Source organism: Podarcis erhardii (genome assembly GCF_964252035.2).
Source record: "Podarcis erhardii genome assembly, chromosome: 7".
Classification (NCBI taxonomy): domain Eukaryota; kingdom Metazoa; phylum Chordata; class Lepidosauria; order Squamata; family Lacertidae; genus Podarcis; species Podarcis erhardii.
In genome coordinates, this window is record NC_138511.1 from 75,772,768 (window position 1) to 75,899,389 (window position 126,622).

The window sequence follows — 126,622 nt, forward strand, 5'->3', positions numbered from 1 at the left end:
TACTTTGGCCACCTCATGAGAAGAGAAGACTCCCTGGAAAAGACCCTGATGTTGGGAAAGATGGGAGGGCACAAGGAGAAGGGGACGACAGAGGACGAGATGGTTGGACAGTGTTCTCGAAGCTACCAACATGAGTTTGACCAAACTGCGGGAGGCAGTGGAAGACAGGAGTGCCTGGCGTGCTCTGGTCCAGGGGGTCACGAAGAGTCGGACACGACTAAAGGACTAAACAACAACAACAACACTTTAGCTAATGGGGCCTCCAGCTGCCGCTGCGACGCCGTCACATGATTTCTGTTCTCATCCTGAACAGAAGGTACTATTTCTGGGTTAGTGGAGTCTGTAACCTGAAGCGTCTGTAACCCAAGGTACCACTGTAGTTGATTCCTTTTTTTAAAAATGCTTTCAATAGCTTTTTTGGACTGCTTTTACTGATACTTTCATTTTCCTGTTCTTTTTTGTAAATTGCTTTGAGGTGTGTTTTTTAAAAAAACACTTAAGTGGTAAATAAGTTTAAATAAACCAGCAAATGAAATCTCAGACATTGGAATCAGGTTTGAAGGAAGCCTTCACCAGCCTAATCACAGCATGGGGTTAATTTTGGTGCGCTGGGGAGAGTTACAATGGTTCCTCTGCTTTGCAAATGAGCCAAAGGGGCCATGAAGGCTTGTGATCCCTGAAGCAATGCAGGAAAAATCACTCAAAAAGGCACAATTCACAAACGTAAAATATACTTTGAAACCCCTGGCAGGAACAAGAACTCCCCCATTCAACATAAACTTGCAATACCACATTCAACTCAGAGTCAGGTTGTATTTTTATATATTCATTGTGTCCAGGAAAGGGAAGGGGCTATCCTTTGTTTTATGAGCTGTTCTGCAGGATTAGATATTGGCCCAAGTCAGCTGAGATTGTTGTTGCTTGTTTTAAGTGTCTATATATATATAATGGGGGAAAGGAAATATTTAGATTTACTAGTCTGTCGCGTTATTCAGTTGCATAGGAACCTGGCCAAGGGTTTTGTAACTGTAAATTATCTATTTCCTCTCTACCTCAATACCCCCAAGCTTTATATTCCTATATAAACAATAGTATCAGTGCCCCATGAGATCGAACCCCACACTCTCTACCAGGTGAGGGGGAAGGAGACTCTGCATCTCTCTCCCACCAACACTTTATGTTTAATTAGTGTTTTAAAATTACACGGTACATAGTTAACCTGTGGTACTCACTTCCACAGGAGGCAGTGATGGGCACGAACTGGGATGGCTTTAAAAGAGGATTGGACAAGTTTGTGGAGGTGCTCTACCTACGCAGTTGGAGGCGGTAAATGCTTCTGAATACCAGTTGTTGGAAGCTGCAGGACAGGGAAAGAGCTCGTGTTTGGAGATTTCCCACAGGCATCTAGTTGGCTGCATTGAAAACAGGGTGCTGGGCTGGATGGACCAATGGCCTGATCCAGGGCGGGCTGGGTGGGTGATCTCCATAGCGGGTGGCTCTTGAGGAGCAGCACCCCACAAGATCGAATCCTCTGGCTGCTGCTGCAGAGTGCTGCTCCTCAAGAGTATTCCGTGTATGGCAGGGTCTTGTGATGCAGCGCTTCTTTGCCTGATCAGAGCCTCCCAGCTCTCCATCAGGTGGAAGGCTGTATGTTTAACTGGGGTTTAAAAAGCTCTCATTAAACACCAGTCCTTCACCCAACTTGTTTCAGGGATGGATCTGGGGCTGGGCAGGTGTTCCCTGGGGCAACCTGGATTGGGTGCCTGGATTGGGGCCCTGGAGTGGATCAAGGTGTGTGTGTGTTTGTGTGTGCGCTCACATCCCTACTAGGACTTGTCCTTCCTATTGCATTATTGAATGAGCTTTTAAATGAATTTTGTATTGTACATTTGGTTTTCCTTTTTTTTAAAAAAATGGTTTTTAATTGATTTTCATAGAATCATAGAATTATAGAGTTGGAAGAGACCACAAGGGCCATTGAGTCCAACCCCCTGCCAAGCAGGAAACACCATCAGAGCACTCCTGACGTGGGGTTGTCAAGCCTCTGCTAAAAGACCTCCAAAGAAGGAGACTCCACCACACTCCTTGGCAGCAAATTCCACTGTCGAACAGCTCTTACTGTCAGGAAGTTCTTCCTAATGTTTAGGTGGAATCTTCTTTCTTGTAGTTTGGATTTTATCTGTCTGCATTTTGTTATTAAGTTGCATCGACACTATTTATTTTTATAAAGCGACTAACAAATGTAACTAGCTAGCTAAATAGCAAGTGTGGAGTGCAACAAAATGTTGCAGTGCATAGTGCTGTTGTTGAGAGTTCCAGCTAGGCCACACAGCCCAAGTTTCCTTTGAGTTTATCCCATTCCATTCTGCTACCCCTAATTCCCCCCCCCCCCTCTAGCAAACACTCAGCCTTCTGTGGCAATGGAGTATGCTCAGTCCTCATTGAGATATTCTATCTTGAATTTTTTTCTTTCTCTTTCTCCTCCAAATCTTGGAGTTCTGCCTCTTGAGCATGCTGGTGCTACCTTCTTGTGTCTTAATGGTACTGTTTTGACTAGGTAGCCATTGTAGCTGAGCACGTGAGTTTGCTGAAATATAGGCAAATGCACATTTTGAAGTGCATATCCACATGCCTGCACAAGCATGCATGTACACAAATCTTCCTATTTTCTTTCTCCCCTCCCACCCTGACTTCCTGCTCCAGCCCTTTTCCTCCCTCCCCCCACTGATGCCACAGGGGCACACAGCAGGGAGGAGGAAAGAAAAAGGTGGGAGGGAGAGGGAGGGTGGTGGGTGGGTGGGCGAGAAAGCCTTATAAATAGCCCAGGACCCAGGAGTCCCTGTTCCAAACTACTGGTGCTGAAAGGCAAAGGAGCCCAATTCCTATCCCCACCTTTTAAAGATGGAACCAGGGAGATTCCTCATTTTCATGTTTGCAGCAGGTAAGATGAATGAATGAATGAATGAATGAATGAAGGAAGGAAGGAAAGGGCCCTGTTCCAGGTAGGGAGTTTGTGGGTGTCTAGACTGCCCACAGTACCTTAGTATTAGCTCTTTGGCTATTTCGTTCCTTCCTCTTTATGACTTTTTCTTTAAGGGAGCAAGTGAGACCTGCAACAAAATATTGCAGTGCCCCTCTTCAAGGTCCTAGCCAGTCTGACATACCCTCTCCTTCCTCTAATTTTCCTCAGTGCTTTGTGGCCACTGACCACGCATGGTCCTAATCAGATGTCTCTTGCCTTTTAATCTATAGTATATTTCCTACCCCACCAACACTCCCTCCCTGCCCCAGTTGTACTTCTGCAAACTTTGGGGGCTCTCTGAAGCCCAGCAATGCTTCCTTCTTGCATGGGGATATTGTAGGCTGCCTGGGCATTTGGGCTACATAAGGACAGTCAGTCAGAGGAGGAGTTCGTGATGGGCTGAAGTGCCTCTAGATCAGAAGGCTTCTGCAAGTAATCTCAAACCTAGAAAATCTAGGAATGTACCAAGCCAGCCAGTTTGTCCATCTCACCCAGCAATATCTGCTCTGACTGGAAGCAACTCTCCAGAATCTAAGGCAGAAAAAGGTCTTTCCCTGTTACTTGCTCTCCCTATCCTGCTAACTGGAGATGTCAGCTGAACTGCCATTTGCCCTAGCTCAAACTTGCAAGCAAATGTTTTGCTTAGTTTTCCTAACGGCAAATTACTGCAGCTGCTGCTGTTTTCTGAATGCCTAACAGGATAGTTTTGAACGAGCCAACACCTATTTTGGGTTCTAGTCCATGCTAGTCCTACTCAAGGTAGACCTACTGAAATTAATAGCCATGACTTCGGTTCCAACTGCACTATACAATCAAAACAGTATCATGCCCCTTATCATAGTCATGGTTTCCCCCAGCTCCAGATTCCTGGAAAGCATACTTGGTTGAGGGTTGTTAAGAGACCCCCCCCCCGAACTTCAATTCCCAGAAGTCCCTGGGAAAAAAGATTGATAAACCACTCTGAGAAATGTAACTCCGGGGGTGAGGGTGGGGATTAGGAGCCTTTCCTAACAACTCAGCACCTTAACAAACAACAGCTCCTAGAATTCTTTGGGGGAATGTTTATAGTGGTATCATAATGCTTTAAACGTATGGTGTGAGTGGGGTCAAAGAAAGCCCACTTTCTCCCACTTTTGAGAGATTTTCCCCGTATTTACATTTAGCTGACTCACCAGTGTATCGACTGAAATGTAGATAATCAACCCATTAATTTTACTTTTAAGCTAAAGGTAAAGGGACCCCTGACCATTAGGTCCAGTCATGACCGATTCTGGGGTTGCGGCGCTCATCTCGCTTTATTGGCCGAGGGAGCCAGCGTACAGCTTCCGGGTCATGTGGCCAGCATGACTAAGCTGCTTCTGGCAAACCAGAGCAGCGCACAGAAACGCTGTTTACCTTCCCGCTGGAGTGGTACCTCTTTATCTACTTGTACTTTGACGTGCTTTCGAACTGCTAGGTTGGCAGGAGCAGGGACCGAGCAACGGGAGCTCACCCCGTCATGGGATTCAAACCGCCACCTTCTGATCGGCAAGTCCTAGGCTCTGTGGTTTAAACCACAGCTCCACCCACGTCCCCAATTTTACTTTTCATGGACTCCAAAGTGGTCCAGGGCATATTTTTGTTGTCGTTGCACCATGCAGTTATAAAGCTGCACCCTGGCGTCACTGTGAGGTTGCCGAGGATCATGAGAGGATGCCTCTTGAATAATCTGCTGCTTAGGTGGTGCCCTGAACACTATTGCCGCTGGCTGTGGCTGCTTGGAATGCTTGCTTGTGCTGGTCGGCCAGCCCTGACTAGATGCTCTGAGCTAAAAGGACTTTGCTTTGTGACTGGACCAAACAATGTGCTTCTTTCCTCTTCCTAGGGGCTGTTCACTCCGCCAAGACGTCTCTGGAGATCATTCCTGGCAATGGGGACGTGCAGCTGGGCGAGAAAGCGTATTTCTTGTGCAAAGGTGAAAGCGGATAATGGAGAGGGTGTGCACGAATATGCATCAGAGCAGGAGCCAGCACAGTATTTGGGGCCCCTGCAGGGTGATCTGAGTGGCAGAGCACCTGCTTGCATATAGAAGGCCCCAGGTTCAAAACCCCAGCATCTCTTCCCTGTCTGAAACCTGAGAGATTTGCTGCTGCCAGTCAATAGAGATCAGCAGTGGGGAACTGGTTGATTCCCCTTACCCAGACTGTCTGGGATAGCTCAGCCGGTAGAGCATGAAACTCTTCATCTCAAGGTCATGGGTTTAAGCCCCCCAGTTGCTTTTTAAAATTGTATTTATGCTTTTCAGATTTATACTTTTCACTAGTTTTACAATCATTTTAACCTTTCAGAACTTGACTTCCTTTCCTCTCTTTCTGCGGTTCCTTAAATTTATTTTTAATACCTTCTTCAAATTAACTTAATTTGCTCATTTAGTCATCTACTTTAAATATATACTCTTATATAAAACTGCAGGTTATTACAACAATACTGCCAATGTTCTTATTTGTTTACAATTTATCTGTAAATATTCAATAGAACATTTCTTTTATTTAAAAAGTTTGTTATCTTCCGGTAAGTTTCACCATTTCTGCATATTCCATAAGTTTTTGTATCCATTCTTCCTTTGCTGGGACTTCTGCTTCTTTCCATTTCTGGGAGAGTAACATTCTTGCCACTGTAGTAGCATACAGGTTTCTATACAGTTTAGGTAGTTCTGTCCCCTATAATTCCCAGCACATTGGGCAAATGATTCCTGCATTTGAAGGGGTTGGACTAGATGACCCCCGGGTTCCCTTCCAACTCTACAATTCTATGATTCTAAAAATATTGTTAGGGGAATTTGCTTATCCAGCCTGCACTAAGGAGGTGTGTCAAGGACGTTTGTGCAGGAAAAGCTCAGCCTTGACCCAGCCTGATAAGAGTGAGCATCCTCTTCTTCCAGCTGGATCAGGCATCCAGCTGTGATGGCGCAGGGTGACTTTCCCTCCATGAACAGGACTTGGGGCACATCCACAGTCCTGTTTGCCTCGTGATTATCATAGAATTGTAGAGTAGGAAGGGGAAGGAGAGGTTCTTTTTTTTTGTGCCTGGCAAAACCGGCTGCATACTGCTCAATGAGAACAAAAGGGTTTGCGGCAGAAGATCAGCATTTGTTTCATTTCAGTGGTAAATAGCAGGTTTTCCCAGGGAAAACAGTGGGACAAAAAACATGAACCTCTTGGACTCATGCCTAGGAATCACGGGACAAATGGAAGGAATTGCTGGAAAAACAGAAGTGTGGATGAGCCCTTAATTTCTATGCATGTGTAAAGCTAAGGTGAGAGAATGCCTCTGTATATACCTGTGTCATCTATAGGTCTGTGGGGCTCCACCATGGTGGCTTCTCCAATGCCTTTGCCAAATAAACTTGCACCAGTTCTCACCAGAGTGGTGCATGCTCTAGTTACTGGTATCTCTCGCCTGGACTACTGCAATGCGCTCTATGTGGGGCTACCTTTGAAGGTGACCCGGAAACTACAACTAATTCAGAATGCAGCAGCTAGACTGCTGACTGGGAGTGGCCGCCGAGACCACATTAACACCAGTTTTGAAAGACCTACATTGGCTCCCAGTACGTTTCCGAGCACAATTCAAAGTGATGGTGCTGATCTTTAAAGCCCTAAACGGCCTCGGTCCAGTATACCTGAAGGAGCGTCTCCACCCCCATCGTTCTGCCCGGACACTGAGGTCCAGCATCGAGGGCCTTCTGGCAGTCCCCTTGCTGTGAGAAGCAAAGCTACATGGAACCAGGCAGAGGGCCTTCTCGGTAGTGGCATCCGCCCTGTGGAACGCCCTCCCACCAGATGTCAAAGAGAAAAACAACTACCAGACTTTTCGAAGACATCTGAAGGCAGCCCTGCTTAGGGAAGCTTTTAATGTTTAATAGACTATTGTATTTTAATATTTTGTTGGAAGCCGCCCAGAGTGGCTGGGGAAACCCACCCAGATGGGTGGGGTATAAATATTATTATTATTATTATTATTGGACTCTAGTTCCCATTATCCACAGCCAGCATGGCCAGTAGTCAAGAGATGATGGGCATTGTAGTTCAACAGCATCTGCAAGACCATAGGCTCCCAATCCCTGAGATAGACAGTGAAGAGCGAGATAAACCTATGATCTGTCTCGGTATAAGGAAGCTTCCTGTTGAAAAGGTCCACAGCACAGCGACAGAGCACATCTTTTGCAAACAGGTTCAACCCCCAGCATCTCGAGATAGGGCAGGGAAAGCTCACCCCACATCTGAGCTGCTGCCAGTCAGTGTAGGCAGCACTGAGCTAAATAGAGCAGTGGTCTGATGTGCTCCTTCAGAGGACACACCTGCTTCCCTCCACAGTGGACTTTGCATGCGTTGCCAGTTTGGCCTCTCTCCCACCCTGCTTCTGGGGGTATGTGTGGTCTGCTTTGAAAAAACTTGTTTAAAATTATGTTTGCTGCTTATGTATTTAAATAACCATGCGGCATCTGGTTTGTTTGTTTTTTAAAGTCCAATTGTTTGTGGCTTTGGGGAGACAGGAAGAGGGCTCAGAGGTGGTATAGGCTCCCAGCCGCTTGCTGTTCTGTCTGCACATTTCCTTTTGTTTAAAATTCACAGAACCTCTTCCTTCCCCACCTGCACTCAAGTTGTGTACACAGCATACATTTAAATCATATTCTGCCCCCCCCCACTCCAAAGAATAATGGGAACTGTTAAGGCAGCTGGGAATTATAGCTCTGTAAGGGGTAATCTCTGTTGCCTCCTGGGATCCTTGGTGGGATTTGTCCAGACTTTAATTGTACATAGATTCGGTCTTCATGAGAGGATTGGATGTGTTTGACAACTACATAGTCACTGCCCTTTCCAGAGCAGAGTGGCTCCTGTTTTTGCGAAAATCTGAGCTTTCTTTAAAACAACAACCCACCCATTCATCTAACTTTTTAAGATAGTCTGTATGTGTGTGTACAACCTTTCTCTTATACAACTCTCCACTCATTTGATGGAAGGGTTGCCAACTGGGGGGTGGGGGTGGGCTGTGGACATGTTTGCAAAACAGAGAAACTGCTGTATACACTCTTCTCTTCTCTTCTCTTCTCTTCTCTTCTCTTCTCTTCTCTTCTCTTCTCTTCTCTTCTCTTCTCTCTCTCTCTCAGACAGACACACATGAGGCAGCAGAGCTCCCTGTGACGGGGTGAGCTCCCGTTGCTCAGTCCCTGCTCCTGCCAACCTAGCAGTTCGAAAGCACGTCAAAGTGCAAGTAGATAAATAGGTACCACTCCGGCAGGAAGGTAAACGGTGTTTCCATGCGCTGCTCTGGTTTCGCCAGAAGCGGCTTAGTCATGCTGGCCACATGACCCAGAAGCTGTACGCCGGCTCCCTCGGCCAATAAAGCGTGATGAGCGCCGCAACCCCAGAGTCGTCCGCGACTGGACTTAATGGTCAGGGGTCCCTTTACCTTTACCTATCAATCAGGTCAGGTCATCATCCCTCCTTCCCTTGCTACCACCCCACCTGGGTGATCTATTAATTGTGCATTTCAATTCCTCCGCATGTCAGTAAGAGCTGGTGGTGAAGCTACCTTGACCTGGACTGACCCAGAGGATACCGACATTGAGGATTCAGAGCTGTACACATTGCGGCATATCGACGAGCAGTCTAAGGGGCTGGAGATGACTCTTCCTGATCCACAGGCGGGAGGGATCTTCACCTGCAAAGGCGACTTTGAGTCTGGAGACACGGCAACTGCCCAGATCAAAATCCGTGTGGTCCGTAAGTGACATTCTATTGACATTCCTGCAATATGCTAGAGCAGGGACCGAGAAGCTCAGATCCAGGGAGGAGGGGATGGATGCGACCTCCCAGGCCTCTCGACCTGGCCCTTGGGACCCCCAAGGCCACACAACCTCAAAGGCTCTCTCCTTACTGAAACGTTCCCTTTAATGATGACAATGTCTCTTGGTTGACTGGCTCATCTACATTTGCCCCATTTCTTGCCTCTGGCCTCGCTTGCCGTGTGGCCCCTGAAAACTTGCCCATTAGGGAATGCATCCCTCATATTGAAAAGGGTCCCCCAGTCCTGGTCTAGAGTGACAATAAATTGGGAGTGTTAGGTGAAACTAACACACCGTAGGTCACATTTACACCATACGTTTACAGTGCTACGATACCTCTTTGAACAGTTCATGGCTTCCCACAAAGAAATGTGGGAGCTGTAGTTTCTTAAGGGTGCAGAGAACTGTTAAGAGGCTCCATTCCCCCCACAGAGCTACAGTTCCCAGATTTTCTTGTGAAGAAGAAGAGTTTGGATTTGATATCCCGCTTTATCACTACCCAAAGGAGTCTCAAAGGGGCTAACATTCTCCTTTCCCTTCCTCCCCCACAACAAACACTCTGTGAGGTGAGTGGGGCTGATAGACTTCAAAGAAGTGTGACTCGCCCAAGGTCACCCAGCAGCTGCATGTGGAGGAGCAGGGAAGCGAACCTGGTTCACCAGATTATGAGTCTGTCGCTCTTAACCACTACACCACAATGGCTCTCAAGACGGATGAACTGTTAAACCACTCTCTGTGTCGCCCCATCATATCCTTAAAAACAGCAGGCAATTAGGTCAACGCAAAAGATAAGGTTAGGCTCCCTCTGCCCCCTGGTTTGAACACTGTGTACATAGCTCATCATACCATGATGTCACCAAGTGCAGTCCAGTCCACCTGACCCTGACTTTTTACCCCAAGTTGTGATTTGCCTGTGGAAGGGCCCAGGTTCAATTGTTATTGTCTTCAGTTGGGGCCAGAAATCCTGGAGAAGTACTGCCAGTCAGCTAGATGGCTTGGCTCGGTACAAATCAACTTCCCATGTTCCTATCCATAGAGAGACCGAGGTTTGTGACCCCCATGGAGCCCACGAAGGAAGTTGTTGAGGGCACAAGTGTAGCCTTCGATTGTCAAGCCACTGGAATCCCACCACCGACTGTACGATGGACCTTTGGAAACCAGGAAATCAGTAAGATTGGAGATGGTGAGTAGGATATTCTGTTCAGAGGTGCCCCTAGATAGAAAACCCACTCACACCTCTGCTATTTTGCTTCTCCTTTGCTGTTAGAGGACAAGGGGTTAAAACAACATCTCTTGACCGCTGCCAAAGTTATTATTTGACAAAACTTGGGTGGGGGGAAGAGAATGGATGACTAAAATCTTGACCATTGTATGCAGGGTTAAGCTCACACATATGGTTAGAACCAGAGAGAGAGCATAGACAATGTCTTTATGGAGAAATGAAGTCTCTTTCTAATTTATTTTGAAGCAATAAGGTACAGGATAATGCAAACCCATTTGTGTTACTTGGAAATGTGTTATACTGATCTGTCATTGGTTATTTGTTATTGGCTGATCCTGATTTAGGTGCAGGTATTTGTCTTGCTCAATGTTCAGTTCTCGATATCTCTTTTGCTTTTGGCATTTGTTATGATATTTTGCTAATATGTACCTGCAAAACATACCGTATTTTTCGCTCTATAACACGCACCCGACCATAATACACACATAGTTTTTAGAGGAGGAAAATCCTTAGGTATGCCACCCGTAGGCATTCCCTCCATAACACGCACAGACATTTCCCCTTACTTTTTAGGAGGAAAAAAGTGAGTGTTATGGTGCAAAAAAATATGGTATATCCCACTATCACCACTGCTAATTTGCTTCTCCTTTCTGGGCAGGAGGACGAATCTCCGTGCTTGCAAATGGGACGTTGGTGGTAAAGGACTCCCAACCCTCAGATGCTGGTGTCCACACCTGCCAGGCCAGCATTAAAGAGCGGAATGAAACTGTTGTCATGGACGTCTCCCTCAATATTAGATGTAAGAGATGTTTGGGGTCTCTTAGCACAGTGCTGGGAGATAGGAGCCTTGGCCTCTGTTGGGCTGCCAGGGTTGTAAATTTGGTTGTATGTGGAGTGGATGGACCTAATCAAAGGTAAAGTTTAGGAAGCAAGGAGTGGATGGGTCTTTTGATTTGGGAAGAGAAGGGTAGGGCTGAGAGAGATTCCTGCCTGAAGCCTTGGAGAGCTGCTGCCAGTCAGTACATCGGTACCTCAGGTTACAGACGCTTCAGGTTACAGACTCCGCTAACCCAGAAATAGTACCTCGGATTAAGAACTTTATCTCAGGATGAGAACAGAAATTGCACGGCGGCAGCGGAAGGCCCCATTAGCTAAAGTGGTACCTCAGGTTAAGAACAGTTTCAGGTTAAGAATGGACCTCCGGAATGAATTAAGTTCTTAACCCGAGATACCACTGTATAGATAATACCCACATTCTTTATTACAGTCCAAAGACCAGCAAACAATTTTTCAAAAGCAAAGTACATCAGAAATACAGAAAAAATATTACTTGGCAGTCACTATGTTTTACCCAGAGGTAAAATAATGGCAAAAGCTAGCTTCCTATGTAACAAATTCAATCTGCTTTGCTTTCCCAGTCACTCCAAGGATAGAGCTCCTCACAGGCGACTCATTTGCCACCCCGATTGGGACACCTGCCCAATACAACTTCAGCATCTTGGCTTACCCTCCCCCCTCTGTCTCCATTGCTTGGAAGGGGAAGGTTTTCAAAGGTGATGATATCAAGAAAGTGGCGCAGGACCAAGACAGACACACGTATTCCTTTGAGGTAAGGCTGTTTTGAATTACAACTTGCATCATCCCTGAGCATTGGTCAACAGCCAACTCGTTCCCGACAAATTGGTCAGTTTCAGTTTCAGTTTCTCTCAGTTCCTCATCCCCACTTCTCCAATCTTAAATTCAGTTCTGCACTTTACCCTATCAGTTTGCATTTCTTTTCTTTCTTTTTTTTAAAAAAAAAATCTTCATGAAAATTCAGCAGCATCTTAGGGATATATATGAATATATATATGAATTTTGGAGTGCTATTTTGCCTAACATAGTATGGGGTGTGAGGGGAGGGGTAGTTCCTCTGGTGGGGGGGGCACATTGTGCTCCTTCTGGGGTAGTTTGTTCACCTTTAGGTGAACCTTGCACTCAGCTCTCACTTGTGGCTGCTAGAAGTTGTTGGCATGAAACAACTGCCAAACCCCAGGAAAGGCTTTGACTGGCCAACTAAACCAGGTGCGGGTAGCCAATGAGTCACAAATCCTTGCTGAGTTAAGATGCTTCCTCTGCATGTGAAGACAGGCTCTGGCAGATTGAGCGGACAAGAGCAACAGAGGGTCCAACAATTAAGCAGGCAATTTCTGCATGTGCTGTAGAGGGAAGTGAGGGGCAGATGGGGCTCCTCAACCTGGAAAGATAGCCCATCCAGAAGGAAAACTCTGATCCTAAACCTCCACTGCTTTGTGTATGACATCTTTGAGAGAAGGAAAGGCTAAGGAGTAAACCCTACACAAATCTGGAGTGGACTCCCTAAGATGGTTTGATGGCATCTTGTACCTTCCAACAACTTCTGCAGCCTGGCTGGTGCCAAAAGTATTGCTCTGCTTTCCTTTGGACCACATCAGCAAGGGTCAGAGTGGGGCCCAGGACCTGCATACACACAGGACTCAGCTACATTAGTAAAGAAACAGTGATTTGACTGCACTATAGACATGCAACAACAGATGGCGCAAGAGAGCAGGAAATTTTTAAACCCCATTTTCCATAGAGATTTATTTTCTTTTGTTATAACGATCTAATTTCTGACTTAATTATAGTCGTCCCCCCCGTGTCTAGATCCACCCACAGTCCAGGCTTGCATCCTAGGGAGGTCACTTTGGTGCTGCTAACTAGCAGTTTGACTCCCCCCCCCCCGAGGCACACTCCATTGTCTCTTGAGACAGATGGATGCCAACAGTATATTTTTAACACGGTCATTTCTGCAAACATATGCACATCTAGGCATGTTCCCCCCCTATTACGGAAGTGTATGCTTTTCATTTGGAGGATGGCATCACAAAATTAGCAGAAGTTTCAGCTCTGAGGGAGAGCTATGCTTCAGTTTGTGTCAAAATAGTCCGGCATGAAAATCCCCAAACTCGGTTCCATGGGTGACTCTGAGTCAACTCCCTGGGATAGTTTATTGCTGCACATTGTTTCTAAATTTCTTGTTGTACATTGTTTTAATTGTCTGTTTTAACCATATTTGCACACCAGTTTCTAATGCTGTGAGTGTCCTCTATTTCAGAGGCTTCTACTCTGCAGCCTCTTATAGTTGTTTTAACTGCGAGTCTTTTAGTTCTTATGCTCTTACAGTTGTTTTAACTGCATGTTTTTATTTGTTTTTAGTTTTTATCTGTTTTAATTATCAGTTTTTATCCATCCATTATCCGTGTTTAATCTTGTATTTTATTCAGATGTTTTATCCTATGCTTGTTCCTTTGTCCTTATTTGCTCCAACATTTATCAGTTAAAAAAAATCTTAACTGCTATTTTATTTATATGTGAGTTTTTTTATCCTGGTCTGTGACCGTAATAAAGTTCATTCATTCATTCATTCATTCATTCAAACTGAACTGGATTTCTCCTCCATCCCTAATGAGGACTGAACATGTTCAGTGGCCATGGAAGACCAACCAATTGTTTCATATGTGTGTGTGTGTTTGTGTGTGTTGGGATCTAAAACTGGTGGTGGTAGCAAATGGAACATCTTGGAAAGGGATATGACTGACTAGAATGGAATCCTGAACAGGAGCACTCCTCAGTGAAGCATTTGTCTCAGGATCCACTTATAAAGACTGACTCATAAGATATAAGCCAGGAAAGCATGTCTGCCATTAATGATTTTTAAATAAATATCTTCATTCAATTCTCTTTTCCAAAATGTGCAACCATAGCAACACCATTAAAAAACAGCAACATTTTTTTTTTACATCAGAACACCCAGCGATGTGGCTAGATCATTTCATACGCTGGGCTGAGTGAACTTACAGGGGTCCCCCTTCAAAGGAACCCCCAAATCCCACAAAACATTTCTTGAAAACTCAGTCATGACCTCAAATTGCCTTTTCTGGAAGTTGGGAAGGCTGTGTACTGTGCCTGTTTTTTTTTAAAAAAATGAAAATCAAATGAAAATTTTAATGCAAACTTTTATGGAGATCAGTGAAAGGAGTTTTTTTAAAAAAGGAAAGGTAAAAGGAAGAACTTCATTCAAAAACAAAATAAGTGAGCCCACCAATTGCAGGTACATGGTAGCCAGCGTTCTCAGTTTCCTATGCTGATATATTATGCTAACTGCGTCTTCATACACTGCCTTTCAGGCAAGAAGGCCCCCAAGACAGCTCACAAAACATACAGGCAAATAAAGGTAAAGGTAAAGGTAAAGGTAAAGGTAAAGGTAAAGGTAAAGGTAAAGGTAAAGGTAAAGGTAAAGGTAAAGGTAAAGGTACCCCTGCCCGTTCGGGCCAGTCTTGCCAGACTCTAGGGTTGTGCGCTCATCTCACTCTATAGGCCGGGAGCCAGAGCTGTCCGCAGACACTTCCGGGTCACGTGGCCAGCGTGACAAGCTGCATCTGGCGAGCCAGCGCAGCACACGGAACGCCGTTTACCTTCCTGCCAGTAAGCGGTCCCTATTTATCTACTTGCACCCGGGGGTGCTTTCGAACTGCTAGGTTGGCAGGCGCTGGGACCGAACGACGGGAGCGCACCCCGCCGCGGGGATTCGAACCGCGACCATGCGATCGGCAAGTCCTAGGCGCTGAGGTTTTACCCACAGCGCCACCCGCGTCTCTATACAGGCAAATACAATAATGTAAAAACAAACACTACAGATCATACCAATTAAAGACATTTCAAAAGTATTAAAAATCAAACACATCCAAAAGGCTAAGAACATTCCCTGTAAAAATGCAAAGAGAAGGCAAGAATACTTAAGCAGTGCCTTCACCTTATAAGGACCCAGACAGGGAACGCGGGGCAAGGCGGATGGACAAATTGCCCTTGGTGGTTCTAGCAGCTTAACTTTTCCCTTGAGGCATTTGCAGATAAGGAAGTGTTGGCAGCTAGGGAGGCTGCAGAGCATTTGAAGAACATTTAATGAAAGATATCTCTCTCTCTCTCTCTCTCTCTCTCCCCCACCCACCCACCCACCAGTTGTTCACTTCACAATGAAAGGGTAAACTCAACCCCACAAGAGTTGGGTGAGGGGCTACTCCATGAAATCACCCCTCCTTGAATTGTTGTGTTAAGTTCATGAATTTTAGACTGGATCACTGTTACTGCTCAGCCCTAGTAAGCATGCAATATGAAGCCACCAATGGTTGCTGAGGACACCTGCAGCGTAAGCCACTCTTCTCTGCAACCTGGTGCCCTCCAGATGTTTCAGATTATAACCCCATGGTCAGGAATGCTGGGAATTGTAGTCTAGCAGCATGTGGAGGGCACCAGGCTCGAGAAGGCAGGAGCAAGTTTTGGAAAAGGAAAACCTCCTAAGTGTTCCTTCACTTGTCATAGCAGAATACTATTCCACTTCACATTTTGATGCATCTTAAATTCTCCTTTTTAATTTTGGTTCTAGTTCACGCCAGCATCACAAGAGGATCTCTCAGAACTACTAATAACAGCTGCCAATGATCAGGGTAGCAGCAAGAAGAAGGTTACTCTTCAAGGAGGTGAGTTGCAAACAATTGGCTTAAAGTCAGAATGCTGACACTAACCTGGAGAAGAGAAGACTGAGAGGTGATATTAGATTCAGGTAGGTAGTCATGTTGGTCCGACACAGTCAAAATAAATAAATAAATTAAAAAATTGTCCAGTAGCACCTTAAACACCAACTAAGTTTGTTCTGGGTATAAACTTTTGTATCTATGCACACTTCTTTAGATACACTGAAACAGAAGTCACCAGACCCTTGTTGTTGTTTAGTTGTTTAGTCGTGCCCGACTCTTCGTGACCCCTTGGACCAGAGCACGCCAGGTACTCCTGTCTTCCACTGCCTCCCGCAGTTTGGTCAAACTCATGTTGGTATCTTCGAGAACACTGTCCAACCATTTCGTCCTCTGTCGCCCCCTTCTCCTTGTGTCCTCAATCTTTCCCAACATCAGGGTCATTTCCAGGGAGTCTTCTCTTCCCATGAGGTGGCCAAAGTACTGGAGCCTCAGCTTCAGGATCTGTCCTTCCAGTGAGCACTCAGAGCTGATTTCCTTAAAAATGGATAGGTTTGAACTTCTTGCAGTCCATGGGACTCTCAAGAGTCTCCTGCAGCACCATAATTCAAAAGCATCAATTCTGCACCTATCAGCCTTCTTTATGGTCCAGCTTTCACTTCCATACATCACTACTAGGAAAACGATAGCATTAACTATACAGACCTTTGTCGGCAAGGTGATGTCTCTGCTTTTTAAGATGCTGTCTAGGTTTGTCATTGCTTTTCTCCCAAGAAGCAGGCATCTTTTAATTTTGTGACTGCTGTCACCATCTGCAGTGATCATGGAGCCCAGGAAAGAAAAATCTCTCACTGTCTCCATTTCTTCCCCTTTTATTTGCCAGGAGGTGATGGGTCCAGTGGCCATGATCTTAGTTTTTTTGATGTTGAGCTACAGGCCATATTTTGCGCTCTCCTCTTTCACCCTCATTAAGACACCAGACCCTTATATACAGAAATAGACTTGAAAGAGAAGTTGCTGAATTACGACTTATTACTATTATTACTACATTGGCTCCCAGTACATTTCCAAGCACAATTCAAAGTGCTGGTGTGACCTTTAAAGCCCTAAACGGCCTCGGAACAGTATACCTGAAGGAGCGTCTCCACCCCCATCGTTCTGCCCCGACGCTGAGGTCCAGCGCCGAGGGCCTTCTGGCGGTTTCCTCATTACGAGAAGCAAAGCTACAGGGAACCAGGCAGAGGGCCTTCTCGGTAGTGGCGCCTGCCCTGTGGAACGCCCTCCCATCAGATGTCAAAGCGATAAATAACTACCTGACATTCAGAAGACATCTTAAGGCAGCCCTGTTCAGGGAAGTTTTTAATCTGTGATATTTTAGTGTATTTATGGTTTCTATGGAAGCCGCCCAGAGTTGCTGGGGAAACCCAGCCAGATGGGCGGGGTACAAATAATAAATTATTATTATTATTATTATTATTATTATTATTATTATTATTAAACTGAAAACTATGGAGAAACCTGGTCTGAATAGGGATATTGGATTCTTGTCTCATTACATATGCTAAAGCTATTTCTGGTCATCTGCATGCTATCCCTTGGTTTTTCCTGTAGGACTAATTGCAGTCATCAACAGGTTTACCATTCCAACTGAGTCAATCACCCATCTCCTACTACCCCTCTTAGAAAAACCCCACCCCAGCCTCCCACTGTATATAAGGATCTGGTGACTTCTGTTTTAGTGTATCTGAAGAAGTGTGCATGCACATGAAAGCTTATACCCAGAACAAACTTAGTTGATCTCTAAGGTTCTACTGGACATTTTTTAAATTTATTTTGAGAGGTGGTATGCCAGCCATCTTCAAATATCTGAAGGGTTGGAGCATGGAGCAAGCTTATTTTCTTCTGCTCCAGAGGGTGCATAGGTAGGACCTGAGTCAATGGATTCAAATGACAAGAAATGAGATTTCAACTAAAAATTAAGAACTTTCTGGTGGTAAGCAAATTAATTAAGTGGCAGATTTATGAATAAATTTTTCAAAATCAACAATCCTTCTGGTCAGTCTGAACACAAGGGATCTCAATTGGCTTCTCTCTTAACTCTCTCCTAGCCATAGCCCATGGTGGCTTTAAATACCTAGGAATAGCTCTCATATTTGACATTAAATAGGCTGAAGGAACTATACAAATGTTTCTGAAAACATGCAACAGGATCTAAAATAAAATAAAATAGAAGCGTACTAACCTAAGCTGGATCAGTTATTGCGGTAATAAAAATGTCTGTATTACTTAGATTCTCATGTCTCTTTCAGGTACTGCCAGTCCCCTCCCCTTCACTAAAAAATGGCACAATAAACTCAATTACTTTGTGGCACAAAGCAAAAGATCAAGAGCCAGTCATAAAATCTTATGAAAGGAATTACAGCTTGAGAAGTTGCACTCTATCAAAGGTCCTAGAGAACGTTGAGAACCACAATATGCCTCACTCCCAGCCAACAATCTTGCCTGTTGCTCCCAATGGCTGTCTTTCTTACAGCCACAGTACATGTCAGGAGTCTGTGCTGACTTACCTTCACCTCAGCTTTCCCCCTCCGGCCGGTGCCCTTGCTCACAATGGGGGTCATTCTCTGCTCAAGGCTAGTGAAAGGATTCTTGCATTCTGATGTCCTTCCCATCTGCTCTTGCAAATGGATGTCCTTCTCCCCTTTCCAGACACTCAAGGTTTGGGAACTGGCATCCTTGTGCTCATTGTGTTGATCATCCTCTTGGTGGCTTTGCTGGTGATGGATGTCTTCTGCTACTACAAGCGCCAGCGTGGCTTGCTGATGTATTGTAGGAACAATATCCTGGGCAAAAACTCATCCGGAACAGGCACAGAAAACAATGGGTGAGTTCATATGGGGGAGAGAAGGATAGCCATGGTAGGAAATGAGGACCAAATATTGGCATAGCAATGATGGGAATCTCTTCTTAACCTTCTCCAGTGGTGATCTTCCTCCACCAGTCTTTCATCTACTGATCCCATTCCATGTTTCAGTTGACACCCACAGCAGCCTGATTGGGATGGTGGTGATAGCAGTTTGTAGTGATTTCCATGGTCCATCAGTTATAGACGTGTTTTGACCATTAAGACTTTTTCAGATATGTCCCAATTGGTCCTGAGTCCTTGGCTTAGAAAACCTTCTCCATCTGCTTTGGGGAAGGTGTCCAAATAATTCCACTAGTGTGTCAGTGGCTGAAAAAAAGTCTTTTAGCTGAGCACTTTTCCTTTTGTCGGCAGCCTGTTCTCTACAAACACAACCTTATGTTGTATATCACAAATTCTTCAAATCTAGTACAGTGGTACCTCGGGTTACATACGCTTCAGGTTACAGACTCTGTTAACCCAGAAATAGTGCTTCAGGTTAAGCACTTTGCTTCAGGATGAGAACAGAAATCGTGCTCTGGTGGCGCGGCAGCCGCGGGAGACCTCATTAGCTAAAGTGGTGCTTCAGGTTAAGAACAGTTTCAGGTTAAGTACGGACCTCCGGAGGGAATTAAGTAATTAACCTGAGGTACCACTGTAGTTCAGTTAGTCCAAGGACTCAGGGCTAATTGGGACATATCTGAAAAAGATTGGCTGGATCTATAACTGGTTGTTCCATAACACTATTGCCCTATTTATATTATTGATCACTGTTCTTTATCACATGTTTCTTTCTTCTTTAGCACAAGTATACTTTCATCTATGTCTGACTTTTTAAAAAACAAAAAACCCACACAACTAATTTTGAATGGCAATTGTGCCTCTCCCCCGATAGAAATTTAATTATTGTCACATTTATATTTCACCTTTCATTCAAGGAGCCCAAGGTGGCACTCATGGTTCTCCTCCCCGTTTTATCATCACAATCACCCTGTGAGGTAGGCCAGGCTGACATATGGTGACTGGTTCAAGGTCACCCAATGAGCATCATGGCCAAGTGGGGATTTGAACCCTGGTCTCTCCCAGGACCTAGGCTGACAATCTTAACCACTACGCCATACTGGCTTCCTCAAAGAGGGTAGGTTAACCTGACTTGTCTTATTTTTTTTCTCTGTATGTTGCTCTGGGAGCTTTTTTTCAGCTGAAGATTGGAATAAAAAAGGATAAAAAAATTGGAATAAAAAAATGGATAAACAACCATTTTTATCCATGCTCACCCATGCTTTAGCTTTCCATTATTTGTTTCCACAGGAAAATGCTCTCCAAGTCGGGGAAAAGCACCGTGGTGAATGTTTCTGGCATTGAGGCCTGATTAGTCGACAGCGATGACCTTAGATTGTGCAGGGATGGAGATGGGACTCCATGGCCAAGCTTGGATGAGCTCTTCATCAAAAATGGAAACACAAAAGGCGACTTCCCATATGGGAGAGCTGAGAAGACAGTGCCTCTCTTTCTCATCTCACTTTTTCCTTAACACCCTCCTGCCTGTGGCCCAGTGACCTAACTCTCCTTTTCAGAATAGCTGTTGCACCACAAGCCAATGGGAATGAAACACCCTCCTCATGCAGCCTTCCTCAACTCTATGCTCTCTAGATGTTGTTGGATTCCAACTCCCATAATTCCAAGCCACCATGGCCCAAACAGGATAGGGCTGGGGGGAGAAATTTGATTCCGTTCTCATTTAAAAGCAAACTTACCTAATTTGCACTTCCCAAAACAAGATGCAGAACGAAAGCCAGGCATCCTTTGAAATCCGCCTGTCTCCACATTTTGGAAATGCCGTGGCTCAGCTGAGTAGTGGGTATAAAAATGCACGTACTAGTGTAAAGTGCGTACTAGTGAAGATAACATGCAGCTATGTCTTATATTAGGGAAAGCTGTTTGTCAAAAATGTTCATGTTAGGCCAAATTGTATACAAAAAAATGTGTATGGGAGAAATTTGCACTAAAATGCTAATGATCTTTCGTGAGTCCTTTTTTAAAAAAAAAAATCACCAATTGATGCGGAAATATGGAGGAGTGAACTTTGGATAAATTAGATAAACAAGACACTGAGAGAAACTGACATTGACGTATTTCTCCATCCCTAAGTCAGCGGTGATGGGTTTTGTAGTTTAGCGACATCAGGAAGGCATCAAGTTGAGGAAAACTGCTCCAGTGTAGGGATGGTCAATCTCTGACCCTCCAAATGTTACTGGACTACAACTCCCATCATCCTTGATCACTGGCCATACTAGCTGAGGCTGATAGGAATTAGGGTCTAACAACATCTGGAGGGCCACAGACTCCCCAACCCCACCCTCATGGTTTCTCTATACGAGGAGCAGACTGGAAATCCCCCCCACCTCATTTTGTTTCTCAGAGCCCTTGTTTCAAGCAAAAAAGTTCTGGGATTTCTCCTTAGAATTGTATGGCCATTTAGAGAATAAACTTTTATTCCTCTGATGCTACCTCTTCTCCATCATCCCTGATCCTTAATCTCAATAAAGCTTCAAAATTGGAACCTGGGTTTGACTGCATACTTTAGTAGCCCAAGAATCTGCTCCCTGCATGCCTGATTGATTGCTCATTCTGGCTCCATGCTTTATCTGACATGAGGAACACAGGCAAGCTTGCCTAGTGGGGAATAGACAGGTGTTAGATGTTAGATGTAAGTAGCAGTCATGTCTGGGGGGAAATTAAGAGGTGGTGACAGCCATAAGAAATGGAAACACACTGCATCCTGGCCAACCCCAGGTTTCATTATTACCAAGGCCCTGGATGTGTATGTTAAATTACAGTTGCACTGTATTATGGGCTTTGCAGTTAGGCCCATGAATGTTTTCATACATATGAACACTTCAACCATACCACGCCACATAGGTGGGTTTTGTAGTATACCAAAATTATGGTGCACTGTGCACTGTGACTATGAAACATATACATGTCAAAACATCTGGGGGTTGACTACAAAGCCCATAATGCAGTACAACTGTGATGAATGTGCATGTATGCATGAAAAGCATCAATGGCCTGAAAATCAGTGATCATTAATATACAATTATCAATGGGAGTCGTCATACATTTTATGCAGTGGACACTTATGGTTGATTTCTGCAAAAAATAAAAATAAAAAAATTAACTGCAATAGTCACCTGGGCTATTGTACATGTGCATTCCATTTCTTTCCTCTAAGGAGCTCAAGGCAGCATATATGGCTGCCACCCCAAATATTATTCTCACTACTAACCTGCAAGGTAGGCTGTGGCTGAGAGACTGCCCCAAGGTCACCTAGTGAGGTTCATGGCTGAGTGAGGTTTTGAAACCTGGTCTTCCAGATCTGAAGTCCAATACTCTAACCACTACACCCCACTGGCAGTGGCATCATCCTGGGAGAATCCCCAGACACAGGCTGCATTACACGTGACAAGGCAGGGGAATCCTAGGACAGTGGCATCTTTGGGCACATCCTGGCAGAGGAAACATGAACTGAGCGCTCCTGTCTATTTGTTCCAGGAGCCGATTGAGAAAATACATTTCAATTCTGGAGAAATAATAGCAACAATGAGCTGCAGATAACAAAATTACACTGGTCCATGCAGTATCAACAGTAACAACAACAATTAACTAAATTTCTATACTGCCCTTCATCTGAGGAACAGTAGGGTGGTTTACAATATAAAAGCACAAAAATGCATACCATAATAACAAAAACAATACTCCACCCACAGTTTAAAAGGCCACTGATTCCCTCTAACACCCATTACTAGATGCTGCTAGAATGCAGACAGCACCACCTAGTGTGTATAGAAAGGGAGACCAGCGGCAGAGGAAGAAGCCAGAAGTTCATCTCTCGGTTCGGGCTTCATATATCTGCAAGGACAGCAGAGCCATGTTAAGCCAGTGAAATGGTTCTGGGAAAACTATTCCCTGCACTGACATAAGAAGGGCTGTGGCTCAGGGGCAGAGAACATGCTTTGTGTGCAAAAGGTCTCAGGTTTGGTCCCTGGCATTTCCAGGTAGTGCTGAGGGGGGGGGGGGGTAAGCCATGTCCAAAACGAGATGGACAAAATGGTGTTTGACTCACTATAAATAATGCGGCTTCATAGGACATGAAACCAACTTGGCTCCATCCATTGGTGATGAAGGAACAGCTCCTTCAGTGATTGGTTTCCTCTTAGCTTTCAAAGTTAGTTGCCTTGGGCTCTGTCACTGCACCTGTGGCACCCTGACCTCACGGCTGCCCTGACCATGTAAGTTACAATGAGGCTACTGCCAGGTCCAAGACTGTGTGGTTAGTTCTGCCGCAACACCTCGGCAGCTGCCCCTGCACAGGAGGAATTTTCATGGGTGTGTTCAGAGCAATTATTTGTCCATTGCAGATGTGAAACAAATAGCATTTTGGGAGATTGGACCCAGCACACAGCAGATATGTGAATGGCCTAATTTTGCAACCTGTAAACAGAAAATGCTATTTCCACTCTCAAATGGGGTTTATTTTGCCACATACCCGTCTTCTCAAGCCTCAAGTGGTTTCTCCTGGGGGAGGGACATGTGGGGCTTTTGAGACCAATCAGGATGGGGTAGTGATCAAGCTTTTCATGGTCAAATGGTCCTATGTTCAGGTAAGGTAAAGGTAAAGGACCCCAGGACTGTTAAGTCCAGTAAAAGGCGACTGTGGGGTTGTGGTGCTCATCTCGCTTTCAGGCTGAGGGAGTTGGCATTTGTCCACAGACAGCTTTCCGGGTTATGTGGCCAGCATGACTAAATTGTTTCTGGTGCAACGGGACGCTGTGACAGAAACCAGAGTGCACAGAAATGTCATTTATCTTCCTGCTGCAGTGGTACCTATCTATCTACTTGCACTTTGATGTGCTTTCAAACTGCTAGGTTGGCAGGAGCTGGGACAGAGCAACAGGAGCTCACCCCATCACAGGGATTCAAACCACCGACCTTCTGATGGGCAAGCCCAAGAGGCTCAGTGGTTTAGACCACAGTGCTACCTGCACCCCCATGTTCAACACCCAGCATCTCCAGGTAGGGTTCCCTGCCTGAAAACCTTGGAAGCCACTGCCATCCAGTATGGACAACATTGAGCAAGATGATCTAACTCATCTCCTTATGTCAGGAAGAGGCTCCACATTGTAGTTCTGGTAACTCGCCACACAGGCTAGCCTCAGAAAGAGCTGGAGGTTTACAGTGGCTTCCAATGCAGAGATTAGGAGCAAAACAGAGATTGTTTGACTGCCATTGGCAGCCAAAACTGTGAAGACATGGCTCTCCAATTCCTTGCAGCACCCCCCAAAAACAAGTCTGGTTGCACCAGTACAGAAGCTGCTTGTTGGAGAAGAGGAAAATAATAATGTTTGGCCATGCAATTATAATGCAAGCCATTGAGATGCCAACAACCGTCCTTGACTTATTCCTGGACCAGCCCCAACTCTCTCCACATATACAAACATTTGATCTGGGGGAAAACGCACACACCAAAGGGACAAACTGATGCTTGATTCCTCCATGTGACATACCTCAACTTAGCAACTTCTTCATTTCCAGGCAAGAACAGCTGCCAGTTCTCAGCTTACATATTCACAGGTGAGTTTGCCTTTGCTGTTGTTGCTCAGGATAGCTTGGGTTTGCTTTCTTAAGCAAAGAAGGGGGGGAAACCCACATTCACCTTGTTTCCAGGCTGCCAAGTTCACCTCCCAATCTAGAAGAAGGTCACCAACTTTTTAAGAAATTGGGTTCTGCTCCTAGGCCTCAATCAGAAACTTGAACTGTGGACATTAGCAGGTTATGTTGCTGATCTCCATGCTGTGAAAATGTGGCTATCTTGTTTCCTGTATAAACAGACATTGTTAAAGGTACAGAAGCAGGTTGGACTGGGGTTTTCTGGTCACTTGGGAACCCCTTGTCTGGATGGACAGATAACCTTAGGCTAAGCAATGTCACTTTAAGACCCTGAGCTGCAGGAGAAATGGATGGCTTATTCCTAGAGATGATTGACTCTAAAGGGGTTTTGTTTCCCAATGGATTCTATTAATGATTCACTGGAGAATGTTGCATTGGCAATAGTGACCCTTGCGTCCTATGGCTTATCTAGCTGCTGGAGCTGCTCCCATCCCTTCATCTCCATTCTAGGAAGAGTTGCACTTGCTGCGTGAGCCACGGGCAGGGGAAGGTTCTTCTCTGTGCTTGCTAGAGACGGTCAAAGAATCAAAGAACAAACCAGGACAGAGGCACAAGTCAGGAACAACAAATATACAGGATCATACTTGAGTCGAAGAAGACCACATGGCTTAAGCGAGGCTCACTTGACACAGAAAATCCTTCCTAGGTCCCAGAGTTTCCAGTGCCCAGACTGGGCTGGTGGAGTTAGCCCAGTGCCTGAGAGTACTTTACCATCTGCAGTTCAGTGATTTACCACACGAGACAGATTTCCACAAATCTCAGCAACTCCTGACAACTCTTGCTTTGCATGCAGCATGCCTCCCTAGCTCTCAAAACTGGACTCTAACCATCTACCTGGACAATACACTTCTTAGTGTAAGCATACAGAAGGTGACTCGGAAACTACAATTAATTCAAATGCAGCTGCTAAACCGGTGACTTGGAGTGGCCATCGGGACCATATAGCACCGGTCTTAAAGGATCTAAATTGGCTCTCAGTACGTTTCTGAGCACAATTCAAAGTGTTGGTGCTGTCCTTTAAAGCTCTAAATGACTTTGGCCCTATATACCTGAAGGAGGCCCTATATACCTGAAGGTCTCCACCACCATTGCTCAGCCTGGACACTGGCATCAAGCACTGAGGGCCTTCTGGCAGTTCCTTAACTGCAAGAAGTGAGGTTACAGGGAACCAGGCAGAGGGCCTTCTTGGTAGTCAATGCCCTCCCATCAGATGTCAAGGAAATAAACAACTTTTTGACTTTTCGAAGGCATTTGAAGGCAGCCCTGTTTAGGGACATTTTTAATATTTGATGTTTCATCATGTTTTTAATATTGTGTTTGGAGCTGCCCAGAGTGGCTGGGGCAACTGAGTCAGATGGGCAACATACAAATATTATAACAACAACAACAACAACAACAACAACAACAACAACTAATGGTGTCTCTTGCAGCTCCCTCTCCTTTTAAAAACAAAAAACGAGTATCTTTGCCCCTGGGCACCCTGCAAATTATAGTGCTGGGAAGACTCTAGTTACTTGGGACTCAGCTCTTCAGCTGCAAATGTAACATTTTAAGTGTGTTATACAAATGTGACACTAGATGGTGATGGGGAGCTTATGGCAAAATCAATATATTTTTCAAAACTCCTTTTAAAAAGCATTTTCACAGCATTTTCATGTGTCTAGATTCCAACCTGCTGTCTTAATTAGCCACGATTCCTGATCTCCCAGGTCCTAGTCTGACACCTTAATCACTACACCACACTGGTTCCATTCCATCCTCCTCCTCCTCCTCCCCCCTCCCCTACTGAGAAGCATAATGTGAATGAGTGAAGGCTCTAAGTAATAATCCACTTTTCCTTTCCCAGGCTTCGCACTTGCATGGACTCATAATGAGGCATTTCCTTTGGCTGCTGTTCCTTGCAGGTAATATATGCAGGTTTTGGTATGTGCTAATGAAAGCAGTCTGGGACATCTCAAGCCCCGTTTGTCTCCTGGGTCTGTAGGGTAGCATTTGGAGGAAGGATGGAAGAATATATGAGGGGCTCATGAGAGAGCAAGCAACAATACTTGCATGCATTGACTCTGGAGTCATTCAGATCAAAATCAGTGGGACTTGCTCCCAAGCAATAGTCTACATACCATGGTTCCAGAATCCAGCAGCAATCCAAAGAGTTGGAGGCTGCAAAAGAACCAGATACCTCCCTGGCTATGAAATAGAGAAGTGTCCTTTAAGGCTTTGAAGTTCTCCGCAAGCGAAAGGAGCCCAGAGGAGGTAGACTGGAGACAGGGGCTTAAAAGGCCTCAGTGTTCCCAGCCTTTGTTAGAGTAGCTTAACTCACTTTGAGCTATCCATGGTCCTGAAATGGCTGCCTTCCCGCCTTCCCCACAGGAGTGGACACCAGCCATGACACCGACAAAGGAAGACTTGATACGAAGAAGTAGCACTTGCAGAAAAGAGAAAATGCTAAACCCCTAGCTAGAAATTCACTCTCGGGACTTGAACACACTTAATAGGACATTTTTGCTTTGCACAGCAGATGCCCTCCTTTCAAAACTCCTCTCAAATTCCTAAATTTTTGTCGCATTGCCATGCGACAATGGGTGGTGGAGAGATGAATGTTTTGCACAGTGGGCATCCAGAGCCTCCTTGCACATCTTAACATCATGGGGTTCTTTGCATTCTGGCCACTGCATTTAAAAACAATCATAGAATCATAGAGTTGGAAGAGACCACAAGGGCCATCGAGTCCAACCCCCTGCCAAGCAGGGGCATTTATCTGGGAAACAGTGGCCTATGAGCTGGATGGAGCCCATGGCCCCTCTTCATCTGGCCCACAGCACCCCCTTGCCCTGCCCACCCAGCTCCAGCAATTAGATTTGGGGGAAGTGACGCGCAGCATAAATTAATAACACAGCCTTCTTCAGTAAAAGAATAAAAGCTTTACTGAGTTAAAATAAACTTGTTTGCAAATAACTGCATAGTGAACAGAAGATTAAACTAGCTTCAGAGCATACACAGAGTTACTGAGTCACACAGAGGCTCCACTGGGCACAGGCTTCACAGAGCACAGGCTCCACCATACTCTGACTCACACACACACACACACACACACAGAGAGAGAGAGAGAGAGAGAGAGAGAGAGAGAGAGAGAGAGAGAGAGAGAGAGAGACTGGGACTGAGACACTGCCTGCAAGCAGATACAATACTTATACAGATAATGAGTCATCCTCAAGATGAGTCACAGCGATTCAGCATGCTGAGTGATTGTGCAGCTTTTCAGCATTTCACAGCATTTCTAGACTCCTTTACTGCTTCTGCTCTCAAATACCTTTGTCACATGACAGGAAGGCCATCTATTAAAGCCTATAGAAGACTTTTTTTGAAGCTTTATTGTACAGGGAGCATGGGGGGGGGGAGAGAGGAAGGCTCACAGCTCTGAAGAGAAGGGTTAATTCTCTCTCTGTGCTTCAACATCTCTGGCAAAAACTACTCCCCTTGACTAGAAGGCATTTTTCCAGCCTGACTACAGCAGGGTAAGAAGGGTAGAACATGAGACTCAAAGTATATGTTTGTGAGAGAATAATGAGTATGGGTATGCGCCTGTATACACGCATGGTGTGAATGGATTTGTGCAGTGTGAGCTAGTGGGTGGTGGCCCACTCACTGCTCTCTTTGGCCATGGCCACTTTGGTTTTGGCTCCACCCAGTGCTAGAATGTGGCCCTCAGAAAGTTGGCCGTGGGAGAATGCAGCCAGCTACATTCTGTACTTTTGCATAATCTGATGCAAACTTGTCCATTGTCTTCATGGGAGATGATAAAAACATTAAGAGGTATTGGTTAATTTCTCAGTTCTTGGAGACAAATTCAGTTTATGGGTGACATCAAGGAGCTGGAAGCGAATTTTCATAGTAAGTGAGTAACTAACCAACTTTTCACATCCGCTTTCCCGTTTCAGGTTATATATATTGCGATTACCCCCTAAGAATAAGCCCCGATACTTTGGTTGCTTGGAAAGGCTCCTGCGTGGTGATTCCATGCCAGATCAGTGAAACACATCATTCTGCTAAGGTCCGTGCCAAAGCTGTGGCTTGGTTTTTCCAGCCTGTTTGGGATAACATTTCATTTGACTATGATGGCAGTCTGTTGTATGACAGTTCCAAAAGGAGGAAAGGCAACACAATGGCAGTAAGTCCTGCCTTTCAGGACCGGGTGAAGTTCATAGGCAATTTGGGCAACAGAGACTGCAGCCTGATGATTACTCAGCTCCAGACAAAGGACAGTGGCATGTACGGGGCAAGAGTTGTTGCTTCTGTTGGAAACTACAGTTGGAGTAACAAATGGTTTCGTAACGCTACAGTCAAAGTTATAGGTAAGAGTTTTGTAGAGCAGTTCTAATTTGCCTTCATCACTTATGATGTGGGACCCAAGCCCTTCTCTTTCAAAGTGTTGACAGCAGCGTTTAATATGGCAAGTTTCAGCCCAGAAATGATGCCTGGAGGTTGCAAACTAGTTAAAGGATATGTGTAGGCTTGTGGCTGTTGGACACCCAAAGATTCTCTTCCTCTTATACAGTGGTACCTTGGGTTACAGACGCTTCAGGTTACAGATGCTTCAAGTTACAGACTCCGCTAACCCAGAAATAGTACCTCGGGTTAAGAACTTTGCTTCAGAATGAGAACAGGAATTGTGCAGCAGCAGTGCGGCAGCAGCGGGAGACCCCATTAGCTAAAGTGGTACCTCAGGTTAAGAACAGTTTCAGGTTAAGAACGGACCTCCAGAACGAATTAAGTTCTTAACCCGAGGTACCACTGCACTTAAGAACTTAAGAAGAGCCTGTTGGGTCAGACCAATGGCCCATCTAGTCCAGCAGCCTGTTCTCATAGTGACTTGTGAGAAACCCATCCCAGGATCTGAGCAAAAGAGCACTCTCCCCTCCTGTGGTTCCTAGCAGTTGTATTAGGATGCATTACTGCTTACTCCTAATCCCCTCCCAGAGCTACGGTTCCCAGAGTAGATTAACAATCCCTCTTTGCAGGGAATCCTAGGAATTGTAGCTCTGGGAGGCAAATGGGGTCTCCTAACAACTCTCAGCGCCCGTAATAAACCACAGCTCCCAGAATTCTTTGGGGGAAGCCATGACTGCTCAAAAATGTATAGTGTGAACGTTGCCTTAGATATGTCCATTAGTTTCAATGGGCCTACTCTGAGTAGGAGTTAGGTGGATATAAGCCTGGACATTGATGTAGGAAAGACGCCAACATTTAGATAATTAAAGATGCACATTAATTGATTGCCCAATGTGCTCAGTCCCTATTTCTAACAGGTAGTTACTTATATGAGTCTCTTTTTTGTTGACTGGATTTTAGCCACATTCTCCTGTTACCCTGAGTATGCAGGTGCACTCTAATAATGTTGTGATACGTATCATCCAGAAAGAAACTTTTTGATCTGATTTTCCAGACAGCCCCAAGGGTGTCCATGTTGGCATTATGAATGACCTGCCCATAAAAGAAGGAGACACGGTTGTGCTGTGCTGCTCTTCAGGCAGAAATTACTCCAGAGACAACTGGTACAATTGGGTCAAGTCAGATCACCATTCAGTTGAGCATACGTATAGTGCTTCAGAGCTTTTAATCTTCCCTGCGACCTCTGAACCGGTCACATCTTATGAATGTGAAGCATGCAACAATGCTGGCTGTACTTTATCCCAAATGGTCACCGTGGATGTACACTGTGAGTAGCACCACTTTATTTACTAGTTGGGACCCTAAGGCATTCTGCACCAACAAATCCACAAGGACAGGGAGAGCAGCATGTCGGGGTCCATCCAAGGTACATAGCATAAATGCACAGTCTACCTCTTTGTGCAGCCAATTCAGGGATTGCAGGTTGAATACAAATGGATGAGGTCCAGGTTCCTGCAGACAGAGCCTTCATCTTTCAGCATCAGGTCCAGCTCTGAGGGCCTTCTGGCGGTTCCCTCACTGTGAGAAGCGAAGTTACAGGGAACCAGGCAGAGGGCCTTCTCGGGAGTGGTGCCCACCCTGTGGAATGCCCTCCCATCAGATGTCAAGGAAATAAACAACTATCTGACTTTTAGAAGACATCTGTAAGACAGCCCTGTTTAGGAAAGTTTCTAATGTTTGATCTTTATTGCCTATTATTATTATTATTATTATTCTGTTGGGAGCCACCCAGAGTGGCTGGGGAAACTGAGTCAGATGGGCAGGGTATAAATAATAATTTATTTATTATTATTAGCTAGATAATACACTGTGGATGTCAAATATTTGATAGTGTTGTGTTTTATGAAAGTGTGGACCTTTACCCATAGAAACTGTGGACTATTTTTAGTTGTCAGATAGATCCACTGAGGCAAAAACAATTTGGTGATCTTTTTCCATGCTCCTAGAAACTGAGAGCAATGTAAACTGTGAGCATTCATAGAATCATAGAATAGAATCATAGAATCATAGAATTGGAAGAGACCACAAGGGCCATCGAGTCCAACCCCCTGCCAAGCAGGAAACACCATCAGAGCACTCCTGACATATGGTTGTCAAGCCTCTGCTTAAAGACCTCCAAAGAAGGAGACTCCACCACACTCCTTGGCAGCAAATTCCACTGTCGAACAGCTCTTACTGTCAGGAAGTTCTTCCTAATGTTTAGGTGGATTCTTGTTTCTTGCAGTTTGGAACCATTGCTCCGTGTCCGCTTCTCTGGAGCAGCAGAAAACAACCTTTCTCCCTCCTCTATGTGACATCCTTTTATATATTTGAACATGGCTATCATATCACCCCTTAACCTCCTCTTCTCCAGGCTAAACATGCCCAGCTCCCTTAGCCATTCCTCATAAGGCATTGTTCACAGTTGGCCCAAGAAAAAAATATGAGTGCCAAGAGTTGCAGGGTTGATAAATTATGTTGTTTTCCTGACTTCAATGCTGTTTACTTGATATGCAACAGATCCTTAGATGACATGACTTTCCCGGGTTCAGTTGACCAGTTGTGGGGTTTCTTCATATGATGGTTTCTCTTTGTCCTCCTCTCTTCCTGAAGTTGCCCCCAAAGATGTAAAAATAAAAATGACGCCGGCAGGCAAGATCCAGGAAGGGAAGTCTGTTCAGCTGAAGTGTGAAGTCGGAAAGGCAAAACCCCAGAATCTCACATACGCATGGTACAAAGATGGCGAATGGCTGGAGATGGACTCTGCGACTGAAGAGTTGTCCATTCCAAAAGTTACTTTAGCACACTCTGGCAGATACAGGTGTGAAGCCGGCAATAGTGTGGGCACATCGCGGTCCTCACCAGTCACACTCAGTGTTATTGGTGAGTAAGACAAAGAGAGAGAGACACTGAAATTGTACTAATGATAAAATCTTAGAGCTTGACTTCTGTGTTGTAGCCTCTTAAATATGACTATTATTACAAATACATCATTATGTGATATAATGAGGCGCAAGCTGATGACCATCTACCTTGGACTTTTCCCATTTCAGGTTTCTTGTCTGATGAAAGTGGACTGAGGAAACATGCTAACTCTGTGGTGGCCTGGAAAGGATCCTGTGTGCTGATTCCATGCGAGATCAGCGGAACATTTAACTTGGCTACAGTCAACGCCACAGCTGTGGCTTGGTACTTTGAGCCTTTTTGGGACCACAATTTGCCGGATTATAATGGTACCTTGTTGTACAACAGCTTCAAATTCACAGAAGGCAATGCAAGAAGTGCTGCCTTTCAGGGTCGGGTGAAATTTTCAGGGGACCTAGGTAATAGAGATTGCAGCTTGATGATCACTCAGCTCCAGAAAAGTGACAGCGGCAGGTATGGGGCAAGAGTTGTTGCTTCTGTAGGAAACTATCCTTGGAGACTCAAGTGGTTCCTTGATGTCACAGTTAATGTTACAGGTAAGAGCTTGGCAGAACAGCTGTGATTTTTTTTGCTCCATCCCATATAAAAGCGGTCTTTTAGCTGAGATGCAGAACCCTCCCTTTCAAAGTATCAGCAGCAGTGTTTGAATGGTCAGCTTTCAGGCCAGAAATGATGTTAGCAGTGAATCATTCCCTCTATTTCCAAATTTCAGAGGAGAGGGGAGGTTTCTGTGTAGCCAAAACCCATGCACAAGTGCTGAGTGTATGTATGTGTGTGTGTGTGTGTGTGTGTGTGTGTGTGTGTGTGTGTATATATATATTATTAATTTCAACATACCAATTATTATACATTCCACAGAACTTCACATCTTATACAATCTTTTGGGACTTCCATCAGCACCTCTGATGATCCACCATTTTTATCATTTCTTCTGTATTTCTTAAATTCCTATTGCCTTTAATTGTCTTAACTCACAATCCGTCTCTTTAACCATTTTTGCAATAATTCAAATAATTTACCTCACAAAACTTCTTGCAAACCTACAAACCTAATCTGGCCATCACAATTACTTTTCAAATAGTTCGTAAATTTACACCAGTCTTCTGTGAATCTCTGGGATTCCATTTGTGAATCTCTGGGATTCACAGAGAGGCACGAGTGCTGAGTATTAGCAGGCTCGGGGTCAGTTCAAGGTTGGCATAAGTACAAGTGATCTTTAGAAAAAAATACTAAGACAGATTTAGGGAACCTGTGAAGTGAAGGTCCCAAGACAGGTGTTGATCATTATGTGAGCTGCGCACAGGTGGTCTGAAGCGAGCGAGCGAGCGAGCTACCACCATCCCTGTGTAGCATCTTTTTATTGAGACAAATATGCAAGCCAGGCAGATACATTTTTTGGGCTGTGACCTTTACACATCTTCTGTCCCGAAATCGTGGGGTGGTACAAAGCTATTTTGGCACCTGTTCCACAGCGTCATTTTCCCCTTGTGCAGTGTATGACGTAGGAGACAAATGTCTCATGGAAAAGGGTTACAGACAGGACACCGCAAACTGCTGAGATCACAAAAGGTCAGGCAGAGGTGGAACGATGTACAGACAGCTGTGGCTTGTCTGGGGGGGGGGTTCCCTGCACCCCAAGGTCACGTGTGCAGGCAGATTGTGGCTGCCTGCTGGTGGGGAAGTGTTCTCCCTCCGGACCCCACTCCCCACTCCGCGATATCCCTACAAACCTGTGTAACCCCTCCCCCCGCAGATGTTGCTGGGCTTGCAGGTGAGAATCCAAAGAGAACTGAGCATGCTCAGTGGCCATGGAATGCTGATGGAATGTTGATGTCACCTGTTGAATTTCTTCACATCAAACTACTGAAGATGTAATGATAATTCTTCGATTGCATACATTATTTTTTTTTAATGAGATGGACTGCCTTAATTTTTCTTTAGCAGTTTCTAGCCATTTGGAGCAGCTAGAACATGATGCTGAAAATGGAAGTGGTGGTACATTATGACATGCCGTCCTTTCCTAGATAGTTGTATCAAGAAAGTACGAGAGCAATCTTGTTGGTACAACTGACTGGGCCCCAAGAAAAAGACAAGCAGGTGGGCCCACTGAGGTTGGTCAGCCCACAGTGTATTGTGTCCAACAGCCCCCCAAGGCCTGGAACTGTGGTAAAACACAGGTGGATACTGATGTTTTGGAGAAACTCTGTAGCTCAGTGGTAGAGCAGCTGCTTTGCATGCAGAAGGTCTCAGCCTCAGTTCCCAGCATCTCCAGATGCTTCATCCACACACATACATTTAAAGCACTCTTTTACCACTAACAATCATGGAACGTTGTTGGCAATGTTGCTTGTTACCAGGGCTTTCCCACCCAGCTGGAACTCACCAGAACTGAGTTCCGGCATCTCTCAGGTGAGCACCATTGCCATTATAAGAGAACAAAGGAGGCGTTCATGGTGGGTTCCGCCAACTCCCCCCACCCTAGAAAAATAGCACTGCTTGTTATGGTTTTGGAAGTAATATCTCCATGAGGTCAGCACCTTTAACAAACCATAGCTCCTATGATTCTCCAGGACTGTTAAAGTAGTATAAGAGTGTTTCAAACACATTGTAGGACTGGGTGAGACTCCTGTCTCAAATCCTGGAGAGAGCTGCAGCTGTTCAGTGTAGAAAATACTGAGTAGATGGACCAATGGTTTGGCTCAGTAAATGACAGCTTCCTATGTATTGGTGGCCAAGGCATCAGGTTCTCAGCAGTATCAATCAGTTTATCCAGTAACTCTTTATCATCACTTTGCCCTAACTACTGCTATTTTTCTTTTCTTTCCTTCTGTGGATTCAGAGTCACCTCCAGAACCCAGGTTGGAAATAATCCCTGCAATAGTCCATCAAGGGAGGACTACAGAAGTGGTCTGCTCGGTGCCTTACCATTGCACCGATGTGCTCGTACTCTTGACTCTCAGTGGCTTAGAGAAGCATCACTTGTCTCCACAAATAACCATGCTTGAAAATCAAATCATGAAGACGGTGACGTTTGAACCCACATGGGAGGACAATGGGAAAACGGTGGGCTGCTCGCTGAGCAATCTGGACGGGTCAGAGATATCCCACAGTACCATGAAACTGAATGTGAGATGTGAGTGCACAGTGGGAAAGGATGGGTCTTTTTGTGGATTGAGAAGATGCTGCCTGGTGGGAGCAAAATTCAACTAATGCAGTTAGCCACGTCATCACAAAGGCTGCAATCATATGCACCAGGGGTAGTGAAAAAGGGAATACTTTCCACGCGAAGGGCCATCTAAGCTCTGCATTTAAACCTCCAAGGAAGGAGAGACCACTTCCTGATGTTTAGTCAGAATCTCCTTTCTTGTAAGTTGAATCCACTGGTTTGGGTCTTAGCCTCCAGAAAAGCCCTTTAGATATTTGAAGATGGCTGTCATATCTTCTCTCATTCTCCTCTTTACCAGGCTAAAAATGCCCAACTGTTCCCCCAACTCATAAGGCTTTGTTTCCAGACCCTTTATCACCTTGGTTTGTTATTATGTATGCAATCAACAAACAGGCACATTGACCTGATTTTCCAGATCGTCCTGAGGATGTCCAGCTTACCATTATGAATGACTTGCCAATAAAGGAAGGAGATGTCGTCATGCTGAACTGCTCTGTGGGCAGAAGTAACCCTGAAAACAACTGGTACAACTGGGTTAAATCAGATTCACATACAGTTGAACATAAGTATAGTGGCTCAAATGTATTGACTTTCCCTGCGACACCTGGATATGAAACGTCTTACACATGTGAAGTGTGCAACTATGTTGGCTGTACCTCATCCCAAGCAGTCACGGTGGATGTTCATTGTAAGTAATGCTACTTAATTTGCTTTCTAGAAGTCCTGGAGCACTCATCATTGACTAATGTACTTGCTCACAGGGAGAGGAAAAGCTTTTGGAGGCAAGTGTATTCATTCAAGAACATTTAACATGTCCAAGACAGGCACAGCCACTGCACAGCCCATGAAGCAAATTCAGGGGTTACAGCCTGAATGCTCAAGGAACTAAATCCTCTGTCCATTTGTGGATAGCTGGTACACTGTGGATTCCAGGTGCTTTGTAGCCTTGCTTTGAAACATGTCAGTGGAAACTGTGGGCCACTGTCAGTTACAATTTATACATAAAGACCAACCAGAGGGGGGAGAATTTGCTTTGGAGAGTTTGAGGATGATGTAAGCAACAAGCTCTCGCTGATTGCACAAGAAGGTAGTGTGTGCCTGGGGTAGGGCTGCCACATTCTGTATGCATGTGTCTTTGGGGACCGTACAGGAAATTCCTCTCTTGTGCAACTGGCTTTCATGCATGCCATGGCACTGCCAGGCAAGGAATGTCCAGCATGAGGAATTAACTCTTTATTAGAAGTACACTTGCAAGTTAGGAAAAGGCAGGTCCACCAGTTCTACGTCTCTCAGCTACTCCTAGGTGTGCACCTGATGAGGCAGTTGCAGCGACAGAGAGGCCTCAACCTCAGCTTATGTATCTCCCCAGTGCTCCCCCCTAAAAAAAATGATTAGGGGTACTCCCATTTTGATTCAAGCAAATCACCATTTTATAGTTCAAATTGGGGAAAATAAAAACAATAAATGGACAAAAGTACAAAGGTTCACAAAATGTTTAGGGGTATGCATACCCCATGCCCCCCCCAGAAAAAAAGCACTCTATCTTCCCTACCTGAGCTGTGTGCAAGCAGCTGAGGACTATGTCTGTGTGTAACCTGTTTCTGTGTCTCCCATTTCAGTTCTCTTCTGATCCTGGGAGACAGTGGAGCAGGAGAGGCGGGGGCAAGAGGTGGTGGCAGCGTGGGGGTCCTTGACTTTACACCAGCCTGACCTATCTCTTTCTCCTCTTGCACCTGTTCTTCACTCTCCAACGCTGCAGTTTCTCCTGCCTCTGACTTCAATCCCCCTTTTCCTGGGTCCTCTCCTCAGCATCTAACACCCATTCCTCAGTGTCCAGCCAGTCTCTGACAGTGCAGCAGAACCCTTGGTGCTGCAGTGATGATGATGATGATGATGATTTTGCATTCATTTGCTTGTGTCTTTGTGTGATGCTTTGTACTTGTTCTCCCTTCCTGCAGTTGCTCCCAAGGAAGTATACATTTTGGGAATGACAGAAAAGGTGGTCCATCAGTATAGCCGTTTTCAGGTGACATGCGAAGTGACAGCAGCTAACCCTCGAGAACTGAAATACGCATGGTACAAAGATGAGCAACAGCTGCTGCAGGACTCTGCAGATAATGTGTTGACCATCCATGAAGTGAAACCAGAGGATTCCGGGACCTACCATTGTGAAGCAAGCAACAGCGCAGGCCCATCTCGCTCCCCAGCCATTCTTATAGATGTCCGTTGTGAGTAAGATTGATTGAGCTTATTTATATGCCACCTTTCCACAGTGGGCTGGGCCCAAGGTGTCTTGCAACAAACATCCCCTTATTACCAGAATACAAAGAATTGCAGGGGTGGTTGTGGCTAGGACTGCCTTTTTCCCGTTCTGGCTGGTTCTCCAGCTACGAACCCTTTTGGATAGAGATGACTCGGTCACTGTACTCCATGGTCTGGTATCTTCCAGATTGGATTACTGCAAGACACTCAACATGGGGCTGCCCTTGAAGGCGATTCAGAAGCTTCAGCTGATCCAAAATTTAGATATGATACAACCTCTATTTGAAATAGCTGCATTGGTTGCCAGTTCATTTCTGGGCCCAATTCAAGGTGTTCACATTGGTGTTTAAAACCCTTAAACATCTCAGGCCTCAAATATCTGAAAGACTGCCTCCTTCTCTACAGCCTCACTTGGGTGCTGAGATAGGCCCTCTGCCCTCAGAGGCTGAATGTGGTGAAGGCCTTGGACAGGGCATTCTTTGTGGTGGCCCCTAAGCTGTGGAACTCCCTCTCAACAGTGGTACACCTGGCACCTTCATTATACAACTTTCAGAGGATGCTGAAGATGCACCTCTTTGCCCTCGCATTTAACAGTTGAGGTGTACGCTTTTAGGATCCGCTTTGTTTTTATGGCTTAAAGTTGTTCTAAATTGTTTTTAATACTGTTTTAGTGCTGTAGCTTACCCCTGGATCTTAAGGTGAAGGATGGGTAATAATTGACTGATTGATTAATAATAATAATCTCTCCTCCAGAGGAGGCTGAGGGCAGCAAAATGGAAATGCTGTAGAGGATGATGGTGGTAATTCCTCTTCTTCCTGGAAGTTCCAGTTGCTGGTGCTGGTTTTATTGAAATGATGGGTTGTTTGAAGCCTTCACACTTGATTCCTTTATTCTAATACCTAGGCACTAATCCTATTGCACCCCACAGCTGAGCACAGAATCCCAACCTCTCAGACTCTGAATCTCTGTTGTAGGTACCAGTGGCCTTTTTCTTATGTCATATTTTCAAGCAGAGGTCATGGATGCTCACTCCACCCCAGCTGCTAGAAACCAAGTCATTGCTAGTAGAAGGTCACACATCCTTCAGGCAAAAAGCCAGCTTCATTCACTAATAGGATTGTGGGGCTAAAATGAAATGTTGCCTACATTAAGCATTCCCATATTCAGATTCTGAATTTTGCATCTCGCAATGTTTTCCATTTTGCTTTCCAAAATTTGCCTTGGGGTTTTGAAAGGCATAGACCTTTAAATGACCTAGGAATTAGGTCTGGAGCTGAGTAAACTGCAGAGCTCACCTTCAGTGGGTGGTGTTTAAGACTAGTCCTACTCAGGGTAGACCCATTGATGGACATGGCTAACTTAGGTCCATTAATTTCAATGGGTCTACTCTGCGTAGCACTTAATTGAATACCACCCAGTTTGTGCAAGAATTGGCAGGAACCACCTCAAAAGCAATATGCATAAGAATCCTTTGGATTATATCTGGCCTAGAGATGTCCTGAGAGATCCGAGAGTGAGGTGCACAACTTTACAGAATGATGCAGATAATGCTAGGGGTCTGTTAGTTGTGGGGATGGTAGGATTACGGATGTAAGATGGCACCCTTTTCCACCACATGCAGCACTGTTCCCATGCTGCTGCAGCTCTTCCTCCAAAAACTACATTATTTGTCTTCCTCTCCACTGTGGGAAATTTATGTAGCTTATGCAATATATGTAATTAACTATGGTGTCATTACATTATTCCATCTCATTTATTTCAAAATAAAGGAAACACAGTGCAAATGGGAGCAAAAACAAAGCATACGTAATAATAATAATAATAATAATAATAATAATAATAATAATAATAATATATTATTTATACCCGCCCATCTGGCTGGGTTTCCCCAGCCACTCTGGGCGGCTTCCAACAAAATATTAAAATACAATAGTCTGTCAAACATTAAAAGTTTCCCTAAACATTTGCAGTCTGAAAGCAACAACAACAACAGCAAAACAATCATATTCATTGGACTGGGTTATTCAGAATGGCATGGGATGATTAAGTGGACGTAGACAATTTCTTCTCCTGTTTCTGTTTTTGTCATAATTCTCCGACATCTCCGGAATATGATGTTGAGTATGTTTTCTTTCTTTGCCCCAAAGCCTGATTTATAGGGATTTCAAAGAACTGAAACAAGCAGTCATCAATATTGTGACCACCTTTTGAGAACAAAGAAGCAGAGCAAAGCCCCAAAGGATATGTCCGGATAAGAGAACCTAGAAGAAACCAGAAAGGAGGAGAGCAATCAAGACCCCAACTACATTCTCACAAGTGATGATTCTTCCGCCATACTTTCCACTCTTTTCTTAAATGTTGTCTTGTGTTCACATCCCTTTTGTAAGAGAATGAATTCTTGATAAACATTTCCTTAAGATGAATCTTGGTTTAAACCCCCATTTAGAATCAAACAATGTTTGTAGGGTACCACATTGGCTACGCTGGACCCAAAGCTTAGGCCAGTCTGGAAAGTCTCAGGTTCCTGCCTCCTCATCTCCTCATTTTTGCCTTTTCCTTTTGTGCACCGTCTCTGCATACTGACTGGGAAGGGCCATTGCTCAGTGGCAGAGCATGTGGTTTTAATGGAAAAGGTCCCAGTTCCAAACCTGCTATCTCTTGCTCTGGGCTGGGGAAGATTCCTATATGAAGCCCTGGAGAGCTGCTGGAAGCCAATAACAGCACTGACTTGAATGGACCAATGGGATGAGCTCAGAATCCAGCCCCTTTCCATGTTCCTAATTGCCAGGAAGAGAGTATTCCCTAGCATACATTGAGGATGGGCGGAGGGAGGGAAGAGATACTTTCATTTGCTTTTTCATACAAACTCACCTAAGCTAACCTTCCCAAAGCAAAACCCAACTCTCCTTTGAAATCTACTTCACCGAATTTTCCATTGCACTAGGGAATATCACTGGCAAAAATGTGCTTATTAGGCATAATTGCATACAAAAAAATCCATACATTCATCTGTGCATGAAAATGTGTTTGAATCTTCTCAAAAACATTCCCCAAATTGATGTAAAAATGCAGCGAACCTAACGACTGAAAAACATGAGAAAGAGAGGGAAACCAAAATGGGCAGATTTCTCTGACCTTCATGAACATGCACTGAATTTGACTTGCAAAAATGGAAGTCACTTTCAAACTCCCACCATCACCCCTGGCTATTGATCATGTTTGCTGGGGCTGAAGGGAGTTGTAGTTTAGCAACATCTGGAGGGAAAAAGGTTACACACTTGTACTCCTATCAAGACAAGGGATAGAGGTCAGGAGATAAAGATGGTAGAATGGCCAGTACCAATGCTTTGTGGACAACATAAATGTATCCCCATGAATTGGTAGGGAGCGATTCTTCTGCTGATGTCCTGAACCCATGGCCTACCTTGTGGCAAGCCAGGATTCAAGTCCCTAGTCCAGGGTCAATCCACATGTCCACATGTGTGCTGCATCATGTGATTGATTATGTGTGGTGGGGCATACCTGGGCCCCCACAGTATTTTATTCAACTTGGCACCCCTGCACTGTTGTGTTTTCTGAACAGCTGTTGTCTTGATTCTAATGAGTGTGTGTGAAAACCAGCCTACTGTTTGAAACTGAAATTTACATTCATTGCTCCTCCCACTTAATCTCTGGCCCCACCCACCACTGGCACCCAGAACAGAATGCAGTCCTTGGGATGAGTAAGGTTGACCACATCTGTTCTAATCCAAATTTAACCCTCATTTGCCAATTCTGTTCTTAGCTGTTAGTTTCCTCCTGGAGCTTGCTGAGCTGATCAAAGTGTCTTTAAATAACATATTAAACATTAGTGTTAGCATTGCTAACCAAACATGAATACTGCTGTACAAAGCAATTGTTAGTCTACATGATTTGACTTGTTTTTTGTTTTGCTTTCATTTTTTAACAGACTGTTGTATTCATCCTTTGGGTTGCTCTGTATATTTTTTTCTGTATTCTGAAAAATAATAAAAATGTCAGTTTTAAGAATGAATTATTTGGATAAGTAGATTAAGTCTGGACTCCAGGGTGCTGACATGGAACTGTAGTGAAAATTACATCATTTTGAGCCCCTCATGCTATCACTTTGATAGTCAGTAGGCGGAGCTGTTTCTTTTTCATCAGGCTAGTTTTGGCCAGAGTCACATCAGCAACTGGAGTCCCCTTGTTCATGAGAGCTTATTAGGCAAACACACAGAGCTTCCAAGGTATTCTGGGCCACCTGCTGGCTCTGGGAAGGAACTGTAAGTCTCCCTTGCTCAGCAGCATTGAGACACTGTGAGTGAGCCTATAAGTGAGGGGGGTGGCAGATGCAAAAAGATGACCAGGTCACACAGCCAATATGCTGACCCTTCTTCTACAAATCTTTTGAAATTGCAGGAGCCTCATTAGCCTCAACTGCACTTTCATCTGGCTACTCCACAGCCTTGTCTTCCAATTGAACTCTGCTCCAAACAAGCCTCAAGTAGTAATGGTTCATTCAGGCAGACTTGCAATTCCAAGAGGCACCATCTCCCTGTATATTGCGCACCCTTCACTCCTGCTGAAGGTGTTTTTCCTTTCAGCTTGGATCGCCTTTAGTATTAGAGCCCAAATGGAGTTGGGGAAGAGAATTGGGGGTGGGAGTTGTGTTTGACCATCAGTTAAGGGAGGAGGGCTAGGGCAAAGGGTCCAGTATATCCTGTACTTGCATCCCTCTGGTGTCTTCAGTTGTAGTTAAATTGTAGACTTGTCTTTGAAGACATGGGTCTGCCACTGTGGTCTTTAACTAGGATGTGGAATGTCAGGCCTGGAGGCTGAATGCAGCCTTCCTGGGTGTTTTTATCTCTCCCTCAGAGCTCTCTCCAGCCACAAACACACTTTGCCCCCTGAGTGTTGTTGCTTGGCTGGAATGTGTCCTTGAACTCTGATCATGTGTCTTGGAGAATACAGAGAAAACAGAAAGGTGAGTGAGTGTTCGCCTATTATACAAAGGTATAATTTACCTTCCTTGCTCCTCCCATTTCTGCCTCTCGCCTACCCACCAGTCACTCTGGGTGACTGCCAAGATATATGAAAACAAAATAAGTCACTAAACATTTAAAAACTTCCCTATACATGGCTGCCTTCAGATGTCATCTAAGGTTGTAAAGTTACTCATCTCCTTGGCTTGGGGTTCGCATAACTCCATGCCTTCCAATATTTCTCCCATGAAAATAGGGAGGTTCTAAAGAAAAGCGGGACATCCGGGGATCAAATCAATAACTGGGACGGCTTCCGTAAATTCAGGACTGTTCCTGGAAAATAGGGACACTTGGAGGGTATGGAATTCTGGAGGCTCCAAAATTGTTATATTGGTCACATCAGTTTTAAAATACTGTGAAAAGAAAGCATTTAAACTATGACATACAGCTTGAGGATTAAACCAGTTAACACACAAGCAGCTTAATCTTAACTGGAGTTCAAATAATATTAGCTAAAACACAAAATATTATGCAAAGCAGCATACAAATGTTATGTTGGTCACTATGGAGATACGTTTGCTACCCTCTCTCTGCTACCCTGTTTTTCCTTCTTCCACCCTCCCCTTCTTGCCACCCACATGAAATCCGGCAGATGCCTGCAGTTGATGTTTGGGCCCACCCCTTCCTTAAACGAAACATTGGATGGTCCTCTGCTGTCAGGGGTTCCTGCTGACCAGCCATGCATTGCTCCGGTCTCAAACTCACAGCAACTCACCCTGAACCGCAGAGACTCAGCCAAGCTTGAAGCAGCAGAACCAGATGCCCCCAGATCTTCTGCTCAGGGCAGAAAAGGGGAAGTTCTTGTCACAGATGCACAGCCTGAGTTGCTGCTGGGTTTATTGTTATTTTGGGCCATCACAGCTTGGCTGAATCGGACCCTGGCAAACAGCTGTACTCAGCCCTGAAAGGGCACTCTTAACACAGCTAAGCTGAGCTCCTCAGCCTTTGTCTGCATCTTCAGTATCAGGTAAGAATATAAATGAATGATTCCTAGGGAAATAACTCTTACTTGAGAGCTTTGATCTTCTAAGGGTTTTTTTGATCAATGATGCATGAGGGGATGTCTCACAAGGGGTGTTCACAGGTGACACACAGCAAGGGTACAATCTGTGTACCTGTGTAGCTAGGCAGCTGAGCTGTACACATGCACAGTTATTCACATCTAATGTTCAAGGGGAGTCGATTCTGTGGACACAAGAGTTGAGCTTTGCAAATCAACGCATGCAAACTGTTTCATGCAAACCCTTGCACTGTGCAGAGGCAGCTGGCATCTCTGTTCAGTCGACTGTGTGAATGAGGCAACTAGCATTTGTGATCCATGCAGGGCTGGCTGTAGGTTTGGCAGGTCCCTGGGCAAACTGGAGCTCCAGGTCCCTGGGTAAACTGTCTCCTCCAGACAGCAGCCCAATGTACAGGGTTTAGTTGGGGAAACATTTCCCATCACTTCCCTGCTGGGAGAAACTCTGTAAAGGAGATGTAAATGTTACATAGCTGTGCCTTTCAATGCAGGTGTGTTTGTTTACACAGATTGTCACTGTGGGGGACCCAATCAGGAAACAAGGCAGTGTTAACCCTTCACCCCCCACTGCGGCTTCTCTTCACCTGCAATTGGCAAAGTAAAACAAGATTTTGTTTATCTCAGTTGCGTAGGTTTGGGACTCTCAATTCTGATTGAGATTTGAAGCAAACAGTTAAAGCCTTCTAACAGGCACTCCTCCCTGCCTCTTGGGTTCCGATCTGGATCCAGTATCATGCTGTCAAAATGTGTAGCAGGGTGGGGTGGGGGTGGGGAAACCCTTCCATTCCCTTCACTTAAAGATACAGCTACACAGGTAATACAAATTGTTCTTTGGCCCATGTGTTAGAAGGATTGGTTGGAGGGCATGCCGTTTGTTTCCTCTGATAACTTTTGATCAGGAGGAAATGCTTTAGCAATGATACTGATGTAGAATAGAAGGTCCCTGTTTCCATCTGAGGAATGTTGGAGGGTATGACTGCACTTCCTATTTACTCTGTAAGGGATGTGGTATAGTGGGTAAGAGCGGTAGTCTCCTAATCTGGTGAACCGGGTTCGATTCCCCGCTCCTCCACATGCAGCTGCTGGGTGACCTTGGGCCAGTCACACTTCTCTGAAGTCTCTCAGCCCCACTCACCTCACAGGGTGTTTGTTGTGTGGGAGAAAGGGAAAGGAGATTGTTAGCCACTTTGAGACTCCTTCAGGTAGTGATAAAGTGGGATATCAAATCCAAACTCTTCTTCTTCTTCTTTCCAATACAACTGTGGTGGGCAAGCATACAGATTGCAAAGTCTATTTATTGCAAGGGGAGGATGAACTCTGGTAGAACAGCTCAGTCTACTGAGTCTTGCCTCTGCGAAAAAGAGGAGATAGAGACAGGAGCAGCTGATGGGGCAGCCTGAGACCCCTGCACTACCTCGCACATAGGGCAGATATCACAGGGCCTGCCATGTCTAAGACTTCTGATCCAAGCTTCACTGTACTTCATGCAGCATCTCAGCATGCCGGAGAAGTAGTAGCTGTCAGCGGCCAGATCGAAACAGGCAGGAGTTTGAAAAGGGGCTTTCAATTTTGCAAGGCAAATTCAGTGCATGTTCACTATGGTTGGTGAAATTGGTCCATTTTGGTTTCTCTTTATTTAGAATCCTAAGTTCTGTTTGCAATATAGCTGCATTGTTTAGGAAATGTTCTTAAGAAGTCTCCTTGCTCTCATGCAGATCAAGCTAGTATTTCTGAGCTCTGAGGGGGAAGTGGAGAGGTTGGTGTCTCCTATTTATATCCTACTTCTGAGCATTGATATGGGCTCTGCAGAAGGCCTGAAATGGAGGTGGGAGTCAGACTGGAATATTTTGATTGAAGACAATGGGTGGACTTCTATGTGGTTAAGGTTCCCATTGACATCCGTTTTATCTACCATGAGAGAACATGCATTGAAAATAATGCAAAAATGGTATAAGACTGCTATGAGACTGTTTCAAACGAAGGTGTCTAATTAGAGATCCTGTTGGAGAGGATATAAGGAGCCGAGGTAATTTAAGGTCAGGTGGAGGACAAAGTGTCAGAGTTTTGGGCTGTGGTCTTTGCAGAAATTTCTATAGTGATTGGACAACAAGTATTGAAATCTCTGGAAACACCACTGTTAAATAGGAAGCGCACTACATTAGCTGATTGGCAGAAAGCGGTTTGGGGAGTTGCTTTGGTGAAACCACTCCCCCAAAAATCTGCTTAAAGAAACAAAATATTAATTTTCTTTTGTACTGGTTTGGTGATTTTTATTGTTTATGAAAGCAAGGATGAAATTCAAAGACAACTCCCAGCAGCATGCAAAACTTTCTGGCTCCTGTGAACATGATGGATTTGAATTTGTATCCCCCCCCCCCCATCCTTTATGCTTACTGGAGACGGCTGTCTTCCTGGTAGTTAGGGACATTGAAAAGTACCATACACAGAGTCAGCCCATTGGTGTTATTTATTGTTTACTTATTACATTTATATACCACCTTTCTTTTTCTAAGGCGCTCAAGGTATTGCACATGGTTCCCTCCTTCTCACTACAACCCTGTGAGGTAGGTAAGGCGAAGAGATGGTGACTGGCCCAAGGTCACCCTGTGAGTTTCAGGGCAGAGTGGGGATTTGAACCCTGGTCTCCCAAGTCATAGTCCAGCACTCTAACCATTACACCACACGGGCTCATTGGTCCATTCAAGTCAATATTGCCTACTGACTGGCAGCAAATCTCCAGGACTTGAGGTAGGAATCTCTCCATGCATTGCAATGACAGGCATTGGATCTGGGACTTTTGCATGCAAATCCAGTGCTTTGTCTCTGAGCTACAGCCCTTCCCATAGGAGTACTATGGGAGAAGAAGCTCAATAGACAGGAATAGAGTTTGTGACAGGTTCTCCTCCTTCCACCAAGGTGCATTAAAGCACATTTCCATACACATTCTTATGACTCGGGGAATATATTTCTGATGGTAAATAACTGTTACTGAATGAATCAATAATCCATTTCCACCCCCTTGCTTCCAGATTTGGCCCTTGTATGAATCCACAATGAGGAGCTTCTTTTGTCTGCTCTTCCTTCCAGGTAATGCATGATGTGTGATGCAGGTTTGATTTGTGCCAACAAAAGCAAATTGGGCTTCTGGTCTCATTTAAGCACCACTGCTCTCTTTGGTCTTTAGAAAAGAATGAGGAGAAGGCAGTGTTGGATGTTGGGCTCTCAGATTTCAGCAGTGCCCTTTGCGACACTAAAATTCCATGAGCACCCCCCCTATAGCTCCATTCTTAAACTGCGTCTTGATGCCCCCTGCAGGGCAGTGCTCAGTGAGACCACACCACTCCTGCCACCCTAAAAGTGCCTCTGATGATGTGATGATGGTCCAGTTTAAATCTCCCACTAATGCACTGCTATTGACATGTTTCAGAATATTCCTGCTAAAAAGCCACCAGTCTGGAGAGGTAGTCAGAAGTTTAGTTTAGTTTTGATTAGAGAGCACTGCCTTCAGATCATTTTCACCATCCTTCTAAATGCATGGTGGCAGCTGAGCAAAATATCACATGTTGTTCTCCGATTTAGGTATCTTGGGTAAGGAAAATATGTTGACTATTGCACCGAATAATCTGGCTGTGTGGGAAGGATCCTGTATTCTGATTCCATGCAAGATTGATCGAACATATAAGAATATTCGGGTTGACAACTTCTTCCTGATTTGGTATTTTGACCCTAAGTATGAAGACAGCCTGAAAGATTATACTGGTATCATGTTATACAATGGCTCTTCGACCTCAGAGAACTACCTGACTCCAACAAGTCACCACTTTCTGGATCGGGTGAGGTTTGTTGGGAATTTAAGCAGCAGAAACTGCAGCCTGAAGATCTCTCATCTCCAGAAAAATGACAGTGGCACATATGGAGCAAGACTTTATGGCTTCGTCGGAATGAACCGTCGCCTAGACAAGTGGTTTGCTGCTGCTGCTGTTAATGTTAACGGTAAGAAACTTTCAGAGATGATTTGTCCTCCCCTCTTGCGAAAGTGGTCAAGTAGTCTGGAAGCTAAGGGCACATCTAGACTGTCACTGTTCTGTGGGAGAGATTCAAGTGCATATCACAAATGTAGATTTATGCTCTTTTAAGTGCTCAGTTGCCCTAGTGCAAGAATTCACTTTTAAAAAGAATCAGCCTTTCTGTAGCTTGGCAAGTGACAGGGTCATGCACTGAAATGTGTGGGGTGAGCAAATGACTAATGTGGGAAGATGAGTAAATACCTCATAAAGAAATCAATATGAATAACAGATGTGATCAAATCAGAACAAATGGTCAACAAGGATATACTCTGCGTAAGTTTAATGCAAGGAAATACAGTGGTACCTTGGGTTAAGTACTTAATTCGTTCTGGAGGTCCATTCTTAACCTGAAACTGTTCTTAACCTGAAGCACCGCTTTAGCTAATGGGGCCTCCTGCTGTTGCCGTGCCACCGCGGCACGATTTCTGTTCTCATCCTGAAGCAAAGTTCTTAACCTGAGGTAATATTTCTGGGTTAGCGGAGTCTGTAACCTGAAGCGTATGTAACCCGAGATACCACTATAAAGATGAACGTTCAATAAATAGGTATTCGGGTGAAGTCCTAAACTTTCACTTTTCTAATGCTGTAATTATAATCCTATAGGAGTCATAGAATCAATGAATTATGGAACTGGAAGGGATCTCAAGAGTAGACTAACAGTAATGGGTAGACTGGTAACTGAAGAACATTTCTGGAATCCCCTCCTAAGGGTTTGTTCAATGACACTAATAATGTATTTGCTAGGTGGCCATGCCATATCTTTGTGTGAAACTAATGTGCCATTCATCAGCTACATTGTGTTGCATCAAACGTTAGTCTATTCAGAGTAGACCTATTGAAAATAATAGACCTAAGTAGATTAACTGTAGATACAATGCATTGTGTTCTTATTTGCCTTGCCAGATCTAGTGCTGAGTTTTTCACAGCACTTTGATATGCAAAAAGAATCAAAAATTTATTTATTTATTTTACTACGTAACAACTTTATAATCCGCTTTATAGCCTGAAGGCCCTGAATTGGTGTGCAAGTTAAATATGGGGATACTATATACACAAGTTCAGCTTTAAAAAATAAAATAAATAATTCATATGAACTTCAAATCAAGAAAACCACCTCTGCAAGTTCTACAAAAAAAGAATAAAATCATTTCTGCAAATGTCGATTTGTCAAATATCAACTCAGAGGCAGGTATAACTATGCCAACATGCAGCATCACAGAAGGGGTAAAAGGTAGGCATGGATACTTCTTGCCATTTTTGGATAGATGATCAAGGCTCTTCTTTGCTCAACAGCTTCCCCTTAGATCAGGGGAGGGGAACCTTTAAACTTCCAGAAGTTGCAGGATTAGAACCCCCATCACCCCTGACCATGCTGGCTGAGGCTGATGGGAGTTGGGGTCCAAGAACATGTGGAGAGTCACAAGTTCTCCATCTCTGGTCTACAGCTTTGCCTGACCAATGACTTGGAATTTCCCTTTTTAATTTTCTGCATACAGTGTCACCACCCAAACCCAAGATAGAAAGCAGAATGGCACAAATTCAAGAACAGATGCCAGCGACATTGACCTGCTGGGTATTTTACCACTGCCCCGATGAGCCAATTATGTTGATTTTCAGCGGCTTGGAGGAGAGTCATATGTTTTCCCAAAAAACTACCAATAGAGATGGAAAACTCCAGACTGTTCTGAGTTTTACTCCAACTTGGGAGGATCATGGGAAAACGTGGACATGCACTCTGAAAAGCCACAAGGGGACAGAGATATCCCAGAGCACCATGATATTGGATGTGAAATGTGAGTATTCAGGGGTATGAAACTGGGCTATGTGGGGGAAATCTGGAAAAAGATATTCTGCCTGAACTGCACAAGATTCTGTTCCTCTGAAAAGCCATCGTCTGAACTCTGAATCTTGTGAGGGATGGTGGGCTTTGGCTTAGGCATTTACAATAGCAAGATAGCATGTGATTGTCACATTTGAAAGGATGTCCGTTATTGAGTACAAAATGTGAGGGGATCCTTGCAAGATGGGAGGGGGTTATAATTAAGGGTCCCTGATTATATTCTAGGACCTCCAGCCTTGCAGCTGCTGTCACTTTCTGATGGTACTTATGACTTCCATATTTTATTTATTTCAGATGGTCCCAAAGGAGTTAAGCTGAGCGCTATGCCTGGAATCACAGTCCGAGAAGGGGAGAAACTCTCTCTTGCATGTACAGTCAACAGTAGCAACCTTGAAGTTAAATACCAATGGTACTGGAAGGATATGCGGAAATATGAATGGACGAGCCCAATAAAGGAATTTGAATCTGTAGGAGAACAAGATTCTGGTGTCTATCGGTGTACAGCTGAAAACACAGTTGGATCCGGTAGCTCAGAACTGACCATCAATGTCCAGTGTGAGTTTCTTTGTTGGGCTGGTGAATGATGACCATCAAGATTTACAGACATTACTTGCCTCTTCCTTCCTCTTCTGAGGGACTTTTCTTATTTCAGAAGAGAACTACTTTCTCCTTCTGATTTTCATGCCTTGTGTGACTATCAGGACAGGAAACAGGAAAAAGCTTCTTTATCTCCAATTCTATACACACACCAGTATAGTTTGTAAACCTGCATCATTGGTCTTGCATAAAATGTACCTTTAGAATACAATCTTAAGTCCGATCACCTTCAGCCTCACTCACCTCACAGAGTGTTTGTTGTGGGGGAGGAAGGGAAAGGAGAATGTTAGCCGCTTTGAGACCCCTTCAGGTAGTGATAAAGCGGGATATCAAATGAAAACTCTTTTCTTCTTCAAAGATGGGCAGGGTTGCATCCAGGGCTGGCTGGTGGCTGGCTGGGTCTGGAGGAAGCATAGACATGGCCTCATTTAACCCCATAGGTGCCGAACTGCAGTATCTGAACACCTTTCTGTGGACTTTCCCAGCACCCCCAAATGAGAAATAACAGATATGATGAGAAAATTATTTAATGCTATCCCAAAATCTCCATCCTGGGGTTGGGTTGACTCACCCTGATTAATGTGGCATGCTGGACCAGGATCGTCAGCAGCAGGATTATAATCCCCACTCAGACATGCAGTTCACTGGCAGTTCCTGGACCCCAGTCACCATTTCTCAGCCTAGCTTACTTCACAGGATTGATGTGAGGATGAAATGGGGAGGTGGAGAACCACACTCAGCAGCTTGAGCTCCTGGGAGGAAAGGTGGAATGAAAATATATACTGTACATAAATAATGGTTGGCCAAATTAATGCTACAGCAGTAAACATCATAATCACCACCAATTAATTAACTGATGATGATGACGATAGAGGGGGCAGTAGTGATTCTGTTGACACGGTGGTAGCAGAGGTGGCAGTCAATGGTGATGATAAAAGTGAAGTCTTACTCTGACTTCCCCTGAGTGTGAAGACAGGCTGTGGCAGATTGAACAGATGAGACCAAAGTGGGTCCAATGGTCAAGCAGATGCTAGTAGAGGGGAGTGAGGGGCAGATGGGCTCATTAACACTGGGAAGGTAGCCCATCTAGGAGAAGGAAAACTCTGTTCTAGAGTGGAGTCTCTATGATGGTTAGATGGTGCCATGTATGCCTCTTTCCAGCAACTTCTGCAGCCAAGCTGGTGCCAAACATATTGCTCTGCTTTCTTGTGGGCCACACAAGAAAATCGGAGAATGGGGTCTTCTCATCTGGGCAGCCCAGGAACTCCATACCCACTGCCCAGGCTTGCGCCATATGGAGGTCACTTGGATGCTGCTAACGCAGCAATTTGACTAAACCCCCGGAAACACGGTCTGTTGTCTCTCAAGTCAGGTGGATGCCAACAGCAGTCACCATCAGCATAGTAATGACCCGTCTTCTTACAGTATCCCAAAATGTCCCTGCTGGAGTGGGCTGACTCACCCTTCCATATGGTGGGGCCAGTTTTGCTACCTTCACCAATCCCTGAATACACACGTTACTCTCTCACAGTTCTCTTGTCCCCCAAGGAAGCACACACATTTTCTTGCCCTGAATCAAGAGTCCTGATTTCAGTGTCCTTAATATCTCTATCCCAGATCCACCAAAGGATGTGAAGATTGACATACCACCAGGGATAATCAAAGAAGGGGACAACGTGGTTTTGCGGTGCTCTTCCCGAGGGAATCCTGCCACCAACCGCCATGGTTGGTATAAAGATAGTGAGTCTGGCATAATTGGAACTGACAAGGAGCTGCGTTTTGAGGCGATCCAATCCAGAGATTCCAGTACCTATTACTGCATAGCCAGCAACGCCATTGGAAATTCAACATCCTCATCCGTCACCCTGGACGTTCAGTGTAAGTAACCTCAGTTTCAGGAAGTGAAGGGTCTGTAGCTTGGACTTTGACTGGCAGGGACATAGCTGTGCTCTGCATAGCTGTGCTCTGCATCAGCTGCCACCTGATCCTTATAAAAACCCTGGAGGTACCAGGAATATTGACCACTTGCATACAAAGTATGTGGCACATCATATACAAATTTAAAAGACAGTTGGGCGTATTTGCTGGAGAAGATTATCAATGGCCGCTGGACATGACAGCTTTGTTGTCCCTCCACCATCAGAGGCTATGTGCTGGAAATCTCAAGTGGGGACAGTGTTCTTGTGTTCATGTCCTGCTTAAGGACTTCCCATAAGCATCTTGGTTATTGACCACTGTGAGATGGGCCTTTGGCCTGATTCCTATGGGCTGTCCTGAAGCTCTTACCTTGGGATGCAATGAGAGGTCAAGCAAGGCTGTTTGTATAAACGAGCAGCTCTGCTTGATTTCTGCAAGCTGAATTGGGATAGTAGCACCAGCCACCTTGAATGAATCTTGTCCCAATCCTCCTTGTGCACAGCCCTTGAATACCATGCTGGCGGAGGTGGAGGGTGAATCCTTTACTCTCTGATTAGAGCTTATGGAGAGAGTTGGGCACCACCAACCTTCCTCTATTGATGTTCTCCATGTTCATGATCCTCCTTTGCTGGCTAGTGTGGAGTGAATTAAGGCCACTGAATCCTTCAGTTAAGAACAGAGTTGGCTGCCTTATACAGAGTCAGACCACTGGTCCAATCTAGTTCTATGTTGTCTAAACTGGCCATGGCTCTGCAAAGTTCCATGCAGGAGACTCTCCTAACCCTGTGTGGAGATACTGGGGATTGAACCTGGTACCTTCCACACACAAGCCAGATGCCCTACCACTGAGCTGTGGCCCTTCCTTTTAAAGGCTGCAAATCTGAATGTGCAAGGCCACCATTGCATTTTCAGTATAAGCAATTTATTGCTCACCTACTCCTACATAATTTCTACTTGGGGGCATCCACAGTGCGGCAGACTAGCAGCCCATGTGTGTTGACTGCTCCCATGCTTCTGCTGGTGATATTTGAATGATGCTGATCATGCTAGTGGGACTGGGAAATTGGGTAGCGATTCTGTCAGGGCAGGTGCCAGGAGCTGGTCAGTAATAACTCACATGATGTCAGTGAAGTTAACTCTTTATTCAAAGAAACAAACAACTCAGGATTCCAGGCCTAGTGGGCACAGTAACTCTTTCCTGTAGATTATTGGGAGACGTCAGAGATTGAACTACAATCTTTAAGCTGCAACCTTTTCCATGTTATTGTGAATATAACTCTTAACTTTTGGAAAGTGGGTATAAATGTAGAAATACTTCTGGAAAATGACCAGCACCCGTGCACATAAACAACTTGGAGATTATCAATATTAACTCGTTAATGTGCAACATTTGTATTTATAGGTATTTATGCTCATTCTTTGCTATTTTGTGTGTGACTGATTATTGTGCACATCTCCCAACTACGCACATAATGAATGATGTTTCTCAGGAATAAAAAAAGCATTGATTTGATTTTCCAGATGCTCCCAAGAATGTCCAGCTTATCCTTAATAGCCGTCAGCCCATCACAGAAGGAGACACTGTCGCACTGAACTGCTCTGTGGGCAGCAGTAACCCCAGTCACAAACGGTATTACTGGTACAAGTCAGGGGAAAGTATAACTCATACTCAGGAACTGTACACCTTTACTGCACCACCTGAAAAGGTCAGCATTTACAAATGTCAAGTTTGCAACGGGATCAGCTGTACAGCATCTGCACCCATCTCTGTGACAACACTCTGTAAGTAATGCTACTGGAAGACCTGGAACACATGCACCAGTCAAGCAGAGGTTATGGGAAGGCAGGTGCAGTCATTTCGCAAACTTGAGCCACACAGGCTATGTGGCTCCACTACGTGTTTGGAGAATTGGAGGTTGAACTTCAATAACTAAGCCAAATCATGAGAAGGGTGTACTCTTTGGCATATAGAGCCTCTTGGCGTAGACTGATCTTACACCTGAGATCCCAACTTGTTAGCAGCCTTATACATGACAGAAGCCAGGATGCTTGCCTATAGAAATTGTGAGCCATTATCAGTCACGACTTACACAGGCAGACCTGCTAAGGCAGAAATATTTTGGAGAATGTTTTTTTCTGATGCTCCTCAAGTGGTGAGCACTCACTGTTGGCACTATGTAAAAAAAGGCAACTGCCTAAAGCAGGGCTGTTGAGGGCAGCAGGCATGTGCTTTTCAAGCTGAAAATTGAGGTTGATCACTCAGATTTACTGCAGAGGAATCTGTATTCAGCGGTTGTTGTGTGCGTGTGGCGGGTTTTGTGTGTGTGTTCAGGTGCAAGGGCAGGTGAGGCACCTCATGTGATACATTGCCTTTGGTCTCTCCACCTGCAGTTGGTCCCAAGGATGTGAAAGCTGTGCGAGAACCACTGGGGCTCATCAACGAAGGCAGCTTTGTTAAGCTGAGATGCGAAGTGAGAGATGCCAACCCCCAGGAGCTCACCTACATATGGTACAAAGAAGGGCAACAGCTGCAGCTGGACTCTATGGTGACCATCCTGAAAGTGACCCCTGAGCATTCTGGCAGTTACTATTGTGCAGCAAGCAACCAAGTAGGCTCAGCAAAGTCCTCACCAGTTTGGCTGAGTGTCCGTTGTGAGTATGGAAAGGAGAGAGTCCTGAAGATGGCTGATGAGGACCCCACCCCAAGTACCTGATTCCCTTACTCTGTCCTCAGGGGTGGCCCATCCATTCTCGCTGCTTGAGCCAAAATGGGAAGTGTCACTCTGCCCTGCCATTGGCACCGCTGCCTCCACCACCCTCCCTGCCATTTCCTTCACTGGTGGAGAAGTGCTGATTTCAGGCGAGATCTCCCCAATTTCGGGTGAGATCTAGCCTGAAACCATGCAAGATATTGTGCACTTCACAAGAGCTTGTCCAATTTCAGTGAGATTTCAGCTGAAATCGGGGTCAATACCAGCCCCACTTCACCCCTATAAATTGGGCCCGTGGGGCAGGTGGGGTCTGCTTAGGCAGCTATTGCTACCTGAAGCAGCATCCCCACCCCACCAAATGGCACATCACCTTGCCTGTCCTCCAAGCATTGCTTCTAGCTGAGGGCAAGCTTCCAAGATCTTTTCTTCAACCCTTGCCTTTTAATTAGAACCAGAGCTGTCCATTCCATCCTCCTTAGTTTCATTGTTTCCTTTCTAGAACACAGCAGGGAAAAAGGATGGGGGCAAAATTCAAGTTAAAAAGTTGGATCTGCCTCTCAATAGCTCTGGCTTCACCTACTGTTGGTCTCTCTCTGTCTTCTGCCCTATAAGCCCCAAAGGGCACCAGCCACCCTTGAGTCATATTGAGAGCCTTAAGACAAATACTGGACAGTGCTGAATGTATCTTCCCTGCCTTTCTTCTTGGCAGATGGGCCTCGCAATGTCCATTTACTCCTGAGCACCCAGGATGCTATCATTGAGGGAATGAGTATCTCACTGAGATGCGATAATGATGCCTCCCCACCAGCTGATGTTTACACATGGTACTGGAACAAACAGAGGCTCCAGGAAACTTCCAAGATCCTTCAGCTTAAGAAAATCCAGGTCGACCAGTCAGGATCCTATCACTGCAAAACTTCCAATAGCATCTCTGAGCAGGAGTCACCGCCCATGGGCATCACTGTGTCCTGTAAGTAGTTTAAGGTTACCAGATTTTTTTCCAATGAATCTGGGGACACTTTTCAACTTCAATAGGAATGATAGGATTTTGTATGCGGACTGATTTGTAAATCTGGGGACCGTCCCCGGGAAACGGGGATGTCTGGTAACCTTAGAGTAGTTATTAATGGCAGGTCAAGAATTCTACCTTGCAAAATGTTGTTTTAGTAGCTGCATGACCATCCTTTGTCAAGAATTGTATGTTGATAATTATTGTGGAAGGACGATCCATGGATATAATGGCCAATGCATTTCCAACAACCTGTGATTTTGGGAGAGTATTGTGACCTGACCAAGGAGCATGGGCAAAGGAGAATCTTGAGAGCTAGACAGATAGTTCTGGAGGGCTGTATTTGAGCCCAGGACCAGAGGTTCCCCACTGCTAATCTATACAGATCTGCTGTAGAGTTATTGTGGGAAATAAACATGGCAGCAAACCCAGCCACTCAGAGCACTAGATGGTGGTGGTGGGGTTCAGAAAGTGGGTATACACAGCCCTGCCTGGGACCTTCTGCATGCAAAGCCAATGTTCTGCAGCTGAGCTCAGGCCCTTTTCACTGCTTGCAAGGCAGATGGATGCCAAGGAGAGGAACCTGGTGGACTTCAGTGTGCAACTGAACAAAAGCCTGCTTGGGATCAGGCAACAATCTTTTTGCCGTTACAGCCAGGTGTTGCAAATCCTGCACTTTCTCCCTTTCTGTCTCATGTAGACAGCAGAGCTACTGTGTTGAAGCGTGCCCTGATTGGCCTGGGCAGTGTCCTATTTGCGGTTTTCCTCCTGGGGTTGCTGTCACATGTGGTGCAGAGATGGTAAGTGGTTGTGGGGAGAGCCTCTTTGACCCAGGTAGGTCATTAACTGGTGGTGTTTCTGAAGGAGGTAGGCTTCCCTGTTCTGCTGGCATTGTATTATTGTGCATTTAATTATGTATGGATTTTATAACTGAGCTAATGCTTGTAAACTGCTTAGAAGCCATTTTGGCATGTAAGCAGTATGTAACTGTAAATAACTAGTAGGTAATGTCTGGCATTGCCCAGGAATTTGTAAAAAGAAAAGAAAAGTGTTTTTTAAATGGATAGTGCAGTGGCCCGTCATGCCCTAAATCAGACAAAGTCACATTTGGGCCTGCCATTCTACTTCACAATGGCTCCTGGCACCCAAACTTTGATGAAGCCTCCTGCCCTCATTTCTGGACACCTCATGCTAAGTTTTGTGATGAAATCTGGAGAGGTGGCCAAACCTATGGCAAAAAATTATCAAAGTCATACCCATGTCCAGCTTCAGTCTGCCATCTTGATTCAGAAGGGCATTTGGCATCCCAACAATGACAAAAACCACTACCCCACCTTGAGAATTTGCACGCTGAATTTAGCAACGGTAGCTTGATAGCTGGGAAAACCTGTAGAGAACAGACAGACAGACCAGTTTCCAAAATATGTAGCAGAAGAGATTGACCAATGATCTGACAGTTTAAATAATGCCTATCAACTTTCTATAAATCACACACACCTTCTGTTTAGTGAAGGGGTTTGGAAGTGGTGGTAGTCTTCTGGTGAACTGCCCCAGTGGGACAGAACTGTATCTTTTCTACCATTGCAGGAAGAAAACATTAGACCCCGACACTGGAAGGGCACGGAGATCAGGCTCATTTTTTGTGAAGAAGGTTAAGTCTTATTTCCCACTGGCATCAGTACATTGTGGGAGGGTGAGGGTGTTGAATCTGTTTGCAAATAACAAGTGACATGGCTGCTTCTGTGACCAGCCAATGACTTCTAGATGTTGTTGGCAGTCGTGACGATCAGCATGAATTAATAGGACAAATTAAATGAAGCTGCACCACAGTCCCAAGTATGATGACAGTGGTTGCTTCTTCTCCCTTGTGGCAAGTAGCAACCTGTGGGAGTCATCCCTCCAGCCTTGCGATTGGGACTGGGGCGCAGTGGGAATTGGTTGCCGGCCCCTTGCTTTGAAAGAGAATTGGACAAGTTTGTGGGAGATATCAGTGGGTACTAGCCACAATGACTATGTTCCACCTTTACAGTCAGAGGCAGGGTAGCTCTGAATTTCAGGAGCTGGTGGCTTTTCTCAGCCTCGAGTGACACATGGGACACCCCGTAAAAGGCACAGGAGCCTGTCATCCTTTGCATGGAGGGGTGGGTGGGCAGTTGGAATATATGTCCCTGCAGAGAAAATGAAGGTGTCCTAGGCAAGGGAGTAAACACTGCTTTGTTTCTTAGGCCAAGGGAGAAAAACTGTGTAATGGTAACAACAGGCTGAGAGAAAATGGAGCAGATGGCTCCATTGGCTTCCTGAACCAGGGTGCAGAAACTTCAATTTCTTATGCGGCGCTTAGGTTCCCTCCAAGTTTGTCCGAGGAACGCACTGTTTATGCCAGGTATGATGGGGAGCAGACTAGAGGGTTGCGGGAAGCTGTGGTAGATACGTTGCCTTTTTTGGAAGAAGGGGGAGTCAGACAAATGATGGGTTTAGATGAACTGCAGTAGGAAGGGGCTTCTACATGCAAGGAGCCACCACTGAATAGGCCCTTCCTATACACTGCCTGTAAGGGACATGGGTGGCGCTCTGGGTTAAACCACAGAGCCTAGGATTTGCCGACCAGAACGTTGGCAGTTCGAATCCCCGCGACGACGGGGTGAGCTCCCGTTGCTCGGTCCCTGCTCCTGCCAACCTAGCAGTTCGAAAGCACTTCAAAGTGCAAGTAAATAAATAGGTACTGCTCCAGTGGGAAGGTAAACGGTGTTTCCGTGCGCTGCTCTGATTTGCCAGAAGTGGCCACATGACCTGGAAGCTATACGCCAGCTCCCTTGGTCAATAAAGCGAGATGAGCACCGCAACCCCAGAGTCGGCCACGACTGGACCTAATGGTCAGGGGTCCCTTTACCTTTATACACTGCCAATGCCCATATTTTCTCTCTCCTTCCTTCCCTATGATGGACCGGATACAAAGGAGGTCACCAGAGCTCCTGTGAGTTTATCACTGGTGTAGAAGAGGGGATTTCAGTTGGTACAGCTTCTCATGTGGTGGGTGGGGAAAATGTGCCCATCCTGAAACCACATCGTTTGCATGATGATTAAAGACTCAGCAACCCCGGTTCTTCTTTGCATCTGGTACTTCTGTTGCTCATCTCCTGTGAATGGGAAAGTGTATAAAGTCAGTAAGGGATCCACCCACTGAAAATCAACAAAATGCAACATGGTGCATTCTGGATGTAGATTACAACTCCAACCATCCTTCACCATTGACCATGCTGGCTGGGGATGATGTGAGTTGTGGTCTAATGGAGGGCACAAAGTTGACAAAGGCTGCTATATTTCATTCAGACAGCCTAAGCACTAAATTCCTCTTCCATACTCCGAATGCTTTTCTAACTGGAATCTTCAATTCTTTACAGTGTCAAAGCACCGCAACCTTTGGATGATGCCGTGATCTACAGTGTGGTAAAGAAACCCCAGCTCCCCACAAAGGTACATCTTCATTGTAAGACAGAATCCCATGGGATGTGTGAATGACTTGGCTTCTCCAGTATTGTAGCCCATGATCTCCTATGGTTGGCATGTCTGGACATATGGTTGGAAGTATGCCAGGGGCCCAATTCCTAGCAGGTTCTCCACTGACCAGAGAACCCTGGAGATGCTGCGGTGAGGAGGTAGACTCACAGAAAGAGGACCACGGAGGGTGTCCTCTCAAGGTATCCCCCATAACTCCAAAACGCTGTGAGGTTTGGTCCATGCAAGGTGGAGGTAGGGGCTTCAAAGGGGTCTGGTCCCAACACAAGCATGACCAATGTTTCAGGTAATGTACTTAATTTGGTTGTCATTCAGACTGCAAATGGCAGTTTGACTTACACTGTAGAGAAACAGGTTTAAGAGCAATATGTCTGCCTCTTTTAAAGCATCACAGAGAGTTGCGGCTTTCAATAAACGTGTATTGAATATATGGGAAATAACTGTGTACAGCTGAAAACGCTGTCAGCATTAAGATAAATTCAACAGCGTAAATAAGTTTTGATGAACGCAATAACGGAACACAGAGAGGTATAGTTTTTGTAAAATGTGCAGGGATTTATTATATGCAAAATCAACCATGGAAAGAGAAGAATGGAAGTCATGGATATCTCAAGGGTGTAAAATGAATATTTTAAATTGTAAAACAGAAAATTAAATATATATTAAAGAGAGAGAGAGAGAGAGAGAGAGAGAGAGAGAGAGAGAGAGAGAAAGAATTGCGGCTTTCAGTTTAGTACATGGAATTCAAGCTGTCACTAGAATATTTTTCTCAACTTTGTGGTCAGCTGTAGAATAGGTGTGTGGTGAGAAGAACAGAACAGGGGAAGCCCTGATGCAATTTCCCCCAACCTGGTACCCTCCACCTGTTTTGGACTAAAACTCCCATCATGCCTGATGATTGGCCATGCTGACTAGGAATGATGGGAGTTGTAGTCCAAAGCAGCTGGAGAACATCAGATTAGGGAAGTTGCCTTAGTAGCACCCTCCTTTGGAGTCATGAAAAAGTCAGGTTTAATTCCGCCCTGTTTTTGTAAAGCAACTTGAGAAGGTGATTTTTGTTTTAAAGGACCTTCAAAAACAAAGAGCACCCGAATCTGGCAAAATAAAATGCCAGATACCTTTAATTACCTGGGCTAATGTCACAACCACAAGAGAAAGGTAAACCATCCCCAACCTTCCCAGGTAATCCACTTCTGGATAGATAATGAACTGCCTTCATAGTGATTTGTTGCTCATGGCATTTGTTTTAGGACAAGTGAAAACTGAACTGAGTGGGTACCATTTATTTTTTTAATTTTAATTTGCTTTGAAACTCATATCATCAGGCTTGCTAATGCACAGGGCCATGCTGTCCTGATTCAGCTTCTGGTTTCTTATGCTGTCCCACCCCCTTGTTGGCAATTTACAAGAAATCGTCACCCTTGAAGTGAAAACCATTTTTCTTAAAAAAGACGAGCATGTGTTTCCTTTGTAAGGCCCAGATAGAATCTCTGCAGAGCGTAACACGGCCCCAGGGATATGCACTGTCAACAGCATCTCCTACTAGCTGTGCTACTTTTTTAAATCATTACAATATGCCGGTGCCTTCTGCTATCTGCATGAGAAGCAGAAATTCAATAGGTAAAGGAGGCTTTCCTTGCCATAGTGGTGAGACGGGAGAGAGGAGAGAAATCTCTTGAAGTCTGGTCAAGCAACTGTTTAATAAAAGTTTTGGGGCATGCGGAAGACCTGCCCTAAAGATGGGGGAGGGGACAAACCTAGATCTGTATTAATTGGCACTTCTAATGAAGCTACAAATCCATAGCTGTCAACTTACAGATTTGAAAATAAAGGACCAGCAGCCTCGAGAATAAGGGATCAGCAGCCAAAATAAGGGATCAACAATTACTTTGATAAAATACATATTTTGTTGCGTGCAAATGGCTTTAGGTCCATAAATTACCATATAGCATATATTCAACACAAAAAAAGCAACAATTTGTTGTTGACAAAGCACTGCTGGACATAGAAAGGTCTCCATTACCTTCAGTAGCTTATTTAAGGGACATCATCAATAAGGGACAGCAGCGGGACATGGCGCTGGGATAAGGGACTGTCCCGGCAAATAAGGGACGCTTGACAGCTATGTACAAATCTCACCACCCCTGAATGTTGGCCATTCTGGCTGGGACTGGTGGGAGTTACAGTTCAATGATGTCTGGAAGGCACTGAGGTGGGGAAGGATGCTCTGTTGCATCCAGGAAGCTTAACCACTAAATCCAAAATGTGAAAGTTTTATCAACTGCATAGGGATACCTGTTGTAGCTTGGCTGGGTGGGAGTGCAGATGTAGTATCATGAAAAACTGTGGTCCTTAAAAAACATGCGAAAAAACCAAGCTGTTAGTCCTTAAGTTTGCAGCGAGCACCCTGAAAAATGTGTAGGTGGTTTCTACTAAATATTCCAAGGCTTTGGGTGGAAGCTGCCTTAAAACTAGCCAAACTATTGGCCTTTTTAGCTCTGTATTGCCTATTCCAGGGGTCAGCAACCTTTTCCAGCTGTGGGCTGGTCCACCGTCCCTCAGACCATGTGGTGGGCCGGACTATATTTTGAAAAAAAAATATGAATGAATTCCTGTGCCCCACAAATAACCCAGAGATGCATTTTAAATAAAAGCACACATTCTACTCATGTAAAAACATGCTGATTCCCGGACCGTCTGCAGGCCGGATTGAGAAGGCGATTGGGCTGCATCCAGTCCATGGGCCTTAGGTTGCCTATCCCTGGTCTATTCTGATTGGAAGACGCTCCCCAGGATTTCAGACAGGAGTCTCTTTCAGCCCTGGAGATGCTGAACTTGCCATGCAAGGCAGATTCTATGCTAGGTTTGATGAAGGGCCAGGGAGGGCTGGGGAGGATTCTTAGTCTGAAACCCTGGAAAGACAGTACTTGCAGACAACACTGAAGTACAGTAAATGGACCAGTGATCTGACTCAGTAGAAGGCAGCTTGCTATGATTGTGCTGCAAACATCAAACAAACACCACCCTTGTTGTCAGCATTTCTTCTCCACAGATTTTGATAATGGACATTCTCTGCAGCTGTCGGGATTCTGACAGCATCTGGCATGCAGAAGATAGTACCTGACAATGCAAAGCTGCAGCAGCGGACACTGTTTGATATTAGGCATGATTTTAACAGCTATAATCTAAAAGCAGCTAATATTTGACCATTTGTGATATTCTATAAGTATTAGAGCAAGGATGCGGATGCAGAGGTTCTTGGACTCCGGCTCCCATCAGCCCCAGCCAGAACACCCAATGGTCAAGGATGATGGGAGCTGTAGTCCAACAGAATCGGAAGGACTACAGGTTCCTCAGCTGTGCAACAGAGGTCACTATTTGACAGCATCTCACAGGACAGTTGTTATGCAGCCACCACCAGTTTTGCTTCTGCAATATACTAGCCAACAATTGACGTATGAAAGTTGGTAGATGACATGCGATGAAATGTACTCCAGTTTATATAATGCATTCATTCATTCAGTCAGTTATCCAATCAAAACAGGCAAATTGCAACATTTTGAGATTCCCCCATACAACTCAATTCAAATATTGCATTTTGAAAAATGGGCATTTATTGACCTTCTTTGGACTTTCATTTCAGTGTAACCCTGGGTCTCTCTAACACAGTAGAGAAGTCTTCCCCAACTGATTGCCTTCTGGATGTTGTTGGACTACAGCTCCCATCATCCTTAACCAATGGTCCTGCATGCTTGGGCTGGTGGGAATTGGGGTTTAATTACATCTGGAGGATACCACATTGCCTACCCATGATCTACTGGCAGCAGCTCTCTGGAATTTGAAGCCAGGGTTCTTTCTCAGCCCTGCGTGATGCCAGGGGTTGTATCTGAGACCCTTTGCCTTTAGAGTAAACCCTCTGCTCCACCACTAAGCTACACTCCTTCCCCTCAACTTGTATCTCCTTCTGCTTTAGGGAGACACCAAACCTGACTACGAGAATGTGGTGAACAAGAGTGAAGAGGAACTGCATTACTCATCCTTGGTGAACCTGGGCCCACGGCCTCGCCCCACCTATGTAGACTCTGAAACAGACTCTGAATCAGAGGAGAGCATCCAGTATGCATCTTTGAAGCACTGATCCTCTTGGAACTAGCAGAGATCAGGAACTACTCCTAGACTCTTTCCCCTTTGTCTGGAGGTGGGGCCAGCGGCTGGGCCTGTATTATAGCTTGCTGTTTGCAATCAAATGCAGCAGAACTTGACCGGGCAGTACAGATTATCTGGCTGTACTGGCAGACAAGCAAGGCTGAGGTTTAGATAGATATGGTGCATTACTGCCAGCACAGCGCTCCACCTATCAACACATTTCATTGGTGATCGAGATCAGTATCCCCATCGGATCATATGGGAAAGATCTGCTATTCCTTCCTTCCTTCCTTCCTTCCTTCCTTCCTTCCTTCCTTCCTTCCTTCCAACAAGTCAATCCATACTTGCAAAATAGAAAACTGCTCTCTGTATATTCCAGGTGAGACTATCGAGATCAGTATCCCCATTGGATCATATGGGAAAGATCTGCTATTCCTTCCTTCCTTCCTTCCTTCCTTCCTTCCTTCCTTCCTTCCTTCCTTCCTTCCAACAAGTCAATCCATACTTGCAAAATAGAAAACTGCTCTCTGTATATTCCAGGTGAGACTATTCATTCATCCATATCATCATATCATCAATCTTGGCTAGAAGCAGCTCTGCAGGCTCAGAAGTCTTTCCTATCATCTGCTGCCTGATCCTTTGAACTGGACATGTCACAGATCGAACCTCTGCGTGGATCCTTCCACTCAGCTATGGTTGCATTTGGTTCAGGGATTCCCAAACTGGGTGGGGTCCCGCTGTGCCTTGAAAGGGATGGGGAAGATATTTGATTCAGATCATGTTTTATGGTAAACTTAAAGAATTCTCATTTCCCAAAGCCACACACAAACCGAAACGCAGTTGTCCCTCAAAATTCTCACTTCTGCAAATTTTGCAATGTAGTTCTCCAACCATGTGACGTGTATAAAGAGGTATATGCAAAGTGGGCATATATATCTCTTTGTGTGTGTCCCAACTTTTCATATCAAGTGGGCCACAAGGGTACTTTGACATGAAGCCTATGGGCCTCACACTGCCTTGTTGTGCACATGGGGGGAACAAGGCCAACATTTGACCCCCTGTCAGCCCTCATTCTACCTTCCCAAAGCTGAGTAAGCAAGGTGCTGGCTTTGGGAAGGAGGTGGGAGGACTCTAGGACCCCATCAGAGCCCTTGTGCCTCATTCCCAAAGCCCAGTGCCTTGCTTACCTGGCTTTGGGAAGGCAGTGCAATGGCTGTGGGGGAACATCAAATGTTGCTGAGGGCTGCCAAAAAGACCTTGAAACTTTGAGAGAAAGACCACAGTGGACCACCCATGTGTGCGTGTGTGTGCACGCACGCATATCTATTAGTGAAAACAACATGGGAAAATGTAGTATATAAAGGGAAGTTGTTTTGCAAAATGTGCATTAGACAAAATTGCAGACAAATATGTGCATATTGGGGCAGATTCACACTAAAATGGGTTATGAATTTTCATGATGTGAAAATGTGAAGAACTGAGCTTGGAGAGAATGAGAAACTGAGAGAAAGCAAAACTGACACATTCACCTATACTGCCAGGAACTTCCTGCAGAGGCAAGAGGGCCAGAGGCTGACCCAGGGGAGGGGATGGGTGATATATGAGCTTTTGTGCTACCCAAGGGACATGAGCTAGGGCTGGAGGAAGAGGGAGAGTCCAAGCAGTTGGCGATGAGGTAGGAGGTGTCAGAAGTGGAGGAGGAGAATGTTGCTGCCCCCTTCCCCACAGTCTCCAAGGACCAGGAAGGCTGCAAGAGGCAGGCATCTTGTGTAGGTCGTAAGTTTCTTGTGCATGCCCTATCAGGCAAGGGATACTTAAGTCTGAAGGGGGGCATGGTCACACCATTGCACCAACAGCCTAGTTTGGGGCACAAGTGTGGGGTGGCGATGCCAGCTATTTCTTTGCCAAAGCTGAGTGTCCGGGTTCCGGAGCTACATTAAGTGTGCGCTTTATCAATAAATGATTAAACTACTGGTCATTTGTCCTCCTTAGGCCAGATGATACATATGTACTGAAGAGATCATGGGACATACTGCATACCAACCAAGCATATATACTCTCGCTGAGTCGCAACCATTACTAAGCCCGTAGTCACATTTGTGGGCCTATGAGCCCTATATGGTCAGTGACAAGACATCTGGTTCTGAATGGTATTGCTACAGCCTTGCCTTCCTTCTGTCACTCAGATGTAATCCATCAGTTTTGACATGCAAGTGTATCCATGGAGTTTGCGTTTGAATCTGTCTATTGATTGAACAAACAGTTGTCTCCAATGTTTTGCAAAACTTTCTCCTAGCAGCGCTGATTGTATCTGAAAGAAGTTTATGGCAGTCCGCTTATATATCCTTTGTATCACATCGTGGAAATACTAATGGTTCCCAGAACAGCTTGAATCCAGGTATCATATCTCAATAACCCCATTCATTTTGTTCTAAAATGTCAAGGCTAGTGGACAGGTCCACCGCAAATGTACGTAATATCAATAACCACCTCCTTCCTTATGATGCTTCCAGCAAATGGGGATTGCATATATCTGATACCTGGCATACATTCCTCAGTGTCGTATGCCATCCTGCAATTCATTTAAAATACATTACTGTTTGAGTAGTACGTAATGGAAATCCACACACTGTTCTATATATATAATCCCCTGTATCAAAATGGAAAACAGGTTTTTGTCTTCAGCTACTGTCCTTCCCTGCAGCAGCCAACACAGAAGGTTGAGTGACAGCCGTATCAGTTTGGCAGCAAATTGGGACCAGCAAAAACTAAGGGTGTTGCTTGTAAATACTTGAGAGGTTCCCATGGCTATGCACATGTACATACCAATGGAAGATGTTCTATAAAAGGAAGGGCGATACAATGCAATAAATAGTGAAGGATAATTAAAACCTTCTTAGCAATATGGAAAGGACTATGACTCTTTGGGATCTACAAAATATTGAGGTGACAGTTGAAAGGGTGATACCACCAACTAGCGTTTTTTCGCTCCATAAGATGCACCAGACCATAAGGCGCACCTAGTTTTGGGAGGAGGAAAACAAGAAAAAAGATTCTGAATCCCATAAGCCAGAACAGCAAGCAGGATCGCTGCGCAGCGATCCCTCTTGCTGTCCTGGCTTATGGGATAGCCGCTTGCAACCTCTCCCAGGCAGCGGGATGAAGGCTCCCCTTGCCCAAAGAGGCTGTGTACGGCTAAGGCAGAAGCCAGGAGAGGCGCTTGGCTGAAGGGGTGTTGCACAGAGAGCGAGAGCTGCACAGTGCCCCTTTAGCCAAGTGGTAGGAGGAACAGAAGGAGCCCCCTCTGTTCCTCCTCTGGCTTCGCAGGACAGGCGCTGCAGAGAGAGGGAGAACTGCGCAGCGCCCCTTCAGCCAAGTGGTAGGAGGAACACAAGGAGCCCCTTCTGTTCCTCCTTTGGCTTCGCAGGACAGGCGCATCGCTGAAGGGCCGCTGCGCTGTTCTCCCTCTCTGCGCAGTGCCATTCACTCCATAAGACGCACTCACATTTCCCCTTACTTTTTAGGAGGAAAAAAGTGCATCTTATGGAGCGAAAAATACGGTAGGATGGCTTTAAAAGAGGATTGGACAAATTCATTGCAGATAAGGCTATCCTTGGCTACCATGTTCTACCTCCACAGATGGAGGCGATAATACTGGATGTCTGAAAATGCAGGAGAGGAAAGTGGTGTTGTACTTAGGTCCTGCTTATGGGTTTCTCATGGGCACCTGGCTGGTCACTGTGAGAACAAGATGCTGGACTAGATGGGCCATAGGCCTGATCCAGCAGGCTTTTCTTACGTATGGAGAAGGAAACTGGGTGAGTTGATGGAGGGATGAGAGAACTGACCTATTCAAACCCCTAACAACCTACAGTAAGCATCATGGACTGGAGGGGGTTAAAAACAAACACCTATGCTGCACAAGTATGTGATTTGTTTTATTTTTTTGCTACAAATACTGTATTGCAGTGCAATACTTTGCATGTATACATGGAATTTTACAAAATGATAAGAAAAGGAACGGAACAGATTTTCTCCCCTCTTTTACAGTCCTTGCCCCAGTGTGTGTTTGTGTGTTACCGAACATTGCTCTCACTTCTAGGAACTTACTTCCCCAACTGCACCTATTTAGCTATGTCGCAATATCACAATGCCTGTCTTCCTCAGTAAATAGACCATCTTTCACAACTTTGCTGGCCTGTACAGTTAGGAGCTTGACACTGTTTTGTATTTTGAAAGCAAGAGGTTATGAAACAATAAAAATAAGTAAATCTGTGACGTCTGGGTTCCAGGAAAATCAAGTGGAAGATGACTTCAGCCTTTTCCAAGACTATGTATCCAGACTGCTACCTCTGTTGACTCAGGCCTGCCACTCCCCCACCCCACCCCAGGTAGAGGTTTTAGATCTTAACAGCTAGGGATGTCACTGAGCAGGGACCCCATCACCACCCATGGCCTTCTCCCAAACTTGAGTGGACCATCACCTACACCTGGGATCTATAACATGATGCTCATGAATACTACAGCATCCCCAGATACTTTCTTGGCACCTGCCAGTGCCCCTTGCCCCTCTTAATGATTTATTTTTCCTTTGGTTGGTGGAGATATTTTGGCAAGTGGGGATGTCCTGCTTTGGTTGGTCTGTTATGTATTTCTTTTGGGATGTGTAGGTGTTTTTCTTTGGGGTTTTTTGTGTGAAATCTGAAAATCACAAAATTGCTTCTGTGAAATGGGTATTTTGGTTTGCCCATGACAGTTTTAGGATTCCGGGCTCAAAATGTTAGTTGGCCACTGGCTTCCATTCTAGGGCCTCTGTGGGCTAACCTGGGAGCAGAAATACTCTGATCAGAGCCCAAATTTTATTGTACCACAACCCCCTGGAGGAAGCTCTGAGGCATTGGGTGTCAGTGGCTGTGGGACCTGCTCAAAGATGCTGGAACAAACTTTTATAGAAATGTCACTTTTATAGAAATCTAACATACAAAAATCAGACTGTGAAAAATCAGACTGTGAAACTTTTCACGGTATGGATCTAAACATAAACTTAATCTACACATTAGGGTGGTCGTTGTACCTTGTACCTTGCTTTACAGAGAGATGCCAGTTTAAAGACTAAGACCATAATAAGAAACACAGCCATCATTTGAAATTCTGAATTTTGCAATGCAGTTCTCTGACCAAGTATTGTGTACACAAATGCATATGTCTGTGACAATCACACAAACACACACAGATTCTACTGGGGAATATTGCTCTGCAAAAATGTGTGTGTTAGGCAAAACACGGTTAAAAATGTTTTTCATTGGGAGAAATATGAACTAAACACTAAAGGGTTTTCAGGAGGACTGTTAAAACCATCATCATCACCACACCATCACGCTGCTGTGGAGAACCGAACATAAGGAAGGACAAAATGAGAAACTGAGAGAAACTGAAATTGGCAAATTTGCTGATGCCTAATCAGGATGTAAGGGGCGCAGGTGGCGCTGTCGGTTAAACCACAGATCCTAGGACTTGCTGATCAGAAGGTCGGCGGTTCAAATCCCTGCGACGGCGTGAGCTCCCGTTGCTCTGTCCCTGCTCCTGCCAACCTAGCACTTCGAAAGCACGTCAAAGTGCAAGTAGATAAATAGGTACCACTCTGGCGGGAAGGTAAACGGTGTTTCCGTGTGCTGCTCTGGTTCGCCAGAAGTGGCTTAGTCATGCTGGCCACATGACCCGGAAGCTGTACGCCGGCTCCCTCGGCCAATAAAGCGAGATGAGCGCCGCAACCCCAGAGTCAGCCACGACTGGACCTAATGGTCAGGGGTCCCTTTACCTTTACCTTTAATCAGGATGTAGCTCTCAGCAAAGCTCACCTCCTTGTTCCTTCCCATCTATCTCTTGTGGCCTGCCTTAGTGTTGGGTGTGCAAACTGGGACATGCATGTTGGGAGCAGTTCTCATACCCTTCCTGCATGGGGAAGCAGGAGGCCCTGTCAAAGGAAGCATTTTATAGGCTATTAACAGGGACAGGAGTGAGCAAACCAACAAACACTCTAGAAGCGGGCTAGATCTCCTCTGCAACAAGCTGGAGGGAATGCAAACAACAGCTGTGAGCAGGAGAGCCATGAAACGCCAGCAAGTCAATATTACTGTTTCATTGGCTGTGCATGTGTCAGACACTTCATTAAGAGGCCCTCTTTCCCTTCCAACCAATCCTGATCTTCAGACACTTTTATCAGTTAATGCGATTGTGTTTGCATTTTTCTTTTTAAATGCCATGCAATCGTTCAGCACGATGACCTGCTGTAAATGTGTTACTGGTTTAAAGAAGCTGTTTTGTTGACAGGGTGGAAAACACACACACACACACACACACACACACACACACACACACGGACAGTTAAATGTAGTGTAGCAAAGTACATAGTTATCTGTGGAGCACACTCTTTGGGGATTAGCCTGGGGATTAGACTTCCAGAAGCTGTGAAGACTCTTAGCCCCTGTGGGTTGCTAGCTTTTATAATGGTCTTGCTGCTGTGCTGTTTAACACACACAAAATTAAATGAGAAGACTTTACCTCATATGGGGATAATATTGTTGAAAAGGCAACATATGCTAAATTTGAATGGATAATGTTGGTATTAAAGGTAGCAGCAATAACAACAGCTGAAACTTAATCCAAATAAGACAGAGACATTGTTGTTGGGGGGGGGATCATCTAAATTGGGTTAGGGCTAATTCCTGTCATCTGGAGATGGTCCTTAATCCAGATACTTGCTTTACATGGTCTGGTGGTGGTTGTAGCTCACTTTGACAAGCATATCCCCCTTATCTTACCTTACTAAGGGAAGAAGGAATGATTAGATTTTTTGCAAACATTATTTTTTTGCTAAATTCATACCATACATTTAAAACTCTCTTAGACCACTTTAACAGTCACGGCGTTTCCTGAAGAAACATGGGAACTGCAGTTTGTTAAGTGTGCTGGGAGTTATTAGTGTCACGACTAAAGTCTTTGAGGGCAGAAACTGGAAAGTGCTGGGAAATTCTGGAAGCTTCTAGAAGGTTCACTTCTGATGCAAATGACTACTTCAAGGTTATGCTGAGCCAGTAGAGATAAATTCTTGCACTCAGTGAGCTACTCTGTATCTCTCTCTTACTTTCATTTGTACCTCATGTGTCTGAAGTTTTTTTCTGAAGATTTTGCAACAAGCCTTTGCCATTTTAGTAAAAGTTTTTTCTTTTGGACCTTTGACTCTGTGTGGTCTTTTTTATTTATTGCAAGACGCTGTCCATCAATTAGGAGATCCCTCAAAGAGCTACAATTTCCAAAGTTCACCATGAAGAGGGCTTGCTCGTTAAACTTCACAGGGAAGTACAGCTATGTGTGAAGAATAACATGCCTGAACTACTGGCAACACTCTGGAACTGTGGCTTTTAGACCAGTACATAGTGGTACCTCGGGTTAAGAACTTAATTTGTTCCGGAAGTCCGTTCTTAACGTGAAACTGTTCTTAACCTGAAGCGCCACTTTAGCTAATGGGGCCTCCCACTGCCGCCGCACGAATTCTGTTCTCATCCTGAAGCAAAGTTCTTAACCCGAGGTACTATTTCTGGGTTAGCAGAGTCTGTAACCTGAAGCATCTGTAACCTGAAGCGTCTGTAACCTGAGGTACCACTGTACTGGCATGTCATGCTAAATATCATTCGCTCCAGTAAACATGGTGTGACACAACAATGAACATCACTGGACACTGTTGTTTTTGTTGTTAGAATTAGTGTGCTGCCCTTCATTCGAATATCTCAGGGCAGTTCACAACATAAAAATACAGTGGTACCTCAGGTTAAGTACTTAATTCATTCTGGAGGTGCGTTCTTAACCTGAAACTGTTTTTGACCTGAGGTACCACTTTAGCTAATGGGGCCTCCTGCTGCCGCCGCATGATTTCTGTTCTCATCCTGAAGCAAAGTTATTCAACCGAGGTACTATTTCTGGGTTAGCGGAGTCTGTTACCTGAAGCGTATGTAACCTGAAGCGTATGTAACCCGAGGTACCACTGTACAGAATGAAAACACAGAATACATAATAAAACAAAAGCAAAACAAACCCCTCTTAGAGACCCATTTAAAAGGCCAAAGAATGTTAATAACCCAAATTCCTAGTTGAAGACAAACTTTTTTTCCTGGCGCCTAAAGATATGTAAAGAAGGCACCAGGTCAGCCTCTCTGGGGAAAGCATTCCACAAACAGGAAACCACCACAAAAGACCCGCTCTTGTGTTGTGTTACGGAAGGGGGGGGGCATGCCTGCTCAATTTCTCTAGGACTCCATCACCCCTCCCCTGTCCTCCATAATCCCTCAAGGTGTCAAGACCCTAATCCGGTCAAATCTCTGATCAGCCTTTCCTCCAGGCAATGTCAGGTGGCAGACTATGCATATTTGAGACCATTGTTTTCTCATCCCCAGGAAGTGTTTATCTGTGCATATCTCCAGCTCTGCATATTCCCCCCTCCCTCCTCCATATGTTAATCTGTGTAACCCCCCACCTTCCTGAAGTGCTGATCTGTGTAACCCCCCACCTTTCTGAAGTGCTGATCTGTGTAACCCCTCCACCTTCCTGAAGTGCTGATCTGTGTAACCCCACCTTTCTGTGATGTATTCATGACGTGTTTTGCACTGTATTCTGGGACATGGAGGGAGTTTCAAAAACTCATGTCACCCCTTTCTCACTGTTCAATCTCGCCTTGAACCTGTTGCGCAATAAACTTGGATCTTCTGCAGTTTGCTCCTGTCTCCGGCTGAGCTCATTTTCCTCCGCAGGGACCCACGGACTTAGAAATAGGAAGGAAATACCGGATAGCTAGAGCTCTTTAAAAACCCTCTAAGGAAGTTGCCAAGCGACTAAAGACCCCTCTTTACTATAAATCCCGTATTAAGTATATCAATCTCCTGGATATACCAATCCTTACTGCCCTTTCTCTTCCCTTTTTCTGTCTAGACACGCGTAAAACATAAAATGGGTACCCAGGCTTCCAAACGCAAGCGGGCTCACTCTGGGAAGAAGGCTTCTAGAAAGCCATCTCAGTCTCAGAAGGACCCTGACTCTCCTCTCCAATTTGTCATCACGTATTGGAAGACGATTCCTGGGCACAAATTATTATCGAAGCAAAATTAGAGAACCTCTGTTCTGAAATCTGGCCTGCCAGCACCGCCTCCGCCAAGCCCGAATTGCGTTGGCCGGCTGGTTAACTGGTGGTGTTTGAAGAGGCAAGGAGGCTCTTAAAACCATGTGGGACCTTCCTACTAATTTCACTTAATGAAGCTAAAGGAAGCAGCCCAACTCCTTGCAATAACCAACTAAAGGATGAGAATATGTGTGTTTACATGTTGTCTGTTATGTGTGTTGTGTGTTAATACATATATGAGAATATGTGTGTTTACATGTTGTCTGTTATGTGTGTTGTCTGTTCCTTCTGTCTCTGACAGACTGCCTTTCTTAAGCGCGCATAGTTTAAACTGCAAGCTTGCTTTAAAATTTTAAATCTAAGGAAGCCATGCTGGACCTTATCAGTCCTAAATAAGACAAAATGAGAATGAAGGGTGCAAATGTTTACCCCACCTCTTGCTTTGCCGCAACTTTTCAGATCGTGAGTCTACAGTCTATTTTGGAATGTGAATGTTTCTAATGTGAATTAGATGTTTCTGCTGCAAAAGTGTAGGTGAGCAGAACTGCTCTCTCAAGCTAAAATGCAGTGTATTTATTTCATGAAGCACATGCCTATGAAAGTATGGTCTTCCTTCTAAGAAAATATCTGAGTCCAGTTTTAACTTTGATTTGGTTGGACAGAAGAGTTATTGTAAGGCTCCTGATATCAGGCCTCTTTTCTTAGAAAATGCCCCCCCCCCTTGTTTCATTCTGTCTCTTTCAGTTTTTTTTTTCTTTCTTCTCTTCTTCTGTGCCAGGTAAATTTACTTCCGAGTAAGCTTCCTTTAAAGGAAACTGCAAAAGGGGGGGGCATAGATTAGGCTTACTATTCCTCTGCAAATTCAGGAAAAATTGTCACTTTTGTATTCCCTTTAAATCAAATCTATGGCTGTTTTAACTATGCTTTATAAGAGATCCTCTCCCTATCTTAAGAAAATGTTCACTTCAATCTTTCTTTAAAGATCATTTGTCTAGGAACTTGCACTCTAAGGAACTTGCACGTCTAAGGAAGTAAACTCAAACTAATCTCAAGATCTGCTAAAGGGTTCTGTATAAAGTTGGGAATTTTTATTTTCCTCTTCCTTAGTATGTGTGTGTAGTACAAATCTTGCTGTGAAATCTTGCTGTGAACCCTTTATTTTGGAGGGTTGGACTAGATGACCCCAGGGTCCCTTTCAACTCTCCCAATTTGTGGCTGTGTGGAAGGACATGTGTCCGCAAGCATTGCAGGGTAATTCTTAAATTCTGGTGTGGTGATGGAGTTGAAATTCAGCCTAGCTTTGCTCTTTAGTTTTAAAAAGGTGAGAGGTGAAGCTGTGATGTTTTGAAGCACAACTGGTAATATCAAGCATTTGAGTGATTACAGTGTTTATCATTTTGTCTACTATTTAAAAATCAGACAAATACATATGGGCCTTGACCAATCCTGTAAATAAAGGGGCAGGAAAATTTTTGTCTGCAAATGGTAAGGCCGAAAACTTAGAATGTTAAAAAATATAAATATATATATATATAAAATAAATCCTATGAATTCTGACTCTCTGGTCATTTTTTTTCCATATATAAGGGCGCGGCATTGTTCCGCGAATGGCCAGAGGGATATTAGCCCTTTACTGTACATAAAGGAAGCAGTCTCTTTGCTTGGGCTGAAATTACTAGCTTTTGTTGGTGAATACTTCAATTGCTGAGTTTCTCTTTTTTGTTTTAAATCTAACCCTCTTTTAAAATCTACTCCTTACTCTTCCCTTATTCAAATTCTAATTTTGCCAAAAGATGCAACATTTCAATAGTAAAAAAGATTTGTTGAGACATGAACTCTGCACATGCACAGAGGCTAGATCAGCAAAAAAGGGGGAGAGAGATAGAGAGGACGGAAGAAGGGGGGAACTGTAGGGGGGGGAGAGGAGCTTGGGCTGCAGGGGGAAACTTATCCAAATTTCCTTATGTAAAACTTGGAACCACTGAAGGAAATCACCCTTAATGTGTCCTTTGCTCCAGGGGCTTCATAAGACAAAAGGGTTAAAACAAAACAACAACAACAACAACAAAAACTAGCCCATCAAAAGTCAAGAGTTTTCCAGGTTCCAAATCTTAACATGCCAAATTCTTTTCACAGGTAAATATCAAAGCATCCCCCCCCAATGGGATTTAAACCACAGACTTTGTTTGTGTGCATTTTAGGAACAGCATTTTTAAGTTACAAATAATCTGTTTTCATTTATTTAATCCGTTTTTCCATGATGTCTATGAAGTTAATCGAAGCACAACCAAGCATTGTTTGTGGAATGGTATTTGTTTACCTTTTGCCTAAGCATTTCTTATTAATTCTGTCATTTTGGCTAGTTCAAGGTACTTGCACAACTTTAAATTGCCATTCATTTTCTTGGTATTAAGTCATTTCCCAGTATTTTGCTATTAACATTCTAGCCGATGTTGTCACATCAAGAAACACTCTCATTTATTTATTTTTCGTTCCTCATAGGTCATTGTGTGTGTGTGTTTGTGTTTTATTATTATTTTAACCTTGTATTTTTTTACAGTTCTCTTTCTCTCCAAAGTGAAGGAAAGCAAACAAACTTAGCAGATAATAACAGTAATTATATGGAAATGTGATAATAATATTGGAATGAATGAAATGCTTAATCCGCTAAGATTTTTATTATTTGCAGCTTCCCAAGTAAATTGAAGGACATCCTTTTGCCCCTTCCCCTTACTAACTCCTGTCTTTTAAGTCTCCAAAACCCTGTCCCTTACAGGACGTCACTTCTACAGATGTGTTACTACAGACCTATGATGAAAAAGCTTCGCCACCACCTGCAACAGCAACAGACACAAAAGGGGGTGGAGTTGAATTACAAGGACATTTGAACCTCAAGATACATATATAAAATATCCCAATTGTCTCAAGATATGCAACTGATATTTAATTAGTTCGTTTTGTATTATGTGTTATTACGTAGGAATGTTGAAATGTGTCTGACAGTGTGTCATTTCCACAAATGGGGGGGCTATTTTGTGGCTATTTTTGTGTGTAAGTGTTTTATGTCTAATGTCTTATTCCTTACACCCCAGTGGAGGATCCTCATACATTTTATACCTTTTAACAGATCAGGATATTATGTAGTCCAATGTTTAGACTTAGATAAATTTATTACCATATTTCGTTGTTTCACCTGGCACTCTGCCAACTTCCCTACCCATTTTAAAAAATGTGCTAAAACCCACTTTACCAAGGAGAAGCTTCTAAGATACATGAAGGTGGATATGCTTTGGTTTAGCAGGAATGATCCCTTATACAGTTAAATTGACTTATTTCGACAAGTGCCCCTTTAAGAATGGTTTTCTTTTAACAGATTGGTTTGAAGAGTTGAGAACCATGGGGAAAGATAAATTCAAATTGGACTCAGTTTGAATTGGGCAAGTGTATCCAGGCTGCAATTAGCTTTTGGTCCTTAAAGTGCAAGTGAGCAACTTCCCATGACTGCAAGACCAATAATAAAACCCCATAGGAAGCCAAGGCAAGGACATTTCCCTCAGGACGTGTCCAAACCTGTGGCAGCTGTGGTGAGTGCCAAGCAACATGGTTAATATGAAAGCCCTAAGTGGATTCACCAGGGACTGCCACTACTGTGAGACCACAGAAAAGCTACCTTGACACCTGAGAACACAAAAATGGCGGGGGACAAAGCAAACTGCATTTTTTTCCAGTCAGTAGTGGACCTTCCTGCTAAATGTAAAGCATAGACCACTATTGAACAAAATACAACAGGTGTCCTTTTATGCGATATCCTATATCCAGCTATCTGCACTACTATACTTGCAAATGGCCTTAAGAGGCATGATTTGCAAGTCCCCTTCAGGTTTGCACAAACCCACACATCTAGTACGATAGATACAAAGTTATTATTTAGTGCATATCTATATAACATAAACATACATTGTATTGGTCCGTGTTGCTCCCTCCTTTGTTCCCTGCTCAACCCACCTCCTTTTCCATTAGGGCCTATTCCCACTCACACGGCACCCCTACCTTCACCGAGATTTAGGGTGCGGAGAAAAGATTTGCAAGTTCTTACAGAACTTTAATGCAAATCTATCTCCGAATGGGGGACTGTTACGGAAGGGGGGGGGCATGCCTGCTCAATTTCTCTAGGACTCCATCACCCCTCCCCTGTCCTCCATAATCCCTCAAGGTGTCAAGACCCTAATCCGGTCAAATCTCTGATCAGCCTTTCCTCCAGGCAATGTCAGGTGGCAGACTATGCATATTTGAGACCATTGTTTTCTCATCCCCAGGAAGTGTTTATCTGTGCATATCTCCAGCTCTGCATATTCCCCCCTCCCTCCTCCATATGTTAATCTGTGTAACCCCCCACCTTCCTGAAGTGCTGATCTGTGTAACCCCCCACCTTCCTGAAGTGCTGATCTGTGTAACCCCTCCACCTTCCTGAAGTGCTGATCTGTGTAACCCCACCTTTCTGTGATGTATTCATGACGTGTTTTGCACTGTATTCTGGGACATGGAGGGAGTTTCAAAAACTCATGTCACCCCTTTCTCACTGTTCAATCTCGCCTTGAACCTGTTGCGCAATAAACTTGGATCTTCTGCAGTTTGCTCCTGTCTCCGGCTGAGCTCATTTTCCTCCGCAGGGACCCACGGACTTAGTCCGATGAGCTGGGTGGCAGAGTAGCCTCGCACCCAGATTTTTGCCGTAACAGTTGCCACCCCCTGGACTTCTTGAGGAGGCACATAAAGTAGGGCCTCAGATTGTGATCACAGGGTAAAGGTTAGTTCATATGGGGAGAGGTGTTGCTGTCCTGAGCTTCAATACCTCACTCTCCTGTACCTTTTCTGCACATCCGTGCTTTTGTTCCCCCTTGATTCCCCCATGAAAATAGCAGGAAAGAACTGTAAGCTGGTATACAAACCCAAGTTTAGTTACTTTACTTCCAGGGGGGGGGTTGGGTTAAGGGGGCTGCAAACAGCTTGTTTCATTTGTTTTCAGGAAGTGGCTATTATGTTATGGGAAATCTCAAATACAATGCGGAAATTAACAGTTGGGGGAATAAACTGCTGCGTCACTGCAGCCACAGCTTATGGTAAAGCCCATAGCTCAGTGGCAGAGCTGTTGCTTTGTGTGTTAAAGATTCCAAGTTCAAGCACAGGTATCTCCTGGTTTGGGTGGGAGACAAACACTGAAAAGTGGAAACAGCTGGTTCCCCCCATCCCTAAATCAGAAGAATACTGCCTGTACCTTTTGTCCCATATCTCAGGTTTTGGAAATGCTAGAAATTCACTTTTAAAAAAGGAAGAAAGCTGGGTATCTGGGGATTTTGGTCTGTTTCAAGGGGCTGCCTCTTGCCTAACCCCCACCCCACCCCTGCATAGATGCCCATGTTTGGGACAGACATCTGATTGAAATCTTGGAGATCTGCTCCCATTCAGGGCACACAATACTGAGCTGGCATGGGGCAGCGTTTTAGGTTTCTATGAGAACCGTTTCCCACAGTGGCATCTTGACTGAATCACGTAGGCTGGTGATTATTCAAACTCGAAGGGAAAAAAAAAATAACAGGGAAATGTCACCTCCGGGGTGGGGACATTTCCCCGGCTTGTCCTTTTCTGATTGGCTCTCTTTGGAGAGTAAACTTTCCATCAGTCAGCAGAGCATGCTTCCTCACTGAGTCACTGAATCTGTTTTCTCACCCTGGTGGAAATAATGCCATGTGATATGTCACTAAAATAAACATTATTTGAAATGCTTTTTTTAAAAAAATGATGGCCCATAAAGACTAAAACAGCGGAAGGATGAGCGGTATAGCTAACAATTGCAGAGAGTCAATAAACCAAAGAATAATGTATGAAATGGGGCAAAGAGAAGCTGAGGCATCAGACTGTATAGTCATTAGGAAATAACTTATTTTTTATTTTAATCAGTGATTGGTTACTCACTTAGAAAAAACACTTCAAAACTGGCACACAAGGGAAGAATAACAGCCATAAAACAGGGATTGGGGAACTTCAGGCCCAGGAGGAAATGCAGCCCCCAAGCCTCTTGGAAGCCAAATCTCACCTCAACCCCAAGCTACACCCCTTCTCCCCAGACATCATCCTTCCTTGTCTCCCTCCTTGACAGTTTTTACCAGGCTGTCTTTGCACCCTGATAATGCCATTTGCTCGCTAAGATGCACGGTAGATAGGAATGTGTGAGTGTGTGTAGAAACTAGCCTACTTCATAAAGGTCGATGTTATATTTAGTGTTCTGACCACTTTTGCCTTTGGGGAATCTTTGGCTCTCCAGATGTTGCTGGACTACAGCCCCCCCCCCCATGATTGGCCATGTTTGCTGGGGCTGATGAGAGGTGCAATTCAGCAATGCCAAAGCTTTCCCATACCTGCTCTTAAAAGATGTTTTTTGGCTTTGGAGAAGCGGAATAATTCCCTACTGGCATCAAAGACTCATTTGATATAATGTCTAGTTTGGTAAAGCTCCCAAAACAATTTCCCTCCTTTTTTATAAGAAAGGTAAATAAATGACAACAACAATGATGATGCAATAAATAGCAAAAGCAGAATGGCAAGAGAAAGCAATGGCAAATCAAAACAGTGAAAAACAGGCATTCACCTGGTGTTAAAAATAAACTGTGGGTGGTGACAGGCAAGCTTCCTTGGGGAAGAATTCCAGAGATGAGATAACAGAGCAGGCTGGTCCAGGTCATCAGGCCCTTAGGCGCTGATGGCGGGACCCACAGATTGGTCTCCAATGTGGTTCTTCATACCTGGCAGGTACCTTACAAAGTTTGAAATGTATCAAATCTCTTCACATATACAGTCATGGGAAAAAGAAACAAAATAAAAAAAATTCCATCCAGTAGCACCTTAGAGACCAACTAAGTTTGTTATGGAGGGACACGGGTGGCACTTTTGGCACTTTTGGCATTGGTGCTCTTGAAGACTGGGAGGGTGGTGCCTTCACCACCTTCTTCTTCATCATCAGGTGTCAGCCTAAAAGGCTCCTCAAGGGGATCCTTGATATTGGATTCAGGGGGCTCTTGTCTTCTGATTCATCCTCTCAGGTTTCTGTGTTTGGCACCACCTCAGAGTGGCGCTGTGGGTTAAACCACTGAGCCTAGGACTTGCCGATCAGAAGGTCAGCAGTTCGAATCCCCGTGACAGGGTGAGCTCCCATTACTCGGTCCCTGCTCCTACCAACCTAGCAGTTCGAAAGCACGTCAAAGTGCAAGTAGATAAATAGGTACCGCCCTGGCGGGAAGGTAAACAACGTTTCCGTGTGCTGCTCTGTTTCTCAGAAGCGGCTTAGTCATGGTGGCCACATGACCCGGAAACTGTACTCCGGCTCCCTCGGCCAGTAAAGCGAGTTGAGTGCCACAACCCCAGAGTCGGCCTTGACTGGACCTAATGGTCAGGGGTCCCTTTACCTTTACCTATGTAAAAGAGGGTGCACTTTATTTTCCCCATGGCTGCATATATTTGAGCTTTATCTCCAAAACCCCAGGGGCTATTAGCTTGGTTTATGTCAAATGTTAGTTGAGATTTTCAGGGATGCATAATTTTGTAGAAGGCAACAAAGCCCCACAGTCTTGAGCGCAGTTGATGCTTCCAACAATTTCCCTAAAGGTAACTCCAAATGTCCAAGGAGGTCTGTTCCTGCTCCCGAGTCACTTGTTCTCCCCACCCCCACCATTCAATCTAGGTGTATTTAAAAGCCCAATGGGCCATTAACAATTCCTGCTCTTGCCTAGCTTTCCGGGAGTTTATGGCTTTATTGCCTTGGCTCATGGTCACCTGCACCGAACAATCTCTCACAGTCCATTTCACCTTAAGCGCGGTTTGCTCCCTGTGTCTCAACTCTCTCTCTCTCCGACACACACACACAGCTACTCAGCACTCAGCTTGGGACCCCTCCGGTACGACTCGAGAAGTTGCTGGAGAATGGACGAGCAGGCAGGCAAGCAGTGATTAAAGGAAATGCCTTTGGCTCAGCCTGCCCTCTGATCCCGATGCTATGGAAGAGTGGGAGACATTGGTCTCGTTGGTTGTCTACGGGGTTACCATCCTCCTGGGGCTGCCCTCCAATCTTCTGGCCCTCTATGTCTTCTGTTGCCGGGCCAAGGCTCGCCTGACCCCCAACCTCATCTACATGATGAACCTTTGCCTGTCGGACTTGGTCTTTGTCCTTTTCCTACCGCTCAAGATGCTGGAGATAAGCAAGGTGAACTGGGTCAAGCCAGACTTTGTCTGTCCCCTTTACAACCTGATCCACTTTGGCACCATCTACACCAGTGCCTGCTTCCTGACTGTGGTCAGTGTGGGGCGCTTCCTAGGAGCTGCATATCCCATCCACTATCAGGCTTACAAAAAGCCGTGCTACTCGTGCCTGGTCTCCTTGGGGATATGGGGTCTCGTCGGATTCCATGGGTTTCTCATCTTTGTCCTGGAGACCAACAGGGACATCCCGTCCAGGGTCTTTGAGAGCAATGGCTCCTCTTGCTACAGCAACTTCAGCAAAGAGCAGCTGGCAGTGTTGGCACCTGTGAGGCTGGAGCTGTCCGTGGTCCTGTTCTTCCTTCCTTTGGTCATCACCTCTTTCTGCTACACTGGCAGCATCCGTGTCCTGGTTGGGTCGCATCTCCACATGAGAAAGAAACGACGTGCGGTGCGGGTGGCCACAGCCACACTCTCCTTCTTTGTTCTCTGCTTTGGTCCTTACAATGTGTCCCATGTGGTGGGCTTCATTGTGATGGATAACGTCTGGTGGCGCAGTGTGGCTGTGCTGCCCAGTGTATGCAATGCTTTCCTGGACCCCTTCATCTTCTTCTTCCTCTCCTCCGCCATGGATGACGGGATCACTAAAGTATGGCGCTCCATGATGGAGAAGTGTAATTCCATCCGGCTGAAGATTGTTGTGGCCCATGGGAAAGGAGATAGCAGCCAGGGAGTACTTGCCATTGCCTGAGTTGCGGGGGGTTCCTTCTGGAGCTCAAGCATTCATGGCCTCCAAAACCTTAGGAGAAATGCAGGCTTCAGTCTGGGACGGGACAGTACATTAGCCAGGATGTTGCCAATTCAGAAAGGCATGAGGAGAGCAAATGTTCTCAGCAGCCATGAACAAGAGCACAGATAAGGTGCACGGAACATGGGTGTAGCTTGTTTGAATGTCATCATCCTGATTGTTTGACGGTCTGAGTCAAAGAATTGTATCTTCAGCATCCAGCTGTTCTAGGTAACGATAAACTAGTTTATTAGATTAACCTGCAATTAAGATGGGACCAGCAAACGTAACAATGTTCTCATTTTTAAAGACATGACATGAAAATAGAGATGTGAGTCATGGAATGGGGGTCGATGAAAGAAGGGAGGGCAATTGTGGATTGCATATGACTTAAGGGCTAATGAGGGTAAAATGTCACATTACACTGTGACTGATCTGATGTCTTTTTTTCAAACTTTTTGAAATGGTTGGGACATAGCTCATTGCCAGAGCATCTGCTATGCATGCAGAAGGTCCCAGGTTTAATCCCCAGCAACTGCAGACAGGGTTGGGAGAGACAATGAACATCATTAGACAATATTGCTATTTCCTGCTGTTCTGCATATGTGTGCTTTTGTTCCCGTCAGGGCCAGATTTAGGTTTGATTTAGGTTTAAGTTACTAAAGGTAATGGGGCCCTTTATATGTCCAGCTGTCCTTTGTCAATAAAAAATTGTCACTGTTTTTTTGTGTTGAATATATGCTATATGGTAATTTATGGACCTAATCAGTATCTAAAGCCATTTGCACATAACAAAATATGTATTTTATCAAAGTAATTGTTTAACTGAAATACAATTAAAAATAAGCTTATTAATAGTGAAATAATTATTAAGCTCTAACTTAAAATGATTGGGGGCCCATTACTTACATCATAGGAGCCTACACAGCACAAAACACTATTGCTGTATGTAGGTTTTATTTTATTTGTTTCTTATCTTATATTTTGGAAATGTACATCCATTCTGTTTTTCCCTCTTAAAATTTTTCTTGGGCCCCCAAGAGAGTGGGGCCCTAAGCTATAGCTTGTTTAGCTTATACATAAATGCAGCACTGGTTCCCCTATGGTTCCCCGATGAAGCAGCAGGGGGTGGAAATTATGCTGGTATAGCAACCCAAATTTTGTCACTTTACCCCTGTGATTTTTCCAGGTTAAGGAAATGATCTCCCCTCCTCAAAGAATACAGAAACGAGCATTTATAGTGTGCAAAAACTCAAATATAATGTGGAAAATAACAGGGAAAGGTCAGGAAAAACAAGACGAGTTGCCATGTGAATGCAACCCTAAACGTCTTTGCTCCCAAATAGCTGGAAGATTGGTAGAGCTCCCCCCCCCCTTGATGTTTCCACTGCCTTTGGAAATCCATTGGGTGGGAGACTTGCAGAGGGCATTCTCTGGGGCAGCCCCTAAACTGCAGAATTTTGATCTTCCCCACAGAGGTGTGCCTGGCACCTTCGTTGTATATGATATAGTTTCATTACATGCTGACGTCACACCTCTTTACCCTGAATTTTAGCATCTAAAATATACCAATATCAGACCCCACCCTATTTCCTTGATTGTAAATTGTTTGAACTGATTTTAGTATTATAAACTTAGGAGGCTGCCTTATACGGAGGCAGACCATTGGGATATCTAACTCAGTATTCTCCAACACTGACTGGCAGCTGCTCTCCAGAGTTTCAGACAGGAGGTCTCTCCCAGCCCTACCTGGGATTGAACCTGGGACCTTCTGCATTGTGAACAGAACCTCAAGTGCTGAGCTACAGCCCTTCCCTATTCTTGTGTATGGCATTTTCATATTGTTGTAACCTGCCGTGGGGTCCTAAGGTGAAGGGTGGATAAGAACACCTATCAATGAATGTTGTTAAAAAATGCCAGGAAGATGTATTCTGCATCCAGAAAGTCTGCTTTTCATTGGGGGAAGAGTTGAAAGTCACAATTCCATACTTGAAGGTAGAAGTGGTATAGTCTTCACGCTAAGCGACATCACGTGATTTTCCTGGCTGTATGGCTCAACTCTCAGAATAACTCCAATGGAAGATAATGGCCCATTGCCCTGTGAAGCTGTCCTCCATCTGCTTCTCAATTCATGTACGTCGCTTAATTCTTACAGCTAAACTGATTTATTTGTAAAACAAATAACTAACACACACACACACATGCACAACAGATTTAGGAAAGGATGCAACAAACACTGTATTCCATCTGGGGAAATTTATATTTCTTTGACATGGTTGGGAATCGGGGATGTGGCATTGTAGGTTTACTTTTGTGCAAATTCTGCAATGTATAGTGCACCTTTTGCCCCAGTGCTGTTAAAGAAGGTGCCTTTGCTGCCACAAATGTCAGCCTTGGTTCCCCCTGATTCTCCATTTTCTCACTGTTAACACCTACTTAGGGGAAATGTGTAGCAGCATGACATCATAACTTTGTCTCCCTGTCACCATTCCAATGCATGAGTTGAAACCGGGTAGGGAGGAGAGAGAACTGAAAATACACTCTGTGGTGATGCAACAGCTTAGGTTTCAGCTTAACTAGACATCACAGGAAGAGGAAGGGGAAGTAGCTGTGTGTGGCTGCTGATTCCAGCACGTCAACCATGAGATCTACCGAGCTCGTGGCCCAGTTCATATGGGAAAAAAATTCTGCACTGGTTTTCCCCCGAGTGTGGTGGTGAATTCCCAGAATAAGAGTGACTGAAATACTGAGGGACAGCATAGCATAGTGGTTAGAGCGCTGGGCTAGGACTGTGGAGACCAGAGTTCAAATTCCCACTCAGTTATGAAGCTCTCAGCCTATCCTATCCTACAGGGCCATCATGAAGGTAAATTGAAGACAGGGAGAAACCATGTAGGCCACTTTGCGCTTCGTGGAGGAAAGGTGGGAGAGGTATGTCTTAATAATACCATTAATTTATTAATCACGTTATAAACCGCAATCTCAAGACATAAAATAATAAAAACGGTGAAAAACACAAAACCAACAAATATTGTTAAAACAAAAATGAAACCCCCACTGGGAAAGCCCAGGGGAGCAAAAATATATTCAGGGTAGTGTTGTGTTATGGTTAGAGAGGTTAGAGACCAGGGCTCAAATCCTCACTTGACCATTAAGCTCACTGGGTGACCTTGGGCCAGTCACTGCCTTTTAGCAGAACCTCCCCCACAGAATTGTTGTGAGGGTTAAATAAGGAGGGGGGGGGGAATCATGTACACTACCTTGAGGTCCTTGGAAAAAAATATGGGATATAAATGCAACAATCAAACAATCAAACAAACACAACAGTATTTCAGCATTGTTGTTGTTGTTGTCTCTAAAAAACTCCTTCTGCTGGTTGCTGATGTCTCGACTGGGGACTTCCTGCAACCGCTCAAGAGTTGAAACAATAGGTAAAAAGGTAAAGGACCCCTGGATGGTTAAGTCCAGTCAAAGGCAACTATGGGGTTGCAGCGCTCATCTCGCTTTCAGGCCGAGGGAGCCGATGTTTGTCCACAGCTTTCTGGGCCATGTAGCCAGAGTTTGTTGTGGGGGAGGAAGGGAAAGGAGAATGTTAGCCACTTTGAGACTCCTTAAAGGGAGTGAAAGGCAGGATATCAAATCCAAACTCTTCTTCTTCTTCTTCTTCTACTTGCACTGGCGCGCTTTTGAGCTGCTTGGTTAGCAGCGGCTGGGACAGAGCAATGGGAGCTCACCCTGTTGTGGGGATTCGAACCACCAGCCTTCTGATAGGCAAGCCCAAGAGGCTCAGTGGTTTAGACCACAGTGCCATCCGCGTCCCCATTGAAACAATGCACTCTGCTTCTTTCCAAAGGAGCTGTCTAAATTTTCATCTGACATTTTCCAGGGTTGAAACTTGGCATGGAAAAGAAATGTCCAGGGCAAAGCTGTGGCCAGCCATGGCACAAACAAAGCCAGTGTTGAGAATGTGATGTACCCCCATGTGTTCATCAAACAATGACATGCAGCGCACATGTCCGAAGAGTAGATGTATGCCTATTTCAATGCACCTTCCTTGCTAGGTCCATAAGAGGAGGAAGAATCAAGGAGGGCTGTGTGACAAATCTTACCTCTTCAATAAGCGCACGATGTAGAAATTAGCACGAAAACAACATCTGATGTGTGTGTGTGCGGGAAAGGGAATAAAAACTCCACTGTTTTAAGTACTGCTAGTCATCTGTAGCACAGCAACACAGCAACACTCTCTCGCCTATAAGCTATTTTGTGTGTTTTTTACAAACATTTTGCTCTCTAGTGACCTAGAGTCAATCTTTGCTCACCACAGGCAACCTGGTAAATGGTAATTTGCAAATTTGCTTTTGCCTGTTTGTCTGGCAAGTCCTAATTCAATGATCCAGTCAGGATGGGGGTGGACATAGTTCACGACTCTATGCATACACCTTTATTTTAAACGAATACCACACACACAGTGAACAAACATAGATGTAAATCTGAAGTCAATGGTTTGGGAAATATGAATTGCGTAGGTTTATAATAAAACTAGAACGATGCAAATTTCTTCTCTTACCTCTAGCCCTTGCAGCTGGTTAACTTCTCTTCCCCATTCTCAAGGTCAGCTCCTGTACCTCCTCTCCTTGCCTTGGAATAGCTAGATTTCGTAACTATCTTCAAATAGGCAAATGATGGGAGGGCGCTTATTTCATGCCCAGGTCTAATACTAGCCATACTTCAAGGTCTTTGAATTAATTTAGAAAACTTTGACCAACTGAAGTCCAGGGTACCAAAGGACTGCCTGGACCCGTATATCCCAGTGTGATCCAAGTGCAAGAATCTGACTAAACATCAAGAAGAACTTTATGACAGTAAGAGCTGTTTGACGGTGGAGTGATCTCCCTCAGGAGCTGGTGAACTCTCCTTCATTTGAGGTTTTTAAGCAGAGGTTGGATGGCCACTTTTCATCAATGCATTGCAGGAGTTTGGAGTACATGACCCCCAAGACCCCCTCCAACTCTACGATTCTTTGATTCTATGATCACCGAGATCATCTGCAGGAGTTTCGGTCATTCCTTGAGTTGGTGAGGATAATTTGACATTGACACAAAACCAGACCTTTAGTGCCATCAACTCCAGTTCTGCGGAATGCTCTCCTGATGGATCTTCTTCCCTTTAACTTTCCACCATTTAATGAAAACTTTTCTATGCAGACAAAGACTTATGCAGACTATTAAGAAAACATATTCTGTGAAAGTTAGCTGTCAGTTTGAATGTTTAGGTGGTTTTCACCACACACACACACACACACACACACACACACATTGTAAACCACCTTGCTATCTTATAAAATGAAATTGGAGTATACAAGCATTTTTATAAATAAAATGAACACAACCTTTTTATTCCTTTATTTTATTTCATATGTTTCTATGCCACTTAACACCAAAACAGTCTCCTACTGGTTTACAGAAAGGTACAAAAATATAACAGAAGCTAAAAATAATAATAATACAAAATACAATACTGGGTCAAAAAAAAAAAAAAAAAAGGGAAATCCCTTCCATACAAAAAGCAGCACATATAGAAAACATCTTAAGAGTGAAAGGCGGCAAACCTGGCTACCCCACTCCATGCGATTCTCACAACAACCTGGTTATTGGTTATCCTGAGAGATAGCAACTGGTTCAAAGTCACTCAGTCAGTAGGATTTGAACCTTCTCCCCTGATCTCTTGCTTGGCACTGTAATCACTGCACCACATATGCCAGCCCAATTCTGACTTAGGCCCAGGAACAATAGAGTGGAAAGGATGTGCAATTTGATCAAGCAACCCTGTGTCCTGGAAAGATTTCCAGGCTTTGCCTGAAAGAAAACAGACAAACCTTTCTGAAATGTGAAGTGCCCACTGCAGTCTTGCACTGGGCAGTCACACGAGAAGGTAGGTACAATCACTGGCTGCCCTCCTAAATTGGTCAAATTGGCTGTTGTGCTTTGAACAGTGGTAGACTGTCTGCAGAAAGCTTTCCAGCACATGGAAATATTATCACCTGCTAAAGCTTCTATTTTTAAAAAAGCAAGGAGCAGAGGTAGCTTTTAAAAGGGGGAAGAGAGAACCCTTTGTGTTTTGGGATGTTCTCTGGCACACACTCTGTTTAAATGGGGCACTGATGAGGCCCTATGGGATAGCTCAGGTAGTAGAGCATGAGACTCTTAATCTCAGGGTGGTGGGTTCAAGCCCCACGTTGAGCAAAAAGATCTTGCATTGCTGGGGTTGGACTAGATGACCCTCACATTCCCCTCCAACTCTACAATTCTATGATTCTATGGAGGTTTGGTGGGTGCCCATGTGAATTAATCTTCCATCTGCCATCATGTCCCAAGGGATTTAATTTTCTGGAAATCTTGATGTTGAGTTTAGCCACACACTCCCCACCCCCCAATTCCTGTCTTGCTCCTTGATATTTCTGAGAAACAAGGGGGTTTTTGTTTACCACATCCACTAAAAATACAATCAATTCTATCTGAGAAATGGTGTTTGTTTGTTGTTTTTTAAATCACTTTCATTAAAAAACAATCCTCACATGCATATTCCTTCCAGTAGCACCTTAAAGACCAACTAAGTCAGTTCTTGGTATGAGCTTTCGTGTGCATGCACACTTCTTAAGATACTTTACTTTACTTCTTAAGATAATTTAAGAAGTGTGCATGCACACGAAAGCTCATACCAAGAACTGACTTAGTTGGTCTTTAAGGTGCTACTGGAAGGAATTTGTTTTGTTTTGACTATGGCAGACCAACACGGCTACCTATCTGTAACTGGAAATATTCACTACAGGTTTCCTCAAGCAACCAGCACATAAACAAATGCATACCACACTGCATATAACTATATGCATAATAAGTGTTAGTACAGTGGTACCTCGGGTTAAGTACTTAATTCGTTCTGGAGGTCTGTTCTTAGCCTGAAACTGTTCTTAACCTGAAGCACCACTTTAGCTAATGGGGCCCCCTGCTGCTGCCGCGCTGCCGGAGCACGATTTCTGTTCTCATCCTGAAGCAAAGTTCATAACCCAAGGTACTACTTTCGGGTTAACGGAGTCTGTAACCTGAAGCCTATGCAACCTGAAGTATATGTAACCCGAGGTACCACTGTATTTAGAAAACCCCTACTGCAGAAATATAATGCCACTTGTGGCTTGACATTTCATACAGGTTTTTCTTACATGTATTTTTAAAATTTTATCTGTATAACTTATACGGTACTTATTAAAGAGACAAGAAAGGTACACCATTAAAACAACCATACAAAAATATAAAACATTTAATCATCAAAAAGCAACATTATTATAAGGGTAGCAGTAACTAATACTGGTGGGAAAGCAGGAAAAGAAAAGAAAAAGTGTTCAAAGGGCATGGGGAGGAGACAAAGGGCCAAATAAGTTCCGTGATTCTTCCAAATAAGATCATACTTGGCTGGAAAAAGGTGACCCATCACATTCATTTAAATAAAAAAAGGCTACCATTTGGTCACAAAATCTCTCGGTGCAGCAGAGCCCTTGGTGATTCTGAGTTCATGATTAAGCTTCTCCAAGTAAACAATGTACAGACCCTTTTTATGCCACACCTCCTGTGTAAAAGCCAAGGCATCCTTCCAGCTCTGAATTATAGCCAGATGGGCTGCAAGCAGGAGGAATGTAATCAAAGGTGAGAACAACTGGGGTGCTATTTATTGTCTAACTTTGGGTTGTCAGCTATCAGCTTACCAATTATGGATGCAATTGTGGATGGTCCCAGCCCATATGCCTATAAGTGCCCTTATCTGGGCAGCCCCACCAACAGGTAGTAAAGGTAAAGGGACCCCTGACCATTAAGTCCAGTCGTGGCCGACTCTGGGGTTGCGGCGCTCATCTCACTTTATTGGCCGAGGGAGCCGGCGTACAGCTTTTGGGTCATGTGGCCAGCATGATTAAGCCGCTTCTGGGGAACCCAAGCAGCGCACGGAAACGCCGTTTACCTTCCCACCGGAGTGGTACCTGTTTATCTACTTGTACTTTGACGTGCTTTCGAATTGCTAGGTTGGCAGGAGCAGGGACCGAGCAACAGGAGCTCACCCCGTCGTGGGGATTCAAACCACCGACCTTCTGATCAGCAAGTCCTAGCTCTGTGGTTTAACCCACAGCACCACTTGCGTCCCTTCCACCAGCAGGTATTAGACCGTAAACCCAAGGTGGGGGCAAATGTGGCCAGTGGGTGGAGAGAATTCTCCCATGTATTGGCAGAGACTGATGTCTGTACCCCTGCATACTATTTGCATATAACCAGGCTTTTTTAAAAAAGAAAACTGACACCACATAAGCAGCTCAGACATGTGAGTTCTCAGTGCAAGAGGCAGTCTGACACAGGAAAAGTTCAATCAGGTCAGAACTACCAAATCCACCTATAAATCCATTTAAAACAAATTTCCCTCCATCCCTACTCTGGAGGTAGAACACCTGGAAATCACTGGAAGATGCAGTCTCATCCTTGATGTTTGCAAACGATGACAACTGAGATATTCCTGCCAGCCAAAAACAACCAAGTTTCTCCATTTTTAAGGTGATGTTAATTTCCAGTTCAAAATGCAGGTTGAAATGGTAAGTTTATGGCTTCAGATGGAAAACTTGCGTTGGGAAACTAGAACAACTGGCAGATTATAGATGGGGATACTGTTTGGATTTGAATGTTCTCTGCTTCCTGTGAGCTTAAGCACCAGGTTTGCTTCCTTGTGTGGCGTGCTTGCTCCAGACTGCTCAGTCATCTGATGACCCAGATCTTTGCTGAGTCGTAAAAGGAGTAGGGGTGGGAGCCCCTGCCAGTCCACTGGGGAGATCTGAAGCAGTTACATGTCCAGCTCCTGCTTTGTTGTCTTCAGGAGTCTTGCAGCAACACAAACAGCAGGGCGACACAACAGCCTGGATCTTGCTACACATGCCAAACCAGCAGTTGCCGAAGGTTCGTCGGATGGTGTGGGAGGAGAAGAAGAAGATGATAGGGTCCAAGGTGGTGTTCAGGGAGGTGAGGAAGAAAGTCTCTACTCTCCAGGAAGGACTCTCCTTATTAATGAAGCCCACAATGTGGGAGATGTTGTATGGTGCAAAAGCAATGGCGAAATTGAGCAACGTGGCCACCGCCAGGCACACCGCCCGTTTCTTTTTGTGGGGAGGGATGTTGGGCATGGTGCTCAAGATGCAGATCACGTTGACATAGCAGAAAAGGGTGATGGCGAGAGGCAGGCAGAAGAGGAGGAGGCAGAGCTCCAGCCGGAAAGGGAGAAGGATGCGGAGCTGCTCTGGGGAGAAGCTGTAGTAACACGTGGTGATGTTAAGGTCTGACGGGGTCCTGTTGTGGTATTCGACAGCATAGACAATGCTGGCACAGTGGGAGCAGGCCAGGAACCAGAAGAAGATGCTGGCTGCTCTTGCCGAGGTTGGCTTGCGGTTCAGCTTGTGCTTGACCGGATGGGCAACACAGAGATAGCGTTCCACACTGACCGCCATGAGGAAAAGGGTGCTGAGGTAGATGCTGCTGTAGAAAAAGAAGTTGGTGAGTGGGCAAAGGAAGCCAGGAAGAGGCCAAGTCATGTCACTGGCAACCTCCACCATTTTAAAGGGCAGGAAGCACAGCAGGAAAAGGTCGGAGATGGTCAAGTTGAACAAGAAGATGTCGATGGGCACTGGCTTCTGCCTCACTTTCTTCAGGAATGCGTAGCCAGCCAGTAGATTGGAAGGCAAGCCTGCCAGGAAGGAGAAGGTATAGATTGCAAGGACAAGAGCCTTCTTCATGGGTGTCATCTCAGCTTCTGCAAAAGAAGGGTGAGATTATGAGATAAGAACGTTAAGTGAGGAAAGCTGTCTCTAATGCTAAAAGTATCATTCAGAGATGACTGTCCTCTCTCTTGGAATGCACTCAGTCTCCTGAATAGTATGAACTATAATGGTTCCCCAGTGGATAGATCAGGGATGGTCAATGTGGTACCCTCTGGATGTCATAGGATCACAACCCCCATCATCCATTACCACTGGCCAAGGGGCTGGGTCTGTTGGGAGTTGGAGTGCAAAGCATCAGGCAAGTACAATGGAGGGATGAAATGGACAAATCCTTCCATGGCCGTCAAGGAATAGGCATGAGCTAAGCAGGCATGAGCTCTGCGTGTCTTAAAGTAAGCTGGAGATACCACTTCTTTTTTTGTGGGTTGGTAGTTAAACTGCTGTTTTGTCAGCCCCTTCAGTGAAATCTTTCAACGGCAGCTTGATGTGTGATGCAATGTTGAAGTTTTTGCAGCTCAAGCTGTTGCCAAAGCACAAGAACAGTCTAGAGTTTCCTTTTTTATTTGTAATAATAATAAAAAAGAATGCGTATCAGTTCCCAACTCTAACTGTGCATTGCAGTGCTGTGTTGTGTTGGCTGTCGCTTCATGTTGGGTTGGATTTTAATTCATTCATAAATTCAGTGGCCCTGATTTGCATTGCACCAAGGAGGTGGCCCAGCTGTGTGTTGTGAATGGAGAGCAGGTGTCTCAACAAGGTAAAATACACTGGTTCAGGAAAGACACTCAGCTGGTCTCTCAGCTTATTCGGATGTGCCTCATAAACCCAAACCCCATTATTCCTTCTCAGCGCAAGGTCTGCCTTTGAGTTTTCTCAGTTTGGATTTTCCATATGCCTGAGGCCACGTTCACACCATACATTTAAAGCAGTAGGATACCACATTAAACAGGCAAGGCTTCCCCACATTCTTGTAGAAATTCATAGCCTTATCTACTGTGCATTTGTCTCGTTCACTTTTAAAGCTACCCAAATTGGTGGCCGTCACCATATTTTGTGCTAGGAAATTTCTTGGCTTGACTACGTGCAGCATGAAGAAATACTTTTTGTTATCTGCCCTAAATCTTCTCAGGCTCCAGCACTTATGAGTTCTAGTATTATGAGAGAGGAGAACAGTTCCGCTCTAGCGTTTTCTCCATACTGCACAAAATTTCCTACACCTTGATCATTCCCCGTTTACATCTAAAAACAAACAAACTTAAAAGCCCCCAAACATTGTAATTTTCCTAATATGGGAGTTGCTTCAACTTCTGGATTCATGTCTACCAATAATCATAATTCTAACTATTTCACTATATTAAGCGTTTCCAAAAAAGAATTCTAGCCACATTTTCTAAACTTACTTGTGTTCTAGGGGATCGATCACTCTGCTCTGTCTCCACGGAGGACTAGAACCACAACCTTCCAGAGATGACTCAAAGACCAGCCTGAATTCTTTCTTTCAAAAAGATGCCAGTGGGCATATTCACATGTGCCTTGAGAAAGTTGGAGCATCTGTCCAACAGACGAAAGTGCAAGTCCTTATGAGACAATCTGGAGGAAGTGAGGTCATTTGCAGAAAAGGGAACCCATCATAAATAGCAACAAATAAACTGGAAACCCTGCGGCAGAGGGGGAGGAAACCGATTTCAATGTCACTATGAAAGTCAACCATTGTGCAAACCTTTAATGAAACCCTCTCCAATCTTCTTTTTAACTAAGGTTTTCCATTTCCCTCCCCACGCCCCAACATGGCAGAATTAGATGAGCTCCTGTGTTTCTGGAGCAGTCTAGCTGAAAATCCCACAAGACCCATAATCGATCATATTGAAATATAGCCTACCAGTCCTTGCATCTAGTTTCTTTCTCTTCCCCACCTATGCTATTTGATTCCTTCATCACAATGTTTTGGACTAAATCATCCTCAGGATCATTTCCAACTCTACAATTCTATGATTCACTCTCAAAGTCAGCTTCTGCATCTCCCATCCCTGCTTGTGAGAACTGCCTTGGGAAGAGGTGTGTTTTCGAACCACGTTCAATTAAGGAAATGAAGGAGGATGTCCTGATCAAAATTGCTAGGAAAGGACACACTTTGCTGCTACTAGGACTTTTTTATGTCTAACCACAGACAAGTAGCATCCTTCTTCTTCCACACCTCCAAAGCCATGCCAACAGTCCATTTTGTCTCTGTAATGAGAGCCAACACCCCTTCATAGAGGCATGCTTTTGCTACATTACACATCCTTTCTAACAAATTAACTTCTGTGACTGCCCCAATCAGAAATGGCTGAGAAGTTGCAGATGGGAAAAAGTTGCATGTACCCCTTTCACAGAATTTCCCCTTTGGAAATGATTAAAAATATTTTTTTTAAGAGAAGGAGATGGAAGGACTGCTCAGTTTTGGTGCTCTTGGTTTAAAATTGAAAAATGTGTATTCCATATTTCCTCAGCAATTTGTGAATTAGAAAAAAACCTCATGAAAATACATCAGCATGTTTGCATGTTGTTTTCCATAATATATTCATTTTTGTGCACACTTTACCCTAATGTGTGTGTGTGTGTGTGTGTGTGTGTGTGTGTGTGTGTGTAGACAGAGTGGATATTTGCTAGTCATCTTCAAATATGTAAAGTGCTGTTACAGGGAAGATGGAGCAAACTTGTTTTCTCCTGTTCTAGAGCTTGGACTACTGTATTTTCCGCTCCATAAGACGCACCAGACCATAAGGCACACCTAGTTTTGGGAGGAGGAAAACAAGAAAAAAAATATTCTGAATCCCATAAGCTAGAACAGCAAGCGGGATCACTGCACAGTGAAAGCAGCAATCCCTCTTGCTGTCCTGGCTTATGGGATAGCCATGCGCAGCCTCTCCCAGGCAGCAGGATGAAGGCTCCCCCTGCCCAAAGAGGCTGCGCACGGCTAAGGCAGAAGCCAAGAGAGGCACTTGGCTGAAGGGGCGCTGCACAGCTCTCGCTCTCTGCACAGCGCCATTCGCTCCATAAGACGCACTCACATTTCCCCTTACTTTTTCGGAGGAAAAAAGTGCGTCTTATGGAACGAAAAATACAGTAGATGTTCCTCTGGGTCCCTTTCAGCTCTACAACTCCACGATTCTATTATTCTATGTACAGAGCATCCTTCTCCCCAGGTTCTGTCTTTCAGGTTGTGCCACCACAAAACCACTTCCTGAAGCTCGATCTGTCTGCTGGCTGGAGACAGAAAATCACCTAAGCTCCATGGCAGACATCTCAGGAAGCTGAAACTTACACCTCTTTCTAACATAGAGAAAACAAACAGAGAAGGAACTTGCAGTGCTGGGGAAATTCAAAACTCCTTTTAAAGCAATGAGGGGATCCTCATTAACTGTTCTTAAAGGTTCAGGGTCTTACACACCAGAGATACCTCAGTGTGGCTAAGACAAGGCCTGCTAACTGTCCATTATGGTGGCTGCTCTCTGCTCCAGCTGTCTTACTCAGCATGTACAGAGTCATTAAACAATACATACCAGTGGGTTACACAATGCTACTGTAGGACAAATGATGCGTAGGATAATAACAAACAGATGGCGTGCTGCTTTGACCACTTAGATCTGCGCAATGTTCACTTGCTGCAAGTGCAGCAAGCTGGCTGTCTGGCATTAGCATGGAGCTACTCCTTTATAATAATAATAATAATAATTTATTATTTATACCCCGCCCATCTGACTGAGTTTCCCCAGCCACTCTGGGCGGCTCCCAATCAAGTGCTAAAAATATTACAGCATTAAATATTAAAAACTTCCCTAAATAGGGTGGCCTTCAGATGTCTTTTAAAGATAAGATAGCTGCTTATTTCCTTCACATCTCCACAGGGCAGGCACCAATACTCAGAAGGCCCTCTGTCTGGTTCCCTGTAACCTCACTTCTCACAATGAGGGAACCACCAGAAGGCCCTCAGCGCTGGATCTCAGTGTCCGGGCTGAATGATGGGGGTGGAGACGCTCCTTCAGGTACACAGGACTGAGGCCTTTTAGGCCTTTAAAGGTCAGCACGAACACTTTGAATTGTGCTCGGAAACATACTGGGAGCCAATGCAGATCTCTCAGGACCGGTGTTATGTGGTCCTGGCAGCCACTCCCAGTCACCAGTATAGCTGCCATATTCTGGATTAATTGCAGTTTCCTGGTCACCTTCAAAGGTAGCCCCATTTAGAGCGCATTGCAGTAGTCCAAGCGGGAGATAACTAGAGCATGCACCACTCTGGCAAGATAGAATCATAGAGTTGGAAGAGACCACAAGGGCCATCGAGTCCAACCCCCTGCCAAGCAGGAAACGCCATCAGAGTACTCCTGACATATGGTCGTCAAGCCTCTGCTTAAAGACCTCCAAAGAAGGAGACTCCACCACACTCCTTGGCAGCAAATTCCACTGTCGAACAGCTCTCACTGTCAGGAAGTTCCTCCTAATGTTTAGGTGGAATCTTTTTTCTTGTAGTTTGGAACCATTGCTCCGTGTCCGCTTCTCTGGAGCAGCAGAAAACAACCTTTCTCCCTCCTCTATGTGACATCCTTTTATATATTTGAACATGGCTATCATATCACCCCTTAACCTCCTCTTTTCCAGGCTAAACATACCCAGCTCCTTTAGCCGTTCCTCATAAGGCATCGTTTCCAGGCCTTTGACCATTTTGGTTGCCCTCCTCTGGACACGTTCCAGTTTGTCAGTGTCCTTCTTGAACTGTGGTGCCCAGAACTGGACACAGTACTCCAGGTGAGGTCTGACCAGAGCAGAATACAGTGGCACTATTACTTCCCTTGATCTAGATGCTATACTCCTATTGATGCAGCCCAGAATTGCATTGGCTTTTTTAGCTGCCACGTCACACTGTTGGCTCATGTCAAGTTTGTGGTCAACCAAGACTCCTAGATCCTTTTCACATGTACTGCTCTCAAGCCAGGTGTCACCCATCTTGTATTTGTGCCTCTCATTTTTTTTGCCCAAGTGCAATACTTTACATTTCTCCCTATTAAAATTCATCTTGTTTGTTTTGGCCCAGTTCTCTAATCTGTCAAGGTCGTTTTGAAGTGTGATCCTGTCCTCTGGGGTGTTAGCAACCCCTCCCAGTTTGGTGTCATCTGCAAATTTGATCAGGATGCCCTTGAGTCCATCATCCAAGTCTTTGATAAAGATGTTGAATAAGACCGGGCCCAAGACAGAACCCTGTGGCACCCCACTAGTCACTCTTCTCCAGGATGAAGAGGAACCATTGATGAGCACCCTTTGGGTTCGGTCAGTCAGCCAGTTACAAATCCACTGAGTGGTAGCATAGTCAAGACCGCATTTTACCAGCTTCTTTACAGCAATATCATGGGGCACCTTGTCAAATGCCTTGCTGAAATCAAGGTAGGCTACATCCACTGCGTTCCCTTCATCTACCAGGCTTGTAATTCTGTCAAAAAACGAGATCAGGTTAGTCTGACATGACTTATTTTTCAGAAATCCATGCTGACTATTGGTGATCACAGCATTCCTTTCTAGGTGCTCACAGACTGTTTGCTTAATGATCTGCTCCAGAATCTTCCTGGTATTGATGTCAGACTGACTGGGCTGTAATTATTTGGGTCCTCTCTTTTTCCCTTTTTGAAAATAGGGACAACATTTGCCCTCCTCCAGTCTGCCGGGACTTCGCCTGTTCTCCAGGAATTCTCAAAGATGAGTGCCAGTGGTTCTGAGATCACATCTGCCAGTTCTTTTGGATGCAGTTCATCTGGCCCTGGAGACTTGAATACATCTAAACTAGCCAAGTATTCTTGTACTATCTCCTTAGTTATTCTGGGCTGTGTTTCCTCTGCTGAATCATTTGCTCCAAATTCTTCAGGTCGGGCATTGTTTTCTTTATCGGAGAAGACTGAGGCAAAGAAGGCATTGAGGAGTTCAGCCCTTTCTGTATCCCCTGTTTGCATTTCACCATCTTCTCCTCTGAGCGACCCCACTGTTTCTTTGTTCTTCCTTTTGCTACGAACATACCCATAAAAGCCTTTTTTTGTTGCTTTTAACCTCTCTAGCAAGCCTGAGTTCATTCTGTGCTTTAGCTTTTCTGACTTTGTGTCTACACGTGCTGGCTATTTGTTTGAATTCCTCTTTGGTGGTTTCCCCCCTTTTCCATTTTTTGTACACATCCTTTTTTAATCTTAACTCAGTTAAGAGTTCTTTAGCTAGCCACCCTGGCTTCTTTAGGCACCTTCCATGTTTCCGTCTCATTGGTATTGCCTGAAGTTGTGCTTTTACTATCTCCCTCTTAACAAACTCCCAGCCACCATGAACTCCCTTTCATGATCCGCGGGCAGGTAGGGTCTCAACCTGCATACCAGGTGGAGCTGGTAGACAGCTGCCCTCGATGACCTTTAATGTAGCTTTGGAACTCCCCGACTATTGACATTACAGAAACCCCCTCACTGTATCGCTTTAGATACCCGCTGAGCACTTTTCTGTTTTGGCAAGCCGACCCAGCCACATGATTTAGTTACCTGTTGGGCAAGCTACCGTATTTTTCCCTCTATAACACGCAGATTTTTTCTCCTAAAAAGGAAGGGGAAATGTCTGTGCGTGTTATAGAGTGAATGTGTGGTCCCTGGAGCCGAAAAATCAAGCAAAAATCAAATCGCGGCGCTTCACGGAGAAAGGAAAGCTGAAAAGAGGAAGCGGCTGCTTTCCTGCATTCTGCCTCAGGGTCTTACTGCCCACCCTCTTCTGTTTCGTTGCTGTGTTTGCTGAAACGGAACAAAGAGTAGGGAAAGCCCCTCCCCTCCAGGCAAGCAGAGGGGAATTCCTCCAGGCAAGCAGAGGGGAGAGAGAGGGGGGAAGGGAGAGAGAGAGGGGGGAGGGGGAGGGAGGGAGGGAGAGGGGGAGAGAGAGAGAGAGAGAGAGAGAGAGAGAGAGAGAGAGATGGCTTGGGTGGGGGGAAACTTTTGCCTTTCTTTCCTCCCTCCCGTTAAATCCCTCTCCTGCATTCTTAGCCAGCTGCTTCTCTGCACACCCCTCTCATGTCCCTTATTTGTTTTTCCTTCGTTCCCCACTTAAAATGTGGTTACAAAGCATAGATCCACATGGATCCTCAGGATCTTTGCATTGGGTCACCATAAATTCACCATCAGATCACATAGCATGTCCATGGCTACAGCCTGCCCCCCCAAAATCACGCACCCACTGTTGCCTGGGGCTGCAATGGTGCAAGAACGTGGTTAAAAAGCATGGATCCACATGGATCCTCAGGATCTTTGCATTGGGTCACCCCAAATTCACCATCAGATCACATAGCATGTCCATGGCTACAGCCCGCACCAAAAAAATCACGCACCCACTGTTGCCTGGGGCTGCAATGGTGCAAAAATGTGGTTACAAAGCATGGATCCACAGGGATTCTCAGGATCTTTGCATTGGGTCACCCCAAATTCACCATCAGATCACATAGCATGTCCATGGCTACAGCCTGCACCAAAAAAATCACGCACCCACTGTTGCCTGGGGCTGCAATGGTGCAAAAATGTGGTTACAAAGCATGGATCCACAGGGATTCTCAGGATCTTTGCATTGGGTCACCCCAAATTCAACATCAGATCACATAGCATGTCCATGGCTACAGCCTGCACCAAAAAAATCACGCACCCACTGTTGCCTGGGGCTGCAATGGTGCAAAAATGTGGTTACAAAGCATGGATCCACAGGGATTCTCAGGATCTTTGCATTGGGTCACCCCAAATTCACCATCAGATCACATAGCATGTCCATGGCTACAGCCTGCACCAAAAAAATCACGCACCCACTGTTGCCTGGGGCTGCAATGGTGCAAAAACGTGGTTACAAAGCATGGATCCACAGGAATTCTCAGGATTTTTGCATTGGGTCACCCCAAATTCACCATCAGATCACATGTCTGTGGCCACAGCATGAAGCCCAAAAATGATACATCTACTGTTTCATTCAGAATGTTTTTTCCCTTGTTTTCCTCCTCTAAAAACGATGTGCGTGTTATGGTCAGGTGCGTGTTATAGAGCGAAAAATACGGTATATTTAAAGGGACAATGTGTAGTCATTTTGTTTTGCCTGAATCTAACACAGGTACACACAGGTACTTACACACAGTAAGAATCTGTAGCCGAGTCATACAGTGAAGCCTATCCAGCCAACAAATAAGAAGCAGCCTTTGAAGAATGATGCAGACAGAAAGTGAGAGACCTTGTGCTGCGCTTATCCAACAAACAAGAAAAAGTTAAAACCAGAAAACAAGTTAAAAAGAATGAAAAACAGTGTCGTATATACAATAATGAAAAACAATTTCATATATAAAAACAATATGACCATTAAAAATTAATTCCATATAAAAGCAGTTGGAAATAGTTCCCACATACGTACACGCAGACAGAGGAAGTTCTGCTGAAAGAGGAAGGTCACTATTCCATGTCACTATTTGTATCAGAGACTTTTTCTCATAGTTCCCGTGACACTTATTCCATAGTTGCACAACAAGTGATGTTGCACAACCTTAAGAATAGGCACAAGGAAAAGAGTATTGTTCTCTGTTTTCTGGAGGAAGCTCTATAAATATGTATGCATGTCTGTCTTTAAGTACTTTCAGTTTCAGTTGTACAGTGGATGCTCGGGTTGCGAACATGATCCGTGCAGGATGCACGTTCACAACCTGCAGCATTCGCAACCAGCATCTGCACATCTACGTGTTGCGATTTGGCACTTCTGCACATGCGCAAAGCACAATTTAGCGCATGCACGGCCGCCAAAACCCAGAAGTAACCCGTTCTGGTACTTCCGGATTTGGCGGTCCATAACCCAAAAAACCGCAACCTGAAGCAGCTGTAACCCAAGGTATGACTGTATATAGAGGAAGCTGGACTCCCTGGTGGTTTTATGACAGACTTTAGATTTCTGTATTGTATTTTCCTAGGGATCTCCCTCTTTTGCTGTGTCTAGCCTGCCTACCTGCTAGACCTACTTGGATCAGCTGACGAACCTCAAGCCTGGGAGCCAAAAGCAGCCCTCCAGATCTCCCTGCCTGGTCCCTAAGATTCTTCCCCAGGACACCCCCCTTCCTCAACCATGACCCTTCTCCTAAGGACACACCACTCAGAAACTTTGTTTCACGTCCTCATTGAGTGTTTTTGCCTGTCTGGACTGCTTCCTTAAATTCTGATAATCACTCTTGCTTGCCTGGAGGAAGCTTAGAGTGTGATTCTGTGTAGAAATTATCTGGCTGTAAAATCAAAAACATAGATAGTGAAAATGCAGAAATTTGAAATGAAAGATAGAAACTCACAAGGAAGGTTTGAAGGAAGTCAGGGCCCTAAAAAGCCGAAATGTATAATATAAGATAAGAGGAGATATTGTAATGGGAAGCATTAATGTAAAACTAATAAAAATGATATGCAAAAAAGAAAAAGAAATTATCTGGCTGTATAAAGGTAAGAATTACATTCATTTTTCCATCCCTCTTTGCCTCTGGACCTGCCCACCACTGTCATGTGGCCCCCAGAAGGCAAAGTGGCCCTTGGGATGAAAAAGATTCCCCACTCCTGAGGCAGAGCAAGTCCTAGAATTTAGCACCAAAAACATTTTCTCTGTTTGCCTTGACTGCATTCTGTTTTGTACATTTCTGTTAGTGAATCTTAGCAAATTTTGTGAGTTCTGATCCAAGAGTGTTTGGGGTCATTTGTTCTAGCCTCTTGTTTGGACCTCTCAGCCAAGCTAGTGCAAAATGGTTTGCTAATCCCCTGCAGGACTTAAGCAAGCAAATATTATAAGCTGGCAGAGTTGTAACTTGGCATTCCAGCTGGCTCTCTCTCTCTCTCTCTCTCTCTCTCTCTCTCTCTCTCGTGCTGGAAAAACCCTACTGATTGTTGTTAGCCGCCCTGAGCCCGGCTTCGGCTGGGGAGGGCAGGATATAAATAAAATTTATTATTATTATTATTACTACTACTACTACTACTACTAGCCTTGGGACAGCTATTGATTTTGGTGGATATTTTAGAGTGGCCTTAGCGATATACTTGGGCAACTGGACATCCTTCCAATGGAACTTACTTAGTGCAGAGAGGAGTGAGAGGCAGGTGGGACTCATCAACCTGGGAAGGTAGCCTATCCAGGAGAAGGAAAACTCTAACCCTAAACTTCTGCTGCCTTGCGGGATAACCTCAGGAGAAGAAAAGGCAAAAGCCTGCACGTATCCAGAGTATAGTCCTTAAGATGGTTGGATGGTGGCTTGTATGTCTCCTTCCGACAACTTCTGCAGCCAAGTTAGTGCCAAATATATTGCTTTGCTTTCATTTGGACAAATCAGTGAGGTCAAGAGGAGGGTCTTGTTGTCTGGGTAGCCCAGGACCTCCATACACACTGCCCAGGTTTGCAGCTTGGGGAGGCCACTTTGGTGCTGCTATCCCAGAGGTTTGCCTTCGCCCCCCAGAGGTGCCCTCCAATGCCTCTTGAGACAGACAGATGTTAGTAACAAATATATAGCCTGGCCCGTTCTTGTGGTTTAACAGCAGCTCGAGCTGCAAAAACTTTAATATTGCTTCATGCATCAAGTTGCGGTTAAAAGATCTGAATGCCAGGGCTGGCAGAACAGCTACCGACCTTAACCCCAACCACCAGACCACAAGAAAGAAGTGGTATTTCCAGCTTGCCAAGAAAGAGCTCACATCTGCAAAACTCATGCCTGTTCCCTGATAGAAATAGGATATGTCAGTTTAAGTTCTCTCAGTTTCTCACTTTTCCCAACCTTAAATTCAGTTCTTATGTGTTGCAACAATATGCGTTTGTTTTCTTAAAAATTTCCCCCAATTCACCAGCATTTTAGTGAAAATATCCCCAGATAAATCCCACTGTCTATGCAGCTTTGACTATGCAGTACATTTGACGAATGTACAATTTTTTGTAAGCTGTTTCCCCTAGTAAATACATTTTTGTAAACATGGTTTGGTTGGCGAACTGAACTACAAAATTCAGAGAAGTTTGAATTTTGAAGGATGGCTGTGTGAATTTTGAAGGATGGTCTTGTGAATTTAATAGAGTCAGCTTTAAATCAGAGCTGAACTGAATTTTCTCCCACCCCTATTATTTGATCCCCTCAAGCACAAGGACTGCAAAACAAACATTAAGCTGGAAGTGCAACAGGGGCGAGCCTGCTCTGTTCCTACATGGAAGATGCACTGAATGCATCCCTCTGAGATTTGTCTGTGAGCTTGAGGGAGGGAGACTCCTCCCAACTGCTTTGCAGCTAATTGCAGAGCATTCTGTGCTGCCCTATTTAATGGGGACACTGCCCCCACCTTTGGCTTATTTTGTTAGCCTACCCATCTGCCATTGTGTCGTATGGAGGAGTGGGGGTGGGAGGGATTTGGTTCAGTTGGCGTTTAAATGTGAACCTACTGGATGATTTGCACTTCCTGGCACAATACACAAAGCAGAATTCTTTGAAATCCTGCACAATTGGCACTTCGCTGAATTTTGCAATGTTGTTTTCCAGCCAAGTAGCATTTACAAAAAATGCATATACTACAGTGACGTGTTCATAAAAATGTTAGTGAAAATAACACACAAACTTGCATTATATTACAGGAAAGTGCATGCAAAGGTGTACATATTAGGATAGATTTGCTGGTGAGTTTTTTAAGTGAGGTTTTAAAATAAGTGAGGTTTTAAAATTTAAGTGAGGTTTTAAAATCACAAACTGATACGGAAAATAAATAAATTATAAACTGATACAGAAATCTGAATTTAGGACTGGGAAAAGGAGAATCCAAAATTGACAGAATGTCTATCCCTATTAGTATGCTGCTCCACAATCAGGGCCATGTTACCTACCTGAGGAAGAGAAGGGATTCTCCCTTCTACCTCTTCATTCAATTTAGGCCCACAAATAGAGATGCTGGGATTCTGTATTAAGAAGATTAGAAGAGGTTGCTGGATCAGATCAACAGCCCATCTAGTCCAGCATCTGGTTCTCACAGTGGACAATCAGATGTCTCTGGGAACTCCCAAAGTAGGATCTGAGTACCAGAGCATTCTCCTCACTTCTGATTCTCAGCAACTGGCCTTTGAAACATGCTGCCTCCAACATTGGTTGTGGCTTCATGTCTTCTCAGATTGCAGGTAGGTAGCCATGTTGGTCTGCCGTAGTCAAAACAAAATAAAAAAATCCTTCCATTAGCACCTTACACCTTAGATACGAATCTGAAGAACTGTGCATGCACACGAAAGCTCATACCAATAACAAAATTAGTTGGTCTCTAAGGTGCTACTGGAAGGATTTTTTTTTTTTGTCTTCTCAGAGTTCTCATTAGTAAAGTTGTGGCCTTTAATATGGTCTTCCATCTTCCTTCCAGGTATGGGGACAATATTTAATTGCAGAAAACATTTCATATGCATTTTATTTTATGTAAGAATTCTAATATGCTAGGTAAAAAGGCCAAACACTCCCAAATGCAGACACATAGGACTTTAACATACAAGGAAACAACCAAGCCATAAAAAACACTAAGTTCAATACAATAAATAGTATTCAACATATGGATTTACTTAATGCAGGCCACATGTGCCCAAGATTGAGAGGGTCCAGATACTCAGTGTGCATTGCATGTGGTGCACACACCCAGTGTGCATTGCATACACAAAGCCACATCATGGGGAGGAGGCCAAGCGTGGAGCCCAGCATGGTGCGCCGTCAATGGCCGGCAGCTCCTCCTTTCTCACACTCAGGAGGAGCTGGCCACTGAAGCTGCACCACATTTGGCTCCTTGCGCTGCCTCCTCCGCCCACTCAACATTGAGGGTCCCCAGCTCCCCCCAACAGATATTAGGGGACCCGAATACACCTTGGTCCCATAGAACTGGCACTCTTAATGCAGGCTAACCTCTTCCCCATGTGTGTGTTGTTTTTTTGGAGGGGGAGGGTGTGATTCAGCTCTCAAGCATTTTTTCTTCCCACTACAAGACACTACTGATTTGGATGGTGGCAGCAGATAAGAGAAAAATAAATAAAGTAGACACAGAGCTAGAGTGTAGCACCTTAGTGGGGAAACAAATTGTTCCCTTCATGACCATCAGATTGATCATTTGAAGAGTGGAGATGGAGTGATAACCCTGTCCTTAGCACAGAATAGCTGGGGGGCAGAGCTGTCTGTCTCTTGTGTGTGCCGAGACAAATCAGTTGTCCTCAGCTAACTGACCAAAAATGACCTGAACTGCTCTTGTGCTTTTAAAGGTAGGAGTGTGATTTGGAGAAATCAGCCTGTTTACAATTTCATAGACAGGACTTGACACTAATGCCAATAAAGGTAAGGCTGGGGAGAAGGGGATGGAAACAAATCGGCAACCCTGAATGTTTTGGACTGTTATCGGGTGCATACAGGGAAATTAGATAACTCAATTGACATAGCTGGTGATCCATACGAATGTGCCATGTATTCTAGGTAATTCCTCTGAAATAAGTAGAAAGGTTTCTCTGAAGGCAGAATGTCTGGAAGCATCTGGCTGATGTGATCTCATAGTTGATACCTGCAGAAACAAATGGACAAACAAACTGGAAGATCCAAGGAGTTCGAGAATGTTGGGTCAATAATTTCTCTTTCAAAATGCAAGCTGGAAATGTTTGAATTCATGGTTTCAGAGTCAAAATCTGCTTGGGGTTATTCGAAACTTTTGAAGGTGTGTAAAGGTTCATTTCAGCTGGCATGTTTTAGAGTCACGTGTCTTGTTATGTGAAGGGAACATCTTTCAGTATGTGCTCAGTGCTCATATATCCCTGACCTCTGCCGGCTGGTACAAAGAGTGGAATCCCTGGCTTGTGCCAATTCACTTGGGAGATTTGGAACAGTTTGACCAGCTCCTGCATCTTCTTCACCACCACCATCATCTCCAGGAACTTTACAGCAAGGAGAGCAGCAGGCTGACACCATGGTCCAGAGACTCTTGGACATACCAACCCAGCAACTAGAAAAAGTCCGCCGTATGGCAGTAGAGGAGAAGAAAAAGAGAACCGGGTCCAAAGTGGTGTTGAGAGCACTGAGGAGGAAAGCATCCACTCTCCAGGAAGGGCTTTGCTTCTGAATGAAGCCAACAATATGGGATGTATTGTAGGGAGCAAAGCAGATGGTGAAATTGAGCAGAGTCACCAGAGCCAGGCCCATGGCTCGTTTCTTTTTATGGGATGGGATGTTGGGCAGGGAGGCCAGGATGCGGATAACATTGATATAGCAAAACAGGGTGATGGCGAAAGGTAGCCAGAAGAGGAGAAGGCTGATTTCCAGCCGGACCGGAAGGAGGATTTGGAGCTGGCTGGAGGAGAACTTCTCATAGCATGAGAAGTTTTTGTCAGAAGGCAGCATGGTGGTGTTGCGGTTTTGGACAATGTAGACAATACTGCAGTGGGAATAGGCCAACAACCAGAAGAAGAGGCTGGCTGCTATTGCGTAAATTGGCCTGCGATTCAACTTGTACTTGACAGGGTAGAGGACACACAGGTAGCGCTCCACGCTGACCCCCATCAGAAAAAGGGTGCTGATGTAGATGCTGCTGTAGAAACAGAAGTTGGTGAGGGGGCAAAGGAAGACAGGGAGATGCCAAGTCATGTCCCAGGTGGCTTCAGCCATCTTGAAGGGAAGGAAAAGCAAAAGGGTGATATCAGACATGGTCAAGTTGAGCAGGAGGATGTCTATGGGGACAGGCTTCTGAGACACTTTTCTGAAGAACGTGTAGCAGGCCAGGAGGTTGGAAGGGAGACCAGTCAGAAAGGTGAAGATGTAGAAAGCAAGGACCACACCCTTATGTGCCATCTTCTCAGAGTCTGTAACAAAAGGGAGAGATGGTAAGTCCCTACCAGGAACTGTATGCCAGTGTGAGCAGAGGAGGCTGGTCAATTAAGGTGAATGGGGTATTGTGCCACCAGTCCTGGTCTGCCCACAGCCAGCTTAACCATGTAGTGCTTTATATCCTGCCCATCAAGTTTGATTTAGGAATTGAAGTAGGCACACAAAATTGTTGTCTTCAAATTAAGAAGTAAGCTGAAGGATTTAAGTTGCTTTGATTAACTTTCACAATCAAACATCAAACCTGAATCTTATAAATGCCTGATGTATTTGAACTTGAGTTCCTAATACTGCCGAATTTCAGATATGTGCCAAATGTAATCTGAGAACTACAGTACCTTGCATGATACAAATGGAAGCTAGCGCTTGGAAAAACAAATGGAAGAGATGGAAATAGTGGTCTGCTAATCATGAGCAGTATCTAGGACCTCCAATATCCATGGCACCATACATATTTTGAATACTAGTTGCTGGGTATAGTGGCATCATGGAACTATTCTCTGGTTGTCCTCTGTAAAAAATAAGATGTTAAATAAGATAAATCTTTGGTCTATCCCAGCACGTGTCTTCTCAGGTTCTTCCTTCATTTGACAGCATCGTTCAGAAAAGGTATAAATCCTGCCCAACAAGTTCTGGGCAGTTTCTCTTTTTTAAAAACTTTCAAATTTTCAGAAGTATACGTTAATTCCCATTAAAGAACTTGATTGTGACTCCTTAGTTTACTGCAAGAGTACCCAACGTGGTGCTCTACAGAGCCTGCTGGACTGCTATATACCCATCAATCCCAGCCAACATGGCCAATGAGGCTGCTGAATCAAGCCAGTGGGTTAGCATTATATTCTCACAGTGGCCAAGAGACGGTGGGATTTGTAGTCCAATGACATCCATCCATGGTATGTATTTTGTGAATAATTTTAAAAGAGGTATACCCAATTCTGGATGCATTAAAGAAAGGAAGGAAACACTTACCTGTGTTATCACTCAGGAACCCCTCTGTCTGATTGCCAAGAAAACGATAAAGCACTTTCCAGAGATAATCCAGTGATCAGTCTGAAGCCTGTATTGCAAAACCAAAGAGACTAGATTGTTACATTCACTGAAGCATCTGTCCAGGGGAAGAAAGTCTGTGGTATTTTGGAGGATATGGAGAATCAACCGACTCCTTAAAGTTGATAAAGAAAAAAAACATCACTAGCAGGCAATTTCCGGCTAGATGGTGGCCAGAGAGTTTGTTCTGAGCTCTGTGGTTTGTTTTAGCTTGATTAATGTTTCTTTTTTTGGTGGTGCAATTTGCTCATCAGTGCTAACTGCTGTATATGGGTAATGGGCATATTTGACTCATATTCTTATATGCAGAATCCAAAGTTTTTACTGTATTAATTGCAGTGTATTTTGAGTCTTTAGGAGTTTGCAGTTCTGAAATCAATATAATATGAGGCCCTGAGGAGTACCATATGTCCAAGAGGATTTTCCATCAATCATCATAATGACTGCTCTGGATTACCCCAAGGATGAGCAAAGCCCATGAACCCTGGTTAAAAGAGGTAAGGGTTCACTCTACCCCACCCTGAAGCAAGAGGACCTTGAAGGATGGAGCAGAGGATGCTGTAAGCCAAAACACTCAGAGAAGCCCTGTGAGGACATTTTATTTCCACGTCTGCTCATTTGCCTCTCCAGCCTTGTGGGTGCATAATCTGGAGTAATGGTTCTTACAAGGCAAGGATACAAGAAACAGGGAGCACTACCTGTATCTGAGAATGCTGCACATGTAAGAGAAAGAAGACAAAATAAAATGACCAACTTCTTCCCCCCAAGGGATAAGGTAAAGGTAAAGGGACCGGAGCCCTGACAGTTAAGTCCAGTCACAGATGACTCTGGGGTTGAGGTGCTCATCTTGCTTTACAGGCCGAGGGAGCCGGCATTTGTCTGCAGACATTTTTTTCTGGGTCATGTGGCCAGCATGACTAAACCGCTTCTGGCGCAACGAAACACTGTTTACCTTCCCGCCAGAGCGGTACCTATTAATCTACTTGCACTTTTGGGGGTCTTTTCAAACTGCTAGGTTGGCAGCAGCTGGGACCAAGCAGCAGGAGCTCACCCCGTCGCGGGGATTTGAACCGCCAACCTTTTGATCGGCAAGCCCAAGGCTCAGTGGTTTAGACCACAGCGCCACCCGCTGTCAATAAATGCATATCTCCATCTCTTTCTGCATGCAATTTGAACTGGTCTATTGACTACAGGTGTATAGCACAAGAGGTTAATTGGGAAGAATATGCCATTAGCTTGGCTATGGAGGTGGCACTGACTAAAACAGCACCTGCTACTGGTAGGATGGAATGGGTGGTACGAGGGAAGCTAGTGGGTGATTTCATGTTAAAGCAGGTGAATGAGCAGGCAAAGTGCCATATTAAATCAGAGAATTAGTTTCCCCTACCTAGAGTGGAGCAGGGGGAAGAGAAAGACATTAACTCACAATTTCAATTGGCCAAAGACATCTTGGAAAATATAAAGCTGATAAAATAATTTCTTTATGGGTGTCATGAACTGCTACCAGGGCTGGATTTAGGTTTGATGAGGCCCTAAGCTACTGAAGGTAATGGGGCTCTTTATATGTCCAGCTGTCCTTTGTCAACAACAAATTGTCGCTCTTTTTTGTGTTGACTATATACTATATGGTAATTTATGGACCTAATAGGTATCTAAAGCCATTTGCACATGTCGGCACCCTATATATAGAAATGAGCAAACCAGTGATATTTTAGGGAGCTGGCTAGCTGGTGGGGCCCATTACTTACATCACAGGAGTCTACACAACACAAAAGACTGTTGCTGTATGTAGGATTTATTTTATTTGTTTTTTATCTTATATTTTGGAAATGTACATCCAGTCCCCCCCTTTAATTTATTTTGGGGCCCCCAAGAGAGTGGGCCCCTAAGCTATAGCTTGTTTAGCTTGTATGTAAATCTGACACTGACTGCTACCCACATTAATTGAGCTGCATAAGAAAACTAGGAATGACAGTGGGCTAGTGGATATAAGAACTATAAACTCCCTCAAAGGTCTCCATGTGGGTAAACCCCCACCTAAAAAGGAAAGCATTTATAGGTACCCAGGGGGAAATAATGTGGCAATTAAGGTAAAGAAGAGCAACAACATTAAGAACTTAATCAAGGCCAAAAGAACACCACATAGGAAGAATTATTATTATAACATATTCAGCCTTGTTGTTGGTATCCGTCTGTCTTGAGATACATGGAGTGTTCCTCGGGGGGGGGGGTGAAGTCAAAATGCTGTGTTAGCAGCCCAGAGTGGTCTCCCCAGGGCACAAGCCTGTCCAGTGTTTATCTGTTCTCTGCCTCATTTTCTTTATAATTGTGGGATTGATCTCACCTTATTGTTGCAAGGTGCCCAAGGATGCTACATGTGTATGTGCCTTTATTTCTATTAAGCATCTCCCCAATGCTCTGCAGTCTTCCTGGCTGCCCGCCCTCCCCCATCTGAAAAACAGCAACACACACCATGGAAGGAACTACCTCATGGTGGGTTTCAACTGAGAGTGGGTAGGTACCAAGTAGCCAAGTTCCAGAGACTGGTGCACTCACTAATCTTGTCTTTAAGGGGAGTTATTCCTTTTAACTTTTACAAAAACTTTCAGCAGTGATTTTGTTAAGGGTAATATATATATATCTATATAAAAATAACACTGGGCAGCTGTCAGGTGCATAGTACTTGGCTTCCTAGTTTCCTGAGTTTACAGAAAAGCCCAAGTTTTCAGGGTTTTCAGGAAGTGTGGGCACTTGGGAAGGACACAGAATTCAGACCACTAGAGATACTGTTTTTGTAAAATGAAATAAAAGACTCTCAATTCCTTTGTCTGGTTCAAAAGTAAGGTGAGCTCCAGCTATGACAATTTCACTGAAATGTTTTCTCCTATTTGCTTACAGATGCTTCAGGTTACAGACTCCACTAACCCAGAAATAGTACCTCAGGTTAAGAACTTTGCTTCAGGATGAGAACAGAAATCGTGCTGTGGCAGCGGGAGGCCTCATTAGCTAAAGTGGTACCTCAGGTTAAGAAAAGTTTCAGGTTAAGAACAGACCTCCAGAACTAATTAAGTTCTTAACCTGAGGTACATTTCTTCCCTCACCCCTTTAGTGTTGCAGAATAGTTGAAAACACAAACACACACTTTTTATTTTTTATTTTTTTACAGCATAGCACAAGTGATATCTTATGATCTGATACCTAGACCATAGTTTATAAACATTACACACTCTGAGTTTCTGTAGATTTGATAAAACATGTTAGCTTTTGCCTGGGTCAGATCTACCAGACTCAGCGCGGCCTGTTCCTCAGAGTGAAGTTCCTCCCATTCCCTTTTCTTGGACCATAACTGAGAAATCCTGACTTGTGGTCCTTGCAAATGGTTTTCTTCAAAGCCAGTGTCTATATTTTCTGACCCTGTTTGTCCTAGGTACTAGGAAGCACTGTGATTGGTTACTAGCTTCAGAAAGGCATATGATGGTATGTGGTGCATCATTATATGAAAAATTGGCACTTAGACGTATTATATTATTCTGGCTATATCTGACGTTGTTCCAGCTATGCTCCTGCTCAGCTGTGATCTAACGCCCTGCCAGTATCAGCAAATACATCCCTACTTCAATAAGTAATGATCACCTGTGGTGCTTTGTGTCCCTTCAAGTCATATATATTTTATTAGCCCACCAATGCAATTGGCTCATTTTAATTTTGGCCTGGCCTGCAGACCCCATAGACCCATCAAGCCAATCACAACCATGGACAGTGACCTACCAGATCTTTGATAAATGTCACTGTTTCTGCAGTTGTAGACAGGTATGAGAAAAAGGAGATTTACTGAGTCTGCGGTGGACCACATTGCAGGGATGGCGGGCAGCACTTAAATTAGTTGGTCCTTCCCGACATGTGGAACTACCTGTTGCCGATTAGAGCCAGAAAGTTTACAGAAGGCTGAGGAAATGGGAAATCTAATAAAAACCCAAGTGTTTGCACTATAAGAGAGTCTGCAAATTTGATCGTTCCTGTACTGGAGTGGTGTTTCCAAACTATGGATGCATATCAGACATCTTCTGTGTTGCAAGCCTTCAGCTTCAAGAGCTTCATCTGACAGCACACCACTATATGAAAATTCATCGCTAAGCAACACACTCTAAACATATACACAATGACTGGGTATGTTAAACCCAGGCATAGATGAGATAGAGTGGTTGCATCCTTCCTCTATATCTCTTTGAGAGCTGAGTTCTGACATAGGTCACAGGGAAAGATGCATTAGTAAGAAGGATGTGGAACTGTGGTCTAAAGAAACCTGGGACTTCGGGGAAACTTCTCATGGTTTCTGAAATCAGTCATGGTGGACAAATGTCTGTAAAATGTAATGTGTTCACTGCTGCCGACCCCACCCCCAGGGGCCTACTCCAAAGTGTTGAATTGTTTGCCAGAGGACCCCAAAATATTTGGACTGCTCTTCTGCGTTCCCCCTTCCTTTTTTCTTTCCCCCCTCACCCATGTTGTCCTGTCATATACACTCCAGTGTTGGGGTGGTGGTGGTTAACTATCAATGTATCTATTTTAATACACCTCTATTAACTTTCTAATTTGTATGTGTATTTCCTTATGCAAATGTAAGTTAAAATCAGCATTTCCAAGTGTAATCAGGAGGAAGTTGATGTTCAAGAGAGGAAATAAGTTTGACAAGCAAACTGGCATGGAAAGAGGTCATTTGAAGTTGCAAAGTATGGAAAACCACAGGCAAGGCTTGGTCTTGAGGCAGTTGCCTCAGATGACAAATCCTGGCTGGTAGGGAGCTGTGCCAAAGTGTTGGTGGAGAGAGCTGAGTGCCATATATGGCCTGCTCAAAGTTACCCTTTCACCCCCAGATGTTGTGGAAGACTCTGCCTGTCGCCAGTCTTGAGGTAAGCTCCAAACGCCAGACCAACTGCCTTCTGAACGTGGATTTGGAAGGAGGCAGCAAAACGTGTGGGGCTTGTCCTGCCACCCACTTACACGATCACATCTTTGATGCTAGTGAAGGTGATCTGGACCACAGCAACCTCCCAAGGTCTCAGATTTCAAATGTCAAGATTTCAGGTTAAAGTTCCCATTTAGAAAGATCTGACCCATCTGGAAGATTTGTATCTGCACCGTTCTGTTCTTTATACTCTTGCAGCTCTGGGCAATGTAGGATGGCTTCTGTGTAGCCTCGTAGTCCTGCGCGAAGCACTTGTTCTTGCTGGGGGCTCAAGGCTCTGATCTCACAGGCCCTTGCAGTTTGGACAAAGGGGGCTTCTGTAGGGATGGCAGCCCCTGCCAGTTCACCCGATGTCGATATACCACCTGCTCCTGCCTCTTTGTCGGGTTCTCCAGCAGTCCTGCAGCAAGGCAAAGACCACCAGGATGCAAGAGTCAGCAGCTTGCAGTGCGTTGCCTGCCAGCAGTGAGCAAAGGTTTGTTGGATGGTAGTGGAGGAGAAGTAGAAGATGACAGGGTCCAAAGTGCTGTTGAAAGAGCTGAGGAGGAAGCCACACACCCTCCATTCAGGGCTCCAGAACTGAATGTAGCCCACAAGGTGAGAGATGTTAAAGGGCCCAAAGCAAACAGCAAAATTGAGCAGAGTGGCCACTGCCAGGCCCACGGCCCGTTTCTTCCTCTGGGGTTTGATGTGGGGCAAGGAGGTCAGGATGCGAATGACCCTAATGTAGCAGGAAAGGGTGATGATGAAAGGGAGGAAGAAGAGGAGAATGCAGAGTTGCAGTCGGACAGGGAGGAGGATTTTAAGCTGGCCATTGGAGAATGACTCATAACACGGGGAGTTGTGAGACATGGGTTGGGCCTCGGGGTGGTATTGGACAGTGAAGATGATGGTGCAGTGGAAACAAGCCAGAAACCAGAAGAAGAGACTGGCCACTATTACATAGGTTGGTCTACGTTCCGACTTGAACTTGATGGGGTAGGCGATGCACAGGTAGCGCTCTATGCTGACCCCTGTAAGGAAGAGGGTGCTGCTGTAAATGCTGCTGTAGAAACAGAAGTTGGTGAGGGGGCAAAGGAAGGCAGGGAGAGGCCAGGGGACATCTGAAGAGGCCTCTGCCATCTTGAAGGGCAAAATCAGCAGAAGGATAAGATCAGAGATGGTCAAGTTGAGCAAGAAGACATCCATGGGGGTTGCCTTCTGGCTCACTTTTCTTAGGAAGGAGTAGCCAGCCAGCAGGTTCGAAGGGAGGCCAGTCAGGAAGGTGACAATGTAGATGGCAAGGATAAGAGGCTTTGTGGCCATTCTGCTGTAAAAGGAAGGATATTAAAATATCAGGAAGCCTGATTCCTATCCCTCAAGGAAATCACCAGGGGGCAGAATATGCTTGCGGCCTCTCCTGGTGTCACTCAGAGTCATTTCTTCCAGCATGTTCTGAGTCAGAATAATTTCTGTAGCATCAGTCCTTAGACGTAGCAGCACAGCGAGAATGAGCAAAATATAAACTGGAGAACAAAATGTAGATGAGCTTGCATGAAAACATCACTATTTACCATTTGAAATTTATCCTTAATAAAATTAGGATTAGTAAAATGAAAATATATGCACCTCAAAACACCGTTATGTACACCATTTAGAAATGTTAATGATTGAGCAATGTATGAATACCTCAAATAAACATAAAGTAAATAACAATAATCATTGTGAAACTTTTCATTTCTCTCTCTCTCTCTCTCTCTCTCTCTCATCTCTTCTCTAGTTAGAAGAATTAGAGTGATTAAGTGTTTGAGATAGATGTGACCTCTTTCTGCACCCTGTCCTTCCAGAGACATGGAGATGGCAATATATCTCTATCTTGGGTTGGTACTGACTGTAAAATTTGACTTGTATCCAGAGTTCTAGGAAGCCATCTGATTTGTTCTGGAGCACCATGGTATCTTTTAGTCCTGCCTCCGCCCCATTCACTATACAGTTGTCCCTCAGCTCCCGAACTCCTTAGGATTCGAATGTTCTGGCTCCCAAACAATAAAAAATCAGAAATGAGTGTTCTGGTTTTTGAATGTTTTTTCGGAAGCTGAACATCCGACGGGGCTTCTGCGCCTTCAAATTGGCTGCAGGAAGTTTTTAATTCTTCTCCAAAATAATTGTGTTTGGAGGGTGCCATTCTTAACCCTGAGGTAGTGCTAAACACTGAAACCTGAGAGGATGAATCAGAAGACAACGATCTAGAGGAGCAGGAAGAGACCTCTGAATCCAATATCAAGGATCTCCTTGTGAAGCTCTCTAGGCTGACACTTGATGAAGAACTGGAACCTTCAGAGAAGGAGTGAAGACACCACCATCAGTTTACTGCAAGAGTACCCAATATGGTGCTCTACAGAGCCTGCTGGACTGCTATATACCCATCAATCCCAGCCAACATGGCCAATGATCTTAAGATAAGATGAGGCTGCTAAATCAAGCCAGTGGGCCAGCATTATATTCTCACAGTGGCCAAGAAATGATGGGATTTGTAGTCCAATGACATCCATCCATGGTACCTGTGGTTAAGAACTTAATTCGTTCTGGAGGTCCGTTCTTAACCTGAAACTGTTCTTAACCTGAGGTACCACTTTAGCTAATGGGGCCTCCTGCTGCCGCTGCGCCGCCGGTGCGTGATTTCTGTTCTCATCCTGAGGTAAAGTTCTTAACCCGAGGTACGATTTCTGGGTTTGTGGAGTTTGTAACCTGAAGCATCTCTAACCTGAAGCGTCTGTAACCCGAGGTACCACTGTATTTTGTGAATAATTTAAAAAGAGGTATACCCAGTTCTGTTTGTGTTAAAGAAAGGAAGGAAACACTTACGCCGGCGTTGCCACTCAGGAACCCCTGTCTGTTCGCCAAGATGACGCTCTTTCCAGAGATAATCCAGTGAACAGTCTGAAGCCTGTATTGCAAAACCAAAGAGACAAGATTTTTACATTCACTGAAGCATCTGTCCAGGGGAAGAAAGTCTGTGGTATTTTGGAGGATATGGAGAATAAACCTACTCCTTAAAGTTGATAAAGAAAAAAACCCTCACTAGCAAGCAATTTCCGGCTAGATGGTGGCCAGAGAGTTTGTTTTGAGCTCTGTGGTTTGTTTTAGCTTGATTAATGTTTCTTTTTTTGCTCATCAGTGCTAACTGCTGTATATGGGTAATGGGCATATTCGACTCATAGTCTTTTTTGCAGACTCCAAAGTTTTTACTGTATTAATTGCAGCGTATTTTGAGTCTTTAGGAGTTTGCAGTTCTGAAATCAATATAATATGAGGCCCTGAGGAGTACCATATGTCCAAGAGGATTTTCCATCAATCATGATAATGACTGCTCTGGATTACCCCAAGGATGAGCAAAGCCCATGAACCCTGGTTAAAAGAGGTAAGGGTTCACTCCACCAGCCGCGCTTTGGAAGTCGAATGTTTCAGAAGTCGAATGGAATTCTGGAACAGATTCTGTTTGACTTCTGAGATACAACTGCAATGGGAGATCTAAAAACAGCTATAACTTTTCTTTTCAAAGAAGTGAGTGGAATTTGTGGGCATGGCAGTCCTCCAGAGTGGTTGAAGCCTTTACCATGCTGGAGTGATTAAAATAGGAATTATGAAGGGCTGGGTGGTAGTGTTTGTGTGGGGAATGGATTCCCAAGAAAGGTTGGAGTGGAATAAATGCACCCCCCCCCGCCAGCAATGTTCCTATTTCCCCAAGGTCATTGGTGGTGGGTGGGATCAAGCTTCTCCCATAGATATTTTGGGTGGGGGTGGGTGGGGTGGAAATACAATGGATAGCTCCATTGACTTGCATAGGGAAAGGCACAAATCATGTGGAAATCAAACAGTTTTTAATCCTTCTCCAAAATAATTGACTTTGGAGGGTGCCATTCCTAGCCCAGTAAAGGTAGAGGTAAAGGGACCCCTGATCGTTAGGTCCAGTCGTGGCCGACTCTGGGGTTGTCATGCTCATCTCACTTTATTGGCCGAGGGAGCCGGCGTACAGCTTCCGGGTCATGTGGTCAGCATGACTAAGCTCCTTCTGGCGAACCAGAACAGCGCATGGAAACGCTGCTTACCTTCCCGCCGGAGCAGTACCTATTTATCTACTTACACTTTGACGTGCTTTCGAACTGCCAACCTTCTGATCAGCAAGTCCTAGGCTCAGTGGTTTAACCCACAGCGCCACCTTGAGGTGGTGCCAAACACAGAAACCCGAGAGGATGAATCCTTGAGGAGCAGGCAGAGCCCCTTGAATCCAATATCAAGGATCCCCTTGAGGAGCCTTTTAGGCTGACACCTGATTAAGAAGAAGGAGGAGGTGAAGGCACCACCGTCCCAGTCTTCAAGAGGGCCAATGCCAAAGGTTTTGGGTCCAGGCTGAAAAGAATTGCCACAATATGCACCAATGGGCTCAGAGTTGTCAGTCCACTTGTGAGTAGGGGGTCTACTAATGAATAACCCATTCCTGATATTCCTTCACTGCCAGAAGCTGTGATTATTGTGTGCTGGCTGGAAGCAACACATTTCTCTGGCTCCTTGTCAGCCCACCTCTTTTGGTGAATCCCATGTGACATTAACCTTGGACTGTGTCTTGACTTTACTTCCAGATCATGTTTGATGACCACTGGAGACCAAACAGTGCCTTGAGAAAGTCCGCTCACATTTTCTGGTGGGTGGCATTGTGACCAGGCATCTGGGCCCTGCAGTGTCTCTTTTTGATGATTTAGCTTGATAATTCAGCACCACCTCTGTGACAGTTCTACATTTTGCTGCAGCTGAATTGAAATAAATCACTGCCTTTGAAATGGAGGATTCTAAATTCAAATGCATGCTCTTTCAGTCCTTCTTAAATGTTTTGTGTTCAGGGGCTTTTGCTAGTGAAATTATGCCAGTCTTATTTAGAATCCAGAGTTGGTTACAGGATATGTATTAAAACAGCAGCATAATATAATCATAAAAATGCAAATAAAGCAATTCATAACAAAATGAACCCTAACACAATCTTTAGCACAACAGCTCATAACAAATCACTAAATAACTATAACTAAAGCAGCTACATTCCATCTATTTGCCTCATTGGCTCTCTCTCCCTACAAAAACTCCCACTCCAAACGGTAAATCTTAACCAAACATAGCCTAAATTATAAAGAGATAATGCCAGGCATAACTCAGTAGGGACACAGGTTTTCTTATTTGCATGCAGGTCTACTTCTACAGTCAAATTTCAAATGTCAATGCTCTGAAAAATGCACTTCTGGCTCTATCTTGAAACCTGTTCGGGGAAAAAAAATCTTCCCTATGACATCTGAGCAAATACTTCTCACATGAAGAATATCAATTAATTCCTGTTAAGATCTATTAATGAACCAAACCTTGTCTCTCTGTCTTTCTTTCTTTTACTATATGTCTCTTTTTTAAAAAGCAATATAAATCCGAGTTACAGTTTCAAATCTTACTTGTGTTCTTGTTGAGAAAAATACCACTTCGTTGAGAAAGAACCACAGCCTTCTGCAGTGATTTCTCCGATGGCTGGTCTGTGCTCCCACCTGTGTAAGCAAGTGGATGGGCATGCATGTAACCCCCATCTGGAAGCCTAAAACCTGCCTGGTACAGTTTTATGTGGTGTTTGGGAGTGGGCGTGGTGGAAGCAGATGTATTGGGCAACTGAGTTAACCAGTAGAAAAAGGAATCAGATTGTCTTTACAATGGAACCAATTTACGTAGAAATCACTTGGCAGAGTGGGAGGAACTGTATTTTGACCACAGTGGAAAAGTTCTTCACTTTTTTTAAAAGTGCCACCGGGCTCCATCTCCTTCTGAACTCAATAGGTCTTTCATACAGACCCTCCTGGATATTAAGATTGTCAGACGTTTTGGCTATTTATGTTGCCCTTAGAAATTTAGGGTGGTGGTGGCAACCAGAGAGAGAAGATTCTTCGTAGCAGCCCCTAAGCTGTGGAATTCCCTCTCCAAAGAGGTGCACCCAAACACCTTCATTATGTCATTTTCATTGGATGTAGAAGACAGTGGTAGAGCACCTGATTCAATCTTTGTTCAATCTCTGGCATCTCCAGGTAGGGTTAGGGAAAGATCCTACCCAAAACCCTGGAGAGTCTCTGCCAGTCAAGGTAGACAGTACTGAGCTACATGGACCAAAGATCTAACTCAATCCATCTCTCTATGCCCATGCCAGGTGCTAGAGTTGTCTAGTTCAGGACCCACCCTATTATAATGATTTGTTTTGTCTTGATTTTTAATTTGTTTTAACCAGTACCAATCTTTTATTCCTTGGTCAGACCTCAAGTACTGTGTCCAGTTCTGGACAATTTAAGAAGGATATTGACAAGCTGGAAGATGTGTGGAGGAGGGCAACCAAGATGATCTGGAAGCCAAGCCTTACGAGAAATGGTTGAAGGTGCTGGGTATGTTTAGCTTGGAAAATAGGAGACTGAGGAGATATCATAGCCTTCTTCAAATAGTATATCAAGGGCTGTTATATGGTAGATGGAGCAAGCTTGCTTTCTCCTGTTCTGATGGCTAGGACCTGAGCCAATGGCTTCAAGTTACAAGATAGGAGATTTTGATGAAACATAAGGAGGAACTTTCTGACAGTAAAAGCAGTTTGACATTGGAACAGTCTCTCTCAGGAGGTTGTGAACTCTCCTTCCTTGAAGGTTTTTAAGCAGAGGTTGGATGGCCAACTGTCATGGACACTTTAGTTGAGATTCCTGCATTGCAGGGGGTTGGAGTAGATGACGCTTTAAGCTTTCCATAGGCATCTGGTTGGTTGGTTGGTTGGTCACTGTGGGAGATAGACCAGGGATAGCCAATGGGGTGTCCACTAGATGCTGCTGGACTCCAACTCCCATCAGCCTCAGCCAATATGACCAATAATCAAGGATGATGGGAGTTGTAGTCAGGTGACATGCAGATAGCACCACATTGGCTATCCCTTCCTTGGTGATGTTGGAATCAAAGAAGTTAAGTAATTGGTCCTTCTTGCATGACTAAAAAGGCAGAGCAACCAAGTGCAAAAAGTGATTTTGAGGAACAACACAAGGTGGTAAAAACATCCCATTACGTTGAGTGAGATGCTTGGTCCATCTCACTCAGCAATGTCTACACTGACTGGAAATACACATTCCAGGGTTTCAGACAGGGGTCTTTCCCAGTCACTTGTGAAGAAACCAGGGATTGAATTTTGCACCTTCTGCATTGACAACTTGTGTTGTTCCCCTAAGCTGAGGAACTTCTCTGTGTCTGGGGCTACAGAGAATGAACCAAGAAGCTGAAATGTGTTGTGAGTTACTTAACATAGCAGATTAAAAGCAGGGGATCTTTTGAGCACACTTAATTCACAGTCTCGAGCTGCAACAAGATGTTTTATATTTCTCATTGCCATTTTTGGTAATCATGCAGTATCTCTCTCATTCCCCTTTCATGCACTGATGACTAGTTAAGGGGCATGTGATATATGACTTCAGTTCCACAAAGTCAGGTGCCCGATGGAAGAGCTGTAACAGGAGACCTTATGACATGGACATTGCCACCTGCTTTGCTCCTGAATCTGCTTTATTTTTTTGAGAGATCTCTGTGTTCTTCTGAGCAGAGACTGCTCTTATTCAAGGGCAAGGCAGCCAGAACCACCAGCGACAATGGAGAGGCATTGCTTCCCTTCTAGACAGCAAGGGTCCTCATAGACACAGCTCAATGACTGTTATAAGACCGGCCACTTTAAAACCTTTGCATTGAGATTGCTTCTACCTACTCACTTCCATTCTCTCTCTCTCTCTCCCCCCCCCCCCCCCGTTATGTATCATGTCCAGGGAAGGGTGGATTGGAAACACACAAAATATGGATTCCAAAGCAGACTTGCCTGTTTTGATCCTGGCAGATTATGACTTGGATCAGCTCAGGAGCCCCCTTTAGAATTTATAATCTAGTGGATTCCTTCTTTACAAAATGGCCTGAACGCCTCAGTTTTGTCATTGCCCTCATTTCATTCCACCCTCCTTTTTTTTTTTTTTTTTTTAATAAAGGTCCAGCCTCCAAGACTATTTCAGACTGGTTTGACTAGCATGTGTGGGCTTCTTTCTGCCATCACACGCTTTTCATAGAATCAAGGAGCTAGTCCCCATGGAGAAGCAGGACTTGATGAATCTTTGCTGCTCAGTGAATTGTGTGGCTGCTCTGATATAAATACTAGGGATAACCATGCTGTTTCCTTGAAATTGTATTTTTCCATAAAATTTAATATCATGTGGAGTCCCTCACCCCAACTTTACATTCTGCATGAAAATAGGAACAGGTGGACTATCTAGGGATGGTGGAAAAATTCAATTCACATCACATTTAAAGGTGAGTTGGCTTAATTCACAAAACAACATGAAAATGCAAACATTGCCAGCTTTCAAAATGTGCATGTCTTTGTGACGCGAAAGAAAGAGGGGGCTTTGCCCTGCCAGACTTAAAGTTGTACTATGAAGCCGCAGCTTTCTGCTGGCTAAAAGACTGGCTACTTCTCGAAGACACTGATGTATTGGATCTGGAAGGTTTTAACAATGCTTTCGGTTGGCACGCATACCTATGGTATGACAAAGTCAAGATCAACAAGGCCTTTAAAAACCATATTGTCAGGAAAGCAGTATTTAATGTCTGGACAAAATACAAAGACTTATTGGAAAACAAAACTCCGAGGTGGCATTCCCCTCTGGAAGCTAAGCCCCGAAAAAGACCCAATATGGAGGCCAAATGGCCAAAATATTGGGAAATATTAGATAAAGATGGAGACAACTGGAAATTGCAGAGTTTGGAGAAAATGAAGGATAAAGTGCGAGACTGGTTACATTACGCTCAGATTAAAGAAGTTTTTAAAAATGATAAAAAGTTAGGGTTCCAGGTGGAGAAATCGAAGTTGGAAACAGAATTGTTAGAACCAAAGACTAAGGTATTATCTAGAATGTATAACTTGCTGTTAAAATGGAACACACAAGACGAAATGGTTAAATCGGCTATGATAAAGTGGGCACAGGACATTGGGCATAACATTATGTTTGAGGACTGGGAAAGGTTGTGGACCAATGGGCTGAACTTCACTGCATGTAATGCTTTGAAGGAAAATGTAATGAAAATGATATACAGATGGTACATGACCCCAGTTAAACTTGCCAAAATATACCATTTGCCTGATAATAAATGTTGGAAATGTAAAGAAAATGAAGGAACATTCTTTCACCTCTGGTGGACCTGCCCTAAAGTGAAGGCCTTCTGGGAAATGATATATAATGAGCTGAAAAAGGTATTTAAGTATACCTTCACTAAGAAACCAGAGGCCTTCCTCCTGGGTATTGTCGACCAGAAGGTGTTAAAGAAGGACCGAACATTTTTTATGTATGCAACAACGGCAGCAAGGATACTCATCGCTAAACTCAAGATCTACCCACACTGGAAGAGTGGCAGATGCAGCTGATGGACTATATGCAACTGGCGGAGATGACTGGCAGAATCCGAGACCTGGGAGAAGAAAGGATTGAAGAGGATTGGAAGAAATTTAAGATTTATCTACAAAAATATTGTAATTTGGTTGAATGTTAAGAAGGATGCTTGATCATAAAATAATTGGCCACCACTAAATTAGACCGGAATTTGACGATAATTGAGATTAAGGAAAATATAAACCTTCTGGAGAATTGTTAGACTATTTTTAAATGAGTGGAAATAAGATGGTAAATAAGATGATAATTTGCTTGAAAAAATTATTCAACGATGTAAGTGGGAGCAGGAGACGTGAGGAAGTCCAAAGAAGTTATGAGATTTTGTTATGACATAACTAATGTTGTCTATTATCTGTGCATTTCTTTTATAAAAAAAAAACCTTAATAAATATTTATAAAAAAACAAAAACAAAATGTGCATGTCTTTGAATTTTGCGGTGCAGTTCTCCAGTCAAATAATAATAATAAGAGTTTGGATTTGATATCCCGCTTTATCACTACCCTAAGGAGTCTCAAAGTGGCTAACAATCTCCTTTCCCTTCCTGCCCCACAACAAACACTCTGTGAGGTGAGTGGGGCTGAGAGACTTCAGAGAAGTGTGACTAGCCCAAACCAAGGTCACCCAGCAGCTGCATGTGGAGGAGCGGCGAAGCGAACCCAGTTCATCAGATTACGAGTCTACCACTCTTAACCACTACACCACACTAGCTCTTTTGTACAAAAAAGCATGCACTAGGATAAAGTGTGCATAAAATGAGAATATTAGTAAAAGTAACATACAAGAATGCATTCTATTAGAAGAAATTCCTTTGCAAAAATATCTGTATTGGACAAAATGGCATGCAAACACACACCCATTTTAGTTTTACAAATTAAAATTTACATACAAACTCATGAATATATTTTTTTTAAAAAAATAAGCAAACAATGATTTGACTGAATCTCTGGACTTCCTTCCACCCCTCCATGGGCTCCATTGCCAGTCTTTTTCCACTGCATATTTTAAGTCAGTTCAATTTTTATATATCCATTGCATACCTAGTTCTTGTTACATTACAAGTGTTATTCAAATCCTGCTAAAGAGCTCAACTGTTTACAGTGGTCTCCAAGGTAAGTTATAAATTTCTCCTGTTCTTAATTGAAATTCTGTTCTTCCTGGTTTCTGATTTTCCCAGTCATTTGCGCCATCTCCACATAGTCCATCAGTTTGGTCTGCCATTCCCATCTGGTGGGAACTTTTTCATCCTTCCATCTCTGGGCTGAGAGCATCCGTGCAGCTGGTGTTGTGTACATAAAAAGTCTTTTGTACTCCTTTGCTATTTCTGCACCTATAATTCCTAACAAAAAGGCTTCTGGTTTTTTAAACAAAAGTTATTTTAATCATCCCCCCCCAAATTTATTATATATCATTTCCCAGAATTCTTTTTATAACCTTACATTTCTTCAAACATGTTATTTTAGGGGAAAAGTCACACTAAAATGGTGATCAATTTCCACGAGGACTTCTTTTAAAAAAATGGCAAATGAAAGTGGAGAACTGAACTTAAGATTACAAAAAGAAACTGAAACTGACTGACTCATGCATGTCTAGTCTCAACCCCATGTAGACTTTGATAGGTCCATCCACAACCTGATCATGTCTATTTCGATTATGACCTTGAGCCCCATGCACACAGCCCAGGCTTATACCCCAAAATGGTCACTTACACCCTGGAGGGGTGCTGCTAACATAGTGGTTTAACTTTGCCCCTGGAGACACACTCCACTGTCTCTTGAGACAGACAGATGCCAACAACTTGTCATTTTGGCCAATGGGCAGAATATACAGTGGTACCTTGGGTCACAGACGCTTCAGGTTACAGACCCAGAAATAGTACTTTGGGTTAAGAAATTTGCTTCAGGGTGAGAACAGAAATCGCGCAGTGACGGCACGGCAGCAGCAGGAGACCCCATTAGCTAAAGTGGTACCTCAGGTTAAGAACAGTTTGAGGTTAAGAATGGACCTCCAGAACGAATTAAGTTCTTAACCTGAGGTACCACTGTATATGCCTCAAAGAAATGTATACAGTGGTGACTGGTGCCCATAGGGGCTGGTAGGCAGAAGGCAGAGAGGCCCACAGTAGGCAGAGCTAGAGCCAGTGATAGGCAGAGCCAACTAATTCTACTTCTGTCCCTGTCCTCCTTACTCATGAGTTCCAGAAGTGCGACATGACGACCAAGGAAGAAACAAACAGCCAGTGTCCCCTAGGGTGAGGGCTCACTGACGGCACATTCCAGTGGACCAGTTTTCTCTGAATCTATGTTACCGCATGCTCCTGTTCCACATTACTGATGATAGATATCACCAAACACAATTCCCTAACTAGAATCTGTAGTTAGATGAGAGGGAACTAGTGATGTGCCTTCCATTTTAGAAGAGAATGTGCCCTTTTAATGAAGTGTAATTGAAGCCTGTTTGAGTTCACATGTGACATATTTTCTATAAGGCTTGTTGCAGCATTGAGTTTCTGGAAAAGCAGACGCTGGGACTTGTATACATCTGGCAACAACAGCAACTCATCCAGAGTCCTACTGCCAATTTTTTTTGGGGTGTGTGTGTGTGTGTGTGATAGTCTCTGGAGTAACTTGGTGACTAAGGAAAATGCAATCCACAGCTGCTCAGAGGAACTGTTGCAGACCATCCACCGTGGTGGCTTGAAGATCTTGCCACTTATAAGGTATGGTTTATAATTGTCAATTTCATTTGGAGACGTGTTTGGACAACTTGCATTAACATACATATTTAATGCAGGATTGATGGAAATGTCTTCTTGCCAATGGCAGCTAGGAATTGATTTTTGTTGGTATATCACACCTGTGAAACTAGCTAAAATGTATAAGACAAGTAATAAATGTTGGAAATGTAAAGAAAAAGAAGTATCTGTCAGGGGTTCAGGAGCAGAGACACAGGAGATGGAGCAAATGGAGGAATCCGAGGGGGGTGTAGGCAGTGACAGTGGTCAGAGAGATTCCACGAGTCTCTCCAGCGAATCGGAAGATTCACAGAAAGGAGCGCCGATGGCCAGGGCAAGGGGGGTGCCAAGGGGGAAACCCCAGAAGGAAGGGGCCAGCGGGGACTCCCTGAGCAGCAGTTGGAAATCAGGACCAGCTTCCCCACCAGAGCGCAGTGGGGGGGAGAAGTCCCAGGCATCGGGACCAGTGTTCTCACCACCAGAGAGAGGAGATGAGTCAGGATTGACCACGCCTCCATCGGAGAGCGGGGAAACGGTCAAGAGGAAAGTCACCGGCTGGGCGCGCGCGCCAAGTTCAAATGTACAGGCGAGCGGCACAGCAGGTAGCCCGGATAGGGAGCCAGGTCCTAAAGCCCGCCGGAAGGAAGGGCAAGACTCAGGGGGGTCAGCGTCAGAAGAGTCCAGGAAGGAGGAAACCCCAGGGGGCAGAAGGACCCAGAGGAGGAAGGAACAGCGCAGGAGGTGGAGCCGGGCTAGGATCTTAAACTGGTGCAGAAGGGGTAGTGACTCAGAGGGGACTTCGCCGATCTAGAGCCAAGACGTAGGGCTGCACGCTCTGGGGCTTGAAATGGAAACTAAACTTCAATAAAGACTTTTGTACATTACATCAACCGGGCGTTGGTCCTCTGTGAGCTGGGACCTAGAGGCAGCTCTGACAGTATCATTTTATCATATGTGGTGGGAATGTAAGAAAGTAAAAAGACTTCTGGGAAATGATATATAATGAGATGAAAAAATGTTGAAATATACATTTTTAAAAAGACCAGAAGCATTTTTACTTGGTATTGTAAGTGAGGACATTAATAGACAGGATATTTAACTGTTTTTATACGCAACAACAACGGCAAGTGTTGGCCCAGAAATGGAAACAAGAAGAAATCCTGATGAAAGAAGAATGGCAGACAAAATTAATGGACTACGCAGAATTGGATAAAATGACAGGAAGCTTTCAAAACCTGCAGGACCAGAGATTCACAGAAGATTGGAAGAAATATACGAATTATTTGAAGAGTAACTGTAATCAACAAATTACACTAGTAGGACTACAAGAAGTTTTGTAAGGAGGAATATATGAAATATTGCAAAGAAGAGAAAGAAGAGATATTAGTTATGATATTTCTGTAATAGTGAAAGTAAGAAATGTAAATTAAGTGAAAAGATTGGAAAATTTTCAGATGTGATTGATGGAAGTCAAAAAGTTGTATAAGATATGAAAGTACATTTAATAATTGTTTAAAATGATATGTTAAAACACACACACACGTATGAATGGATTTTTGTTGCTTCTGTCCTTATAATCACCACCACCATTGTTTATTTTTCCTTTTACCTTTACAGTTGCAAATTTTAAAAATTGGTGGTTGTGGGGAGACAAGACAAGCACACCTGGAACTCCTTCTTCATGCCTGCAGCGTTGCTGCCATCAGAGGAGGAAGAGAGCATTTGCTTGTAGGACAAAGGAGAACTTGTAAATAAGGATGTGGCATGGGGTGTATTGCCACTGAGATTCATCTGTGTTTGAAGAAGATCATGAAAAATCAGTTGTCAAAACACCCCTTCCGCCCGAACTGTATTGTTGGAAGGGACTCCAAAGGTCTTCTAGACCAACCAGTTGCTGATGTCAGAAATCCTGACTACAGCATCCCTGATAGGTGGCCATACAGCCTCTGCTTAACAGCCAGAGTCCACTGCTATTAGCCAGGGGTAGCCCATTGACACCCTGAAAGAGCCAGCTGTTTTCCACTTTACAAAGCTTCCCTGTCTGGTGGCTCAGAGGTGATCCTCGTCCATCACTGCTGGTCAGGCAATGAGCCAGGGATCACATGGCGAACTGTGCAGCCAGTCAGTGATGCACCTGACGAAAGCCAATTTGGGAAGCACTGCAAAGAAGCAAGAAACTGGAGTTGACTTCCCCTAAATTACTTAACTTCTACTTTTAGGTTAGGCTAAAAGAGGAAACACCTTAAAATAGCCCACATCCTGAGAGCAGACTGGATTTGACTGAGTGCCTCCAATGCATTTGGAGGAAATTGTGTTTTTCCTAGTAACACACTGTGTCCTTGGAAAGCCAGGGTTTCTCAGGCTCTGGAACTTGATCTATTCCACTCCCTCATGATGGGTCACCAACACCCACAGGTGCCAGTGTGTCCTCCAGAACCACCCCCCTAAGAAATCCAAATTGTGAGATGAACCATATCTGGGTGCCCCCACCAAGTGAGGTGTGGTAGGTGGTTTCATCAGAGGCAGATTTAAGGCAGTGCTACCGGTTCCCCTGGACGGGACATAGGAGTCAAGGGTGCACCTTCCTGCCTCCTTCCTGAAGC

General features: G+C 44.5%; 4 protein-coding genes and 2 pseudogenes across 9 annotated transcripts; 4 read left to right on the forward strand and 2 right to left on the reverse strand.

Moving 5' to 3' along the window:
- Nucleotides 1–2,830: 2,830 nt before the first annotated feature.
- Nucleotides 2,831–21,067, forward strand: LOC309345879 (neural cell adhesion molecule 1-like). The gene is made up of 9 exons (XM_081869340.1): nt 2,831–2,941; nt 4,887–4,976; nt 8,575–8,787; nt 9,886–10,032; nt 10,730–10,870; nt 11,490–11,680; nt 15,515–15,608; nt 18,312–18,486; nt 19,816–21,067. The coding sequence occupies exons 1-9, from the start codon at nt 2,902–2,904 to the stop codon at nt 19,874–19,876; spliced, it is 1,152 nt and encodes a 383-aa protein (XP_081725466.1). The 5' UTR covers nt 2,831–2,901; the 3' UTR covers nt 19,877–21,067.
- A 2,764-nt stretch (nt 21,068–23,831) lies between these two features.
- LOC309345652 (B-cell receptor CD22-like) lies at nt 23,832–41,045 on the forward strand. 2 transcript variants are annotated; one of them, XM_081868901.1, is made up of 10 exons: nt 23,832–24,138; nt 26,081–26,138; nt 28,173–28,586; nt 29,678–29,950; nt 31,276–31,545; nt 31,716–32,123; nt 34,427–34,720; nt 35,169–35,441; nt 36,712–36,981; nt 39,164–41,045. In XM_081868901.1, exons 2-10 carry the CDS (start codon nt 26,105–26,107, stop codon nt 39,166–39,168), a joined length of 2,241 nt encoding a protein of 746 aa, XP_081725027.1. In that variant the 5' UTR covers nt 23,832–24,138; nt 26,081–26,104; the 3' UTR covers nt 39,169–41,045. The 2 variants fall into 2 exon arrangements, with proteins under 2 accessions (XP_081725027.1, XP_081725028.1); XM_081868902.1 differs by lacking the exon at nt 29,678–29,950.
- A 1,729-nt stretch (nt 41,046–42,774) lies between these two features.
- On the forward strand, nt 42,775–63,262 carry LOC309345617 (B-cell receptor CD22-like). Of its 2 annotated transcripts, XM_081868818.1 has the most exons (14): nt 42,775–43,025; nt 46,106–46,163; nt 46,656–47,069; nt 48,640–48,936; nt 49,278–49,538; nt 51,198–51,458; nt 53,019–53,279; nt 53,889–54,149; nt 54,918–55,178; nt 55,918–56,017; nt 56,805–56,868; nt 57,443–57,600; nt 58,619–58,691; nt 62,707–63,262. In XM_081868818.1, exons 2-14 carry the CDS (start codon nt 46,130–46,132, stop codon nt 62,869–62,871), a joined length of 2,610 nt encoding a protein of 869 aa, XP_081724944.1. In that variant the 5' UTR covers nt 42,775–43,025; nt 46,106–46,129; the 3' UTR covers nt 62,872–63,262. The 2 variants fall into 2 exon arrangements, with proteins under 2 accessions (XP_081724944.1, XP_081724945.1); XM_081868819.1 differs by lacking the exon at nt 53,019–53,279.
- Nucleotides 63,263–80,095: 16,833 nt separating this feature from the next.
- LOC309347209 (G-protein coupled receptor 42-like) lies at nt 80,096–81,046 on the forward strand (the record flags this gene model as incomplete). Its single annotated transcript, XM_081871549.1, has 1 exon — nt 80,096–81,046. The coding sequence occupies one exon, from the start codon at nt 80,096–80,098 to the stop codon at nt 81,044–81,046; it is 951 nt and encodes a 316-aa protein (XP_081727675.1).
- Nucleotides 81,047–89,049: 8,003 nt separating this feature from the next.
- LOC309345909 (free fatty acid receptor 2 pseudogene) lies at nt 89,050–92,428 on the reverse strand (annotated as a pseudogene). The gene is made up of 2 exons (XR_014161698.1): nt 92,282–92,428; nt 89,050–90,913 (listed from the first exon to the last, which is right to left on the reverse strand). The product of XR_014161698.1 is annotated as a free fatty acid receptor 2 pseudogene (transcript).
- An 11,155-nt stretch (nt 92,429–103,583) lies between these two features.
- LOC309346326 (free fatty acid receptor 2 pseudogene) lies at nt 103,584–117,374 on the reverse strand (annotated as a pseudogene). 2 transcript variants are annotated; one of them, XR_014161699.1, is made up of 4 exons: nt 117,250–117,374; nt 114,626–114,707; nt 106,738–106,825; nt 103,584–105,746 (listed from the first exon to the last, which is right to left on the reverse strand). The product of XR_014161699.1 is annotated as a free fatty acid receptor 2 pseudogene (transcript). The 2 variants fall into 2 exon arrangements; XR_014161700.1 differs by having other exon boundaries at nt 114,622–114,707.
- Nucleotides 117,375–126,622: the final 9,248 nt, after the last annotated feature.

Coding starts and splice junctions, on each gene's coding strand:
- LOC309345879 (XM_081869340.1), top strand. CDS start 2,902: ATGGAACCAGGGAGATTCCTCATTTTCATGTTTGCAGCAG. Junction 10,033..10,729: donor AATCAGTAAGATTGGAGATG/GTGAGTAGGATA, acceptor CTTTCTGGGCAG/GAGGACGAATCTCCGTGCTT. Junction 11,681..15,514: donor GACACACGTATTCCTTTGAG/GTAAGGCTGTTT, acceptor TTTTGGTTCTAG/TTCACGCCAGCATCACAAGA.
- LOC309345652 (XM_081868901.1), top strand. CDS start 26,105: ATGAGGCATTTCCTTTGGCTGCTGTTCCTTGCAG. Junction 28,587..29,677: donor CGCTACAGTCAAAGTTATAG/GTAAGAGTTTTG, acceptor CTGATTTTCCAG/ACAGCCCCAAGGGTGTCCAT. Junction 29,951..31,275: donor GGTCACCGTGGATGTACACT/GTGAGTAGCACC, acceptor CTCTTCCTGAAG/TTGCCCCCAAAGATGTAAAA.
- LOC309345617 (XM_081868818.1), top strand. CDS start 46,130: ATGAGGAGCTTCTTTTGTCTGCTCTTCCTTCCAG. Junction 56,018..56,804: donor TCACATGTGGTGCAGAGATG/GTAAGTGGTTGT, acceptor CTACCATTGCAG/GAAGAAAACATTAGACCCCG. Junction 58,692..62,706: donor AACCCCAGCTCCCCACAAAG/GTACATCTTCAT, acceptor CTTCTGCTTTAG/GGAGACACCAAACCTGACTA.